At 44.2% G+C, this 144,179-nt stretch overlaps 1 protein-coding gene across 1 annotated transcript; it reads left to right on the forward strand.

Moving 5' to 3' along the window:
- Positions 1-923: 923 nt before the first annotated feature.
- LOC124544874 (UDP-glycosyltransferase UGT5-like) lies at positions 924-121,197 on the forward strand. Its single transcript, XM_047123591.1, has 6 exons — positions 924-1,149; positions 41,720-41,960; positions 57,782-58,359; positions 88,540-88,762; positions 100,714-100,933; positions 118,728-121,197. The coding sequence occupies exons 2-6, from the start codon at positions 41,720-41,722 to the stop codon at positions 119,026-119,028; spliced, it is 1,563 nt and encodes a 520-aa protein (XP_046979547.1). The 5' UTR covers positions 924-1,149; the 3' UTR covers positions 119,029-121,197.
- The last annotated feature ends 22,982 nt before the right edge of the window (positions 121,198-144,179 follow it).

Raw genomic sequence — 144,179 nt, forward strand, 5'->3', positions numbered from 1 at the left:
GTTTTTTCTTCATATACTTTACAGTGAAAAATGGAAAACCCACCAGCATGAATTGTGTTGTTGGACATAAAGAAAATAATTTTTATTCAAGAATGTAACTAATTTGTTAAAGATAATGTAGGTTTGGGAAACTTTCTGAATAATTGGCGGAATAACAAAAGAAAATGAAACAGAAGAAAAAAATGTGCCAGAGGAGGAATCGAACCAGAGACCTCTGGCGTAATAGTCCGAGCCCTAAACATTTAAGACAGACGGCGGCTCGGCAATTCACTAACATTTTATACTCATATGGCATCTAAGAAACTTTGGATCGATTTTTCCAGGGATTTTCCGAGTAGTGCGTCCTAATACTTTAACCACGTGAGGTGTTAGGGGTCCTCTTTCACCACCCAAAATTTCGGACAAATCCCCGACCCCACGGTCGCGCCGTCTCCTTGTCAGTATCACCGCGAATCATCTCGATTACGTAAAACAACGTTTCTCTCTACAGCTGATATATTCTTAAAACTTCTCTTGTTATTATTCCTGTATTTGAGGAAAGAATGTGCAGTACTAGCCATTTCGTTTCGAGATACATGTAGACCACTCGCATCATTCGGCCCTCTATTACTAGCAAGAATCGCAGTGCAGCACTCCTCTCCGAGCACGGAGGTGTCAGGGCATTCATCTTCCCCACGGCAGTTGAAATAGATTGTAACCTTCGTCATCCTACCAAAAATTTACGAAGGAAATAGGACGCGCTGTGACCAGGTTGTCGGCCGATGTGACCACGTACTCCGGCTACTGCGTCTGTCGACCGTTGTCGGTGCGACTCTGAACGCCACCTGCCTGAAACTCGCGCAATCTGGCGACTCTGGCTGAGTCACCATCTCCGTGCGCCACACGCGCCGTGCGGTACTACGTCACGAAGACCTCGGGCGTTCGTTAGCTCTTGCGCCGTAAGCGCGCAGAACGGCTGCTGGCGGAGCAGCCGCGGAAGCGCAGATATCAGATCTGCAGCCAGTTCCCACAAGTCAGCGTGCGCCGGTATATCCGTTCGCGACCAGCGGCACCTAGTGTGTGTGTGTGCGCTGTGGTGCTGTCACAAGCAGGCAGCAAGCGCCGCGTCGTCGCAGGGCCGCTGATCACCAGGCATCCGACGGACACGAGGTAAGACCTGACCAGCTTTTACACAAGTGTGTATATACATTTCAGAAGTACTAATGCTTGACACACGTTACGCAACAACGTGAACTTGACCAAAGTGACAGCATGGCTATGTTTACGTGCGACGAACAGGAATCATAACAGTGTACACTACAACATCCTTACAAGCAGAGCAGTGCCACACACTATTCGTCTACATGACGATGGTTTACGTAGTAAAAGAATTAAACATTTACCGGCATCTGCTGAATATCACTTTGATAACATTTATTCACTGTGTAATATGTGAGGCGTTCAGTGCACAAGCGAATAAGACAGTTCACAGAAAAACAGACATGATACGGTTGACAAGATCGTACGAGAAACCTGCATGATAATTACAGGGAAACGTTTACAGCGTTCTAATGTGTTTCAATCATAAATATATATTTTGTATACTGTATTCCCATACAGAATAAGGGCAAATTTAAGTGGTATTACTTGCTGCATTCAAAAGAAAAGTAAAACTTTGGATTTGATTCTTTTGGGCACCAAATGTATTATTCTCGAATCTTCCCCTTTGTTCTAGTCTTCAGGTTTTATTAAAGAAACAGTTATGAAAATCCCTTTTCTCAAATATATAATTATAATTTTGTGCCTTCTCTTTGCTCGTAGCAAATAGTTCCCAACAGGAATGTAATGCAATTTAGATTCACTTTCATCGGCTTGCTCTTGCAGAGCAGAGGGAGTTCTTGTGCCAGTGTTACACGGTAGGGTATTGAAAACATGGTGATGACCAGACGGAATGTACAGTAGTAAATCCTCCACGTCCTTTTCCTTCGCTTTTGTTGTTGTTTGACGAGTAGTATAAAGAGGGTCCTGTTGGATGTTACGAAAGTAAGTTATGAGATGCCCATGCTTCTTTAAGTCGATTTCGTCAAATTACACATCAGGGCTCCGATGCTGCTTAAACGTAAGGGTAAATGGGTATTCTATTTCATAATGTAACCACCTCATTGTCAGCCATTTGATCCTTTTTTTTCTGCACGTTATTGAATTCTCGAAGTTTCTCTCAGTGGGAAGTCTCAAAATTTTATTTTGATGGAAATAATTAAACGAAACCCTCAGCTGCCAATAGGTGTTTTTGATATACCTCAGTGGGGACAGCTGAAAATGCGTATCCCGACCGGGACTCAAACCCGGGATCTCCTGCTTACATGGCAGACGCTCTATCCATCTGAGCCACCGAGGGCACAGAGGATAGCGCGGCTGCAGGTACTAATCCCTTGCACGCTTCCCGTGAGACCCACATTCCCAACTGTCCACAACCTACATTCGTAATGTCCCTAAAGGATATTTGCCCATTCACTCGTTACTCGCGCCAACTAAGGTGACGATTCGCGTAAGAATTCAGGCAAAGTGTGTGCGTGGTCTCGTTCCTAGGCAACGGCCAAAGACTTGCAATGCAGGCCCGCAGCTGTCGACAAAAAACTGGCGTGCGCAAGGCTCTCAAATGTTATTTTATGAACGAGCACAGATGGTAAACTAGACAAGTGAGACCACCTGTTTGATGATGTCAAGAGATGTTTAACCTCTGAAGCGAGGTACAGGGGGGCGTGCGCCCTGAGACAAGTAGACGTATCGTGTGGTATTCCCCTAACTTGTCAGGCAGCAAGCAACCTGACTGGGAATATGAAACACTAACACGGTAATATACACGAATGTTGCAGATCTAATGCACCTTCTTGTTCAGTTCCAACCATCTTGTGTTTTTACTATTCATGACACGTTCAATTACATCATAATGGCGAAGATGCAGTAGAACGAGTGACTGCATGAGTTTGCAGTTCACATCGTGCGGAAGTATGCTCCCAAACTTTCTGGGGGCGTGGAGGCGGGTGCAAGTCCTCCGGCGGACGTGGCGGCAGAATTCTCCGCCCAGTTTAAATACTCATCCAGTCGCCAACCCCTTGGGACGTCTGTTTGCTCCAGCGACATACCACAGACTGCACCTAGAATTGTTGAAGATTTACCGTAGCGCTTTTAGGAACGCCTGGTCCAGTTGTCTTTCCTCTGAGTAATTTTAGTTGATCTGTTCTACGAGCACTTGTTTCAAAACGTCATGTCGGTGCACCGCGATGGCTGAAACAAGTAGCTGTACTACCAGATTCCTCAGCGGAGACTGAATCCAGTCTCAGGCTTATTTGTATCATCTTCCTTTCAGTTCTGATACAATCACTGAGCGACGGTAAAGACAGATTTTGATCTGTCCACTCACTTTACCTATAACCAAAACTAGCTTAGATTTTTCGGCAGGTCGATTGCTGAACACACTGAACACTTCTCCATACACTTTTGCTTTTCAGTTGAAACATCCCCTTAGAAAAATTAATGAATTACTTTGCTGATAAACCTCTTATGTTATTTGATTGTCAAACAGCTGTACAAAACTGAATGTACTCAGACATTTCTCTCTTTACTTATTCTGTTCAACACTAAACTGACACACAATATTTTTAGCGCAACGCAATCTGACTTTCAATAATCCCTACAAAAGAATGGCCCTGACTGACAATAACCTATACCTTTCATGAATTACTTACCTCACAAAAATCTTCGTTACTCGAATTACTGCAATTCAGCGAGCGCCCATACTAACAGCTAAATAAAAGATTCAAACTATTGAAGTCACTAACTACTGATAGGCACAGTTAGCAAATGAAAGATTTTGATAGAGAACAAACAATGTATTTACCTTAATGTTCAAGTCATCATATATATCAGTTCATGATATCCAGTATTGCCAATTTACTCTTTCTGATGGACACACGTCCAGATCGTCCGCTCTCAAAATTCTGCCATCTCTGTCCCCACATCCACCACCTCTGGCGACTCACGCCCAACTGCACAACGCTACGCGCTGTTCACATCCAACTGCCCAACACTATAATAGCAAATATTCCAACAATGCCAACCAGCCACAGACTGCACACAGCACAGCCAGTGACTTTCATATAGAGCGCTAAGTGGCGTTACCAGCATAAAAACTTGAACAGCCTACTTACACAGTAAAGCTTTGAGTTCGTTAAACCCCCATGCGGGTTCGGGGGTTAGAATAGGCCCGCGGTATTCCTGCCTGTCGTAAGAGGCGACTAAAAGGAGTCTCACATGTTTCAGCCTTATGTGATGGTCCCCTCTCGGGTTTGACCTCCATCTTTCTAAATCTATCCGAAGAGCGAGCCAATTGGGGAAGGGCGCCTTACATGGTGCACTGTATCCGTCGTGCAATTAGACCTTTAGCCGGATTTCTCGTCGTTGCAATGGTGTTCCGCTCGTTTTCGATCTCTTGGGCGAGGATGCGTCCCTGGGTGCGATTACCACGCTGCTCTCTGCAGTGTTTCTTTTCACTGCGACGACGACCTTGGACATTTTTGCACCTAAGATCCAGCACGGTAGCCAGCCCGTTGTGGTGGGGCCGCCATGTACCCTCTTGGTTGTAGCCCCCTGACAACACAGGGATCGCTCTACTGATGCCTGCGCCGTTAACTCCCCACGTATGCCAAGGAGTAGATGCCTATCCTCCTGGGGTATCGGGACTCCCGGCAATGGCCATCCTGCCAGGTGGCCTTTGCTGTGGCTGGGTGGCGCCCGTGGGGAGGGCCCTTGGTCGGAGTAGGTGGCATCAGGGCGGATGACCCGCAATGAAGCGTGGTACATCATCTCTCGCTGGCGGCCAGCCGCCAGCAGGCTCTAAGCGTTCTCGGGCTCAATGTAATGCTCAGAAGTACGATCCGAAAACGTTCCCCTCCCTGGCCACGCCGTGGGAAGAGCGTAAGTCTCAGGATGGAGGTAACAGTTATTCGCCCCGATTCTTAGTTTGTACGAGAGCTGATGGGGAGTCTTTTCTCTCCACAAAGCCTCAGATCCTCGTCGAGCATTTAGAGGACAAGTTTGGGGAGGTGGAGGGCTTGTCTAAAATGCGCTCTGGGTCAGTACTGATACAAACGGCATCCTCCGCCCAGTCACGCAGGTTGCTTGCTTGTAACAAGTTGGGGGATGTTAACGTTACTATTACACCACATAAGAGTTTAAATATGGTCCAGGGTGTTATTTTCCATAGGGACCTCCTTTTGCAGTCTGATGACGAGCTGCGCGCCAACTTAGAACGTAGAGGTGTTCATTCCGTCCAGCGCGTTCATCGGGGTCCGAGGGACAATCAGGTTGCTACCGGTGCCTTCATCTTGGCCTTCGAGAGTGATACGTTACCGGAAAAGGTCAAGGTGATGGTCTACCGATGTGACGTCAAACCCTATATCCCTCCCCCGATGCGGTGCTTCAAGTGCTGGAAGTTCGGCCATATGTCTTCCCGCTGCACTTCCAGCCTCACATTTCGAGATTGCGGACGCCCATCTCATCCCGATACTCCATGTGCCCCGCCTCCCATCTGCGTCAACTGCAGGGAGCACCATTCACCTTGCTCGCCAGACTGCAAAGTCTTTCAGAACGAGCGCAAAATCGTGGCATATAAGACCCTGGACCGGCTGACCTATACTGAGGCCAAGAGGAAATATGACAGACTCCATCCTATGAAAATGACATCTTCTTATGCAGCTGCTACAACACCTGTGCTAGCCCCATCAGTTTCGAGACTTCCAGCCAGCTCGATGAGCAGGTAGACTCCTCCTGCCCCCTTGCCAGTGGGGGGCTCTACCCACAAGGTTGCTCCTGCGCCACCTACCTCAGGGGCAACACCATTCCTCCCATCAGGGACGTCCGTCCCTGCTTCTAAGCCGGAGAAGTGTCCAACTTCTTGGGCTTCTCACGCTCGCAAGGGGTCCCTCGGGTCCCTCCCTTCCCAGGTTTCCACCAGTGGGAAGGCTGACGACCGACAGTGGCGTAAGTGCCCACAATCAGCTGGTCGACGGGCTTCACGATCCTCCTCAGTCCCGGAGACTGAATCGGTGAAGCCCTCCCAGCCGGTTAAACCCAAGGAGCAGCGTGAGAAATCAAAGAAGAAGAGCACTAAGCCCAAGGAACTCGCGGTGGCAGCCACCCCACCGCCACCTTCCAGATCTGCGTCTGAGGACGAGGTGGAGATCCTGGCGTCCGCTGAGGACCTCGGTCTCGCCGGTCCCTCAGACGCCATGGATAGCACTAGCACGGGTGCTCAATCGGAGGCAGCAGGTGACCCAGCGGCGTAATCTGCCTTCCCAGTCCCGTCACGCCTTTGTCCGCCATGGACACTACCATCCTCCAGTGGAACTGCAGCGGTTTCTTCCACCATTTAGCTGAGCTCCGCCAACTTCTCAGCCTTCGCCCTTTCTTCTGCATTGCTCTCCAGGAAACTTGGTTTCCAGCGATGCGAACCCCCGCCCTCCGTGGTTATCGGGGTTATTATAAGAACCGAGCAGCTTATGAAAGGGTGTCTGGTGGCTTCTGCATATATGTCCTTCACACTCTGCACAGCGAGTCTGTCCCTCTCCAGACGCCTTTAGAGGCTGTCGCTGTACGCATGTGGACGCCACAGGCTGTTACCGTCTGCAGTCTTTACATTCCACCGGATGGTGATGTCTCGCAGCCTGTCCTGGCTGCACTGGTCGCCCAATTGCCGCCACCTTTCTTGCTATTGGGCGACTTCAACGCCCATAACCCTCTGTGGGGTGGGTCAGTGGCCACTGGTCGGGGCGCCATCGTTGAGCATTTATTGTCGCAGCTCGATCTCTCGCTGTTAAATGATGGTGCCTTCACACACTTCAGTGTGGCGCATGGCACCTACTCCGCCATGGACCTTTCCATCTGTAGCCATAGCCTCTTACCATCTGTCCAATGGAGTGTGCATGACGACCTGTGTGGTAGTGACCACTTTCCGCTCTTTTTGTCACTACCACAGCGTCACTCTTCTGGGCGCCCTGGCAGATGGGCTATGAATAAGGCTGACTGGGATTTGTTCTCCTCCACTGCCGCTTTTGAGCCTCTCTCTACTGATGACATTGATGCGGTGGTTCAATCGGTCACCACCGGCATCGTTACTGCCGCCGAATCTGCCATTCCCCGTTCTTCTGGGTCTCCTCGGCGGAAGGCTGTGCCTTGGTGGTCGCCTGAGATCGCTGAAGCGATTAAAGATCGCCGGCGGGCGCTCCAGCGTCACAAGCGACATCCCTCCTTAGCGCACCTTATCGCCTTCAAACGGCTGCCTGCGCGGGCCCGCCTCCTTATCCGCCAAGGCAAGAAGGAGTGCTGGGAGCGGTATGTGTCCACCATTGGCCTCCATGTCACTCCCTCGCAGGTCTGGGCCAAGATTCGACGCGTCTACGGCTATCGGATCCCTGCCAGCGTCCCTGCGCTCTCACTGAATGGAGCCGTGTGTACTGACTCCGACGTCATTGCAAATCGCTTAGCAGAGCATTTTGCTATGAGTTCCGCTTCTGCGAATTACCCCCAGGCCTTCCGCTCCATTAAAGAGCGGCTGGAACGTCAGAGCCTTTCGTTTCGCACCAACCACCCGGAATCTTACAATGCTCCATTCAGTGAGTGGGAATTTCGCAGTGCCCTAGCTGCTTGCCCTGATACAGCTCCTGGGCCAGATGGCATCCACTGTCAGATGCTGAAACACCTTTCAGTGGACTGCCAGCGGCGCCTTCTCGATCTTTACAACCGTCTTTGGGTCGAGGGGGAGTTTCCGTCGCAATGGCGGGAAGGCATTGTCATCCCCGTTTTGAAACCTGGAAAGACCCCTCTGGAGGTGGACAGCTACCGTCCCATTAGCCTCACCAACGTTCTTTGCAAGTTGCTTGAACGAATGGTGAGCCGGCGCTTGCATTGGGTACTGGAGTCTCGGGGCCTTCTGGCTCCGTCTCAGGGTGGGTTCCGTAGAGGCCGCTCCGCCACCGACAATCTGGTGAGCCTGGAGTCGGCCATCCGTACTGCTTTTGCCCGCCGTCAGCACCTGGTCGCTGTCTTTTTTGACATGCGGAAGGCGTACGATACGACATGGCGTCATCACATTCTTTCTACGCTTCATGGATGGGGTCTTCGGGTTCCTCTGCCGATTTGTATCCGCAATTTTCTGTCGTGTCGTACCTTCCGCGTGCAAGTCGCGGCCTCGTATAGTTCTTCCCACGTCCAGGAGAACGGTGTGCCACAGGGCTCTGTTTTAAGTGTCTGTCTGTTTTTAATAGCCATTAACAGGCTTGCTGCGGCCGTGGGAAATTCTGTCTCCGCTTCCCTGTATGCTGACGACTTCTGCCTTTACTACAGCTCTACTGGCATTGCAGCTGTTGAACGTCAGTTACAGGGCGCTATCCGTAAGGCGAAGTCTTGGGCTGTAGCGCATGGGTTTCAGTTTTCGGCAGCCAAGACCCGCGTTATGCATTTCTGCCGGCGCCGAACAGTCCATCCTAAGCCGCGGCTTTATCTTGCCGACGAACTCCTTGCTGTGGTGGAGACCCACAGGTTTTTGGGGGTGGTTTTTGATGCCCGGTTGACTTGGCTGCCTCATATCTGGCAACTTCAACAGACGTGTTGGCGGCATCTAAACGCTCTGAGATGCTTGAGCCACACCCGCTGGGGCGCCGACCGCTCTACCCTGTTGCGGCTCTACCAGGCGTTAATCCAGTCCCGTCTGGATTATGGGAGCCTGGCTTATGGCTCAGCATCCCCATCTGCGTTACGGGTGCTGGACCCAATTCTCCACAACGGGATATGCCTTGCCACTGGTGCTTTCCGCACCAGCCCTGTGGACAGCGTACTAGTGGAGGCAGGTGTACCTCCACTGCGGGTACGACGCCAACAATTACTGGCTGCTTATGCTGCCCATGTTTTTAGTTTGCCCGGGCATCCAAATTACCGTGTCCTGTTCCCGCAGTCGGTCGTCCATCTGCCGGACCGTCGGCCCCGGTCGGGTTGTCCGATCGCCGTACGCGTCAAGGAGCTTCTCTGCGGGCTTGGGTTTTTCCCTGTTCTGCCTCCTTTCCAGGCGCCTCTGCGTACACCCCCGTGGTGTGTTCCTCGCCCTTGCCTTCGGCTCGACTTGGCACAGGGCTCGAAGGACTCGGTCCCTCCAGAGGCCTTCCGCCGCCGCTTTTATTCCATCCTTGCCACGTATCAGGGCTCTGGAATTGTTTACACCAACGGTTCGATGGTTGCTGGTCGTGTCGGGTATGCGCTAACTCTAGGGGACCATTCCGAGCAACGGTCCTTGGCGGCTGGCTGCAGCGTTTACACTGCTGAGCTAGTCGCCATCTTTCGAGTCCTAGAGTATATCCGCTCCTGCTCAGGTGAGTCCTTCGTGATCTGTAGCGATTCCCTGAGCGGTTTACGAGCTCTCGACCAGTGTTTTCCTCGTTCTCGTCTGGTGATGGCTATCCATGAGTCCCTGCATACTCTTGCGCGTTGCGGCCGCTCTGTGGTCTTTGTGTGGACCCCCGGTCATGTCGGTATCCCGTGCAATGAACATGTTGACCGCCTGGCGAAAGAGGCCACGTGTAAACCATCTCTGGATGTTGGCCTCCCAGAGCCTGATTTGCGGGCAGTCCTCCGCCGAAAAGTTTTTGCGCTTTGGGACGCTGAATGGCGCGATCGGATTACACCCAATAAACTCCATGCCATTAAGGAGACGACGACTGTGTGGCAGTAATCCATGCGAGCCAACCGCAGAGACTCCGTCGTCCTTTGTCGGCTCCGCATTGGCCACTCCCGGCTAACACACAGTTATTTACTGCGCCGGGAGGACCCTCCTCTGTGTCGCTGTGGGGCAGCTTTGACAGTGGCCCACATTCTGTTGGCCTGCCCCCTTTTAGCTGTGGTCAGGCAGACATTTGCGCTGCCTGATACGCTCCCTGCCTTTTTAACAGACGACTCCACTATGGCTGACTTAGTTTTACGTTTTATTCGGGCAGGGGGATTTTATCATTTAATCTGAGTGTTTCTGTTTTATTTTATTGTTTTGTGTTGATTCTGGCCTTTGGCCTACGATTTTCAACTGATTTTTTTTTATGTGTTTCTAAGTGGTTGGCTTTTCCTTTTTTATTTCTATGGTCGGCCAACCACCGTCACACTCTGTGTGGTTTTAGTTCGTTTTGTCTTGTCTTTGTCTCAGTTTCTCTTGTTCTGTATCGTCTGTGATCTCTTCTGTTCCTCGTTTTTATTCTCTGTGGGTGTTCTTTGTCTTTGGAAAAAGGGACCGATGACCATAGCAGTCTGGTCCCTTTAATCCCCCAAACCCACCAACCAACCAATTCGTTAAAATCTGAGATGAAGCCCTCTTTAATTTCGTAGGAAGTTCGTAGCATTGTTATTGAACCACCTAGAGTCTGTCACATGTCGTACAATCTTTTTCACCACGTACATGTCCAAGACACATACACGTCCACGACACAAGCTTTCAGACTATTCCCGTCATTAATTATGGTTGATTCACATCTAAAAAATTTTAGACCATCTTCGACATTTTTTCGTCACTGGCACCAATCACTAGTTTAGCGGAAAATTTAAGTTTATGAATTCTAAACTATTGAGACACTAGTCGCAAGTGCTTCTTATCTACTTTATCCTCAAGCAGTTTGGAAATACTCTCCTTTCTATTACATCCGCCGACACAGTTCTCCTTGGTGTTACCTTTTCTTTCCTGCTGATACTATTTTTCTGATGAATCATCATCTAGATCCGAAGTCTGCAAATAACTGAATTGCATGGTGCTCAGTACTCCTCTCTATAGTGAGAGATTTATTATTCTTACTGTTATCTTCAGAGCTCTTGCTTGGAAAAGGACACAAGGTATTATTTATCCATTACCGGTGTAAAGAAATCCATGAAAGTTTCTCCAACGATGTTACAGAAACTGACAATACTTGGCCACATTTTATTTGCTATATTTTTATTTGCTGTATCCCCTTTCGAGTAACAGGACGGAATAGGTGTGCGGTTAGCACACATTCGGAAGGACGACGGTTCAAATCAACGTCTGTACATCAAGACATAGTTTTTCCGTGATTTCCCTAAATCTCTCCAGGCAAATGCTGGCATTGTTCCTTTGAAAGAGCGCGGCCGATTTTCTCCCTCAACCTTGAAACATTGCGAGCTTGTGCTCCGTCTCTAATGATCCCGATGTCGACGGGGCGTTAAACCCTAATCTTCCTTCGTTTCTTCCTTCCTTCCTTCTCGAAATAAGCCTATCTTCAACTGACAACTCATCTGCTGTTACGACAGATTACTGTATGCTAAATTTCTTCATTAACAGTGTTATTTAACAGTAGTATTATCTGCTGTGACTTGTACGATAATCACACGAGTCACCTTATCTAACGACCTATTTTCATTTTCCTTCTGTCACGAGATCAATAGTTAAATACACATGTGTGTGTTATTAATCTTTCATATATCAGTTTCTTTGACGTGACTGCTATGTGATGTAGATTATGAAGTAAAACCACTCCTTCAAATTCAGAATTGAAATTTTCGGAGGATACTGTGTATCTCTATTAGAGATTCTGCTGCACTGCAGTTCTAATTATCTCTGCAAAGCGCTCACGTTTTCCGTGCTACAATTGGACACGTTTCATTCTTCTTGGTCCTGTCCTACTCTGTTTCCAGGGATCTGGGAACAAACGATGAATAGATTTTTAGAAGCAGTTTTTAAGCTATTAATTTATATATTTGGTGCCATTTCTCCAACCTAAGCTAAATATATCTTATTCTCGAAACGTCTTAGTCAATTTACACAATCATTGATAAGCATTTACTTTGTGTGTGGCTTCAGTTATCTATGTAATCGCCTAAAAATCGTTATCTCACGTATGACTTACTGGATAATAATTGTATTAAGAGACAGCATCCATATCTCTCAACTTCTAATCTTATTAGACTTTAACTAGTTACTCGTGCATTAGTGAGCTAATAAAAGGTCTATTTTAGTTATCTGCAGAATCCAGACATCTCAGTTAATTATTTTTTTCTGAACCTTTCAGATCTATACTTCATGCCAAACCATGCACTTTTACTGTTATGTCTCCGTCGAATGAACCAAAATTTGGAAACTACACTTCAGCTAAATGTCCTTCTGTCACTTTTATATATAAATTAATACTGAAGCACAGAAGTGTTGAGTATTAATCGTGTTTGTTTACTACGGGGAACAGATTTCGGCCTATAAGAACACCTTCAGACAAACAATTAAACCGGCTCGCATCATAAAAAGATACGAATAGAACGTTCATATTTTCTTTTTTCAAAGTTCATGGCGGGATTCCATTTACTTCCTAACGAGATTGGTTCAGTATCAGTACATTATAATTTACTCACTGCAATTTTTGAAACGAATTCTCCGGCATAGTGCAGATAACATGGGTAACCGTTCATTTATCTTTAGGCACCACGCGAACCTGTCAACAGTTAACACACACCTTGGGTAGTAGAGGTTTCGTACGGCTGCTCACTCTTTTTAGGGTTCCGTATCTTATTTGGTGGAAAAAAGCTGCACTTGTGGGACCAGTTTATCCCTCTTTGTCTTTGTCCGACTGGTGAAAGCGCTTTTCTCTACTTAAGAATTACGTCACCGATTAAGGCCTACGATCGATTGACGATTTTAAAAGTGAAGTTTCCTAGCCAGTCCAATCAAATAATACGGACATTTATGTCACACAGTTTGATACTCACAGACTCAGACATCAAAACCTGTAGAGAATTTCCCGTTGGCTTAAAATCATAAAATTTGGCAAGAAGCAATATTTCACACACGTCTTTCTTTCATTTATCAGACTAGACCTGTGTCTGTTCGTCTGTTAAGATCGCTTTTTCTCATGAACGTGTAGATGTATCAATTTGAAATTTGTCATATACTATGGTCTAGTCTCCCTTGGCGGCATAATAAACGTTAGGTCCTAAGTCAATGCATTCAAAAGATACGACCATTTACGTTACATTTTTGATGTTTGCAAAGTCGGTCATCAACAGTTACAGGATACTTCCTATGGACCTAGAATCATTAAATTTGGCAAGTAGCAAGGTTTCATACTACAACGAAAGGAAAAGATCCAAAAAACGTGAACTTGTAATTATAACAGACGAGAAAACTTTCTTGTCTGTCTGTCCGTCTGTCTGTTAAGACCTTTTTTTCTCAGAAACGGATAGACGTTTCACGTTTGAATTTCATGTCGTATATTGAGGTCTGAGGTCCCTTGGTGGTATAATAAAAGTTAGCTTTCAAATCAATGCATTCAAAAGATACGGACATTTATGTCACATAATTTGATACTCGCCAACTTACTCATTAAAACCTATACCGTACTTCCCCGTCACGTGCAATCATTAAATTTGGCAAGAAGAAACTTTTCACAGTACAAGTAAAGGGGAAAAATCTGAAAATTGTTAATTTGTAATTATACCATACGAAAAAAGTATTTTCGTCATTTGCTATTCGACTTCAGACTTGAAATTAAACCATGCTCGAAAGTCTGGGACCGATATGTTGCCAATCTCCATGTCGATGACAGGCAAAAATAATAGTGTTTACCGATTGAATGGATAAACTGTCTACACATAATTTTGTACGGAACTCTCGGTGCGTGAGTCCTACTCACGTAGCTGGGTGAGTCACCGGAGGAGGGCTATGCGAGAGGCGTTCAACGAATTCGAAAGCAAAGTTCTATGTACTGATTTGGCAGAAAATCCTAAGAAATTTTGGTCTTACGTCAAAGCGGTAGGTGGATCAAAACAAAATGTTCAGACACACTGTGACCAAAATGGTACTGAATCAGAGGATGACAGACTAAAGGCCGAAATACTAAATGTCTTTTTCCAAAGTTGTTTCACAGAGGAAGACTACACTGTAGTTTCTTCTCTATATTGTCGCACAGATGACAAAATAGTAGATATCGAAATAGACGACAGAGGGATAGAGAAACAATTAAAATCGCTCAAAGGAGGAAAGGCTGCTGGACCTGATGGGATACCAGTTAGATTTTACACAGAGTACGCCCCCCCTTCTTGCAGCGGTGTACCGTAGGTCTCTAGAAGAGCGTAGCGTTCCAAAAGATTGGAAAAGGGCACAGGTCATCCCCGTCTTCAAGAAGGGGCGTCGAACAGATGTGCAGAACTATAGGCCTATATCTCTAACGTCGATCAGTTGTAGAATTTTGGAACACGTTTTATGTTCGAGTGTAATGACTTTTCTGGAGACCAGAAATCTACTCTGTAGGAATAAGCATGGGTTTCGAAAAAGACGATCGTGTGAAACCCAGCTCGCGCTATTTGTCCACGAGACTCAGAGGGCCATAGACACGGGTTCACAGGTAGATGCCGTGTTTCGTGACTTCCGCAAGGCGTTTGATACAGCTCCCCACAGTCGTTTAATGAACAAAGTAAGAGCATATGGACTATCAGACCAATTGTATGATTGGATTGAAGAGTTCCTAGGTAACAGAACGCAGCATGACATTCTCAATGGAGAGAAGTCTTCCCAAGTAAGAGTGATTTGAGGTGTGCCGCAGGGGAGTGTCGTAGGACCGTTGCTATTCACAATATACATAAATGACCTTGTGGATAATATGAGAAGTTCACTGAGGTTTTTTGCGGATGATTCTGTGGTATATCGAGAGGTTTTAACAATGGAAAATTGTACTGAAATGCAGGAGGATCTGCAACGAATTGACACATGGTGCAGGGAATGGCAATTGAATCTCAATGTAGACAAGTATAATATGCTGCGACTACATAGAAAGGAAGATCCTTTATCATTTAGCTACAATATAGCAGGTCAGCAACTGGAAGCAGTTAATTCCATAAATTATCTGGGAGTAGGAGTTAGGAGTGATTTAAAATCGAATGACTATATAACATTAATCGTCGGTAAAGCAGATGCCAGTCTGAGATTCATTGGAAGAATCCTAAGGAAATGGAATCCGAAAACAAAGGAAGTAGGTTACAGTACGCTTGTTCGCCCATTGCTTGAATATTGCTCACCGGTGTGGGACCCGTACCAGATAGGGTTGATAGAAGAGATAGAGAAAATCCAACGGAGAGCAGCTCGCTTCGTTACAGGATAATTAAGTAAGCGCGAAAGCGTTACGGAGATAATAGGTTAACTCCAGTGGAAGACTCTGCAAGAGAGACGCTCAGTAGCTCGGTACGGGCTTTTGTTGAAGTTTCGAGAACGTACGTTCACCAAGGAGTCAAGCAGTATATTGCTCCCTCCTACGTATATCTCGCGAAGAGACCATGAGGATAAAATCAGAGAGATTAGAGCCCACACAGAGGCATACCGACAATATTTATTTCCACGAACAATACGAGACTGGAATAGAAGGAAGAACCGATAGAGGTACTCAAAGTACCCTCCGCCACACACCGTCAGGTGGCTTACGGAATATGGATGTAGATGTAGATCTTTGTCGGACTATATACTCACACTTGTCAACCCAAAATTGTGAGCCTGGAATGTACACGAATCAGAATACCCAAAGTTTTTCAACGGAGCACTTTCATCTACATCTAGAACTGCACTCCGGAAACCGCTATACGATTTTTTTTTTTTTTTTTTTTTTTTGTGGTTTTCGGGCGCACAACTTCAGTGGTCATTAGCGCCCTGACTACTCTAAGAATGCACCGCGAGGCACAAGTTGACAACAACAACTAAAAGGGAAAACACAATAAAAGACAGACTGACAGGCATAGGACTAAAAAACATCATCAAATGTCCTTAGCGAGGTTTGTCAAATTGATAAAACAAAGAACACGAGCAGCTGCTCGTGGGTCATCCGCTAAAATGGCATCTAAAGTATTAGGCAGGTTAAGATCGAGGCGCAGTGTGTTAAGATCTGGACAGGACATTAAAATGTGTCTAACCGTCAGCAAGTGCCCACATGGGCAGAACGGCGCCGGCGCAGCCGTCAGCAGATGGCGATGGCTGAACCGGCAGTGTCCAATTCGTAACCTTGCTAAAACGACCTCCTCCCGCCGAGAAGGGCGTGAGGAGGACGTCCAAGCCACGGGAAGAGGTTTTAAGGCCCGAAGCTTGTTGTCGGTAAGTGCAGCCCGATCGGCATGCCACAGCGACACAACGCGCCGACAAATGACCCTGCTAAAATCGGACGAAGGGACACAACAAGAAGCTGTCCGAGGCTGGAGGACCGCAGCCTTGGCCGCGGCATCTGCAGCTTCGTTCCCAGGGATACCGACATGGCCAGGAACCCACATAAAGCTAACCGGCGTACCGACGTCCACCAGCTGCTGAAGAGAGCGTTGGATCCGGTGTACGAAAGGGTGAACCGGGTACGGATCACTGAGGCTCTGGATGGCGCTCAGGGAATCTGAGCAGATGACATAAGCAGAATGTCGGTGGCGGCAGATGTAAAGAACAGCCTGGTAGAGGGCAAAGAGCTCAGCTGTGAAGACCAAACAATGGCCATGGAGCCGGTATTGGAAACTTTGTGCCCCAACAATAAAGGAACACCCGACACCGTCATTGGTCTTAGAGCCATCTGTATAAATTAAAGTCATGTCGATGAACTTCGAACGAAGTTCCAAAAAACTGGAGTGGTAGACCGAACCGGGGGTGACCTCTTTTGGGAGCGAGCTGAGGTCGAGGTGAACGCGGACCTGAGCCTGGAGCCAAGGTGGCGTGCGGCTCTCGTCCACTCGAAAGGTTGCAGGGAGTGAAAAATGAAGGTGTTGAAGGAGGCGACGAAAGCGAACTCCAGGGGGTAGCAAGGCAGAGACATACAACCCGTATTGAAGATCAAGAGAGTCGTCAAAAAAGGAACGATAAGACGGATGGTCGGGCATTGACAGTAGCCGACAGGCATACCGACAAAGCAGTATATCGCGCCGGTAGGTGAGTGGCAATTCGCCAGCGTCAGCATGAAGACTCTCTACGGGACTGGTATAAAATGCTCCGATCGCAAGTCGTAAACCCCGATGTTGTATGGAGTTGAGGCGGCGTAAGATGGATGGCCGTGCAGAGGAGTATACGAAGCTCCCATAATCCAGCTTGGAGCGGACGATCGACCGATATAGACGAAGTAGGACGGTTCGATCCGCTCCCCACGACATACCACTGAGAACACGGAGGACATTTAAAGAACGGGTACAACGGGCGGCCAAATATGACACATGTGGAGACCAGCTAAGTTTCCTGTCAAAGGTAAGGCCTAAAAATTTGATTGTCTCCACGATTGGGAGAGCAACGGGACCGAGTCGTAAGGACGGTGGGAGAAACTCTTTGTAGCGCCAGAAGTTAATACAGACCGTCTTCTCGGCAGAAAAACGGAAGCCATTGGCGACACTCCAGGAGTAAAGACGGTCAAGAGAACGCTGAAGACAGCGCTCCAGGACACGTGTACACTGCGCGCTGCAGTAGATGGTAAAATCGTCCACGAAAAGGGAGCCTGATACATCAGCTGGGAGGCAATCCATTATTGGATTGATCGCGATGGCGAAGAGAGGGACGCTCAAAACTGAGCCCTGTGGCACCCCATTCTCCTGGCGAAAGGTGTCGGACAGGACAGATCCCACACGTACCCGAAACTGTCGATCCAGTAAAAAGGAACGAATAAAAAGAGGGAGGCGACCGCGAAGGCCCCATGTATGCATGGTGCGGAGAATGCCCGCCCTCCAACAGGTGTCATAAGCCTTCTCCAAATCAAAGAACACAGCCGCGGTCGGGCGCTTCCGCAAGAAGTTATTCATAATGAAGGTCGACAAGGTAACCAGATGGTCAACAGCAGAGCGGCGCCTACGAAATCCACATTGTACATTGGTAAGTAGGCGTCGAGACTCGAGCAGCCAAACCAATCGAGAGTTAACCATTCGCTCCATCACTTTACAGACACAGCTGGTAAGCGAGATAGGTCGATAACTGGAAGGCAAGTGCTTGTCCTTCCCCGGCTTAGGAATTGGGACAGCGATAGACTCGCGCCAGCATGCGGGAACATGTCCCTCAATCCAGATGCGATTGTATGTACGAAGAAGAAAACCTTTACCCGCAGGAGAAAGGTTCTTCAGCATCTGAATACGAATAGAATCAGGCCCTGGAGCGGAGGACCGTGATCGGCCAAGTGCGGTTTCGAGTTCCCGCATGGTGAGTGGGGCATTATAACTTTCACAATTCGAGGAGCGGAAGTCAGGTGGCCTAGCCTCCTCTGCCTGTTTGCGGGGGAGGAAGGCAGGGTGGTAATGAGCGGAGCTCGAAACCTCGGCGAAAAAGCGGCCGAAGGCATTGGAGACAGCCTCAGGGGCCACAAGGACTTCATTCGCGACCTTCAAGCCAGAAACTGGGGAGTGGACCTTAGTGCCAGATAGCCGGCGCAGGCTACCCCAGACAACAGAAGAAGGAGTAAAACTGTTGAAGGTGCTTGTGAAAGCAGCCCAGCTGGCTTTCTTGCTTTCTTTAATAATACGACGACACTGAGCACGTAATCGTTTATAATTAATACAATTCGCCACTGTAGGGTGGCGTTTAAAGGTGCGTAAAGCACGTCGACGAGCACGTAAAGCGTCTCTACATGCTGCGGTCCACCAGGGGACCGGTACGCGACGTGGAGAAGAAGTAGAGTGAGGGATGGAATATTCAGCAGCAGCGAGAATGACTTCCGTGAGGTGTGCGACCTGACGATCGCAGCTTGTGAAGGTTTGATCCTGAAAGGTCGCCCTGGAAGAGAAGAGCCCCCAGTCTGCCTTGGAGATGGCCCAACTAGAGGAGCACGGAGAGGGAGTACGCTGCAGGAGATGGATAACACACGGGAAGTGGTCGCTCGAATATGTATCAGCAAGTGCATACCACTCAAACCGGCGTGCAAGTTGGGGAGTACATATAGAGAGGTCTAAATGGGAATAGGTATGAGATGTGTCCGAAAGAAAAGTAGGGGCGCCAGTATTGAGGCAGACAAGATTGAGCTGGGTGAAAAGGTCTGCTAACAAGGAGCCCCTCGGGCAGGATGCTGGAGAGCCCCAAAGGGGATGGTGGGCATTGAAGTCTCCAGTTAACAAAAATGGTGCAGGTAGCTGAGCAATAAGTTGCGTCATGTCTGCCCTGGTAACGGCAGATGACGATGGAGCCGGTGTGCAACGTGATGGGATCGTAGTAAATATCATCCCGGACCAGCAACATAACCCCTCCATGAGCTGGGATACCTACCACAGGGGGTAGGTCAAAACGCACAGAGGTGTAGTGTGCCAAGGCAATTTGATCGTATGGGCGTAGCTTCTTTTCCTGGAGGGCTACGACGAGCGGACGATGCAAGCGGAGCAGCAACTTCAAGTCCTCTCGGTTGGAGCGAATGCTGCGAATATTCCAGTGAATAAGTGCCATCGTAAGAAAAGGAAGATGATAGAAGTGGTCACCTCGAAGGCCGCTTAGGGCCTGGCTTCAAGCGAGCACTGCCGCCGCTATCAGGAGGCGGACAGTCATCGTCCATGGGGTCTATAGGTTCATCGGCCATCTCGGGAGGATGGCCGGGAGGGGGAGCTTCCTCCGCCGGTGAACGGCCAGATGTTCGGCTACCAGCGGTGCGGCCAGGCGAAACGGATGACGGCCTGGGGCGGCAACCGCTGGGTGGCGCAGGAGAAGAAAGGCGCCGCGGCGGAGAAGGAGAACTGTGCTTCCTATGCGCCTTTTTAGAAGGACGTTTGGTGGAAGTACCGGTCGAAGGCTGGGAGGTCGAGGGACGGAGGAAGTCTGCACAGGATGGTTCCTTCTTGAAGGCCCGTGCATCTGACTTCGGGGTCTTCGACTTAGCAGAAACTGAGGAAGTGGCTGGTGTCTGTGGGGTGATGGGAGGAAGAGGAGACGTCGACCGCGCGATCTTAGCACTGGCCGAACGGACGGCCGTGGTGCTGAAGGTCAGATCGCATGTCTGGGTTGCTACCTCCCGGGTAGTCCGAGGAGAGGCGAGGACAGTGCTGTATTTCCCCGCTGGGAGCAGCGTGGGCTTCCTACTAGCCAATAGCTTGCGAGCAGCCGAGGTGGACACTTTCTCTTTGACTCGAATTTCCTGGATACAGCGTTCTTCCTTATAGACAGGACAGTCGCGGGAGGATGCGGCATGGTCACCCTGACAGTTCACACAACGAGGTGACGGAGGTGGACAGTCACCCTCATGGGCATCCCTGCCACAAGTGACACATTTAGCCGCATTGGAGCAAGACTGTCGAGTGTGATTGAAACGCTGACACTGGTAGCAGCGCGTAGGTGTCGGGACATAGGGGCGAACAGAAATAACCTCGTAGCCCGCCTTGATGCGCGATGGCAGCTTAACACTATCGAAGGTCAAGAAAAGTGTCCGGGTCGGTACAAGGTCATTGTTGACCTTTTTCATGACCCGATGGACAGCCGTCACACCCTGCTCAGCGAGGAAAGATTGAAGCTCCTCGTCAGTCAATCCGTCGAGGGAGCTACTATAGACTACACCACGAGACGAATTCAAAGTGCGGTGGGCCTCCACCCGGACAGGGAACGTGTACAAGAGTGTGGCCCGAAGCAGTTTTTGCGCCTGAAAGGCACTCTCAGTTTCTAGTAATAAGGTACCGTTACGCAACCTGGTACAAGATTTGACAGATCCGGCTATGGCATCTACGCCCTTCTGAATGACGAAAGGGTTGACAGAGGAAAAATCCTTTCCGTCCTCAGATCGAGAAACTACGAGGAACTGTGGGGCAGGCGGTAGTACTTTTGTCACTGTTGGCTGGTCACGTTTCCGTTTTTGGGTCGAAGTCGAAAGCGATGGAGTAGAATCCATTGCGGAGGAATCCCCCATGATTGCCAGCGTCTCCGATGGCGCGCTCCTTCCTTGTGGGGACCCTCTCAGAGGGCACTCCCGCCTTAGGTGAATGTTTACACCTCAGGTCACACCTCCCGAGAAACAGACGGAGGGACCAATCGGCATGGTCAGAAGGTATCAGCTCAGGCAATCACCCCTCCCCGGGCCTGGCCTTTACCAGGGGGTACGCGCGTGCCTTACATGTCTACCCAGGGCGGGGACTTACGCGTTACCCCGTCACCGGCTACGCGTGCGAACGCGTGGGTCGGCCTTCAGACACGCACAGGGAGGAAGGAAGAAGAGGAAAAAGAAGAGAGAGAGGGAGAAAGAGGACAGACTGTCTCAAACGCCGAGGCGGAGACCAGAGAAGGCAAGGAGAAGAAGGCAATGAGAAGGCAAGGAGAAGAAGGCAATGAGAAGGAAAGGAGAAAAAGGCAATGAGAAAAAGGCAATGAGAAGGCAAGGAGAAGTCAAGGGAAAGAGTAAGGAAGACAGTGAAGTGGAGAAGAGCAAGGAAAGGAACCAACAAAAGGAAGGAAGAAACGAGAAGTGAAAAACCAAAGAGACCACGATTATAGGTCGTGAAACCGTCCGTCTCCGGACGCAGGCGCTAACTACCCCCGTGAGGGGGATGGACTCCTTTTAGTCGCCTCTTACGACAGGCAGGAATACCTCGGACCTATTCTAATCCCCGGACCCGCAGGGGGCGCTATACGATGTGTTCTATCACAGTCTTATTGCTGCGTTCACCGGTATTGCGGGATATGAACTGGTACCATGACATTTCGGTGTAAACCCGAATAACTAATTTTGCCATCAGGTACATTAGGAAAGATAAAACCGTTATTTCAGGTACGGTATATTTATCTGAAACCCTCAAAACAATGAGTTACTGGAATAATTACTTATACGGATAAACGCAGTAAACATTACTCTCCCCGCCGAGTTATGAACATTATTTAATTATTTGTTTTCCAACAATATATCGTTTTTTTTAAACAGAACAAATTTTTACCAAATTTAGTAGCGAAATTGGAAACGTTCGACGTTTGGGGTGTGAGCTACTTACCACGGAGCGATAAACTTCTTCGATGGGCTGTTTGAAGTCATTGTCGGTTACTTTGTAGAATGTATCCCTCACACTGGCGTAAACAGAGCAGGTCGGAACGCGCAAGCAAACGAGGTTCATTGTGCGTGGAATAAACATGGCACACACAGCCAATGAAATGTCCTAGTCGAAGCGATCCATCAGGCATTACACACTTACCTGTTGAACAACGGCTTCAAGGAACAAGTACAAATAGTTAGAGACACCGCGGCGTAAGATAAACACAAGCAAGACGGAAGGGCATGAAAGTGCAATACACCTCGATAACTATCCCAGCAAACGAGGAATTGGCTTATGTTTGTGTCGCAAATACTACACACAGTTTCACAAGTACCTCCTATCATTGACACAGGAAATGAAAAGGAAAGATTTCCGTAGGAGAGTTAGTTTCTGCGATTTGGCTGTGAGTAATTTCATCCTGGGTGCCTCACAAAGCGTTGCGTTCTCTCATGAATCCACGCTTACGAACTATGATGCAATGAATCCTCATAATACGCATTAATGGGCCACAGAAAACCCTTGGTGGGTACGTCGTCTCAAAGATCCAAAAGCGTGGTCCATTAATACGTCGTGTGGCATCCTCGAAGGTGAAATCATCGATACACATTATTTCGCAGGTGTTCGGACAGGTGAAATAAATCTAACTTTTAACGTTGACAGTTTGAGTCCTCTTTTTTGAAATGTCAGTCTGGACATCAGTGATGGTTCGATGTGGAAGCAGACAATGTTACCCAGCTCATACTGCTCACGATGATGTGCAAGAACTGAAAAACAAATTTGCTGAAAGGAGGTTAGGACGCTATGGTCATCGGGAATGGCCCAGACGCTCGCCCAGTTTAACGGAATTAATTTCTTTTTATGGAGATATGTAAGAATCCTGTTTTTCACCAAACACCCCAGATGACTTCAGACAGAGCATCGAGGAAGCCTGTCATTCCGTGACGCCAGTAGCTTCATGTTGCATCCGCACCAAAAACTTAGAACGTTTGTAGCTCCTTAACTAAAACTGACAGAAATTTGAATTAAAATGATTTGTGCATAGTTCGTATAAAGACATCAGCTACACATGAGAGGAAATAATTGACCACGTGCGGGTAGGATATGCGTTCTGAGGGTTCTGTACGTACTTAAGTACGTGTATACACACTTCATCTATTCAGGGAATCGATAATCTCTTATCGGCATCGATACTGGCAAGATAACGGGCTCGAAAATTCAAGACTTTCGAATGTGTTTTAATTTTAAGTTTGAAGTCGGGTAACAAATGACAAAAGAAAACTGCTTTTCATGTGCTACAATTACAAATTAACAGGTTTCTGGTTTTTCCTTTACTTATACTGTCAGTTGTTTCTTATTATCCAATTTATACGTCAAGGGGAAGTGTCCTATAAGTTCTCATGAGTGATTTAGCGAGTATATGTGATATAAGTGGACGTATCTTTTGATTGCGTTGACTTAAAAGTTTAACTTTTATACACCACCAAGGCATCATAAACTTCAGTACGTGACATAAATTTCAACTTGATATGTCTATCCATTCCTGAGAAAACGGATTTTTAACTGACGGACAGTCAAACATACAGGTGGACAACAGTGATGCTACAAGGGTTCTGTTTTTACCGATTTTCGCAGGGAACTCTATATATAATGTGCCGTTTAAAAACTTATGCTCGTTGTTGTGATTATTTGGAAGATAACTAAATAAACTCTTTTCACAGCTGCTCAGAAAGAGACTGATCCTCACCATTACCTACCGAAATAAATATTTCCTTGACTTATTATTTTGTAAGCTGCATAGAAAAACGCCTTATCTAAAACACAATGTATGTAGAACGATGCAATAATTTCGTTACTCGCCTTAGAACCTACGCTTCCGAAATTTTTAACACCAACGATTTACTAGGTGCTATAGCGCCTCCAGCTAGACTTTCGTGAGGATTCGTGTGGCACTCTAGCGATGATTTAAAAACTCTATACCGAAACACAAACATCTCTGCATTTTCTTCGCCTCTGTCTTTAGTCCAGCTGACGAACAGTACGTAAGTGTCCAGCTCTAACCTGACAGAGTATTTTGTGGGTTAGGTCTTGTGGCGTGGGGTCCACACGTTTCTTCGGATATTCCACATCTAGATGAAGGGCCTCATTCTTGATTAGATCCGCGCCATTGGACCACCGATGTAGTTGACGCCTTGCGTCATTGCATGAAAATGGTGCAGATGTCTCTGAGCACTGTGGGACTTAACATCTGAGATCATCAGTCCCCTAGACTTAGAACTACTTAAACCTAAGTAACCTAAGGACATCACACACATCCATGCCCGAGGCAGGATTCGAACCTGCGACCGTAGCGGTCACGCGGTTCCAGAATGAAGCACCTAGAACCGCTCGGCCACCACGGCCGGCGCGTCATTGCAAAAGAGACGAAAGCGCGACTCCTTAGTTCACACCAAACAGTTTAAACATCTAACGTGTTTCCAGAATGAGATTTTCACTCTGCAGCGGAGTGTGCGCTGATATGAAACTCCCTGGCAGATTAAAACTGTGTGCCGGACCGAGACTCGAACTCGGGATCTTTTCCAAGCTGGCTAGCTCAGTTGGTAGAGCACTTGACCCCGAGAGGCAAAGGTCCCGAGTTAGTCTCGGTCCGGCACACAGTTTTAATCTGCGAGGAATTTTTATCTAACGTGTTGCCACCAGGGCAAAGAAGGGCTGAGGTTAGCTCGCGTCTGTTAAAAAAAAATTAGTTGAAAATATAATCGATACTTTATCTGTTCCTTAAAATAAATATGTAAAGGTGTATGTGCGAGGAAAACCGGCCGCGGGGTCTCGGGCGCCTTGTCACGGTTCGCGCGGCTGCACCCATCAAAGGCTTAAGTCCTCCCTCTGGCATGGTTGTGTGCGTTATCCTTAGCGCAATTTAGTTCAGTTAGATTAAGTAGTGTGTAAGCCTAGGGACCGATGACCTCACCAGATTGCCCCCATAGGAATTTCAAAAGTTTTGCGAGGAAAACCAATAAAGTAAATATTGATTTTAAAAACAAAAAATAATGAACATTTATATTTTTTGGCCTAAAATATGACGCTGACATGTGAGTGAATAGTAATGCTCATGGATAAACGCAAGTACAAAGGCGCGGCACCCTTGTTGCCACACGAACGTCCTATAATACGAGAAAACCGAAGGAGTATTCTTCTCAACCGTAGTTTCGTTCTAAAACGGGCACCCCTTTTATGATTCCGTACTTTAGTCAGTAAAAGAGGAACCCTTATGTGATAACTTTGCTGTCTGCCTGCCTGACTGTTGAAAGCCATTTTTTCTCAGGAACGGATACACGTATCAAGTTTAAATTTACGTCACACACCGAGGTGTATGGTCCCTTCGCGGTATAATAAAAGTGAGCTCCCAAGTCAATGTAATCAAAAGATACGGCCATTTGTCACATACTCTGAATTTCGCAGACTCATTCTTAAGAACCCGTAGGGTACTTCCCATTGACCTAGAATCTTGAAATCTGGCAAGAAGCAAGGTTTCACAGTACAACTAAAGAAAAAAAACCTAAAGTTGCGAATTTGTGGTTTTATCACACAAATTTTTTTTGCCACTTACCGGACTGTCTGTCCGCCCGTTGTTATCAGTCCAAAATTAAAATATCCTCGAAAGTCTTGGAATTCTCAGGACTGATATCTTGCAGTGTCAATGCCGATAACAGGCAAATCTCATTAAGGTTTTCGATTCCTATAAAAGTAATTAAGTTTTTACGGAACGCCCAGAGCGTGAGCCCCACTCGCACCTGGCCAGTTTCTTCATTTACTAAATTAACATCCACAATAAGCCAACTCAGTTTCGTAGCGGTTATCGTCACTGCCCAAATAACTACGAACATTCAGAATCCTCCTCTGTTCGTCAGCTAGATAACAGGTTTTCCGCAGACGGCTTTCCATATGCTGGTTGTCAGCTACCTAGCTGTCGAAATGTTGTAGGGCGCGTATTCATCCGCCCAGACGTGATCAGTGCGATAGCGAATCCGAGATGGCGGAAGATAGTGGCTTCCTACGAAGGTGTTGCTGCTACGTCCGTGGCTACGGCATGTGTAGGGATGTCAATGACGTCCCCAAATTTCTGGGAATAGTTCCCTTGATGTACAGGCATGTAGAGAAGCTCATGGAACATTGATAACTTCTGCGTATCATCTCATTGTGGATGAGTAAACACCACAACGAATACATAAGATTCGAGACAATCACTAAGTAAAGACGTATTACAGACCTACGACCAGATGATGTACTGGATCGGAACGAGTGGCGAATACTGATCCAAAACGCGAAACCAGTCAGCAGGGGGCACTGCTAACAACTACAAAAAATCTGCTTCGATATTTTATTTCTATTTTATGTTGATATTTAGTTTTCTGACTGGTTTGATGCAACCTGCCACGGCTTTCCCCTTTCTCTTCATCTTACAGCAACATATACCCCCTACGTACTCATTTATTTATTGTATGTAATGCAGTATTGGTTTCTTCTACAGCCTTTACCCCCTACCGCTCCCTCAGGAACCGTGGAACTTATTTCTTGATGTTTCAACACATGCTCTACCATCCTCTCCTCCTTCTTGTCTATGATTGCTACGTATTCCTCTCTTCTACATCTACATAGATACTCCGCAAGCCACTATACGGTGCGTGGCGAAGGGTACCCTCTACCACTACTATTATTTTCTTTCCTGTTCCACTAGCAAATGGAGCGAGGCAAAAACGACTGTGTACAGGGTGGTCCATTGATAGTGACCGGGCCAAATATCTTACGAAATAAGCATCAAACGAAAAAACTATAAAGAACGAAACTCGTCTAGCTTGAAGGGGAAACGAGATGGTGCTATGATTGGCTCGCTAGATGCCGCTGCCATAGGTCAAACGGATATCAACTGCGTTTTTAAAATAGGAACCCCAATTTATTACATATTCGTATAGTACGTAAAGAAATATGAATGTTTTAGTTGGACCACTTTTTTCGCTTTGTGATAGATGGCGCTGTAATAGTCACAAAGGTATAAGTACGTGGTATCACGTAACATTCCGCCAGTGCGGACGGTATTTGCTTCGTAATACATCACCCGTGTTATAACGGACCGTTTACCAATTGCGGAAAAGGTCTATATCGTGTTCATGTATGGATATTGTGATCAAAATGTCCAACGGGCGTGTGCTATGTATGCTGCTCAGCATCCTGGACGACATCATCCAAGTGTCCGGACCGTTCGCCGGATAGTTACGTTATTTAAGGAAACAGGAAGCGTTCAGCCACATGTGAAACGTCAACCACGAACTGCAACAAATGACGATGCCCAAGTAGCTGTTTCAGCTGCTGTCGCGGCTAATCTGCACATCAGTAGCAGACAAATTGCGCGAGAATCGGGAATCTCAAAAACGTCGGTATTGAGAATGCTACATAAACATCTATTGCACCCGTACCATATTTCTGTGCACCAGGAATTGCATGGCGACGACTTTGAACGTCGTGTACAGTTCTGCCACTGGCCACAAGACAAAATTACGGGACGATGACAGATTTTTTGCACGCGTCGTGTTTAGCGACGAAGCGTCATTCACCAACAGCGGTAATGTAAACCGGCATAATATGCAGTATTGGGCAACGGAAAATCCACGATGGCTGCGACAATTGGAACATCAGCGACCTTGGACGGTTAATGTATGGTGCAGCATTATGGGAGGAAGGATAATTGGCCCCCATTTTATCGATGGAAATCTAAATGGTGCAGTGTATGCTGATTTCCTACGTAACGTCCTACCGATGTTACTACAAGATGTATCAGTGTATGACAGAAGGGTGATGTACTTCCAACATGATGGATGTCCGACACACAACTCGCGTGCGGTTGAAGCGGTATTGAATAGCATATTTCATGACAGGTGGATTGGTCGACGAAGCACGTTCACCGGATCTGACGTCCCCGGATTTCTTTCTGTGTGGAATGTTGAAGGATATTTGCTATCGTGATCCACCGACAACGCCTGACAACATGCGTCTGCGCATTGTCAATGCATGTGCGAACATTACGGAAGGCGAACTACTCGCTTTTGAGAGGAATGTCGTTACACGTATTGACAAATGCATTGAGGTTGACGTACATCATTTTGAGCATTTATTGCATTAATTTGGTATTTACAGGTAATTACACTGTAACAGCATGCGTTCTCAGAAATGATAAGTTCAGAAAGGTACATGTATCACATTGGAAAAACCGAAATAAAATGTTCAAACGTACCTACGTTCTGTATTTTAATTTAAAGAACCTACCTGTTACCAACAATTCGTCTAAAATTGTGAGCCATATGTTTGTGACTATTACAGCGCCATGTATCACAAAGCGAAAAAAGTGGTCCAATTAAAACATTCATATTTCTTTACGTACTGCACGAATATGATAAAAAATGGGGGTTCCGATTAAAAAAAAAACCTCAGTTGATATCCGTTTGATCTGTGGCAGCACCATCTAGCGGGCCAACCATAGCGCCATCTGGTTTCCCCCTTCAAGCTAGACAAGTTTCGTTCTTTGTAGTTTTTTCGTTTGATGCTTATTTTGTGAGATATTTGGCCCCGTCGCAATCAATGGACTACCCTTTATATATCTCCGTATGAGCCCCAATTTCCCTCATCTTCGTTGTTCTTACGAAATGTACGTTGACAGCAGTAGAATAGTTCTGCAGTCACCTTAAAATGCCGGTTCTCTAAAATTTCTTAACGGTACTCCTCCAAAAGAATCCCTTCAGGGATTCTTATTTAAGTTTCCGAAGCATTTCTGTATAACTTGCGTGTAACAAAACTAGCAGTCTGTCTCTGAATTGCTTCGACGTCTTCTATTAATCCTATCTGTTTCGGAACGCAAACAGTCGAACAGATTTCAGGAATATGTCGCACTACCCCGTCCTATATGCGGTCTCCTTTACAGATGAACCACACTTTCTCGAAATTCTCCCAATAAACCGAAGTCAAACATTCACATACGACAATCCCGACAAGCTCGTTCCACTTCATAACGCTTTGCAGCTTTACTTCCAGATGTTTGAACGACGTGATTATGTCAAGCAGGACACTGCTAATTCTGTATTCGAACATTACGCATTTTTCCCTACTCATCCGCATCAACTTAATTTTTTCTACATTTAGAGCTAGATGCCATTCATCACATTGGCTAAAAATTTTGACTAAGTCATCTTGTATCCTCCTGCAGTCACTCAACGACAACATCTTCCTGCACACCAGAGTTATCTGCAAACAACCGCAGACTGCTGCCCAGCCTGTTCGCCAGATCATTTGTATATGCACAAAAAACTGCGGTGCTCTACACTTCGCTGACGCACTCCTGACAACACCTTTCTCTCTAATGAACACTCGCCGTCGAGGACAACGTACTGTGTTCTATCACTTATCAAGTCTTCGAGCCATTCACATTTCTGGGAACCTTTCAAACATGTTTGTTCCTTCGTTAATTGTCTGCAGTGGGGCACTGTGTCCAATGTTTTCCTCGGGAATCTATAAATATGGAAGCTACCTGTTACACTTCGTAGTTCGCAGTATATCATATGAGGAAAGGGCAAGCTGAGTTTCGTACGAGCGATGCTTCCTAGAACCATGCTGATTCGTGGACATACGCTTTTCGATCTCAAGGAAATTTATTAGATTCGAACTGAAAATACACTCCTGGAAATTGAAATAAGAACACCGTGAATTCATTGTCCCAGGAAGGGGAAACTTTATTGACACATTCCTGGGGTCAGATACATCACATGATCACACTGACAGAACCACAGGCACATAGACACAGGCAACAGAGCATGCACAATGTCGGCACTAGTACAGTGTATATCCACCTTTCGCAGCAATGCAGGCTGCTATTCTCCCATGGAGACGATCGTAGAGATGCTGGATGTAGTCCTGTGGAACGGCTTGCCATGCCATTTCCACCTGGCGCCTCAGTTGGACCAGCGTTCGTGCTGGACGTGCCGACCGCGTGAGACGACGCTTCATCCAGTCCCAAACATGCTCAATGGGGGCAGATCCGGAGATCTTGCTGGCCAGGGTAGTTGACTTACACCTTCTAGAGCACGTTGGGTGGCACGGGATACATGCGGACGTGCATTGTCCTGTTGGAACAGCAAGTTCCCTTGCCGGTCTAGGAATGGTAGAACGATGGGTTCGATGACGGTTTGGATGTACCGTGCACTATTCAGTGTCCCCTCGACGATCACCAGTGGTGTACGGCCAGTGTAGGAGATCGCTCCCCACACCATGATGCCGGGTGTTGGCCCTGTGTGCCTCGGTCGTATGCAGTCCTGATTGTGGCGCTCACCTGCACGGCGCCAAACACGCATACGACCATCATTGGCACCAAGGCAGAAGCGACTCTTATCGCTGAAGACGACACGTCTCCATTCGTCCCTCCATTCACGCCTGTCGCGACACCACTGGAGGCGGGCTGCACGATGTTGGGGCGTTAGCGGAAGACGGCCTAACGGTGTGCCGGACCGTAGCGCAGCTTCATGGAGACGGTTGCGAATGGTCCTCGCCGATATCCCAGGAGCAACGGTGTCCCTAATTTGCTGGGAAGTGGCGGTGCGGTCCCCTACGGCACTGCGTAGGATCCTACGGTCTTGGCGTGCATCCGTGCGTCGCTGAGGTCCGGTCCCAGGTCGACGGGCACGTGCACCTTCCGCCGACCACTGGCGACAACATCGATGTACTGTGGAGACCTCACGCCCCACGTGTTGAGCAATTCGGCGGTACGTCCACCCGGCCTCCCGCATGCCCACTATACGCCCTCGCTCAAAGTCCGTCAACTGCACATACGGTTCACGTCCACGCTGTCGCGGCATGCTACCAGTGTTAAAGACTGCGATGGAGCTCCGTATGCCACGGCAAACTGGCTGACACTGACGGCGGCGGTGCACAAATGCTGCGCAGCTAGCGCCATTCGACGGCCAACACCGCGGTTCCTGGTGTGTCCGCTGTGCCGTGCGTGTGATCATTGCTTGTACAGCCCTCTCGCAGTGTCCGGAGCAAGTATGGTGGGTCTGACACACCGGTGTCAATGTGTTCTTTTTTCCATTTCCAGGAGTTTATAAATTCTGCAGCAAATCGATGTTACGGATATTGGTTTGTAATTTTACGGGTCCCTTGTTTTACCCGTATTATGCACAGGAGTCGACTGCGCTTTTTTTCAGTCGCTTGGGACTTTGCGCTGGAAGAGAGATTGGCGCTAAATGGCAGCCAAGAAAGGGGCCAGTGCCGTAGAGCACTCGTTCTAAAAGAGGACTGGATTTCCATGCAGACCTGGTGACTTATTTGTTCTCAAATCTTTGAGTAGTTTCTCTGCGCCAGGGATGCCTAGTACTATGTCGTCCGTACGGGAGTTTGTGCGATGGTCAAACGATGGTATGTATGTACGATTCTCTTGCATGAACGACTGCCGCGCGTGGTAGCCGCACGGTCTGAGGCGTCACGGTCCGCGTGACTTACCCCGTCGGAGGTTCGAGTCCTCCCTCGGGCATGGGTGTGTGTGTTGTCCATAGTGCAAGTTAAAGTTAGATTAAGTATTGTGTAAGCTTAGAGACCGATGACCTAAGCAGTTTGGTGCCAAAGATCTTATCACAAATTAACAATTTATTTACATGAACGATTTCTCAAACGCGAAAAAATTTCGGTTTCCCTTTTGCTATCTTCTGCTGCCTCACCAGACTGGTCAGTGTGTGACTGCATGGACTCCTTAGACCCGCTTTGCGATTTTACATTGGACGATTTCTCGGACAGATCTTTTTTGCGGAGGAGTGACGGAGAAACTTCTCATTTCCTACCAGTCCACCTGAGCAGCAGCAGCCTGAGCAGGAGTTGGCACCACATTGAGACAAACGGTTGGTTCAAAGACAGGTCTGAGCCAGACGCCCTGTAACGTGCATTCCACTGACCCCCAAAACACCGCCATTTGCGACTTCAGTGGTATCAAGCGAGAGCTTATTAAAGAGCAGCGTGGAGGTCTGTTGTGTTTTCTGATGAAAGCTGGTTCTGCCTCGGTTTCAGTGATGGCTGTGTGTTGGTTAGGACGAGGCGAGTTGGGGACCTGCAACCAACCTGTCTGTATGCTAGACACACCGGACCTGCACCTGCAGCTATTGTCTGGGGTGCGATTTCGTATGACAGCAGGAGCACTGTCGCGGTTATCCCACTCAGTCTGGCTGCAAACTTGTACATCAACCTGGCGATCGACTTGTAGTGCTGCCTTTCATGAACAGAACTCCAGGGGGTGTTCTCCACGTACCGCTGTTGTAACCCAACACGTACAGAATGTCGACACGTTGCCTTTGCCTGTTAGGTCACCAGATCTGTCTCCAGTGAAGCACATATGGGGTCCCTCCCACCGGAGGTTAGAGTCCTCCCTCGGGTATGGGTGTGTGTGTTGTTCTTAGCATAAGTAATGTGTAAGTCTAGGGACCGATGACCTCAGCAGTTTGGTCCCTTAGGTATTCATAAACGTTTGAATATATTTTGACCACATATGGGACATCATCACACAACTTCAGCGTCATTCATAAACAGCATTAACCGTCCATTTATTAACCGAGTAAGTGCAGCAGGCATGGAATTCTATTTTTTGTGGCGGCGTTCGTAGCGACAAACAATTCGCTGTAGAAACGGCTTACGAAGTCACCGCCACACTTTTAATAGCGGGCCGACCAGTCCGCTGGAACAGTGAACAGAAAGATGAAAACCCAAACACTCTGATTAAATAAAAGTCGGTACTTATCTTTATTAACGAAGATACAGAAACACAGTAGTGAACTCCGTGTCTACAGAGATCTGTCTAGTTAGAGTCGGAGCGGCTAGGTCAGCGTCGGCTGACGACAAACAACAACTCTGCTGCGATGAACACACAACTGACTAGCAAGTACACAATTCGGTGGCGAGTATACAACTGAGCGGCGAATACAGAACTGTCCTAGCGCTCGCGACTCCAGCGCTTAAGAAACCAGAAGCCAGCGGTGGCGCGCGCAGACTTGCGGCGATTTGCTGTCTCGCTGGCGCTGCTTATGCGGACGGCGTCCGGACTTCGATGCTGCCAACCTTTTGGCAGCGGGCTCGGGTGGCATTACTGGCTAGGATATAACACTATTGTTACTAATAGTGTGGTTGAAATATACTACAATTACAAATATGTGTATACACTTCACTCAACTCTACCTCTATGACGACATGCTATGCTAGGTGTGTGTGTATATATATATATACATATATATATATACGTGATCACTCTGCTGTTCACAACAAATTGCCTGACACCTGACAGAGGGTTCAATGAACCACACCTTCAAGCTAGCGTCCCATTTTCGAACAGCGCGTGGGAAAAAGAGCACTTACATTTTTCTGTGCGGGCCCTGATCTCTCTTATTTTATCGTTATGATCATTTCTCCTTATGTAGGTGGGTGCCATAGAATGTTTTTGCAATAGGAGGAGAAAACTGGTGATTGAAATTTCATGAGAAGATCCCGTCGCAATGAAAAATGCCTTTGTTTTAAAAATTGCCGCTCCAATTCACGTATTATGTCTGTGGCACTATATCCCCTATTTCGCGATAGTACAAAGCGAACTGCCCTTTTTTGTACTTTTTCGGTGTCATCCATCAGTCGCACCTGATGCGGATCCCACACCCACACAGCAGTACTCCAGAATAGGGCGGACAAGCGTGGTGTAAACAGTTTCTCTAGTAGACCTGTTGCACCTTCTAAGTCTTCCGCCAATGAAATGCAGTCTTTGGTTTGCTCTACCCACAACATTATCTATATGATGGTTCCAATTTAGGTTATTTGTAATTGTGATCCCTAAGTATTTACTTGAATTTACAGCCTTCAGATTTGTGACTTATAGCGTAATCTGATCAAAAGTATCCAGACATGTATTAATGAACGTTAATATGGGGAGCGTCCGCCCCATCTTTTCTTCAGCTCTACTCGAAACGTCCAACTGACTAATTCACGTGGTAATTTTATTACAGTGGGAGGAGGAATATCTGAATACTAACGGAAACTTTGTGAAATTTTGCTACGTAACGATGAAGTAGATGAATTCAATTCATTTGTCTTACATCAAACACTCAAGTGGCCGTAGGAAGATTTCATATTTAGTGTAATCGAACTGCGTATTCCTGGTAGGTACACGCAGCATGTCATCTTGGATGGGGTCACCGGCAGATGTTAACGTACACTGTCTGACCAAACGTAGCGAGAGGGAATAGAACACACGCCATCCGAGGAAGCACGAGAAAGTGTTCAACCGTTCCTTCGACATCGACTTGTATCAAGAATAAGGAGTCCTTGAGGTTTTGCCTTCATCGGATTGGTAGGTATCACATGTTCAGAAGTGTAGACATCTTTTAGTGAGCACTAATACTGAGTGTGTCCACCTTTACCGTTTGTGATGTCCTGAACTAGGGTGCGAACAACTTTCAATGGTGTCAACATGTTTGTGGAATAATGACAGCCCATTTTTCCTCAAGAGTCGAAAACATAATGGGTAGCGATGTTATGGAGAAGTCGACGTTTTAACCCTTGGCAAAAGGGTACCATTGGGTTCACGTCGTGATTCACGCAAGGTCAGTTTTTTCTGGAATATTATTGCCCACAAACCACTGCGTCGTGGACGTTGCTTTATGACGGCGTACAATGTCATGTTGATGCAGTCAGTCATCGTTTCCGAACTGTTCACCTATTGCACACAGTACACAATACTGTGAAATGTGTTCGTCTCCTTCTGGATTTCGCGTTTACTTAAACACAATAAGGGGACTACAGCCACCCACGAAAAAACACCCCCCATGTCGTAACACCATTTCCTCTGCACACTGTTGATACGGCACATGACAGGTAACGTTCTCCAGGGACTCACCTAGCCTCAACTGTTCTATCGGATTGCCGCAGAGTATAACGTGATAAATCACTCCAAATTACTCCCGAGTCCTTTCCCCTTCCTCCATCCTTCCGGCCCTCTTCCTCTACCCCTCCTTGGTCCCTCCCTCGCTTGTGGCTTTGCTTTGATTTGTCCTGCGACGCCAAGTCCTCCGTCCCACCTGCCAGACTTCTTCAACAATTCATGGCTCTTCTTGCTTCGTTTCGCGATGCAGATGTAGTCTATTCCGATGGTCGATGGTTCTGTGGCCGATGGACGCACTGGGTTTGCTTTCATCCACGGCGACTACGTTGAGCAGCATTTCCTGCCTTGCGGGAGCAGTGTTTTCACTGCGGAGCTGGTTGCTCTTTATCGTGCACTCGCTCACCTTTCCTCCTACCCTGGGGAGTCATGTGTCATATGCAGTGACTGCCTGAGTTGATTGCAAGCACGACCGGTGTTTTTCTCGGGACCATTTGGTGCGCGGTATTCAAGATGCTGTTTGCTCTCGCCGAGTGTGGTCGTTCAGCGACGTTTGTGTGGACCCCGGACCACATTGGCATTCCAGGAGACGAACGTGTCGATCGGTTGGCCAAGCAGGCCACCACTTCGCCACCCCTGGAGCTTGGTCTCGTGGAAAGAGACCTCCGGTCAGCTCTACATCACAAGGTCCGCGATGTCTTGAGTTCTGAATGGTCTGTCTTGAACACGCCAAATAAGCTCCGCATGGTAAAGTCGTCCACGGCCGTATGGAATTAATCCTTGAGGAGCACGCGTAGGGACTCAGTTGTTCTCTGCCGTCTCTGCATTGGACACAAGCGGTTGACCCACAGTTCTCTCCTTCGCCGTGAGAACCCGCCCAAGTGTCGCTGTGATGCGGGGCTGACAGTGGTCCATCTTCTGATGGACTGCCCCCTTTTAGCCCCCTTGCGGCAGTCCTTTAATTTACCAGCTGCACTTCCTTTAATTCTAGGTGGCGATGCCTCTGTAGCTGACACAGTTTTACGTTTTATCCGTGCAGCTGGGGTTTATCACTCACTCTAGTGTGGGCGCTCTCGCATGATTTCTCAGGTTACACCCACTCCAGCGACTTTTAAATGTGACGTGGATACCAAAATAGTGTCTTTTATGGTAACAAGTTGTGTTGGTACCTCTATCAACGCTTTCCAGCTGGAGGTTCTTCGTTTGTAGTTGAATGGTTGACCTTTTACCTGATCCATCAACCACTGTAGTTTGTTTTACTCAACTATTTGCTCTGCTCCTTTTAAGTGTCCTCTATTTTGTGTTATTGCGGTGTTCATTTTAGCTCTACCCCTTGGTGTTCCCTCCCTCTGGGTGCAGAGGTTACGCTTTTACTGTATAGGCCTTTTATAAGTATGTCTGTTTGGAACAGGGGACTGAAGACCTCGATGTTTAGCCCCCATCAAACCTCAAAACCAACCAACCAATTTACACCTTTTCAGTCATCCAGTGTCCAGTGCCGTCACTCTTTGCGCCAACACTAGTATTGTTTAACAGTCGCTACAGAAATGTGTAGCTTATGAGGATCTGCTCGACAATTTTATCCGGTTGTTTTGGCTCCCTGCGCATAGTAATAGCTCTAACTGCTGGTACCATTTTGGAACTCACGAGTCATTCCTTATGATGATTTCACGCGATTTTGTACAACCTGCCTCCACAGTCCCTGTCCATCAGTACATGCGGTCTGCCTGATCTTGGTTTAGCTTTGGTTGTTCCTTCACGTTTCCACTTCACAATCACATCACCAACGAGCGATTTGGGGTAGCGTTAGAAGTTAAATTTCCCTGGTGGATGCGTTACTCAGCTGACAACCAATGACTAGTCCACGTTCTAAGTCACTGCAGTGACCCACACCACTGTTACTGCTTCTTTACTCCTCTTATACTGGTGCATCCGCTTCTCATAACATTTAATGGTCAGTTCCGCATTACCTAAGGATGTCCGGATACTTTTGATCACATGCTGAACGCCATTAATATGGAAGGTCTGACAACTGTATTGAAAGCTAGAAAATTATTTCGCATAGTAACAGTGTAGACACTGCTAATGTTGAGATAAATATGGACGATAATTTCTTCACAGCAGACAGCTGCAATGCTATACCATCCGCTGGAGGCGTAGAAACTGCACTGAATTAGAGATAATACAGCTGCCAATATAAAGGTAAACGAAGTCTTCGTCGTCCTGACGAACTGTATCTCATAATTAACAACAGAACGAAAACAAATCATAAGTTCGGTGAGAAACAAGAGAACTGTGTAAAAGAAAATATTTGTCCTACGAAAGATTATCGAGCAACGAAGGGCTTTTAGTCATGATTTTCAGAAACCATTTCACGATTTCATGGGAGAATCGCAATGCACTGTAGAGGGTAATAATTATATCTCGTAACATCGTTTAAAAACGTACTACACTCTCAAATGTCTCTAGACACTCCACTCAATTCGACTTGTATGACGTCCTGCTGTTGCAGTAGGATATGTAAGTGAAGGCAGAATCATTGCCGACATGTTAATTATATATTCATAGAAAAAAATCAATGGAGGGAACTGAGTGTGTTTTAATGGATAACGGCTGTAGGTGGCCACACGTTCGCTCATTCTACCGCACGTTGGGAGAAGAACGGAGGGGAGGAATGTTCTGGGCTAACGACGAGGTCACAAAAACGGAGCAAAAGCTCTGATCATTTCAGACTCAGACAGAAAGTCGCTCGATCCTTTGCAAAAGAGCTTTTTATCTAAAACTAATCTTGATGTCTGAGTTTTATGACCGCTCCTAGGTGTGATCGTATCTTTCTCTTGTTACCCAGTGCTTCATCGGCATTGCTTTTGTTATATTGTTTCTTTCTCGCTCAATATCGTCTACAGCTTCTGTCCGCTGCAGATTCCTGTTTAGTCGTCTTTGATGCAGGTCATCGTAAAACAAGTACTGTATAAAAATCGTCATTTGCTCGTTATTTGAGTATCTTTCTGTGCTTCTCCCATTTTGTAAATATATATATATATATAATACCTCTTACTCTTCCCTCTAGTTTGCCGTTGATTATTGGACAATCTATAATAGCTGACAACGTAAATTAGTGGTTGTCTTTTTTTTTTTTTTTTTCGAGTGAGTATGTTTGTTAATTTTAATCTGTTACAAACAGCATAAAACTTCCCGTTTCTTCCCAACTATTCCCACTAGTCAGATGGGGATCTCTCCTAGCTGGCGTTTACATTCCACGGAGGTATTCTTCGGTGTTTACTGTATTTATCTAAAATCGCATAGACGATATTAGAAAAATCTGTGGACTTGTCAGTTTTTCCCTCTTCAGATGCCCAGATTCTTAATTACTACCAATTTCTTCTTCCTGCTGGATGGCCAATACTGTGTTTTTGTCGCTAACCTAGTTAACGTCTTATATCTAGCGGTTCTAGGCGCGCAGTCCGGAACCGCGTGACTGCTACGGTCGCAGCTTCGAATCCTGCCTCGGGCATGGATGTTTGTGATGTCCTTAGGTTAGTTAGGTTTAATTAGTTCTAAGTTCTAGGGGACTGATGACCACAGATGTTATGTCCCATAGTGCTCAGAGCCATTTGAACCATTTGAACCAAAGTCTTATACTTTTCTCCTCAGTTTTTTATGGGTGTAAATTGCTAAACCATTGCTGGCTCTCTTGTAGAGCTGGTCCGAGGGTGCATTTTTATTCCATTGCAATTTATTTCTTTCTCAGTTATAACAGTGATGTCTATTTTAATATTCTTCAACAGTTTAACTCGTTCTTCCTCTTTGTTTATTTCTTTTCTAACGTTCCAGGTGGCTACTTTGTGTCCTCGAGATATTTTTTTGCTTGTACTTTTTCGTAGTTTTGTTCGAAATACACAGAAGCGCCAGAGAAACAGGTATAGGCATGCATATTCAAATACATACATATGTAAACTGGCAGAATACGGCGCTGCTGTCGGAAACGCCTATGTAAGACAACAAGTGTCTGGCGCAGTTGTTAGATCGGTTACTGCTGATACAATGGCAGGTTATCAAGATTTAAGTGAGTTTCAGCGTGGTGTTAGTCGGCGCACCAGCGATGGGACACATCATCTCCGAGGTAGCAATGATATGGGGATTTATCCGTACGACCATTTCACAAGTGTACCGTAAATATCAGAAATCCGGTAAAACATGAAATCTCAGACATCGCTTTGGCCGGAAAAAGATCCTACAAGAACGGGGCCAACGACGACTCAAGAGAATCGTCCAACGTGACAGAAGTGCAACTCTTCCGAAAACTGCGGGCCATCAACAAGTGTCGCTGTATGAACCATTGAACGAAATATTTTCGATATGGGCTTTCGGAGCCGAAGGCCCACTCCTGAACTCTTGATGACTGCACGACACAAGTCTACCTTTCGCCTGGGCTCGTCAACACCGACATTTGGCTGTTGACTGGAAACATGTTGCCTGGTCGGACAAGTCTCGTTTCAGATTGTACGGGTATGGAGACAACCTCATGAATCTATGGAGCCTGCATGTCAACAGGAGACTGTTAAAGCTGATGGAGGCTCTGTAATGGTGCGGGGCGTGTACAGTTGGAGTTATACGGGACCCCTGATACGTATAGACAGAACTCTGACAGGTAACACGTACGTAAGCATCTTGTCTGATCAACTGCATCCATTCATGTGCATTATGCATTCCCACGGACTTGGGGAATTCCAGCAGGACAATGCCACACCCTACACGTCCAAAATTGCTGTAGAGCGGATCCTGAGTTTAACACTTCCGCTGGCCACCAAACACCCCAGACATGAACTTTACTGAACATATCTGGGATGCCTTGCAACGAGCTAGTCAGAAGAGATCTCCACTTCCTCGTTGTCTTACGGATTTTTGGGCCACAACGGCCGGCGACTCCAGTTCCTGCAACAGTATTTGTAATTAGTCTCGGAGAATTAGAAGTTAATTAAATGTCCTGTTTGATGCGTTACCTTGTTCAGTAATCATGTCTGCTCCTGTCCAGTTTTTCTGCGATGACAGTTGCCGCACTACTCTGTAGCCCACCTCAGCAGTGTACTCATCCAATCGCGAATCCCATGGGACCCTTCTTTGCTCCAGCGACATACCACAGACTGCAGCAAGAACTGCGCGACTGCTACGGTCGCAGGTTCGAATCGCGCCTCGGGCATGTATGTGTGTGATGTCCTTAGGTTAGTTAGGTTCAAGTAGTTCTAAGTTCTAGGGAACTAATGACCTCAGCAGTTGAGTCCCATAGTGCTCAGAGCCATTTGAACCATTTTAAGTTCTGGGGGACTGATGACCTCAGATGTTAAGTCCCATAGTACTGAGAGCCATTTGAACCATTTTACCGTAGTGCTTTTAGGAACGGCAGGTCCAATTGTCTTTTCTCTGTTGAGTGATCGTAGTTGATCTGTTCCACGAGCACTTATTTCAAAACGTCATGTCGGTGCACCGCGATGGCTGAAGCAAGTAATTGTACTACCAGCTTCCTCAGCAGAGACTGAATCCAGTCCCAGGCTTAGCTGTATCATCTTCCTTTCAGTTGTAATAGGCTACAATCACTGAGCGACCGTAAAGACAGATTTTGATCTGCCCACTGACTTTACCTATAACCAAATCAAGTTTGGATTTTTCGTCAAGTCGGTTGCTGGACACAATGAAAACTTCTCCATACGCTAGTTTTGATTCTGTTCATCTTTTGTTTGTCAGTAAAGCTTTGAATTCGTTAAAACCTGAGATGAAACCCTCTATAATTTCGTGGGAAGTTCGTAGCATTGCTATTGGACCATCAAGAGTCTGTCGCATGTCACACAATCTTTCTCAGCAAATACCTGTCCAAGACACATTGTAGCTTTCAGACTATTCCCGCCATTAATTATGGTTGGTTCACATGTAAAAATTTTTAGACCGTCTTGGACATTTTTTCGTCACTCGTACCAATCACTAGTTAACGAAAATTTAAGTTTATGAATTTTAAACTACTAAGACACTTCTTGATGCAATAATGTACCAACAGCCGTATGATTTGTGGAAGTTTTTTATTTTATGAACTTCTATGTGCTACCAGTTTCGGCATTAGATTGATGCCATCGTCAGGCCCCACTCGTTATAGTCGTAAAATCGCTACACACGGAAGGAGCCATATAACTAGATCCGTGAATCAATCGTCCTGCAACAGCTCTTGGTGTCGCCTGGCCATTTTACGACTATGGCGAGTGGGGCCTGAAGATGGCATCAATGTAATGCCGAAACTGGTAGCACATAGAAGTTCATAAAATCACATAAACTTCTAAATATCATACGGCTGTTGGTAAATTATTGCATCAAGAAGTTCAAGCCAGCCGTCGTCCCACGATCCATAATGGATCAACGAAGATTATTAAGAGACTAGTTGCAAATGCTTATCTACTTTATCCTCAAGCAATTTTGAAATACTCTCCTTTCTATTACATTTGCCGACACAGCTCTCCTTGGAGTTAACTTTTCTTTCCTGCTGATACTATTTTTGTGATGAATCACCATCTAGATCCAAAGTCTGCAAGTAACTGCATTGCACCTCTCCTTACCGTTGTGTACACAACACAAATTCTTTCTCAGTGAAGAATTCCGCAGATTACACTGCTGTAAGACATTAGTGAATGAAAATATGAAAAGAAAGTCAGTTTCTTGATGTTATCACTCACGAGCTGTGAACTGGATACTGATAGCGTGTCCCACTTGGAGAACGCAGTAAGAGAGAAAGGAATTTGGCCGTCCCTTGTGTTGCAGATGGCCTCGCTGTTGCGGCAGCTGCTGCTGCTGGCCTCGTTGCTGTCTGCGGCACACGGGGCGCGCATCCTCCACGTTGTTCCGATCCCTGCGTGGAGCCACTGGCACATCTTCCGGACGCTCATGTGGGAGCTGGCGGACAGGGGCCACCACGTCACCATCATCACGCCACTCGCCGAGAAGGAGCCTCACCGCAACTGGACCATGGTGCCTGTCGCGGCCAACCTAGACATCATGCCCAGTAAGTGGTGCACACCTCCAAGCAACTGGGATTCCATTTACTACTCCTTCTTATTGTTACATGAAGTAGTAGCTCTTATCACCTACCGCTTCATTGCGATCTATCTTCTACTTGGCAAGTCAATGCTTCTCCTTCCTGTTCAGGAGGCCCCCCTGCGGGTCCGGGGATTAGAATAGGCCCGAGGTATTCCTGCCTGTCGTAAGAGGCGACTAAAAGGAGTCCCTCCCCCTCAAGGGGGTAGTTAGCGCCTGCGTCCGGAGACGGACAGTTCCACGACCTCTATTTGCGGTCATTTTGCTCTTTCACTTCTCGTTTCTTCCTTCCTTTGGTTGGTTCCTTTCTTTGCTCTTCTCCACCTCACTGTCTTCCTTACTCTTCCCCTTGTCTTCTTCTCCTTGCCATCTCATTGCCTTCTTCTCCTTGCCTTCTCATTGCCTTCTTCTCCTTGCCTTCTCTGGTCTCCGCCTCAGCGTTTGAGACAGTCTGTCCTCTCTCCCTCTCTCTTCTTTTTCCTCTTCTTCCTTCCTCCCTGTGTGTGCCTGAAGGCCGACCCAAGCGTTCGCACGCGTAGCCGGTGACGGGGTAACGCGTAATTCCCCGCCCTGGGTAGACATGTAAGGCACGCACGTACCCCCTGGTAAAGGCCAGGCCCAGGGAGGGGTGATTGCCTGACCTGATACCTTCTGACCATGCCGATTGGTCCCTCCGTCTGTTTCTCGGGAGGTGTGACCTGAGGTGTAAACATTCACCTAAGGCGGGAGTGCCCTCTGAGAGGGTCCCCACAAGGAAGGAGCACGCCATCGGAGACGCTGGCAATCATGGGGGATTCCTCCGCAATGGATTTCACTCCATCTCTCTCGACTTCTGCCCAAAAACGGAAGCTTGACCAGCCACCAGTGACAAAAGTACTAACGCCTGCCCCACAGCTCCTCGTCGTTTCTCGATCTGAGGACGGAAAGGATTTTTCCTCTGTCAACCCTTTCGTTATCCAGAAGGGCGTAGATGCCATAGCCGGATCTGTCAAATCTTGTACCAGGTTGCGTAACGGTACCTTATTACTAGAAACTGAGAGCGCCTTTCAGGCGCACAAACTGCTTCGGGCCACACTCCTGTACACGTTCCCTGTCCGGGTGGAAGCTCACCGAACTTTGAATTCGTCTCGTGGTGTGGTCTATACTAGATACCTCGACGGATTGACTGACGAGGAGATTCAATCGTTCCTCGCTGAGCAGGGCGTGACGGCTGTCCTTAGGGTCATGAAAAAGGTCAACAATGACCTTGTACCGACCCAGACACTTTTCTTGACCTTTGATAGTGTTAAGCTGCCATCGCGCATCAAGGCGGGCTACGAGGTTATTTCTGTTCGCCCCTATGTCCCGACACCTACGCGCTGCTACCAGTATCAGCGTTTCAATCACACTCGACAGTCTTGTTCCAATGCGGCTAAATGTGTCACTTGTGGCAGGGATGCCCATGAGGGTGACTGTCCACCTCCGTCTTCTCGTTGTGTGAACTGTCAGGGTGACCATGCCGCATCCTCCCGCGACTGTCCTGTCTATAAGGAAGAACGCTGTATCCAAGATATTCGGGTCAAAGAGAAAGTGTCCACCTCGGCTGCTCGCAAGCTATTGCCTAGTAGGAAGCCCACGCTGCTCCCAGCGGGGAAATACAGTACTGTCCTCGCCTCTCCTCGGACTACCAGGGAGGTGGTAACCCAGACATACGATCTGACCTTCAGCACCACGGTCGTCCGTTCGGCCAGTGCTAAGATCGCGCGGTCGACGTCTCCTCTTCCTCCCATCACCCCACAGACACCAGCCCCTTCATCAGCTTCTGCTAAGAAGAACACCCCGAAGTCAGATGCACGGGCCTTCAAGAAGGAACCGTCCCGTGCAGACTTCCTACGTGCCTCGACCTCCCAGCCTTCGACCGGTACTTCCACCAAACGACCTTCCAAGAAGGCTCATAGGAAGCACAGTTCTCCTTCTCCGCCACGGCGCATTTCTTCTCCTGCGCCACCCAGCGGTTGCCGCCCCAGGCCGTCATCCGTTTCGCCTGGCCGCACCGCTGGTAGCCGAACATCTGGCCGTTCACCAGCGGAGGAAGCTCCCCCTCCCGGCCATCTTGCCAAGATGGCCGATGAACCTATAGACCCAATGGACGATGACTGTCCGCCTACTGATAGCGGCGGCAGTGCTCGCTCGAAGCCAGGCCCTCCGCGGCCTTCGAGGTGACCCCTTCTTTCATCTTCCTTTTTTTCTTACGATGGCACTTATTCACTGGAATATTCGCAGCATTCGCTCCAACCGAGAGGACTTGAAGTTGCTGCTCCGCTTGCACCGTCCGCTCGTCGTAGAGCTCCAGGAAACGAAGCTACGCCCATGCGATCAAATTGCCTTGGCACACTACACCTCTGTACGTTTTGACCTACCCCCTGTGGTAGGTATCCCGGCTCATGGAGGTGTTATGTTGCTGGTCCGGGATGATATTTACTACGATCCCATCACGTTGTACACCGGCCTGCAGGCAGTTGCCATCCGCATTACTCTCCCCACTTTTACATTTTACATTTGTACCGTTTACACTCCATCGTCGTCTGCCGTTACCAGGGCAGGCATGATGCAACTTACTGCTCAGCTACCTGCACCATTTTTGTTAACTGGAGACTTCAATGCCCACCATCCCCTTTGGGGCTCTCCAGCATCCTGCCCGAGGGGCTCCCTGTTAGCAGACCTTTTCAACCAGCTCAATCTTGTCTGCCTCAATACTGACGCCCCTACTTTTCTTTCGGACACATCTCACACCTATTCCCATTTAGACCTCTCTATATGTACTCCCCAACTTGCACGCCGGTTTGAGTGGTATGCACTTTCTGATACATATTCGAGCGACCACTTCCCGTGTGTTATCCATCTCCTGCAGCATACCCCCTCTCCGTGCTCCTCTAGTTGGACCATCTCCAAAGCAGACTGGGGGCTCTTCTCTTCCAGGGCGACCTTTCCGGATCAAACCTTCACAAGCTGCGATAGTCAGGTCGCACACCTCACGGAAGTCATTCTCACTGCTGCTGAATATTCCATCCCTCACCCTACTTCTTCTCCACGTCGCGTACCGGTCCCCTGGTGGACTGCAGCATGTAGAGACGCTTTACGTGCTCGTCGACGTGCTTTACGCACCTTTAAACGCCAACTTACTGTGGCGAATTGTATCAATTATAAACGATTACGTGTACAGTGTCGTCGTATTATTAAAGAAAGCAAGAAAGCCAGCTGGGCTGCTTTCACAAGCACCTTCAACAGTTTTACTCCTTCTTCTGTTGTCTGGGGTAGCCTGCGCCGGCTATCTGGCACTAAGGTCCACTCACCAATTTCTGGCTTGACGGTCGCGAATGACGTCCTTGTGGCCCATGAGGCTGTCTCCAATGCCTTCGGCCGCTTTTTCGCAGAGGTTTCGAGCTCCGCTCATTACCACCCTGCCTTCCTCCCCCGCAAACAGGCAGAGGAGGCTAGGCCACCTAACTTCCGCTCCTCGAATCGTGAAAGTTATAATGCCCCATTCACCATGCGGGAACTCGAAAACGCACTTGGCCGATCACGATCCTCCGCTCCAGGGCCTGATTCTATTCATATTCAGATGCTGAAGAACCTTTCTCCTGCGGGTAAAGGTTTTCTTCTTTGTACTTACAATCGCATCTGGATTGAGGGCCATGTTCCCGCATGCTGGCGCGAATCTATTGTTGTCCCGATTCCTAAGCCGGGGAAGGACAAGCACTTGCCTTCCAGTTATCGACCCATCTCGCTTACCAGCTGTGTCTGTAAAGTGATGCAGCGAATGGTTAACTCTCGATTGGTTTGGCTGCTCGAGTCTCGACGCCTACTTACCAATGTACAATGTGGATTTCGTAGGCGCCGCTCTGCTGTTGACCATCTGGTTACCTTGTCGACCTTCATTATGAATAACTTCTAGCGGAAGCGCCCGACCGCGGCTGTGTTCTTTGATTTGGAGAAGGCTTACGACACCTGTTGGAGGGCGGGCATTCTCCGCACAATGCATACATGGGGCCTTCGCGGTCGCCTCCCTCTTTTTATTCGTTCCTTTTTAATGGATCGACAGTTCAGGGTACATGTGGGTTCTGTCCTGTCAGACACCTTTCGCCAGGAGAATGGGGTGCCACAGGGCTCAGTTTTGAGCGTCGCTCTCTTCGCCATAGCGATCAATCCAATAATGGATTGCCTCCCAGCTGATGTATCAGGCTCCCTTTTCGTGGACGATTTTACCATCTATTGCAGCGCGCAGCGTACGTGTTTCCTGGAGCGCTGTCTTCAGCGTTCTCTTGACCGTCTTTACTCCTGGAGTGTCGCCAATGGCTTCCGTTTTTCTGCCGAGAAGACGGTCTGTATTAACTTCTGGCGATACAAAGAGTTTCTCCCACCGTCCTTAGGACTCGCTCCCGTTGCTCTCCCATTCGTGGAGACAACAAAATTTTTAGGTCTTACATTTGACAGGAAACTTAGTTGGTCTCCACATGTGTCATATTTGGCTGCCCGTTGTACCCGTTCTCTAAATGTCCTCCGTGTTCTCAGTGGTATGTCGTGGGGAGCGGATCGAACCGTCCTACTTCGCCTATATCGGTCGATCGTCCGCTCCAAGCTGGATTATGGGAGCTTCGTATACTCCTCTCCACGGCCATCCATCTTACGCCGCCTCAACTCCATACTACATTGGGGTTTACGACTTGCGATTGGAGCGTTTTATACTAGTCCTGTCGAGAGTCTTCATGCTGACGCTGGTGAGTTGCCACTCACCTACCGGCGCGATATACTGCTTTGTCGGTATGCCTGTCGGCTACTGGCAATGCCCGACCACCCGTCTTATCGTTCCTTTTTTGATGACTCTCTCGACAGTCAATACGGGTTGTATGTCTCTGCCCTGCTACCCCCTGGAGTTCGCTTTCGTCGCCTCCTTCAACACCTTAATTTTTCACTCCCTGCAACCTTTGAGTGGGCGAGAGCCACACGCCACCTTGGCTCCAGGCTCAGGTTCGCGTCCACCTTGACCTCTGCTCGCTCCCGAAGGAGGTTACCTCTGGTTCAGTCTACCACTCCCGTTTTGTCGAACTTCGTTCGAAGTTCGTTAATATGACCTTCATTTATATAGATGGCTCCAAGAAGAATGACGGGGTCGGGTGTTCTTTTATTGTCGGGGCACAAAGTTTCAAATACCGGCTCCATGGCCATTGTTCGGTCTTCACAGCTGAGCTCTTTGCCCTCTACCAGGCTGTTATTTACATCTGCCGCCACCGACATTCTGCATATGTCATCTGCTCCGATTCCCTGAGCGCTATCCAGAGCCTCAGTGATCCGTACCCGGTTCACCCTTTCGTGCACCGGATCCAACGCTCTCTTCAGCAGCCATGTCGGTATCCCTGGGAACGAAGCTGCAGATGCCGCGGCCAAGGCTGCGGTCCTCCAGCCTCGGACAGCTTCTTGTTGTGTCCCTTTGTCAGATTGTAGCAGGGTCATTTGTCGGCGCATTTTATCACTGTGGCATGCCGATTGGGCTGCACTTACAGACAACAAGCTTCGGGCCTTGAAACCTCTTCCCGTGGCTTGGACGTCCTCCTCACGCCCTTCTCGGCGGGAGGAGGTAGTTTTGGCCCGGTTACGAATTGGACACTGCCGGTTCAGCCATCGCCATCTGCTGACGGCTGCGCCGGCGCCCTTCTGCCCATGTGGGCAATTGCTGACGGTCCGCCACATTTTAACGTCCTGTCCGGATTTTAACACCCTGCGTCTTGATCTTGGCCTGCCATGTACTGTAGAAGCCATTTTAGCGGATGACCCACGAGCAGCTGCTCGCGTTCTTCATTTTATCAATTTGACAACCCTCTCAAAGGACATTTGATTATGCTGTTTTCTTTTTTTTAATCCTATGCATGTCAGTCTGTCTTTTATCGTGTTTTCCGTTTCGTTGCTGTTTTAAACTTGACTCGCGGTGCATTCCTAACGTAGTCTGGGCGCTAATGACCGTTGAAGTTGTGCGCCCTAAAACCACAAAAAAAACTGTTCAGGAGGGAGGAGGGGCTGTTACCTGCTTCCCAATAACTGAACAGGTCCGTGGCCCGACTCATTTGCAATGGAAGTGCTTTTATCATCTCACCACATCTAGCTTGGAAGACATGGCTACAACTATATGTTCACAGCATTTCCGCTAAATTTTGATAACTGCAAGCATCTACATCTACATAAATACTCGGAAATCCACCATACCTACTGTGGCGGAGGGTACCTCGTACCACAACTAGCATCTTCTCTCCCTGTTCCACTCTCAAACAGAACGAGGGAAAAATGACTACCTATATGCCTCTGCGAGCCCTAATCAAGCACTGCAGCAAAACGTGTGTGTCGCTACATCAGAAGTCTAACAATGTAACTTATTTGCAGCCACGGTCTGACTGCAATCAGAGCTGAACTATTTGTTGATCTGAACTTCCATCCATACTAATGGCCATTACAAGGACTGGCGAACCACTCTGTCTATTCCACAAGTCTGGCAGCAGCTGCGGCATTTGTCCAACAATATCTTTCAGTAAATTGCTTATTGGTAACAAGTATTTTGATTCTTCTATAAATGATAAGGCGAAGATTTAGATATAGTTACAATAGTAACTCTTGTTTGCAGGATCATATCTTAATATGACTGCATATTTCCTTTGTGTTTGTTGGCTTTAACTTTCAGTTAATATTTTCTTCGCTTCTTCAAACCTAACGAGTTACAATCACTCTGTACAACAGACCCATAATTAATACAAGGCCGGCCGGAGTGGCCGAGCTGTTCTAGGCGCTACAGTCTGGAACTGCGCGACCGCTACGGTCGCAGGTTCGAATCCTGCCTCGGGCATGGATGTGTGTGATGTCCTTAGGTTAGTTAGGTTTAAGTAGTTCTAAGTTCTAGGGGACCGATGACCTCAGATGTTAAGTCCCATACTGCTCAGAGCCATTTGAACCATTTCAATTAATACAATATGAATAAAGCGCCAATTCCCAATATGATACGGCAACTGAGATAAATACACTACTGGCCATTAAAATTGCTACACCACGAAGATGGCGTGCTACAGACGCGAAATTAAACCGACAGGAAGAAGATGCTGTGATATGCAAATGATCACCTTTTCAGAGCATTCACACAAGGCTGGCGCCGGTAGCGACACCTACAACTTGCTGGCATGAGGAAAGTTTCCAACCGATTTCTCATACACAAACAGCAATTGACCGGCGTTGCCTGGTGAAACGTTGTTCTGATGCCTCGTGTAAGGAGGAGAAATGCTTACCATCACGTTTCCGACTTTGATAAAGGTCGGATTGTAGCCTATCGCGATTCCGTTTTATCGTATCGCGACAATGCTGCTTGCGTTGCTCGGGATCCAACGCCTGTTAGCAGAATATGGAATTGGTGGTTTCAGGAGCGCAATACGGAACGCCGTGCTGGATCCCAACGGCCTCCTATCACTAGCAGTCGAGGTGAGAGGCATCTTATCCTCATGGCTGTAACGGATCGTGCAGCCACGTCTCAATCCTTGAGTCAACAGATGGGGACGTCCGCAAGACAACCATCTGCACGAACAGTTCGACGACGTTTGCTGCGGCATGGACTATCAGCTCGGAGACCATAGCTGCGCTTACCCTTGACGCTACATCACAGACAGGAGCGCCTGCGACGGTGTACTCAACGACGAACCTGGGTGCACGACTGGCAAAACGTCATTTTTTTCGGATGAATCCAGTTTCTGTTTACAGCATCATGATGGTCGCAACCGTGTTTGGCGACATCGCGGTAAACGCACATTGGAAGCGTGTATCCGTCATCGCCATACTGGCGTATCACCCTGCGTGATGGTATGGTGTGCCACTGGTTACACGTCTCGGTCACCTCTTGTTCGCATTGACGACCCTTTGAACAGTGGACGTTACATTTCAGATGTGTTACGACCCGTGGCTCTACCCTTCATTCGATCCCTGCGAATACCCACATTCCAGCGGGATAATGCACGACCGCATGTTGCAGGTCCTGTACGGGCCTTTCTGGATACAGAAAATGTTGGACTGCTGCCCTGGCCAGCACCTTCTTCAGATCTCTCACCAACTGAAAACGTCTGGTCAATGGTGATCAAGCAACTGACTCGTCACATTACGCCAGTCACTTACTCTTGATGAATTGTGGTATCCTGTTGAAGCTGCATGGGCAGTAGTACCTGTACACGCCATCCATGCTCTGTTTCACTCAATGCCTAGGCGTATCAAGGCCGTTACTACGGCCAGAGGTGGTTGTTCTGTGTGCTGATTTCTCAGGACCTATGTACCCAAATTGCGTGAAAATGTAATCACATATCAGTTCTAGTATAATATATTTGTCCAATGAATACCCGTTTATCATCTGCATTTCTTCTCGGTGTAGTAATTTTAATGGCCAGTAGTGTAAAAAATATCGAGTTATCCCTGACAGGATAGATCTCACAGATTTTCGGTGACTGTTTAATTATTTTTGTCATTTCGTATATGGACTCACAGGCTGAATGAAGTGCACTGCAAATTTTTTCGTCACAATAAAGACTGCGGAAGTCACTGCTACTTTAAGTTGGAAGCGTTGCGGCTGTAGTCAACGATACTAGTCACTAGAACCTGACCCATTTGAAGCTTTGTAAGAGCCTTCGTAGAGAAATAGTAATTTACTTGAAATATAAGAGGCTATCACAAACGTTCCTTTAGAGGGTGCTGCTGTAGCATATATGCAACGTACCATCACTCCTATGCGATTATATAATGGCCGACATGTGGGCAAGAGGACAGTGTGGCATTTGTAACTTTCCGATGTGCGTGCGGTAAATCCGGCAAAATGCAACCACAAAGGACCAATGTGCTGTTATTCTTTTCTTGGCTGCCGAAGAACAAACACCGGTTGACAGAATGAAGAATATATGTGGGGTAGTATGTGTGTCGAAAACCACTGTTGTGGAATGGTGTGCGAAGTTCCACACTCGTAGCAGTTCGACACTAGACGCCAGTTGATCTGGGAGGCCAGCATCATCATTATGGATAACACCAAGCGTTTGGTTGATGATGCGATTAGGGTGGAATTCAATGTCGACAATGCATCGGTATCATCCATCGTGTCCTCGTACCAACAACTTCAAGAGCCAGCATTGAGCTGGAACGTTGATGCTCCCTTTGTTCTTTGATCAGCAGGGTCCATTGCTTATTAATTTCAAGGAGTCTGGTGTGTCCGTCACTAGGAACCAATACTGCACAATGCTGGAGAAAGTACGACTTGAAATTATGGTGAAACAGTCGGGAAAACCGCGACTAAGGGTTCTGCTGCTTCACGATATGACAAATGTTGTAACGCAAAGGTTACGCCAACTCAAGTGCGAGAAACCGGAGCATCCGCCCTATGGTCCTGATCTCTACCCACACGATTATCACGCCTTCAGTCTAAAAACAGGCCCTGAAGGATCGACAATAGCGGTCGTACGCGGATGTGCAGCATGCACTTAAGGACTTCTTCACTCATCAGGACACGCTGTTTTACCAAACGGGGATCTTCAACTTGATGTGTCAGTGAGATGATTACCTAAATTCTAACAGCGACTTTACCTGATTGGTATACGGATTCTGAAAGGAAACTTCTTGACGGATTCTGAAAGGAAACTTCTTGATCGCCTATTATATCAAGTATTTGCACAGTTGAACTCATGAGAAATTGATCTGAATATAGTGTTGGAGAGACACCATTGCTGCCGAATCGGGGAATGAAATAGAATGGAATTTCGTCACTTGTGGTACTGGCCATTAGCGTGGTAGTACAGTGCAAGATTAGTAATCCAAGTTATAACATAAAGTGTGACTGCAGTGAGTCGTGTGTCCCAGTCGTATGAGACATTCCATCTTCGAGGATGTGTAGGCACTAGACTTTTCATATGCAACAGTATCACGGGTGTACCATAACTCGATTCCGGACACAGTCCCTGCTGTGTATAATACATCTCACTGGACGGGTCGGTGTCGACTGTTGTTGATTGCAACATTGGATGATGGGCCACTAGTAAAGCCCAGATTAAATGATGGGCAACCACAGCCACTGACCGTGCTCTTCTACCTTATTTTAAGAGGCGTTGCTACTGCACCACATCGTCCACTACTGACCCACACACGCTCATAGGGGTGTCTCTGCAAATACGTGACTGACTAGAGAAATATTTGACTAACAGAACCCATTACAGCCGATGTCCCACACAAAAGAAAGTGAAATCGGGTGTGCCCTTAAGGAAGCGTGGTAAGACCCTAATGTTTTCACCATACGTACACTGTCAGATAGGATCAGCAGCTCTATGAGACTGTTCGTTGACGACACTATTGTGTACAGTAAATTATCATCGTTTCACGATAGTAGGGATCTGCAGAAAGATTAGAACAAAATTTTCACTTTGTGTGATGAATGGCAGCTTTCTTTAAATGTGGATGAATGAAAGACAGTTCCTATTGCCCAGAGAAATAACCCAAAAATAAAAGGCCGATTACAAGATACGTTGTGAACATCTGAAGCAAGTCACATCGTAAATTTAGGGGTAATAGTAAGAAGTAATACAGAATTAGATTTGCCAGGTCTAAAAATAGAAAAACCAGATTTGGCTTTTTATTTAGCCTGACGTTTTGCATTAGAAGTCGGACTACCTACACTACCGTTTGTGAAAAGTGCAACACCGAGAAGGAATTACTCAAATGGCGCCACACTTGGTGGAACTGGTGCCGGATGTGCAAGAAATATGTGATACGTTTTGCAGCGAGATGGGGTACACGTAGGCCGAGCAGAGCCCTCTCGTGTCGGTCCGACAGGGGCGGTGTTGCGCCTAGTGTAGTCGGTGCAGAGCTGTCACACACGGTGGAAACAATACAGCGAGAGCCTCGTCTCCGTCAATGGGAGCCATAATCATCGGGCTTCGGGAAACAGGATTGTCATACCGTGACATTTCGGCTCGCACAGAGCATGCTGCTACGACAGTAATGCGTATTTGGAAGCAGTGGGTAGAGGAAGATCGTACGCAGCGACGAACGGTAACTGCACCAGGGAACATGACCACAGCACGGGATGACCGTCATCTTGTCCGTATGGCGATTACGGACCGTACAGCGTCATCCAAAGTGTTGGCACTGCAACAGGTGTGAACTTTTCTGCATCGACGGTTCGTCTCCGTCTGCTGCAGGTTGGACTGGTTGCACGCATGTCGTTACGTCGGCTTCCATTGTCCAGAAACCACAAACTCCTCCGACTGCAACTGGAACGTGAACACCGCCACTGTGGTCCTGAGTGGCAATATGTAATCTTTTCGGATGAGTCCAGCTTCAACGTGTCCTACAGTGATGGCCGCATACGTATCCGGTGATACCGTGGTGAGCGCAACTTGGTGGGCTGCATTGTGGAGCGGCATAGCGGACCAACACCAGGTGTGATGGTTTGGGGCGCCATTGGTTACAACAACCGATCTCGCGTCGTACGTATTGCGGGCACTTTGGACACTAACCGGTACCTAACGGAGGTTGTGGAGCCTGAGGTACTCCCCCTGATTCAGGCATCTCCACAGGCCACATTTCAACAGGACAATGCCCAGCCACATATTGCGAGGAATGTACCTTCGAAGAGCGACGTGTACCATTGGTTCCCTGCCTTCACGTTCGCCAGACATATCGCGCATCTACCATGTCTGGGATATGGTTGGTCGGCACTTGGTGCGTCACGGTCCTCCAGTAACTGGTGTCACGGATTTGTGGGCTCAGATAAAAACTGCGGAGGGAAACCCCTCAGGAACGCATTCAGAACCTTATTGATTCAATGCCACGGTGTATAGCAGCTCTAATTGCAGCGCATGGTGGCTCGAAAATGGCTCAAATGGCTCTGAGCACTATGGGACTTAACTTCTAAGGTCATCAGTCCACTAGAACTTAGAACTACTTAAGTCAACTATCCTAAATACATCACACACATCCATGCCCGAGGCAGGATTTGAACCTGCGACCGTAGCGGTCGAGCAGTTCCAGACTAAAACGCTTAGAACCGCTCGGCCACTCTGGCCGGCCGTTTATTAATAATCAGTAACTGTCGGTTCTTTTGTGTGCTCAACCTTCAAAAAGAACCAGATCAGTAAAAAGTCTTACAATTTGTCGATTATGGTACCAGCTAAGTGCTGAGTCTCCTAGTTGCTGAGAATTCTCTGTAAGAGAAACTTAAACCAAAATAAAATGAGTTCTTCATTAATAAAAGTAAACAATTATCTATTCTTCTGGGAAATTATTCGATGACATATTCAGTACCTCTGATCACATCTACTAAACTCAAAGAAATAACAATAATAATCTTTAGTTAAGTATTAATATTTCTCATTTGAATCCATTTGATCCAGAACGTTAGTTTTCTTGCGATTCACTTTGTGGAGCTATTGACAGGTTAATTTTAAATTACACAAAAATCATCATATTTATGATTGTGTCGGTTTGCAGTTTATTGGACTCCTTTGTTGACTGCGAGTTTAGGAAAGAGAACACCCCATCTACTTTGGCCTTACGGCCTGAACTGCAAAACAGTAGACTGCCAGTTTCAAAAATTACGAAGGGAAGTCTTCGTTATATTGTGATTTAAGATAAACTGGCCACTTTTCATACACCAAAACTTTTAAAATCTGGGTCTCCTTTTTTGCGTGAATTTCGTAACATTCTACCACTGATCAAAGAATTTTCTGTCGTCCAACTTTTTGTCCGCCTCGGTAGCGTCGTTCCAGCTTTGCGTGTCGGACGAGTAGATTCTACCTGTTCCCGCCTCTATCGTAGAGCTGCGAGAGCTTCCTTGTTTGTCCTCAGTATCGTGAGAGTCGTTGTGGGCGTCACACCATTGTTTCTCAGCGCCTCGTGTTTGTGGCTTGTGCATACGATCGTGGTAACTACAGGACAGGTTCAAGCAGCTTACTTGGATTCTGAATCCGAAGTGTTTTATGTAAAGTTTCTGTACCTGCTTCAGATTGACAGGCTCCTTTTGAGGATAAGTCCCTTTCACTCATTGCAGTGGCTGTAACAATAAGGTTCTCCTGGCGAAAACGGAGATGAAATATAGGAATGTTACGGTGTTTAAGCTCCGCCAAAGTTGTTGACAGTTTCCTCAAGACTGTTCTGCTTCCGTTTGCGGACATACGGAATATACGGTGGGAATGCTGATGCGTTCAGCACGATTTACTAGTCTATAATGGATTTCGATCCGTGGGCATAATGATCAACCGTAATATCCACTCCCATTTACAGTTGTATGGATATCAGATACATATAATTCACGCAGGACGAAAAGTAACCTGTTTTGTATGTAATGAAAGTGGACAACTCCGCACAAATTGCCCTCGTCGTATCACTGTCTTAAAATCCATTTATGAACATCGTAAAAGCGTCAGGTATTTTCCAATCTTTTTACTGGTATTCAAGCATTTGTCGTAGCGAATGGACAACTTACTCTCTAGATCACCATCCGACGGGGCTTACCACAGAGAAGTCCCCTCGCCATATTTCTTCAGTCTTGTCCCTAGAACCTCTGCTTCGCCGTATTGGCAATCAATTAGGTGACTGGAAGATATTAGGAGAAACCTTCTCAGCACGAACGTATGGGGATGATGTGGTATTGCTACGTCATATCGACGACGTATCCTTGGTCAGGGACATAATGGATTCCTTTTGTTCTGTCTCTGGGGCCCCATTAATGAACGGAAACCTATCCTGTTACCACTGCGGGGTTTTCATCAAGTTTTTTTGTCATGGCCTGTGGCCCATAGATCTTTGGGCTGCATTTGGCGATAGGTGGCGAATCGAATTCAAGTGTCAATTCCCTTAGTCTTCTTCACGAAACGCGGAGATTCCTACATTTTCAGCAAAGTGTACTATGTTGCACAAATATTCCCGCTCCCAGAGAAGATGGCACGAAAATGGATGGAACTGTCGTCGTTTCCTCTGGAAAAGTCATTTTTCGATTTCGATATGAAGTGGTTGCGAAGTCCCGTCCCAATATCAGAGAGAACGCTTCAACATTGTTTACACCGTGTAATGTTTCAACATGTACTCATTCTATTAGATCTCGCTGATTTTCGTGTCTTCGACCGGCCAGTCTGCCTCTCCCTGCCGATGTTGGCCGGATCGAATCTAAATTGAGACACATACGTGAATTTTATGTTATAATAAGTTTTCTGGGAGTCGACATTTCATCATTAACACGCCTTACAACTAGATTTTAGCTTTTTCGAGGAGTACAACAATCCTTCTCCCCAGTTGAAATGGCCACGCCATTAATATCATGGAAGAAGTATGGTTTCACGTTAGTGTCTTCCTGTTCTCCCGATGAGTCACTTCACCGTGGTATAGGGTCACTCACAATCTTATCCCGACTAACGAACGCCTCCATTGCATTTGTCTATGCGACGCGTATCATCAGCCTGATACATTACCCAAAAGACTTCTCTTGTGGACGAGAACGCTGGCACTGAATCCGCCGCCATCTGACCTTCCTTAACAAATCGACTGAAGCTGCCTTCTCGGTTGAACTTCTTCAGAGTACAGACTTCTCCGTTTTCCCCCGGACGAAGACTACTTCGATCGTATGGCTTCCCTGACACTATGCCCACTATGTAGTCGCGTGTGATAACCGTACGAACCCCGTGTTTTTCGCCAAGATATGATGAACGATCACTGGACGTGGCAGAGGCTCTCATGTTTTCACGCTTTATTTGAAAATCGTCAAGGAAATGGATAGCTTTTTTCTTATTTTTCTTAAGCCTTCCTAAAGAAAAAATTGCTTTCTTTTGAATTCCACAATTGTGGAATTTATCTCTATCAATAACTAAATAAAGAAAAAAATATAAAAATAAACAATGAAATACAAAAGCCAACCTAGTACCATTTCCATGTGAGGTGACAGACGCGGGGGAGGGGAAAGGGAGTCAGATATTTACTCTGCTAGAGTACTGGATTTTCTCAGTCCTTACGTACGTATCATCATAAACGACATTCCACAGTTGGAATGACTGTATGGGCGCATCCAGAAAACCAATAAAAACTACGTTTTTTCTAGTCAAAAATCTAAAATTTCTACTTCTTGTCCCCATTTTCCAACATAAGTCAATGTCGTCCACTAAACGTGCTGTAATTCGCTGTTAAATTCATATCTCAGGGGTTTTAAGCCGTCTTTAGAACTCATGTACATGAAATTTATTTGCAGCTGCGAATATGGGCAACCATCGGCTGTTCGAGTATAATGGAATGAGCACAATTAAAATTTGTGACCGACCGGGATTCCACTCTAGATTTTCCGCTTGTCGCGAGCAGTCACCTTACCATTAGGCTATCCGAGCACAGCTCACGGACACACTTAAACTTCTGTGTGTCTACAACCTTCACTCGCACATCCATTATGTATATTCCTGACAAGTACTATGCAATGTTCCTTTCGATATGCATGTGTTTTCCGGCTGGTAGGCCCACCAGCCCCCATCGTTAACCCAATGGGTTGATTCGATTTTCAACGAACCCTCTTCCCTGTGTTCTGGAAGATGCTCAGCTAATCGGACGAGTTTTCTTTTTTTACTTTTGCTGTAGTAAGTTTGACTGTTCAATTATATTTTGTCCCATTTATTTCTGTGCGTTACAGTTTCTGTGAGTTATTGTTATCTTTATTCCGTTTGAGCTAATATATACCCATTTTTAGAGTTGAAATTTTGATACTTGCTGCATTGTTCGCTTTAGGTGCCGGGGTGGACATCTTTGACTACGGCAAGGACAAAATCGACATAATGAGCAGACTGTTCCTCTACGGAGAACGCGCCTGCGAGCGGCTGATGGAGGAGGAGGCAGTACAGCGGCTTCTGAAGTCGAAGACCGAGCACTTCGACCTGCTGATCAACGAGCTGTTCTTCAACGACTGCTTCCTGGTGCTGGCCCACAAGTTCCAGGTGCCCATCGTGGGGCTGTGCCCATTAGAGGGCGCGCCGTGGATGGACGACATGGTGGGCAACCCGACACCGCTGGCCTACCTGCCCAACATCTTCCTGGACTACGGCCGGCTCGACTCGCTGCTGGACCGCGCTGGCAACGCCGCCTTCAGCCTGCTGACCAAGCTGTACCGGCGCTACGTCTACCTGCCCAGGGTGGACGCCATTGTCCGACGCCATGTGCCGGACGCTCCCAGCATCGCCCAGCTGGAGCAGACCACGGCGCTCGTACTGCTCAACTCGCACGTCGCCTTCAACGTGCCGAGGCCGATGGTCCCCGGAGTCGTCACTTACGGAGGAATGCAGCTGAAGCCTCCCAAGAAACTACCACAGGTAATTCTCCTTCCACAAATCAACTGCAGTCAACGATTTTCTCTGCTTTTCTTCAGTTGGAACTTCAGGGCTGAGAGGCCGTGGTCTATGTACAAAATTTCCACCTGACGTTTCGTCTCCATCTGCGGGAGACATCTTCTGAGGTCATCCGGCTACTGCCACTGAGGCTCCAGGTACTCTCGCATTTATAGAGCGCATAGAGGGCACCACCATTCGTCACCTGATGCCGACGGTATGCCTGTCATTGGAAGGCGTCGTCATACTCGATTAAGAGTAGTCGATTATCATACTGCTGGCGCAACGTCGACATCTATATTTTGTCCAACTTTAAAACTTCTTTTCTATTAAACTTGTTATGGTGTTTGTGAATTTATATTGCTTCTCTATACATGATAATGGGATGTTCGTGCTAGAACGCTTACCTCATTAAATTTAGTTTCGTGATTCCCATCTCGAAAAACATGCTCAGCTACGGCCGATTTTTCGATGTGCCCTATGCGACAGTTTCTTTTATGTTCGGCTAAGCGGGTGTTTACACTTCTTTTCGTTGTTCCAATATATACTTGTCCACACTTGCATGTAATTTTGTATACCCCAGGTATTGCTAGGGGATGTCGGGCGTCTTAGGCAGTTCTTAAATATTCCTTAATCTTCTTCGTGTGTCTGAAGATTGTTTCGATCCCATACTTGGCCAGCACTTTCCCGATACGGTCCGTGACCTTATTAATGAACGGTAGGAAAACTTTTCCAGTAGGTGACCGTTGTTGCTCTGGACTTCTGGATTCTTTTCTTCTTTGATGGAGGGCTCGATCAATTTCCTTGCTGGTATATCCGTTTTTCATGAAGACTGACCGTAGGTGATTCAGCTCATCTTGTAAGTAAGCCGGCTCGCAGATTTTGTTGGCTCTGTCCACCAAGGTTTCATGACACCTCTTTTTTGACTAGGATAATGGTTAGATTCCTTGTGGAGGTGTCGTTCCGTGTGAGTGTTCTTTCTATATACCTTGTGGCCCAGCGTCCCAGCCACCTGTTTAATTACCGACACATCCAGGAAATTGAGTTGACCGTTGGTCTTTCTCCATCGTAAATTGTATCTTCGGGTTAATGCCGTTCAGGTGCACCAAGAAGACATCCAACTCTTCTTCACCATGAGTCCACACTACAAATGTCATCAACATAGCGGTACCATTTAGCTGGCTTTTTACTGGCAGTCTGCAGCGCTCGCTGTTCGAAGATCTCCATAAATAAATTGGCAACAGCTGGGCTGAGAGGGCTTCGCATCGCCACCCCGTCGATCTATTCGTAAAACTCGTATTTATACTATAAGTTATCAGGCAGTGTTTAAATAAAGCCACTGTCACTCGTAAAAATATCTGCTATATATGAAATAGCTTCGTTTACAGGCACCATGGTAAACAATGACACTACATCGAAGCTCACAAGAATATCACTTGGGCTGACGTTAATCTCCCTCAGTTTTTCAATAAAATGCGCCGAGTTTTTGATGTAACTGACCGCTCTGCCTATCTGTGACTGCAGCAAGCAGGCGAGATATCTGGCCACCTCTTGTGTTGGAGATCCTACGGCACTCACAATCTGTTTCAACGGGACCTGTGATGTATGTACCTTTGGGAGTCCATAAAGTCTGGGTGGATAAGCTTCCGTTCTGCAGAATTGTTTTTTATCATCCGAAGAAAGATTGTTTCACCAGTTGATTGGTATTTCTCAAAATTTTGGTTGTAGGATCCTTCTGAAGCTTTTTGTACGTAGTGGGATCCAAAAGGTCACTAATCTTCTTGTGATAATCTTCGGTGTTCAGCAAAACCGTAGCATTTCCTTTATCAGCTGCAAGTACAATAATGCTCTTATTCGCATTGATCTCCCTCAGTGCCCTCCTTTCCGCTTGAGACAAATTGCTGGTAGGTGGTTTCGCTTGGCGTAATATTCTGGCTGTTTCAGTCCTGATTTCATCCGCGGATGGGAGTGAAAATAATTACAATGACATATGGAGAACAGACAATAACAAACAAGGGCGACAACGACTGGTAAAACAAGGCGAAATCGTAATCCTAAACAGAGGTCCATAATCACAGCATTTCCATGTCCAACAACTAGGTTTGAAGGCAGGGTGGACTGAAGACATACAGGCACGACCAAAAACGGCTGTCAAAGTCTACAGCGGCGACGATCTACGCATAATAGACGGTTATTTGCTGATGTGAGAGTCATGGTGCCTCTTGCAGTATCCTGATCACGGCGTTGCGTATACATGCTGCGCTGCACTGTTGAGCTGACTGTCTATAGTAATAGTAAGCGCTGGATGCAGTTCATACTCATTTCTCTTTAACGTCGTCTTCGTCGTTGTAGTCTTCATCTCTAGTTCTGGTGTAATGGAGTCTCGCTACTAGTCTCTTCAATTCGGTGTTAACTATTGCAACATATATCCACTTTAAACTGTTTACTACATCCAAGCTTTGGTGTCTTTCTACCTCCCACACTTCTGTTACCAAATTGACGATTGCTAGATGCCTCAGGATGTGTTCTGTCAAACAAACCCTTCATTTAGTGAAGTTGTGTCATCAACTCATTCGTTACCTTATATACGTCTGTAATCTTCCTTTTTCTTCTATAGGTACAAATTTCAAAAGTTTCTACTCCCATCTTGTCTGCAATATTTATCGTCCACATTTCATTTCCACACATGATTGTGGTGATAAGTTGCTATTGGACCAAACTGCTGACGTCATCAGTCGCTAGGCTTACACATTACTTAATCTAACTTTAGCCACGTGGCTATGCCTCGCGGCTTTCCGTACATAACTACACCCCTGGCAAGTACAGCAAGGGCAGGCATGACGACTACCCAAAAGTTTGACCGATTTTTGTGGCTAATTTGCAGTCAGTCCAGAAATTCCAAAATCAGGTGTGTACAGTCCGACTATTTTCCTAATCTGGCTGAATTTTTTCGTTCTCGTTGCACAAAACATCAATAATCCGAAAAACACTCAAAGTTCCCATTGCGCCCAACGGGGTTGAGGAAAAACGACCACATGGCGAAAATGGGTTAAATAAACCGAGAAAACCAGTCGTAACTTTTAAAAAGATTATATACAGATAAAAAATAACTTCTTTACAATACAAATTACCCTGCTTAGAGTAAGAAATTAATTACATAATATTATATTACACAATAAAGTAATAAGTATTATCATGTTTTTAAAAAGAAATCATATTACTATCGAGGAAAAGTTGTTGTTGTTGTTGTTGTGGTCTTCAGTCCTGAGACTGGTTTGATGCAGCTCTCCATGCTACTCTATCCTGTGCAAGCTTCTTCATCTCCCAGTACCTACTGCAACCTACATCCTTCTGAATCTGCTTAGTGTATTCATCTCTTGGTCTCCCCCTATGATTTTTACCCTCCACGCTGCCCTCAAATACTAAATTGGTGATCCCTTGATGCCTCAGAACATGTCCTACCAACCGATCCCTTCTTCTGGTCAAGTTGTGCCACAAACTTCTCTTCTCCCCAATCCTATTCAATACTTCCTCATTAGTTATGTGATCTACCCATCTAATCTTCAGCATTCTTCTGTAGCACCACATTTCAAAAGCTTCTATTCTCTTCTTGTCCAAACTATTTACCGTCCATGTTTCACTTCCATACATGGCTACACTCCATACAAATACTTTCAGAAATAACTTCCTGACACTTAAATCTATACTCGATGTTAACAAATCTCTCTTCTTCAGAAACGCTTTCCTTGCCATTGCCAGTCTACATTTTATATCCTCTCTACTTCGTCCATCGTCAGTTATTTTGCTCCCCAAATAGCAAAACTCCTTTACTACTTTGTCTCATTTCCTAATCTAATACCCTCAGCATCACCCGACTTAACTCGACTACATTCCATTATCCTCGTTTTGCTTTTGTTGATGTTCATCTTATATCCTCCCTTCAAGACACCATCCATTCCGTTCAACTGCTCTTCCAAGTCCTCTGCTGTCTCTGACAGAATTACAATGCCATCGGCGAACCTCAAAGTTTTTATTTCTTCTCCATGGATTTTAATACCTACTCCAAATTTTTCTTTTGTTTCCTTTACTGCTTGCTCAATATAGAGATTGAATAACATCGGGGAGAGGCTACAACCCTGTCTTACTCCCTTCCCAACCACTGCTACCCTTTCATGTCCCTCAACTCTTATAACTGCCACCTGGTTTCTGTACAAGTTGTAAATAGCCTTTCGCTCCCTGTATTTTACCCCTGCCACCTTTAGAATTTGATAGAGAGTATTCCAGTCAACATTGTCAAAAGCTTTCTCTAAGTCTACAAATGCTAGAAACGTAGGTTTGCCTTTCCTTAATCTTTCTTCTAAGATAAGTCGTAAGGTCAGTATTGCCTCACGTGTTCCAGTATTTCTACGGAATCCAAACTGATCTTCCCCGAGGTCAGCTTCTACTAGTTTTTCCATTCGTCTGTAAAGAATTCGTGTTAGTACTTTGCAGCTGTGGCTTATTAAACTGATTGTTCGGTAATTTTCACATCTGTCAACACCTGCGTTCTTTGGGATTGGAATTATTATATTCTTCTTGAAGTCTGAGGGTATTTCGCCTGTTTCATACATCTTGCTCACCAGATGGTAGAGCTTTGTCAGGACTGGCTCTCCCAAGGCCGTCAGTAGTTCCAATGGAATGTTGTCTACTCCGGGGGCCTTGTTTCGACTCAGGTCCTTCAGTGCTCTGTCAAACTCTTCACGCAGTATCGTATCTCCCATTTCATCTTCATCTACATCCTCTTCCATTTCCATAAAATTATCCTCAAGTGCACCGCCCTTGTATAGACCCTCTATATACTCCTTCCACCTTTCTGCTTTCCCTTCTTTGCTTAGAACTGGGTTTCCATCTGAGCTCTTGATGTTCATACATGTGGTTCTCTTATCTCCAAAGGTCTCTTTAATTTTCCTGTAGGCGGTATCTATCTTACCCCTAGTGAGAGAAGCCTCTACATCCTTACATTTGTCCTCTAGCCATCCCTGCTTAGCCATTTTGCACTTCCTGTCGATCTCATTTTTGAGACGTTTGTATTCCTTTTTGCCTGCTTCATTTACTGCATTTTTATATTTTCTCCTTTCATCAATTAAATTCAATATTTCTTCTGTTACCCAAGGATTTCTACTAACCCTCTTCTTTTTACCTACTTGATCGTCTGCTGCCTTCATTACTTCATCCCTCAGAGCTACCCATTCTTCTTCTACTGTATTTCTTTCCCCCATTCCTTTCAATTGTTCCCTTATGCTCTCCCTGAAACTCTGTACAACCTCAGGTTCTTTCAGTTTATCCAGGCCCCATCTCCTTAAATTCCCACCTTTTTGCAGATTCTTCAGTTTTAATCTACAGGTCATTACCAATAGATTGTGGTCAGAGTCCACATCTGCCCCTGGAAATGTCTTACAATTTAAAACCTGGTTCCTAAATCTCTGACTTACCATTATATAATCTATCTGATACCTTTTAGTATCTCCAGGGTTCTTCCATGTATACAACCTTCTATCATGATTCTTAAACCAAGTGTTAGCTATGATTAAGTTGTGCTCAGTGCAAATTTCTATCAGGCGGCTTCCTCTTTCATTTCTTAGCCCCAATCCATATTCACCTACTACGTTTCCTTCTCTCCCTTTTCCTACACTCGAATTCCAGTCACCCATGACTATTAAATTTTCGTCTCCCTTCACTATCTGAATAATTTCTTTTATTTCATCATACATTTCTTCAATTTCTTCGTCATCTGCAGAGCTAGTTGGCATATAAACTTGTACTACTGTAGTAGGTGTGGGCTTCGTATCTATCTTGGCCACAATAATGCGTTCACTATGCTGTTTGTAGTAGCTTACCCGAATTCCTATTTTCCTAATCATTATTAAACCTACTCCTGCATTACCCCTATTTGACTTTGTGTTTATAACCCTGTAGTCACCTGACCAGAAGTCTTGTTCCTCCTGCCACCGAACTTCACTAATTCCCACAATATCTAACTTTAACCTATCCATTTCCCTTTTTCTAACCTACCTGCCCGATTAAGGGATCTGACATTCCACGCTCCGATCCGTAGAACGCCAGTTTTCTTTCTCCTGATAACGACATCCTCCTGAGTAGTCCCCGCCCAGAGATCCGAATGGGGGACTATTTTACCTCCGGAATATTTTACCCAAGAGGACGCCATCATCATTTAATCATACAGTAAAGCTGCATGCCCTCGGGAAAAATTACGGCTGTAGTTTCCCCTTGCTTTCAGCCGTTCGCAGTACCAGCACAGCAAGGCCGTTTCGGTTATTGTTACAAGGCCAGATCAGTCAATCATCCAGACTGTTGCCCTTGCAACTACTGAAAAGGCTGCTGCCCCTCTTCAGGAACCACACGTTTGTCTGGCCTCTCAACAGATACCCCTCCGTTGTGGTTGTACCTACGGTACGGCTATCTGTATCGCTGAGGCACGCAAGCCTCCCCACCAACGGCAAGGTCCATGGTTCATGGGGGGGGGGGGGGGGGGGGGGAGAAAAAGTAAAGTGACTCAAAACGTTTTATGCACAGTTCTCACACCCAGACACACTTTTGTGCTCACTAATAGCTGCAAACTCTTTGTGGGTCCACACTGCACATCCTTCGCACTTGATCTCAATGTCAGTGTTGGAAGCCTTTTTCAGAAACCTGTGATCCATCCCCTAACAGCTATTCTTGTCACAATTTGGATCCTGACTATCGGAATACTTAACTGCCAGGCCGAAAAACCTTCTCTCCGACAAAAGGAGATGTAGTAAATTTCCTTCCCTTGTTTTGAGGAAAAAATTGACTGAAATCCTCCAAATATCTTCATATTGTCGGTAGAACGTAGCGTTCACTTCAAAAGTCTTCTCTTCAACGTATCCCTTGGAGCTTTTTTGAAAGCCATGCCGCCTCTTCGTGTCATATGGATTTTATGATTGATTATCTACTTTGCACTAATACTCTGGTGTGCAAAACATCAGAATGAAAGTAATTGCTGTATACGTGTTATTTTAAAGTAACATAGCTCTATTGAAGTTGAACCAGACACAGAAAAAATAGCTACCGTATGGTACAGAAGGTAACTGAAAGAAATACGCGATGAGACGAACAGAAATGACACTTCTATTCAATGACATAATGGTCCCCTGCCCTTAAAATACGACGATCCTGGCAAGCTGCGGCGGCGCGGTTCTTTCCGTCCCTTTACGACGAACCTGCACCTACCTGTGAACATTGTCTCAGCAGATCATCAGTAGGAAAGCCGAGTGAAACCTACCGTACTTCGCCGTGAACCAGGCTGCAATTAAAATCACTACTCTACGTTTCGGGAGAAACACGAACTGAAAGGTTGGAAATTTTGTCCTCAGTTAATATATTCTGAAACTTAGGTGAACAAGTATCACTGCCAAGCCCGTGCTAGTCTTAACACAGTCACTCACAATCCCTTTCACTCACGTTAGCAAGTTTATGGTGTTGCATTTCTCGAAAACGTAATAGCTACAAAAAAAGCTGATTGTTTTAGATCGATAATGCTCGCCAAATATTAAGTCTGCCGGTACCAAATGCAGTCAAAGTTTTTAGCCACCGTCCTGCTCAATACGCCACGCGGAATATATGTCGTATTTCGTCACCAAATTGACTTAAAAATTTCGAAATTTCTACACACACATCGGAATAATTATGCCGTCACTTTCCAACACTTCTGATGTATGAAACACTGCTAGATCTGGCAATTTATCATTTCCATCCGAACTACTACTGCACACGTCCGATCTCTTCCATGGCTAGGCTTCGACTCCTCTCTAGAATACTCGGTCTTCTCTATCCGCAGTGAAAGGCGCGCGAAGAATATTGCTTTACCATTGGTCAGTTTACTTAACAGCCAATAGCAAAATAACATTCTCCCGCGTCAGTCCGCGCTTTTCATTCGTAACCAATCGCAAAATAGTAAACCTAACGACTGAACTTTTTACCGACGTAATTATCTAATATGCTGAAGTTTTGTTTATGCATAAAGTTATTTACTATTGTTATTTATACCTGAATTAAATTTCCCTTTACCATAAACTTACTTTACAAATCTATTCTACAAAATCCCCTTTTTCCATATCCATAATTCTTCGAAATGTTCCCACACTATATCCAACTACATAACTCGTTAAACAGTTATCTTCATATTAACATTAATCCACACCCACGCACCATTCATACTGCTAAACCACATTTAGAACATTTTACTTACACAAAAAGACAATAACACTTAATGAAAATGCTAGAACAGTTTATGAAAAACATTCTATTATTTTAGTGCACTCTAGTTGGCACAATCGAAACTAAAATCACAGTCCCCCTATCCAATACTGTCCTCTATCGGCTAATACATAAACTACGTGCGAGTCCAGTCTCGCATCACCATCTGTCACTATCCTGCTCATACGGTGCTACGCCTCAAAACGTCTGCGCTACGTGAACGCTCAGATCCTCGTCTATAGGTGTGGAAATGTTCACGTGACCACTGATTCTAGCATCGTTGAATAACTGGCACAGCACGTCTAACTTAGGTGGCAGCTCTACAGAAGGACCATCCCACCACTCAGAAGGCCACATTTGGACCCCTTTCAAACTCGCTCAGTTGGCTGTAGGAAGCGCGAGTGCGTCTCCTTGGTGTGTTTACCTGCTTCGATCTCACGTTTGCACCGCACTGAGCATTCTGGTTGTGAGCGTTCCCTATTAAAGTGTAGACACAGATGGCACTCCGGTAGCCATGCCATTACGCTGCCTCTTGGATGAAGACGTTGAAATCATTAACAGTAAATCTAATACACCCCATGTGGCATATGTCGTCATCGGATCAAAATCGACGTGGCCTTACCAGGTGTTCCAATTTCTTTCCGGAAATTTGGTATTAAATTATACTCTCATACTCGTACTAATGTTAAATACACACTACTGGCCATTAAAATTGCTACACCACGAATATGACGTGCTACAGATGCGAAATTTAGCCGACAGGAAGATGTTGTGATATAAAATTGATTAGCTTTTCAAAGCTTTCACACAAGGTAGGCGCCGGTGCTGACACAACGTACTGACATGAGGGAAGTTTCCAACCGATTTCTCATATACAAACAGCAGTTGACCGGCGTTGCCTGGTGAAACATTGTTGTGATGCCTCGTGTAAGGAGAAGAAATGCGTACCATCACGTTTCCGACTTTGATAAAGGTCGGATTGTAGCCTATCGCGATTGCGGTTTATCCTATCGCGATATTGCTGCTCGCGTTGGTCGAGATCCGATGACTGTTAGCAGAATATGGAATCGGTGGGTTCAGGAGGGCAATACGGAACGCCGTGCTGGATCTCAACGGCAGTCGAGATGACAGGCATCTTATTCGCATGGCTTTAACGGATCGTGCAGCCACATCTCGATCCCTGAGTCAACAGATGAGGACGTTTGCAAGACAACAACAATCTGCACGAACAGTTCGACGAAGTTTGCATCACACACAGGAGCGCCCGCGATGGTGCACTCTACGACGAACCTGGGCGCACGAATGGCAAAACGTCGTTTTTCCGGATGAATCCAGGTTCTGTTTACAGCATCATGATAATCGCATCCTTATTTGGCGACATCGCGGTGAACGCACATTGGAAGCTTGTATTCGTCATCGCCATACTGGCGTATCACCCTGCGTAATGGTATGGGGTGCCACTGGTTACACGTCTCGGTCACCTCTTATTCACATTGACGGCACTTTGAACAATGGACGTTACATTTCAGATGTGTTACGACCCGTGGGTCTACCCTTCATTCGATCCCTGCGAAACCCTACATTTCACCATGATAATGCACGACCGCATGATGCAGGTCCTGTACGGGCCCTTCTAGATACAGAAAATGTTCGACTGCTGCCCTGGCCAGCACATTCTTCAGATCTCTCACCAATTGAAAACGTCTGGTAAATGGTAGCCGAGCAACTGGCTCGCCACAATATGCCAGTCACTACTCTTGATGAACTGTAGTGTCGTGTTGAAGCTGCATGGGCAGCTGCACCTGTACACGCCATCCAAGCTCTGTTTGGCTCAATGCTCAGGCGTATCAAGGCCGTTATTACGTCCAGAGGTGGTTGTTCTGGGTACTGACTTCTCGGGATCTACGCACCCAAATTGAGTGAAAATGTAATCACATGTCAGCTGCTTACCAGTTTCTCTCTTAGATAAAACCACTTGAACATTAAAAGGTAGGCCGTACTTGACGACATTAACGAGGAGGGAATAAGTCAGCGTCTGCTCAAACACAGAAACTTGCAGGAGCAACCGGAACAGCGGTTCGCAAGTATGGGTAAATTGAAAGACACTTGACGTCATGGTTCACATAGATTTTCAAAGAATTTTTTGTGTAAGTTGGAAACGTAATTTCACATTTAATCAACAGCGTCTCAAGGTCCACGTGTGGTAGAGAAGGGGCAGCACGAATTACCACAGGTTTATTTGATCCGTCGGAAAGTGTGACAGAGATACTGAAGAAACTGAAGTGGCAGGGTCGTGAAGGTAGACGTGAATTATCCCTCTGCTAACAGAGTTTCGAGATTCAGGTTTAAATGATGGCTCTAAGAACATACTACATTTACGTATGTGTCGCTCACAATGGGATCGTGAGGATAAGATTACAATAATTACAGCAAACACAGAGGCATTCAAACATGGTTGTTCCCGCGCTCAATACCTGACTGGAACGAGAAGAAAGCCTAATAACTGGTACATTAAGGTTCACTCTCAGCCACGCACTTTCTGGTGGTTTGCGTAATATAGATGTAGATGTAGTGGAACTCAAGTTCTGAAAACACTACGAATGAATGGAAATGTTAAATATTTTCTCGCTTGCTCGGAAGTGTAACTATCCATCCCTAAAATGAGCATTTGTTATTCGTAACAATATTGACTTAGGTCTCAGCAGCCTTTGGAAATGGAAAAAAGAGATACTTCCGGATTATATTTTTGATTGATGGTGCATTTCATAGCGCCCCAATGAGCGCCGAAATACGACCACATTTTAATGTGCTTCTCGCCTCTATGTACACATACACAATCGTTCCCAAGCACATCATGTTGAAACACACCAGCCTCTTGACAGCGCTGCAGCGGTGAAGTTGCAGAAAATCTCAGGGATTCGTGAGTAGTGTGTTAGTGTGGTTCAGCAGACGCGAGCCGACGCACGTGTTTGCACCGCGCATGCGGTGTTAACTGTTGCGTATTGTGTACTGGGTGGGGCAGCAAGGCCACACGCCGCGCTCGCTAGCGTCGGACATTAGCAACGCGCTCGGCGCTCGACCAAGCCTTGTTGTGTTCATCACAAGAATAAATCCGATGTAAACATAACACCATGTATTCTTGCGCGTTTGCTAGAATCTAATTGAGTTTCGTTTCACATGGAGCGGAAGCCATGCTGTCTAGAGCAAGTGCGATAACAAGGATACGCTGTATGGTGTTGCGTTACGCGACAGCTTCACCGCGCATTTAACTTGGACAACACTGGCCAATCAGCTGGTCTAACCAGCCTGCAGTGTGTGAACTATTGCAGTTAAAGACGTAGAAAGAGACGCGCAGAGAAACAGTATAGCTTAGAATTCAATTACTTTTTAAAAAGAATGAAATGATACTCGGCAAAACTCTAGCGATAACGCGCGCTTCTTAGCGAACCAGAAGGAACGAATAACATTCTCTGGTTCTTAGCTAACGTAGTTGTTGTTGTGGTCTTCAGTCCTGAGACTGGTTTGATGCAGCTCTCCATGCTACTCTGTCCTGTGCAAGCTTCTTCATCTCCCAGTACATACTGCATCCTACATCCTTCTGAATCTGCTTAGTGTATTCATCTCTTGGTCTCCCTCTACGATTTTTACCCTCCACGCTGTGCGCCAATGCTAAATTTGTGATCCCTTGATGTCTCAGAACAAGTCCTACCAACCGATCCCTTCTTCTAGTCACGTTGTGCCACAAGCTGCTTTTCTCCCCAATCCTATTCAATACCTCCTCATTAGTTATATGGTCTACCCACCTTATCTTCAACATTCTTCTGTAGCACCACATTTAGAAAGCTTCTATTCTCTTCTTGTATAAACTATTTATCGTCCATGTTTCACTCCCATACATGGCTACACTCCATACAAATACTTTCAGAAATGACTTCCTGACGCTTAAACCTATACTCGATGTTAACAAATTTCTCTTCTTCAGAAGCGCTTTCCTTGCCATTGCCAGTCTACATTTTATATCCTCTCTACTTCGACCATCATTAGTTATTTTGCTCCCCAAATACTCCTCTACTTCTTTAAGTGTCTAATTTCCTAATCTAACTCCCTCAGTATCACCCAACTTAATTGAACTACATTCCATTATCCTCGTTTTGCTTTTGTTGATGTTCATCTAATATCCTTCCTTTCAAGACACTGTCCATTCCGTTCAACTGCTCTTCCAAGTCCTTTGTTGTCTCTGACAGAATTACAATGTCATCGGCGAACCTGAAAGCATTTATTTCTTCTCTCTGCATTTTAATACCTACTCCAAATTTTTCTTTTGTTTCCTTTACTACTTGCTCAATATACAGATTGATTATCATCGGGGAGAGGCTACACCCCTGTTTCACTCCCTTCCCAACCACAGCTTCCCTTTCATGCCCCTCGACTCTTAACTGCTATCTGCTTACTGTACAAATTGTAAATAGCCTTTCGCTCCCTGTATTTTACCCCTGCCACCTTTAGAATTTGAAAGAGAGTATTCCAGCCAACATTGTCAAAAGCTTTCTCTAAGTCTACAAACGCTATAAACGTAGGTTTGCCTTTCCTTAATCTTTCTTCTAAGATAAGTCGTAAGGTCAGTATTGCCTCACGTGTTCCAACGTTTCTACGGAATCCAAACTGATCTCCCCGGACGTCGTCTTCTACCAGTTTTTCCATTCGGCTGTAAAGAATTCGCGTTAGTATTTTGCAGCTGTGACTTATTAAACTGATAGTTCGGTAATTTTCACAACTGTCAACACCTGCTTTCTTTGGGAGTGGAATTATTATAGTCTTCTTGAGGTCTGAGGGTATTTCGACTGTCTCATACATCTTGCTCACCAGATGGTAGAGTTTTGTCAGGACTGGCTCTTCCAAGGCCGTCAGTAGTTCTAATGGAATGTTGTCTACTCCCGGGGCCTGTTTCGACTCAGGTGTTTCAGTGCTCTGTCAAACTCTTCACGCAGTATCGTATCTCCCATTTCATCTTCATCTACATCCTCTTCGATTGTCCTCAAGTACATCGCCCTTGCATAGACCCTCTATATACTTCTTCCATCTTTCTGCTTTCCCTTCTTTGCTTAGAACTGGGTTTCCATCTGAGCTCTTGATATTCATACAAGTGGCTCTCTTCTCTCCAAAGGTCTCTTTAATTTTCCTGTAGGCAGTATCTATCTTATCCCTAGTGAGATAAGACTCTACGTCCTTACATTTGTCCTCTAGCCATTTTGCACTTCCTGTCGATCTCGTTTTTGAGAAGTTTGTATTCCTTTTTGCCTGTTTCATTTACTGCATTTTTATATTTTCTCCTTTCATCAATTAAATTCAATATTTCTTCTGTTACCCAAGGATTTCTACTAGCCGTCGTCTTTTTACGTGCTTGATCCTCTGCTGCCTTCACTATTTCATCCCTCAAAGCTACCCATTCTTCTCCTACTGTATTTCTTTCCCCCATTCCTGTCAATTGTTCCCTTACGCTCCCCCTGAAACTCTGTACAACCGCTGGTTTAGTCAGTTTATCCAGGTCCCATCTCCTTAAATTCCAACCTTTTTTGCAGTTTTTTCAGTTTTAATCTACAGGTCATTACCAATAGATTGTGGTCAGAGTCCACATCTGCCCCTGGAAATGTCTTACAATTTAAAACCTGGTTCCTAAATCTCTGTCTTACCATTATATAATCTATGTGATACCTTCTAGTACCTCCAGGGTTCTTCCACGTATACAACCTTCTTTTATGGTTCTTGAACCAAGTGTTAGCTATGATTAAGTTATGCTCTGTGCAAAATTCTACGAGGCGGCTTCCTCTTTCATTTTTTACCCCCAATCCATATTCACCTACTATGTTTCCTTCTCTCCCTTTTCCTACTCTCGAATTCCAGTCACCCATGACTATTAAATTTTCGTCTCCCTTCACTACCCGAATAATTTCTTTTATCTCATCATACATTTCATCAATTTCTTCGTCATGTGCAGAGCTAGTTGGCATATAAACTTGTACTACTGTAGTAGGCGTGGGTTTCGTGTCTATGTTGGCCACTATAATACGTTCACTATGCTGTTTGTAGTAGCTTACCCGCATTCCTATTTTTTATTCATAATTAAACCTACTCCTGCATTACCCCTATTTGATTTTGTATTTATAACCCTGTAATCACCTGACCAAAAGTCTTGTTCCTCCTGCCACCGAACTTCACTAATTCCCACTATATCTAACTTTAACCTATCCATTTCCCTTTTTCTAACCTACGTGCCCGATTAAGGGATCTGACATTCCAAGCTCCGATCTGTAGAACGTCCTCTTGAGTAGTCCCTGCCCGGAGATCCGAATGGGGGACTATTTTACCTCCGGAATATTTTACCCAAGAGGACGCCATCATCTTTTAACCATACAGTAAAGCTGCATGCCTTCGGGAAAAATTACGACTGTAGTTTCCCCTTGCTTTCAGCCGTTTGCAGTACCAGCACAGCAAGGCCGTTTTGGTTAGTGTTAAAAGGCCAGATCAGTCAATCATGCAGACTGTTGCCCCTGCGACTACTGAAAATGCTGCTGCCCCTCTTCAGGAGAAGTACTGTTATTAAAAACAAGACTGACAAAAATTGCTATTTCAAACTTGGGACAGTTCTTCTGAGAGAGCTGTGTGTGACACGAGAGCATATTGCACAAGGGCGGCCATACTGTAGTTTGTATGGGGGAGGGAGGGGGGTTGCACCTGGAGGGCTCGTGTATTTTTAATATTTTGTAATACGAATGGCGACACGTAAGCAGACATAAAAAAATTTCGTATCCATGTTAAAAAACTGTAATACCGACTTTTAAATCGTTTTCCTTTCACTGAGAGCCAGGGAGGACTGCGGCCTCCTCCACCTTGCCCTTGGTATTGCAGGGACTCTACCGTACAGTTAAATAACGAAGCCACTGGAGATATTACAGTCAGTCGACTGGTAGTCTGCGAACTCCATCCATATGCGTATCCGTGGAACACATTTCAGTACCGAAACTGACATCTGCGACGTTGATAACGAATCCGTCAACAACAGAATCCAAGAAGCCAGCCAAGCGCCACATCTTCTCCTTTCCTTTTGACGTAGCCTACCGTTCTTCATCCCGCCAGTGACGTGTGGCAACGCTTCGTGCATTAGCTACAGAACTTCTGACAACTAAATCTTAATATTTCTCGCAAAAATCCCTTAACTTGGCTCCAGATAAGTTTTATTGGATTCATATTGTAATGGCACAGTGGCAACTGTAAAAATGCTGCATTTGTATGGTGTGATCTGTTCTCTTTGCTCTATTCGTGTTTCTACGACGCTCATCACTCTGGCTCGTATGAGACCAGACACGTATAAAAAATTGACGTAGTCCATAGAAAGAGTATTTCATTTTTCATTTCTGTCGTGAAAATTTGTTTCCTTAAACAAGATTCATTATCAGTCTTCTATAAAATATCCATAATTGAAAATGTACATTCCCTGCCAAAATTAGAATTTTTCGAAAAATATCTGCCTTAATTACAAACAACAAGACATGCATTTTTCATAAAAATGATTATATATGTGTGTGTTCATTAACAAATATTCGATGATTTTTTATTTAAAGATGTAGGTACCCCACAGAGAATTGAAAAAACAGGAAAAACCAAGCAAGAGCTGAACTACCGACCCATGAACTGTACCAGATTACCATTCTCCAACACGACAGATTTTTTTTAAAAAAAGAGAGAGAGAGAAGAGGGAAAGAAACGTAGTAGATGGCCCAGCCATAGTAGGCTGGTGGAGACAGCCTGGGGAAGGGCTGAAACCCGAGACCTGGCCACGATGTCTCTCACATTCCGTCCTTGAACGCCACCTCCGATTTTATTTTCGTTCATTTCTTTTTCTTTCTTTCTTTCTTTATTTTTTTATTTTATTTTATTTTTGCTTATTTATTTACTTTGTTTTTCAGCTCTAAAATTTGGATCAAATGGCTCTAAGCACTATGGGACTTAACATCTGAGGTCATCAGTCCCCTAGAACTTAGAACTACTTAAACCTAACTAACCTAATGACATCACACACATCCACGCCCGAGGCAAGATTGAAACCTGCGACCGTAGGTTCCGTACTGAAGCGCCTAGAACCGCTTGGCCATAAGGGCCGGCCAAAAATTTTGGATATAATTGTAAAACAAATTGTTAGTAAAAACCCATTGTAAACAAATGAAATAAGGTAAACCATCCCAACATGAAATAATTTTAAACAAATCACTTTTACTTCATGCGTCCATCGTCCAACATACAAGTGAACTCAAAACATCTAAAACCAAATAAGAAAATGGAATCCTCTACAATTACGTTATTTGTTGCTTAAACAACACACGGTCAAGGGAAATTAAAAAATGATGTATAAACAAACCCTGTACGCCATTCTACACGCGCTTCCCATCTGCAGACAATGTTCATTGGTACCGATTCGATAACCATTTTGCCTCGTGTCAAGGTCCATTTCGGGATTCTTCTTATGCCCCAACTGCGAGGGGAATTTATAAACACACTGCACAAGTAATTTGCGAAGAGCTGTTGATGGCGAGGAGTGTGCTCAAGGGTGCTATGACTATCTTGGAGATATTCCAAATAGTCAAGAACCATCTTCTCAGGATGGTAGAATAAGTAGGAAATGGACATACGTTTAAAGCATGAGACAGCATGAGACTTCGCGATCGAGAAGTAACTATCCTCGGGCCAAAGGAGGGGCTGGGGGTGGGGCATGAAGGTAACAGGCGCGGATCTTCTGTACCAGTGTCCATACATCAAAATCTGATTCACATGATAAACAGTGTTCGTCAGTGTCTGGGAAATGGCACTGTGGGCTGAGGGAAGAATAACGTGCAACCTGTGACGCGTCACGTGCTTCCGGTTGACCACATGGTTGCTCGAACCCGTGTGGAGAAGAACGGCTGTTGGAGTGGTCTCCACACCGCAGGCCATAGTGCGGGCGGGCGTTTACTCTCAAACACATTGCGAGGAATGTATCTCAGCAGCAAACGACAGGTGTATCTCGCCTTCAGAACTCGAGTGGTGGGCACATCAGAGTGCGCGTAACTATATTCCAGTGTGAATGCCGAGATGTGGAAAGGAGCGATGTGCACAGTCGTAACTGGTGGCAGGATCGACGCCGATATCAATTCCTCCAATAGACTGCCTGAAAGTGAAGTATGGTGACGAGTCCTCACAATTGTGCGTGAATATATGGCTGCAGTCCGCGCTCGTACATTTATAAATCCCAGTCTACCTTCATGCGAAGGAAGAGTGAGAGTGGCGTAGCAGACTTTAAACAGCAATCCGGTGCCATCGCCTCGTGAAAGTTAAAATACTGGACACACTGTAGGAGCCCCATGTGTCAAAGTAGGTTCTGGTGGACTCCTGTGGTATCGCCTGCAGTAGATGTCTATAGTTCTTGATTGCTGTGCGACGCACATCTCGTGTAAATGTAACGCCCAAATATCTTATAATATTCACCTGCGTGAGGGCAGCCAAGCAGCTCTCCTGGGGACCTTTCCAATATGCATCGCCGCCAACTTGGCTACGTTCATGTGGTTTCTCGCCGCCAGCCCATAAAACTTGATCCATTCAAGCACGGGAGCACCTTGTCGGATCATCAGCGGAAGGTCATAAGCACACGCTCTGTCATGGGATGTGTGGCCCCTCAACGAAATCCCCGAAGTCTGAGTTTCAGAGTTCCTATCAGCAGTTCCAGTGCGACTGCGTCAAAAATCAAGGAGAGTGAGAATTCTTGTCGAACCCAACGCTGGATTGGCTAGAGACCCACAGTGCGTCCACTTACTTGTACATGGGATGGTGTTCTGCGTAAGAGGCGTAAAATTACGTCGAGGTGGTCAGATCGAAAGCCCATGCGGGTAGGACCCATGTAAGAATCTTACGGTGCACTCGTCGAAAGCGTGTTCGAAGTCAGTTGAGATCACAGCAGCTCGAAGATGACAGCTATCAAATCCTCGATTCAGTTATGTAGCCCGTTCTTGAGAAAAGTGACTTATCTGTATTAATTACAGTTCCTCGGAAAACTTCAAAGCCGATTGTTTCTGTCAACTTGTAAAAACATTAGGAACAATCTGTTTCTCGCCACTTCAACGGTGATCCACATGCGTGTTTCGCTAGGACCAGAAAGGAACATCAGCCATTTTCACACTGCGTAGTAACAGCGCTATAATCAGTGCACAACAGTACAGAGACTACCACTGTATACGATTTTACAAATATAAACTACAAAGCTAATGCCTGATTAAGAAACACGTTGATGGCTTCTAATAAATTAGAATGTCTTAAAGTTTCGTCTATCTCAACAACAACAACAACAACAACATATCTAATTCTTAAGTAGGACCTATTGCCAACAGTGTAACAACACCGGTATACTTGGGCTAGCTACGGTTACTGACCAACCATCGCGTTTGTGTTTGTTTACATTAGTTTTATTCTTATGGTGAACAAAAGTATAGCAGGAGATAACGGTGGCATCTAACAACAGAAAGAGACCACTTTTCCAGGTCAGAGGCGACTTCATATCACGGCACCAGATTGTGCATGAGGATGTTTGCTAGGAAGCCAGGAATGGAGATGATGTGGGCTTCCGGGTGGTCCAGATAAGCACAGATATTTTAGCTCAGATCTACCCATTAGTGTTAATTCAATCAAGACTACGATTAGGGGTATAAATGGCCCTGGGGTCTCAATCCCCCACCTCGTAGGGTTAGTCATTCTGACTGAGAATCAGGAACAGGTATTGGAAAGTGGAAAAGATACGTGTAGTCGTCAAACGTTTTTGTTTAAGAGCCAGTATTGACACCGAATGGCGACACTTTGGGCCGCTTAGAAGAAGGGGCAAGCAAGACGTGGGTGTAAGTGGCCACTCAAAGATGGATTAAGTTCACATAACCGATGGTTACTGATGGAAGCTTACACATTTTAAAATTACGCATTACAGGGTGTCACACCGAATATTTAAAGTGAAAAAGAAAAATTTTCTCGTGTCTTACGTAGTGACCCATTTTACGTACTTAAACGGGTACTGAAGCCACTGTCATCGCAACAGAAACCCATGTTTATTTTTTTTAATTTCGGGGCACATTTTCTAGTAATTAATTCAAAAGTGCCATAAATGGATAGTAAGCTGGATGATAGCTTTGTATATGAAGGGGTTTACAAGCCAGTTTTATCTGTCGTATTATGCGTGCTTCTAGGAAGTAACTAACTTTCACTGGTGTGGGCAGTATGGCTACCTCTCCCGACAAGTAGTGGGGCCACTTTTCCCGACTGGAAGCCGTGTATGCATTAGTGATGCACACAAGAAACTATCAATCCGCGGTAAATAACAAGGACAATTTGGAAGCAAAGGAACTTGTTTAAACTTTGAACGGTAAAAAATTAAAAGCCACCATACACATGAGGTAACAAGAACAATGTAAATGACTTACCTTACATCAAACGACTCAAAAATCTCACTGACAACAATGACGATGTACCGGGTGATCCAAAAGTCGGTATAAATTTGAAAACTGAATAAATCACGGAATAATGTCGATAGAGGGGTACAAATTGACACACATGCTTGGAATGACAGGGGTTTTTATTAGAACCAAAAAATACAAACCTTCAAAAAATGTCCGACAGATGGCGCTTCATCTGACCAGAATAGCAATAATTAGCATAACAAAGTAAGACAGAGCAAAGATGATGTTCTTTACAAGAAATTCTCAATATGTCCACCATCATTCCTCAACAGTAGCTGTAGTCCAGGAATAATGTTGTGAACAGCACTGTAAAGCATGTCCGGAGTTATGGTGAGGCATTGGGGTCCGATGTTGTCTTTCAGCATCCCTAGAGATGTCGGTCGATCACGATACACTTGCGACTTCAGGTAACCCCAAAGCTAATAATCGCACGGACTGAGATCTGGGGACCTGGGAGGCCAAGCATGACGAAAGTGGCGGCTGAGCACACGATCACCACCAAACGACGCGCGCAAGAGATCTTTCACGCTTCTAGCAATATGGGGTGGAGCGCCATCCTGCATAAACATCGTTCGTTCCAGCAGGTGTTTATCAGCCAGACTGGGGGTGATGCGATTCTGTAACATATCGGCGTACCTCTCACCCGTCACAGTAGCAGTTTTGCTGTCCAGCGCCATCTGTCGGACATTTTGTGAACTTGGGGTTTTATTAGAATAAAAAAAAAACCAAAGTCATTCCAAGCATGTGTGTCAATTTTTACCTCTGTATCTACATTATTCCGTAGTTTATTAAGTTTTCAAATTTATACTGAGTTTTTGATCACCCTGTATATTAGAGCTAATTCGACACCTTCGTGGCAGATATCAGCGCTGTTCGGGGCAAAGCATACACAATTGCCACTTCTCCCTTCCTGTCCGCTTTACCACACCGTCCCCTGACGATCTTACTATTAATTGGTAATCTACATAAATATGTTATAATAATTAATGAAACAGGTGTTGCAAAATGAGACACGATCACAAACATTTATAAAATGCTTTCAATGTCATTTTCCTTTTACTCGTTGCATTGCATTACAACAGCCTACCTGCCAGGGTAGCCGAGAGTGCTAACGCGCTGCTTCCTGGACTCGGGTGGGCGCGCCGGACCCCGATCGTATCCGCCCGGCGGATTAACGACGTAGTGCCGACCAGCCTGGATGTGGTTTTTAGGCGGTTTTCCGCAACCCCCTATATGAATACCGGGCTGGTCCCCACGTTCCGCCTCAGTTACACGACTCGCGGAGATTTGCAACACATTCGCACTATTACGGTACGGGGTGGCGGTAGGAAGGGCATCCGGCCACCCCTTAAACTTACCATCCATATCCGATTAACCATGGCCGACCCTGCGTAACTGTGGGACAAGGCTCAGACAAAGAAAGAAAGAAAGAAAGAAAGAATTGCATTACAACTGCCAAAATTTGATTTCATGTCACTTGCTACAAACATGTACCTCATTTGAAGATGACCGTCTCCATAATGTGCATTCACGAATCCTTGTTGCTTCCGTATGACATCTTTACAATAGTAGCTGATCGGTGCTAGCAGCACACGCTCGTGAGTTGTCGGCACTGGAAGACAAACAATAAAATATTCCATCTTTCGCTTCTGTTAACCCTGCAGTGGTCGCGCTACATACATCTCTACCCCTGACGTGAGCGGCAAACTCTGCTTATTCACGGCAGAATTAACAAACATCAACTAAAATTAAGCACATCCTAAAATATTACTGTCTCTCCAAGTATCTTTCATTGTCATTGAGCAAGGAAAAACGCTCTTAAGAATTAACTTTAGTTGACGTTATTCGATTCGGATGTTAGCTGGTTGATGCGTGTTATAAAATACAGCTGAGAACCACGGCCCGCGAGCCGCAGTTCGACAAGCGCTGTGCTACCGCAGCTAGTCGAGGGCCATCAAGCGAGAGAGTGAAGCCACCGACTGCGCTCCCTGGCGCGACATTTCAGGCACCACGTGACCCATCTTTGCACAATTATTGGCCGAGAATCGTGAAGAATCTCCACCTTAAGGTGTCCCTTCTTCAGCAGTCTTACCGTGGTAGCAATGACAGCCGGCCGAAGTGGCCGTGCGGTTAAAGGCGCTGCAGTCTCGAACCGCAAGACCGCTACGGTCGCAGGTTCGAATCCTGCCTCGGGCATGGATGTTTGTGATGTCCTTAGGTTATTTAGGTTTAACTAGTTCTAAGTTGTAGGGGACTAATGACCTCAGCAGTTGAGTCCCATAGTGCTCAGAGCCATTTTTAGCAATGACAGCTCAGCAACAAGTGCCGAAATCGCGGACCGTCTCTAAAACTTCTTAGCTCTCGGCGAGTACCGGGAACCTTTCAAGGAAATAAACTGGTCTTAGTAAAAATCTTTAAAAGTTACACTCTCTGTCATTTCCAAACAGGAGGTCCATGCACACTTGTACACTTCTATGTATTCTTTCCAACTTTCATCTTTCTCTTCTTTGCGTTGTGTTGGTTTCCCATCTGAGCTTTTGATATTCATATAGCTGCTTTTCTCTTCTCCAAACGTCTGTTCATATTTCCTCCAGGCGGTGTCTCCCTTTCCTCTAGTTAATCCTTCTGCATTCTGACACTTGACCTCTGGCCATTCCCACTTAGCAATTTTGCATTTCCTGTCAATCTCATTTTGCTGCATTTTTATATTTGATGCTGTGATCAGTTAAATGAAGTATCTCCTGAGATATCCAAGAATTTCTACCCGGCCTTGTCTTTTCACCTATTTGATACTGTGTTATTTCACTATTTCATCTCTAAAAGGCACGCATTCGTCTTCTGCTGTATTCCTTTCCCCACTTGTAGTTATTCGTTGATTATGCTCCCTCTGAAACTTTCAACAACCTCTGGTTCTTTCAGTTTATCCAGGTCCCATCTCCTTTATTTCTAACCGTTTTGCAAATTTCTTCGGTTTTTATATGCATTTCATAACCAATAAATTGTGGTCAGAGACCACATCTGCCTTTGGAAATGTCTTACAATTTAAAATCTAGTTTCGAAATCTGTATTATTATATAATCAATCTTAAATCAAGAATTAGGAATGTTTAAATTATGTTCTGTGTAAAATTCTAATGGGTGGTTTCCTCTGTCATTCCTTTCCCCACTCCAAATTCACTTACTATTTATCCTTCTTTTCCTTTTCCTATTATAGAATTCCTATCCTCCATCACAATTACGTTTTGCTCTACTTTAACCATCTGAATAATTTCTTTTTTCTCATCATACATTTCTTCCGTTCCTCCATCTGCGGACTTAGTTGGCATTTAAACTTGTACAACTGTTGTCTTCGTGTCTATCGAAGCTACGATAATGCTTCCACTATGCTGTTCGTTGTAGCCAACTTGCATTCCTATTTTCTTATTCGTTATTAGTCCTGCTCTTACATTACCCCTATATGATTTTGTATTTATAGCCCTGTGCTCACCTGATCAGAAGTCCTGTTCATCCTGCTAACCAATTTAACTAATCCATACTATATCTAATTTCAGCCTGTTCGCTTCTGTTTTTAAATTTTCTAATCTACCTAGCCGATTAAACGATCTAACATTCTACGCACCTATCTGTACAGAGCCAGTTTTGCTTTTTCTGATGACAACTTGCTCCTGAGTAGCCCCCACCTGCAGAGCTGTTTTCCTTCCGGACTATTTTACCCACGAGGAAGCCATCATAATTTAACCATACACTACAGCTGTATGTCCTCGAGAAAGATAGCAGCTGTAGTTTCCTTTTGCTTTCAGCTGTTCGCATTACCGTCACAGGAAAACCATGTTGATTGACCTTGCAAGGACAGATAAGTCAGTCATCCAGCGCGTGTAACTACTGAAAAGGCTGCTACCACTCTTCAGGAATCACACGTTTGTCTGTCCTCTCAACAGATACCCCTCCGTCGTGGTTGCAACAATGATACGACTATCTGTACCGTTGAAGCATGCGAGCCACTCGCACTACAGCAATGTCCACGAATCACGGGGGATGGGGGGGGGGGGGCAGGGGCGGAATAATTACAGTAAATTCATTGGAAAAGTCTGAAGTCTTTCTTTGGTATTGAGGTCGAGTCTTCTACTACACATCATATGCTTGCTTGGAGAAGGCAGACGCTTTTCGGGCGAGGTAAAATGGTGCAATTGTTCCAAGTCACGACCAACAGTATCAGTGCACGCATGTCAGTGGTATATAAAACTTCTCCGCACACTCTAAAATACTTCTGTTGCATGTTCTAAAATGGGGCAATATAGTCAGTGTCCTAACAATCAGTTCCCCTTCTGTTACTGCAAGGTTCACGCACGATGACGACTTTACGGAATACCATCGGAACAAAGACATGGCAGTGAGATCTGGCTATCACGCTAGCTGTCTGAAAGGACCTGCTCTTCCAATACAACAACGGGAGTGTGTTGTTGTTCAAACCTTTCCCATAGCTTTCTCAATAACAAACAGCTGCTGAAATTTAAAAACAGAAAAAAGTTGTATAAATACAAAGACATCGTCTGCAAATTATTTACGTACTGTACATTCATCATTATCATTATCACTATCATTATCATCACTATCATCACCACTATCATCAAGAAGATCAGATCGCCGCCTCCAAGTGTCTACATTACTAAACAGCTAAAATGGTTACAGAATTCATTTGCATGGTGCCTATCTAAAGGCTTCCAGGGACAATGACATTTGGTTTTCGGTATTTCTTATAATCATTGAAGGAATTTAAAATTCTGCCATAATCTACTCATTGTGAGGCACATCATTATCTCAAAGAGATACACAATATGACAGTCAGGAACTGTGTATATGCCCTGAGGCAGTGCAACTCACAGCACGCAAATTACCCAGATTACATGAATCCAGTGTTTGAGAATGACAGCACTTGGCGACTTTGAGCAAATTTTTAACATAATTTGGAAGCTTCTTTAAAACGTTTCCTCGCGGACAACATCCCCCCCCCCCCCAATCACCACCAAAAAATGAAGGAAGGTAGAAAGTTTTTCGACTCCTACGTTTTTACTGCTCATGCGGTAGGACTTCAGCATCACCCATTACGTTCTAATTTATTACTTCTTTACTGCTAACTCTATCCGCAACACATCCTTGAGCCAGTATCCAAAAAAACTCTGATCAGCCAGAACAATACAACTGCCCATCGCGATGCTGGATGGCGCATGGTGGCGTTGTGGACACATGGCGCGGCAGAGTCCATGCAGGATTTTAAGATGTGCTGCATTTAAATTGACGCTGTTGATTTCTGTGGTGAGCTAAGTGCAGCTGGCCGCTTACCAGTAAAGACAGACGTAGGGCAAAACGCATTCTTGTACTTAAACATGTGTAAGGTTTTGAGGACAGAACAACTGTGTTAGCTGTAAATATTTTGGTTTAATGTTGCAATCTTTTCACAGAGATACACTTATTTACACAGTTTACAATGTGACAATTTTATGACAGTTATCAAACGAACCCGCATCCCGTCCTCAGAAACTGAAATAACATCCTGTCCTCAGAAACTGAAATAATCCTAAACACAACAATAGTAAATTTTAACTAGAAGTTTCTTTACAAAATCATTCTTACGACTACATCATGATGTTGGCCAGTACTATGATAAATTATCCAATTCCGGTTCAAAGTTCGGTACTATTCAGGACGACAATCAAGTCTACAGAGGATGGTTAGTTTTGTGACAATTAGAGCAAAAGATTACCCAAGGTCGCTCGAGTTTACAGTGGACGCAAGCTAGTGAACCAACAAGTTTACACCTCTGCTCGTGGTATTTACCTTAGCTGCGATGAGCTGTCGCCTGAATAGCTTCTCTCGTCCTCTGAAATTCCTATAAAGTCTAAGTCTTTGCTGATTTTTCCAGCAGGAACTCTCCATATGTTTCTTGTTATGCGAGAAAACATGTAGTCATCCCTAGTCTTGGAATACGGCGATGTGCATGCGCATGGCTGGAGCAGTGTGCGTATTAAAATGTACTCTCAGGCCTCACAAGAACAATTAACTAACTGGCTGGTTCGCAGTGTTCACACAAATTTGTCCTCTGTGTCATACAAAGCGTTATGCACCCTGCTCTGCACTTGATGCCAGTTCAGAGAAGAGTCCCCAAAACTTCCGCTCCTGTCTTTCTCGTAGCCGATCTGTCTCCCCTACTGGGTTCTTTCGTTTTCCACGTCATGGTATTTTTCAACCAATACGAGCATTCCTCTTAGTTGTGTGGAAACTATGCCAATCACAAGGGCCCTGCCATTAAACTGCGTCGAAATCTTGGCCCTTTACTCCTTCCTAGTTCGTTTCCGCCAATCAGACGTTTTGTGCCTGCTCCAGACGCCTAAAAGTTACATGTGTACACCACGTGTGTGCCACTCACTGTTCACATGATCAACTGTGTCACTGGATTTGTTCGCATCCTTTACGAAATCCAAAACGCAGTTTTCTAAAGCTTATTTCTGTCCTACTGCTGGTGGCCCGTTACTTGCTCTCCAGTATGTGCCACCTGTCCGGCCGCGGACTCCCACCGTGGGATGCCCCCTAAGCGGTTGTTTTCGCGGTGCTTCCCGTGGTGCGGCCTCTGCTTCTGCCCGCACCTCCTTCCACACAAAACGTTTCCTCTCGCTGCTTGTATCACCTTCTGCTCATTGACATCCATAATATAGGAGCGGTGTGTTACCACCATCTATTGTCATCCCCATTGCATTGCATACTTACAGGCAAATATGCTCATTACCACCAAAGTTAGTTAGGTGTCATATTCACCTTCCCATTACGATGTATAAGACTCTTATGCAAGGTTCGGAATTGACCTTCATTTATTCTGCCACCATATACATGTATGTCTTCTAAAATACACTACTGGCCATTAAAATTGCTACACCAAGAAGAAATGCAGATGATAAAAAGGTATTCATTGGACAAATATATTATACTAGAACTGATATGTGATTGCATTTTCACGCAGTTCGGGTGCATAGATCCTGAGAAATCAGTATCCAGAACGACGACCTCTGGCAGTAATAACTGCCTTGATACGCCTGGACATTGAGTCAAACAGAGCTTGGATGGCGTGTACAGGTACAGCTGCCCATGCAGCTTCAACACGATACCACAGTTCATCAAGAGTAGTGACTGGCGTATTGTAACGAGCCAGTTGCTCGGCCACCATTGACCAGACGTTTTCAATTGGTGAGAGATCTGGAGAATGTGCTGGCCAGGGCAGCAGTCCAACATTTTCTGTATTCAGAAAGGCCTGTACAGGATCTGCAACATGCGGTCGTGCATTATCCTGTTGAAATGTAGGGTTTCGTAGGGATCGAATGAAGGGTAGAGCCACTGGTCGTAACACATCTGAAATGTAACATCCACTGTTCAAAGTGCCGTCAGTGCGAACAAGAGGTGACCGAGACGTGTAACCAATGGCACCCCATAACATGCCACTGTGCATTCACCGCGATGTCGCCAAACACGGTTGCGACCATCATGATGCTGTAAACAGAACCTGGATTCATCCGAAAAAATGGCGTTTTGCCATTCGTGCACCAAGGTTCGTCGTTGAGTACACCATCGCAGGCGCTCCTGTCTGTGATGCAGCGTTCAGGGTAACCGCAGCCATGGTCTCCGAGCTGATAGTCCATGTTGCTGCAAACAACGTCGAACTGTTCATGCAGATGGTTGTTGTCTGGCAAACGTTGACTCACGGATCGAGACATGGCTGCACGATCCGTTACAGCCATGCGGATAAGATGCCTGTCATCTCGTCTGCTAGTGATAAGAGGCCGTTGGGATCCAGCACGGTGTTCCATATTACCCTCCTGAACCCACCGATTCCATATTCTGCTAACAGTCATTGGATCTCGACCAACGCGGCCAGCAATGTCGCGATAAGTAAACCGCAATCGCAATAGGCTACAATCCGACCTTTATCAAAGTCGGAAACGTGATGGTACGCATTTCTCCTCTTTACACGAGGCATTACAACAACGTTTAACCAGGCAACGCCGGTTAACTGCTGTTTGTGTATGAGAAATCGGTTGGAAACGTTCCTCATGTCAGCACGTTGTAGGTGTCGCCACCGGCGCCAACCTTGTGTGAATACTCTGAAAAAGTAATCATTTGCAATCACACCATCTTCTTCCTGTCGGTTAAATTTCACGTCTGTAGCACGTTATCTTCGTGGTGTAGCTAATTTAATGGCCTGTAGTGTATTACAGCTAAAACAGCAAATCTTGAGACTATTGTATACAACGAAATGGTTGATATTCCGTGCAATTTTTGTTTTAAAATGCACATCGACGTAAATTTTATTAGGATTTGAGTTTTTTATTACTACTATTTCTATAATGTACCTTTTCTCGTAAACTAATCGAGCAATGAAACGAATTTTACAGTACACGTCTGCATAAGAGGCTCATAAAACAAGTGGAACAGATTTTTTCAGGTAATTGTTTTGATATCAAGTTTTCGGCTTTGTTTCACCTGGGACAGCTCTGTTTCTCTCAAATTTTAAAGGAGAACTTTCCTCATAGTTAAGATAACTGAAAAATGTTGCAAGGCATTATTCAGAAAGTAATTCTTAAGTCTATTCCCTGCAGGCACTTAATCCTAGTTACATTTCCACTATTTAATACTAACTAACAGGCTCACATGCAGCTGTCTTTACAATAATTGAGGGCACAAATACTTTTTTTGGACAACGCATCCATATAAGGTGACTTTAGCTCTCATTTGTATTCTGTTTTTTCCAAGTACACATTTTTCAGTCGTTCAGGATTGACTAGGTATCTGAAAGTTACTTTTATAACATCTAAGACAGCAGGTATCAAACCATGTTTGTGGGTATATGCTTTCCACTGGCTTCTTTCTTAAGATATTTGCACGACAATATGTCACGAAGGGAATGTTGAGAATTATCATCTGTAGAAAGTTTGTGAAGGAACCTTGCCCACACTGTTCGCTGCAGTGTTGTCACACTATGTAAGTTATCCCTGATAGCTTTTCCATAATATATTTGTAAAGCGTGAATTTCTTTATCTGTCACTCTGTTAAAACCTCCCAGTGGCTTTCCATCTTATAAAAACCACGTTGTAAACATAGGAACAAGCAAAGATGATCTTTCTCGCAGCCTTCTAGACTCATCTCTAGTTCGTTTCGATTACGTGAACGAAAAATTAAGACACAAAAAATTTCTAATTTAGAGAAGGTGTGGATCACACCACAGCAAGTGACGACTTCTAGGCTATTTCTAACCAGAATTCGATTATGAAACTTTGCGGTATTGTTCTTAAAGAATCGATCTAATAAATTACGCAATGAAAAAATTCGGATGTTTTCGCAATTTTGCCGTACATCTGCCCTTACGGACAGAGGGATACGTAACTCGACCACTGCCGGATTAGAGGATGTGAGAGAGGGAATGTCTTATTGTTTGTCTTCCGGCACTGACAACTCACTGGCGAGCGCGATTCGTTTCGATCAGCTGCTACGGCGCAAGTCATAGTTCGGACGTAACATGGATTCGTGAATGCGCATTATGGAGACGCTCATTGTCAAATGCAATACGTATTTCTAGTAAAAAATATCAACTTAAACTAAGGCTGCTAACAACGCGATGAACAGAAGAAAAGTGGTATTCAAAACTTAAAGTAAGAATTTTTTATCGTTGCTCACCTTGCATAATACACTAAAATACGATTACATGTACTATTATCAATCAATCTGAAACAAAGGAAGATTTAGTATTTTTAAACATCCCCTAAGAATAGGGCATTTCGGTGTAGACACGCTGCAGATCATGGAGAGGATCCCTGTTGAAATTCTTAGAGCGAACGTGCAAAGAAGAATCGGGCAACATGTTACTTTTTCCACACTCTTCTAGCGAAATGACAAGAAAATGGGAGGAATTAGAGTTAATAGAGAGGTTACCGACAGTAACTTCTTCGCACATTTCATTTGCGGAAAATGACAGTAGTACGAAAGTACCTTCCGCCACGGATCGTAAGACGGCTTGCAGTGTGTGGATGTGGATGTAGACGGACGTCCTGTGTTTCGGCTTATTGTTTAATAGAGATTTTATGATATTTTTCCTTAGATTCTTGTTAAATGTTCTTTTCATTTGTCCCTGTTATTATTTAATAAATCCGATAAAATATGTTTAATTTTTGCCTGATATCCTCATTTATTTCTCTGTCTTGTTCTACATTACAAATTATACCTAACCTTATACATCACAACTTCTTTTGTCGTCGAAAGTATTGAATTTAGAATACATGATGCGATTTTATAACTACATTTCTACCGTAATTGTTTTCCTACAGGACCTGCAAAAGTTTCTCGATGACGCTCCAGACGGGGTGATATACTTCAGCCTGGGCAGCTACATCAAAGGCACCGACCTGAGGCCGCAGGACAAAAAGGCTTTCATTGAGGTCTTCTCCCGCATTAAGCAGAGGGTCCTTTGGAAGTACGAAGACGACAATCTGCCTGGGAAGCCGGACAACGTCATGATTTCCAAGTGGCTGCCGCAGGCTGACATACTCGGTAAGTACATTTCGGAAGATTGATAAGATGCTAGATGAAGAGGTCGTATAGAGTATAAAACTAAAAACTCAGATGGAAATGACTGTACAGGCCTGATTCACTTAGACAGCATTCCTCTGGATTACCGAAAGCTTGTCACTTTAAAGCGATTGATTTCGCTTCAAATTTTCCTGTGACTGTAAAATTTGTGATCATTTTCACAGATCACACAAGGATCTGGAGAAAACGACAGATACTGAAAAAAGGAAATAGAGATTACTAGCACACATGTAATTCAGTTTTTCTTCTAGTTTGCAAAGAAGAAGCTGAAAGACGCCAAACGATCTGGAGACACCTTTCTGCAGTCACAACGATTTGCATCAGTTGGACCTCTCGAGAGGCAGATCACTCAGATTCATATGCGGCAATGAAATTGTTGTGCAATGGAATAAGGAGACGAAAAGTGTGGCTCCGAAAAATAAGTCCTGGATGTTGGTTGTTTAAAAAAGCATTAATGATCTCAATAAGAGGGAGGTTCCCCAATCTAATAAAATAAAATATCGGTCCACACTGACTGCATTTCATTACAAAATATGTGTCCAATAAACAATACGAAGTTTCAGACCGAGCGAGGTGGTGCAGTGGTTAGAACCCTGATACGTCTAGATGCGACCCTGATAGGTCACGCGTACATAAGCATCTTGTCTGATCACCTGCATCCATTCATGTTCACTGTGCATTCCGATGGACATGGGCAATTACGACACCCCACACGTCCAGAATTGCTACAGAGTTTCTCCAGGAACACTCTTCTGCGCTTAAACACTTCCACTGTCCACCAAGCTTCCTATACATGAACATTACTGAGCATATCTGGGACGCCTAGCAACGTGCCGTTCAGAAGAGATTTACGGATTTATGATTTTTGTACAGCCCTGCAGGATTCATGGTGTCAGTCAGTTCACTCCAGCACTACTTCACGCATTAGTCGAGTCCATGCCACGTCGTGTTGGGGCACTTCTGCATGCTCGTGGGAACCCTTCCACAATATTAGTCAGGTGTACCAGTTTCTTCGGCTCTTCAGTGCAAATAAAATAAGGGAAATTAGAGCTCGCACGGAAAAATATAGGTTTTCGTTTATTCCGAGCGCTATTAAAGATTAGAATGATAGAGAATCATTCTGAAGGTAGTTCGATGAACCCTCAGCCAGACACTTAAATGTGATTTTCGGAGTATCATTGCAAATTCAGGTGTACGTGTAGAAGTCGAAAACCGTGGCATCCATCGATAACGTATTCCAGTACAAAATTCAACTAAATTAAATTACCTACAGAAAGGTCCTGCTGACTTTTCTATATAGTCTGCGTGTGGCGAACGAGAGAACGTGAAAATCACGCAAGTGGTTTTTGAAAGTGTTGTGGGTTGCATAAAACCCATAGTTAGGGGCAGCTGACTAACCCTGTATAAGCATATCAGAGCAAGAAAGAGTACACAGCAGTTACATAGTTGATTACTTCGATATATTCGTAAGTACTCGGGACATGGTTTTCAATTGTGTTAAGGATAATTAGCTACAGATGGAAAATCTTATCGAAGAGAACAGTATTAATCGAACATGGAAACAATGTAGGGTGGATATATCACTTCCTTCGTGACGTACCAGCATTAATATAACCATGGGCTAACATTTGTCATTAGGTGCCGTCGCATGGATAGACCATACGCGCCTCGGAACAACGAATGTGCGAACAGGGGAAGGGCGAACAATTCAATTTCATTCGTGCTAGCTGTATGGATCATTTTGAGTCTTGGTTATTACCAGTAGCCTTATACAACTGACGGTTAGACGATGCAGTAGCGGTGCTAACCGACAGGGACTTTCTCTCACTGAATGGACGCCTTCCTCTTAAATGATGATGGTCAAGCTGCATGGAAATGACTAAACGAGACACTGAATGAGTTGGGGAGCCGGCTTCATCAATCATCGCTGAAATGTCGCCCACAGCTCATGGAAACTGGATGCATATTATGGTCACATTACCTGGTACGCCATAGATGTTTCTATGATCATTCTGTCTGTAATAGAGAGTGATACGTTGGTGCGTTTTGTTGATGGAAGCTCTGAGATACAAAGGGCGATCAAAAAGTTCCCATTTGAGGGTGTTGCTGCAGCATATATGCAACGAAGTGCGACTCCGATGCGGGTCTACAAGCATCGAAATGCTGGTAAGGGATTAGTGTGGCATTCGTGTCTTTCCGATCTGTTTTGATGCAGGCGGCACCTGTACCCTTATTGTATGGCTTGAGATCTTCGCTGTCACTGTACGCAAAAATCAAAATCGTTTGCCTTTTATTGGCAGTGTTACGCATCACATTCTCAGTTGACTCCTGAGACGGATGTGAGTACCAGTGTCTCAGTGTTTTTATTGAGGTACACAGATGGCAGTTGTCATTTTTGGACGTTGTATTCCACCAAGCACACTGACTGCGACATCTTAATGCAATGAAAGTTGCAAGGGCTGTCTGTTTGATCCAGAAAGTATAGACTATCGGTCCATTGTTGCAGATGCCAATGCCTCTCCATGTGTCATCCATAGGTTGTGGATACGCTATAGCGAGGCAGCACACAAGACGAACTGGACAAAGCCGTCGGAGCATTACAACACGCGAAGACCGACATCTGGACATCTCTGCGTTGCAGTGTCGTACGGATAACGTCAGAGCGCTGGAGGCACTTTGTGCGATCTGACTGTAATGCCGTGTGATCCAGACGTCCTGTTACAGTATCCCGCTTGACACGACATCATCTTGTAGCTCGCCTTCAGTTCTGCCAATTTCCTAAGTCCACATATCCTCTGATGACAGGTGATGATCGTGTTCATGTGTGGAAACCCGTGTTGGGCGGTACCTGCCAAATGTTGCCCAGGAAATCGACAGATTTCGAAGGTTCCGTGATGCTGTGGAGAGGCTTCAGTTGTAGACAGCCATACGAATCTTGTCGTTGTCCATGGTTGCCTTACCGCCAGGCAGTACGTCGAACATATGCTGTTGGATAATGTGGTGCTTGCTACATAAGATGGTGGCCCAGGAATTCCTTCCAGGGCCAGGGCCTATGCAGCAGACGTCAGCAGCGATTTCTCGCGAGGTCTGGACATTGAAGTAATGGAAAGACCGGCGGTGAGTCCCGACCTAAACGCGTCATGCATATGTGGGTCATGCTTGACATATGTGTTCGTGGTTGTTCTGTTCCACCACAGACGCTCAAAGAACTCTCATGGGCTCTCGTTGAAGAATGAGAACGAATACCATAGCGTCACCCCCGTAGACTTCCATGGAGCATACTACGTAGGCGTCGGGAAGTGGTAAACGTTCAGGAGGGGCATACACGTTATTGAAGCTCTCAAATTTGAATGGAAACAACCCATTATGACAGGATAAATGGTTGTTTTCACTTTTCTTTCGACACCTGTAGGACATGTCAGTTTATATAAAACAATCGAGTATGTAATGATGTATTGTTGTGTACTTAATTTACGAAAGATGAAGGTATAATTTGGTAACACACTAAGTTCTCAATCATCGCTCAAAGGAGAATGGCAGGCACCCAAATTCATGTTCTCCTAATTCTTGCAAGCAGTGTAAATTTGTTCGTACGATTTTCGATTGTTTTTTTTTTTTATTGGTTTGGGGAAGAGACCAAACACCGAGGTCATCGATCTCATCGGAGTAGGGAAGGAAGTCGACCGTGCCCTTTCAAAGGAACCATCCCGGCATTTGCCTGGAGCGATTTAGGGAAATCACGGAAAACCTAAATCAGTATGGCCGGACGCGGGATTGAACCGTCGTCCTCCCGAGTGCGAGTCCAGTGTGCTAACCACTGCGCCACTTCGCTCGGTTACGATTTTCGAAACACAAGTTTTGTCCACATACATAACACGTCTGTTGCGTACCGTGCACAGCAAATCTGCAGTCTGCAAAAAATGTAACTCTTGGGGTGGATACATCCCTAGGTTGTGTGAAGAAAAAAAAAAAAAAAAAAAAAAAATGCGTCAATTGTCACTTTTTCTGTATCCAAAACCGATGTCATTTAAAGCCCCATACCCAGTTTCGTATTGCAGTTGGGCAGGATCACTCATTAACTACAGACGAATACTCAGTGTTAAGGGATACGAAAGGAACGCTTATTTTAATGATAAACTCCGTGTGGACATATGTCCTATTCCTGATTTTTTTGAGACATGAAACACATTTAGTGTACATTTAAATTTGTGATTAAGTGGGGCTTTACAGCTGTCAAATATTTGTAAAACTTCATTGTAGGTGACTATCAGTTGTTTATTTCTATGTGCAGTGCTACCGATTTTGATCATTGGATTATTATCACGCCGAAGCAAAGCGTGACCAGCTTGTCACCAAAACATTGAAGTAAACAACTTGGGTAGAAAATCATAGCTTCTGTCACATTGAATAATCTCCAAAAGACACAGATATGTAGCAGACTCAAACAAGACGATCGTGTATGATCGTTCTGTGTGTGCCTCCAACAATCTCTCTCTCTTACAGATTATTTGCTGTAACAGAAGCTATGTTTTCTACCTACATCGAAGTTGTTCATTCCACTTTTGAAGATTATTTATTTTAAAAGAAGCTACATTTTTCTAGCTATATCGAAGTTGTTTACTTCAAATGTCATAGTGTCAAGATGGTTACGCTTTGCTTTGGCACGATAGTGGTCTGATGATCGAAACTAGTAGCATTGAGCATAAAAATAAACAGCTGATGGTAATCTACAATGAAGTTTCATAAATAATGTACATTTGTGTTTGGGCTAGCTGCGCGCACATGTCTTACATACGTGGTGTCATTAACGTTTTATTCTAGTACAACCTGCCTAGTTGCTTTGAACCTCTTTGTTCAGGATGTCTTTCTGCCATTAGACGCCGGCCGGTGTGGTTGAGCGGTTCTAGGCACTTCAGTCTGGAACCGCGCGACCGCTGCGGTCGCAGGTTCGAATCCTGCCTCAGGCATGGATGTGTGTGATGCCCTTAGGTTTAAGTAGTTCTAAGTTCTAGGGGACTGATGACCTCAGATGTTAAGTCTCATAGTCCTCAGAGCCATATGAACCATTTTGCCATTAGACCCGCCCGTTGGGATGCGCTATTGTCTACAGTGTGTTGAGAGGGAAACAGTGTGAAGGACTGAGTGTATCAGAGAGAAGTAATGGTTAACTGTTTTGAATACACCGGCTAAAATGCCACACATCTACACTAATGAAGACCATGCGTGCATGATGAACGTTTACGGCTTTTTCGATGATAGTATTCCTGCTGCTATCGAAGAATACCTCTGGCACTTACCGACACGCCGAATACCTGATCGTAGAGTGTTTGCCAGAGTTTTCAGCACACTGCGCGGAGCGGGTATTCTCCGAGGTTCCGATTCTCTTCTGAATGTGTAGTTAAACAGCCTGTACAAGGAACAGCAACACATTGTTGCAATGGGGCAGCGCAATTATGCTACAAACACATAGCGACTTTCTCAGTTTATCTTTGTGAAATGTTTGTTATGTTTACTAATTGCAGTTTGTGTGTACGTGTATAAACCTGGCAACGTATCGAATAATACAATAATATAGAAAGTAAATAACAATTTTCATTAAATGTGTTCTATTCAGAAACAATAAAAATGTGGACATATGTCCAAATGAAGCTTTTTGCTTCAAATGAGAGTTCCTATCCTCCTTGAATATTGACGCTTCGTCCTGGAACACGCTGTGAGTAAAGCAGAACGAGTTCACAGAAAACAAACCAAAAACACGAGAGCAGCGAAGTGTGGCGGTAGCTGACACGGCAACACTGCAGAGCGGGATGAGGCGTAGCCGACGACCTTGAGATGTCTGCTTTCGTGCCCGCAGAACTTCGAAGACGGAAAGAGAGATTGGAACGATCCATTTGCCCATGCCAAAGAGCTGCTGTGGCATCACGCGAAGTCACACTCGTCGCTGTGGCCAGAATTCCATGCGCTCTTGGCAGTGTATGGCGTACAAGATAAATTACACGACGCACCGCTCTGTCGTTTTAATCGGAATCTCTCTTGATTTCGTCTTCATTGATACATTTCCCTTACCACGATGAGTCTTATTTAAGTGGAAATTTATATGCATTGATCCTCTAAAAGTAAACCTGCTCTCAAGGTTTGCTGGAACTTCTTAGTGATTTTCTGAACCTACTATATTCCCTTGTCCTATTACGACCTTCGAAATAAATTATTCAGCTCGTTATAGTTCAATGTTCGGCAAATATACAGTTCATTTCCAGAGGTGAAGGAAACGATAAGTAGCATAAAAATACTGGGTCCACCTGAATATAGAATCCAGAAGCTTTATTCGCTCTCCACCATGTCCAGTACCGGGAGCGAGATATTGAACATTTACCAGATATCAGAAGAAGCAGACGAGGGACGAAGTCTGGGAAAACTCTTATTTAAAGGGTAGGCAACAGGGTCAGCAACTATGACAGTCAGAATACATACGGCCTAATCTTCCTTCTATGATGAATTAACTCATTTATTCTGTGGTTGGTTAAGATCTCGCCTATTAGCGAACACTGGTACTCATGTGAATGTTTTTTGCGTGGACCAGGTTAAGGCCATCAACAGACTCTCATTTATCAGTGTATTCCTGTACTATTGTCTATCAGTGGCATCTGAGTGACATTTACTCAGTGAAATAAACTTGTGTTAGGAACGACTCGAAACTGCAATTTATTTATTTATTTATTTATTTATTTGTTTACTTACATAGTTTACGCCCACATTGGGACACTAAAATCAAACATAATACAATAGAGTCTACAATGATTAAGTTTAGGTCTTAGGAGTCAGCAATTTCTTCGTTTCCCAAAACTTCACTCGCTGTGATCTGGCTGCTCGTTCTTCTGCAGATATGACATACTTCTTCCGTTCTGATGGTTTGAATGTCAGCCGTGTGTATTTGTTCTTCAAAAGCAGTTTCTCTTCTCTGTGTTGAATTTGGTGTGTGATGATGTTCAGTTCATCCAGATCACTCTGTGCTTCTTTAAACCAGATGTTTTTGGTTTTACTGTTCCAGAAGTATTCTAAAAGTTGCTTCAGGATTCTAGTATTTGGTAGGCGAGATATGTGGCTGAAAAATGCAATCCTTCTTTTCCGCATTGTATCAATAATGGATTCACTTTCTTTATACACTACTGAATTGGGCAAAAGTCTGCACTGCCCATTAACTTGATGTTTCTTACTGATAATTGTTCGGAGTATTCTTCTATCAACTTTCTGCAATTTGTCAGTTGTTGCTTGAGTATTTAACCCGAATAGTGTTTCACTTGCATACGTTGCTTCCGGTTTAACGACGGAGGAGTAATGTCGAAATTTAGCAATTATTGAGAGAGATCGTTTTCTGTAGGTTTGCCACGTGGTTCTACGCTCTCGCTGAAGTTTTATGTTCTACTATCTATTGATGCTGTTTCATTAACATTCCAGGTAATAATCTCACCAAGATATTTAAACGTTTTCACTACTTTGATTTTTTCATCAATGCAGAGTATGATATGGGATGTGTCAACTGGGAAGCTGGGCTTCATTTCTGTTTTCTCAAACGAAATTTGCAATCCGACCTTTGCCGCTAATCCTTCTAGTTGTTCTATCTGAACCTTTGCTTCATCAATATTGTTTGCTAACTGCGCCAAATCATCTGCAAATGCAAGGCAGTTAAGTCGAATCTTCCTTCCAATTGTAACAGATGGTGGGCATGTCTTGTTCCATTCACGCATGATTTTCTCCAGCACACAATTGAACAATAATGGAGACCGTCCATCGCCTTGTCGAAGGGCAGTATGGATCTCAAAAGGTTCAGAGAATTCATTTCATAACCTCACTCTAGCTTTAGTGTTTCGAAGGGTGACTGCAACGAGGTTGACAAGTTTCTGATGTAAACCAAATTCTTTAAGAATTGACAGTAGAGATTCACGATGGATACTATCATAGGCTTTTCTAAAATCGACAAACAAAATCACTAGTTTCTTGTCCCTGACCCTTTACTTACAGTAAATTGTACCTATAGCTTCACACCAAGGCAATTCATTAAAGTTCATGAAATCGCATGTGCGCCACCTGCCTGCTCCCCCTCCTCCTCCTCCTCCTCCTCCTCCTCCTCCTCCCTCTCTAAAAAATATATATTTATTTCTTCATGAAACGTTATAAATAAGATATCTCTTTTTCAAACTGTCAGTTCAGTTCACAGAAATAGTAGTAGAAATAGCAATAATTTACATAAAGATTTAACGCAATTTATACAGTCTAGTCAAATTGATATGACCACTGCCTATGTTCCACGTCAACGTTCAACAACCATTCACAGACGGCATGTGGCAGCACTGGCAATGGAGGATAAAAGAAGTATCTCAGTGGCTACAGAAAACAGTGCGGTCGTTGTCGTAACGTGGGAAAGGACCGATTTATCTGACGTGCAAATGTGCATGATCATTGGCTTTTGGGCGATTGGTGGAAGCGTTTCCAAATTGGCTAAGTTCTTAAACTGTTTGCGTGCCACCGTAGTTAAACTACACCGTGCATGGCAAAATGTCACTATCCACAACCGGCACCGTGGCAACTGCAGTGAACCATGAACCATAGATGACACGAGTGAATGGCAGCTGCGGAGACGTGTACGGGCGAAAAGATGTGCATCTGCTGAGCAACTGACCGTTCAGATGAACCAAAGCGCTGCTACCAGCGTCTCCTCAACGACCATTCAGCAAACGGTACATGCATCCAAGCTGACTGTTGTTCATCGGCGACGAAGGCTGAAATTTTCATGCCAGTACCGCACTGGATGTCCATTGAATGGCGATAGGTGGCCTTCTCAGATGAATTTCGTTTTATGCTACATGGCCGGTGACGTGTACTGCCCTGCAACAGTCGTCGGAAGCGTCCAGATCAGTGATGATGATGAGGTCCTATACTCCGAGGAGTGTAAGGGACGATGCGGGAGACCCGCACCGCTGTACTAGGCATCGTCCTAGTGGATGTGGTTTGCCATTGACTGCCTCCGACCGTAATGGGGATGAATGATGATGATGATAAAGACGACACAACACCACCTAGTCATCGCGAGGCAGGAAAAATCCCTGACCCGGCCGGGAATCGAACCCGGGACCCCGTGCGCAGGAAGCGAGAACACTACCGCAAGACCACGAGCTGCGGACCAGGTCAGAGGAGGGAGCGTTATGATCTGGGGGAATGTTTTCATGGCATTCCCTGGGTGATCTCGTCATTCTGGAAGGTCCATGGAGCAATATAAGTATGCGTCTATTCTTGGGGACTACGTGCACCCATCCATGCAGTCTGTTTTTTCCTCGGCACAATGGTATCTACCAGAAGGGAATGCAATGTGTCACATGGCTGGCAGTGTAGGGGTCCGGTTCTAGAAGCACCAGGACGACTTTACAGCACTTCCCTCACACCAAACTCTGCAGATGAAATCCCAGTCGAGAATCCGTGGGACCACGTCGATCAAGCTGCTCGTGCCATGGATCCCCTCAACTGTGAATAGCGCAGCTGGCTACGGCACTGGGATCAGCATGGCTCCACATCCCTGTCGATATTTTCCTGAAACTCATTCGCTCTCTCCCTGAATGTCCGCTCTGCAAAGGGTGGTAATTCAACCTTTTGATTTGTGAGTTTATTCATTGTTCAGGAACACAAATTTTAAGTAACTTGTTAACAACCATAAAAAGTTCAACTGGTGAGAAGTTCAGTTCACTAGAACCTTAAAGGATTTATTGATTTCAAAGTTGTTCTATCCGAAGGCTGAATTCCCTGTAAGAACAAGTTGACGTATATGTTATTAATAGTACAAAATATAGTGAGGGCTCCATCAAATCTTCAGTGTAAAAGTGCTATCTGTATTAATAAGAGATGTAAGCAGCTTTCTGTTTCATGATACATATCCACAAAAGCCTAAGAATAGTCTTATGAACTTCAGCGCGTATATCTCTATATGTCTGTCACAAGTTTGGTATTATAGAACAAATGAAAGGTTTCAGGTTTTTTAGTTATTCTACATCTACATGGATACTCCGCAAGTCACATTTAAGTTCCTGGCAGAGGGTTCATCGAACCACCTTCACAATTATCTATTATTCCATTCTCGTATAGCGCGCGGAAAGAACGAACACCTATGTCTTTCCGTATGAGTTCTGATTTCCCTTATTTTATGGTGGAGATCGTTTCTCCCTATGTAGGTCTGTGTCAACAAAATATTTCGCATTCGGAGGAGAAAGTTGGTGATTCGAATTTCGTGAGAAGAATCCGTCGCATCGAAAGACGCCTTTCTTTTAATGATGTCCAGTCCAAATCCTGTATCATTTCTGTGACACTCTCCCATATTTCGCGATAATACAAAACGTGCGGCCCTTCTTTGAACTTTTTCGATGTACTCCGTCAGTCCTATCTAGTAAGGATCCCACACCGCGCAGCAGTATTCTAAAAGAGGACAGACAAGCGTAGTGTAGTCAGTGTCCTTAGTAGATCCGTTACATTTTCTAAGTGTCCTCCCAATTACACGCAGTCTTTGGTTAGCCTTCCCCACAACATTTTCTGTGTGTTCCTTCCAATTTAAGGTGTTCGTAATTGTAATACCTAGGTATTTAGTTGAATTTACGGCTTTTAGATTATAACCAAATTTTAACGAATTCCTTTTAGCACTGATGTGGATGACCTCACACTTTTCGTTATTTTGGGTCAACTCCCACTTTTCACACCATTCACATCTCTTTTCTAAATCGTTTTGCAATTTGTTTTGATCTTCTGGTTACTTTATTAGTTGATAAACGACAGCGTCATCTGTAAACAACCTATGACGGCTGCTCAGATTGTCTCCCAAATCGTTAATATAGATAAGGAACAGCAAATGGCCTATAACACTACCTTGGGGAACTCCAGAAATCACTTCTGTTTTACTCTATGACTTTCCGTCAATTACTACGAACTGTGACCTCTGACAGGAAATCACAAATCCTGTCACATAACTGAGACGATATTCGATAAGCACGCAATTCCATTACAAGCCGCTTGTTTGGTACAGTGTCAAAAGCCTTCCGGAAATCAAAAAATACGGAATCGATCTGAAAACCCTTGTCAATAGCACTCAACACTTCATGTGAATGAATAGCTAGTTGTGTTTCACAGGAACAATGTTTTCTAAATGCATGTTGACTGTGTGTCAGTAGACACTTTTCTTCGGGGGAATACATCATGTTTGAACACAATATGTGATCCAAAATCCTGCTGCATATCGACGTTAATCATATGGGCCTGTAATTTAGTGGATTACTCCTGTTACCATTCTTGAATATTGGTGTGACCTGTGCAACTTTCCAGTCTTTGGGTACGGATCTTTCGTCGAGCGAACGGTTGTATATGATTAGGTATGGAGCTAATGCATCAGCATAGTCCAAAAGGAACCTAATTGGTATCCATTCTGGACTAGAGGACTTGCTTTTATTAAGTGAGTTAAGTTGCTTCACTACTACGAGGATATTTACTTCTACGTTATACCTGTTATACCTGTTCTTGATTTGAATTCTGGAATATTTACTTAGTCTTCTTTTGGGAAGGTATTTATTCTACAACCTAGGAACAATTTCACTCAGGGTTAGAACATTAGCGTTTCCATTTTTGTAAATATGTATTACATGTTCCTATGTTATGAGATGTTCCACATTCTTGACGATTTTCTCACTGTGTATCTATGGGCAGATATATCAAACCTAACAAACATTTTCATGTGTACAATACAACACTATTAAACAGCAATAAACGAAAACACATTTTACTCTGCAGTCATAGCGCATAAAAAACTGCAGCTGATTGTTTTTAACGACTCTCGTTTAGTAACGTTTAGATTCTTGCACTTAATCTATGCTCTTGTCTTGCAGCACATAAGAACGTACGGTTGTTCATGACGCACGGCGGCATCAACAGCATTCAAGAGGCGCTGTACCACGGTGTTCCACTCATAGGATTCCCTGTGTTTGGAGACCAGAACTGCAACATGAACCGCGTGGAGTGGATCGGACTTGGAATCAAAATACCAATCTCAAACGTGTCCGTGGAATCACTCACTTGGGCTATAAAAGAAGTCTTGGAAGTGCCAAGGTATGGATGTCGTTCTTTGCAATTTAATTCCACATTCTACATCCTCAGCTTGCATTTTTCTACGATTAGCATAAAAATGCTTACTTAGTGAAGTATTTTGTAGTTAAATAATTCAGGGTCATAACGGACATCACGTAGAGTGTAAACACCGAATTTAATTGCCAATGACTTCAGATTTCGGAAGTATGTATACTCTTACCAAATGCAAAAAAGGCCTTAACAGTATTTGAGTGCTGCTCTGACAACGAAATATAAACAGTAATATGGTTCAAATGGCTCTGAGCACTACGGGACTCAACTGCCGATGTTAGTCCCCTAGAACTTAGAACTAGTTAAACCTAACTAACCTAAGGACATCACACACATCCATGCCCGAGGCAGGATTCGAGCCTGCGACCGTAGCGGTCTTGCGGTTCCAGACTGCAGCGCCTTTAACGGCACGGCCACTTCGGCCGGCAACAATAATATGGTCATGAGCTATAGTCTGAAACGAATCTGATCACTAGGAAATGTTGCACAAGACAGATACAAGCTGCAAAGGATCTACACTCCATTGAGTGTTGCATTGCGAAGTCCACCTATAAATTTCACAAAAATTTTTAAAAAATTCATGAAGTCGTAGATATATCTCGACCTACCTTCATTATTCAGATTTGCAAGTGGCACTTGAAGAGGTTAGTCTCAGAACATTTTCAACAACTTCATCGTTTCAACTTTTCTACTGTGCGTGAGTGAAAGCTTCCATACCAACATGCGCGTGTTCATTTCTGAATAAATGGTATCGGCGACATCTCGATCCTCATTTTTTCTGATGGGTCTGATTCGCGATATCCAGAACGTGTGCCATTATACATCAGGAAACCTCGTCAGTACGGTATGTTCAGCATCCGTAACATATTGTGTGGTTTTTTGTACGGCATTTGTGGGACTTAATATTAATAATCAACAGCCTCAGTTGCACCGTTTACCTAGAATTTACCTAGGTTTCAGTCGGGATAACATAACCTTCTTCAGAATAACAGTAACTACCGTTTGTCCATAGTGGACATCGTCAAGCTAAAACTATAAATCCATAAATTATCGTCAGACTATAAAACTTACCTGGAACTGCTTCGGCCCCACTACGCGACCGCCATGCGGCAGACACTAGTGCTGTACTGGAACTGACCGTAGCGTCATGAGGCCCGCCTAGGCGGACACAATACCTTGCGCCTGCGCGTAAACTGTTTGATAGTTACCTGTTGCGACAAGACGTGAACTTAACTCCTGACGTTGAATTTACTAGTAAAGTGAAATAAAAGGTATAGCTGAGGAAAAGGGCGTTTATATTAACCTGTGCAGAACGTACATAGATCGACTGTCTTAACATTTATAAAGTATTCATTGGTCATGATATGAGGAAGAAATCATGTGCTTACAAGGTATGACCTATCGAGGAAAATTTTTGTGCTTAAGCACGAAGTTTAATCACCTAAAAAGAACTTAGGAGTGCGAAGGATAATATAAAGCCAACATCGTCATTATTACGACTAGGTCTAGAAATTTTTGAGACGTAATTGTTAAGCACTTGCTTAGCTGTTGTTACAACGCATGAACGTCCTACTGACTTAGCACACAAATGGTCATGGTTGAACTTATGAACAAGTCTATATCTAATCTGTAACATACGGCAATACGAGCCGTATAAAGTAGATGGTCATTATTCAAGATCAGTATATTTGACCTGAAATGGCCTAGAATCAAGTCAATAGGACGTTCATGCGTTGTAACCACAGCTAAGCAAGTGCTTAACAATTACGTCTCAAAAATTTCTAGATCTAGTCGTAATAATGGCGATGTTGGCTTTATATTATCCTTCGCACTCCTAAGTTCTTTTTAGGTGATTAAACTTCGTGCTTAAGCACAAAAATTTTCCTCGATAGGTCATGATTTCTCCCTCATATCATGACCAATGAATACTTTATAAATGTTAAGACAGTCGATCTATGTACGTTCTGCACAGGTTAATATAAACGCCCTTTTCCTCAGCTATAGCTTTTATTCCACTTTACTAGTAAATTCAACGTCAGGAGTTAAGTTCACGTCTTGCGGCAACAAGTAACTATCAAACAGTTTATGCGCAGGCGCAAGGTATTTTGTCCGCCTAGGCGGGCCTCATGACACTACGGTCAGTTCCAGTACAGTACTCCTGTCTGCCGCATCGCGGTCGCATAGTGGGGCCGAGGCAGTTCCAGGTAAGTTTTATAGTCTGACGATAATTTATGGATTTGTAGTTTCAGCTTGACGATTTCCACTATGGAAAGAAGGTAGTTACTGTTATTCTGAAGAAGGTTGGGTTACCCCTACTGAAACGTAGGTAAATTCCAGGTAAACGGTGCAACTGAGGCTGTTGATTATTAAAATTAATATTTATACAGTTGCTGACAGGGCCACGAAATGTTGAAGTATTTATCGGACTGTTTCATTTTGGTTACTGTAATATACAGTACGGATATAGCTGCACTGCAATCCCTTTCCCTCTACGTCTCAAGACATGAGAGGGCAATTTCTGCATTCATAAAGCAACTCGGAAACAGTAGAGATGGCGCAATTAATGGCATCTAATATATTATGTGACCATCACGTTTCGTGGATTCATTGAGATTTTTGATGAGTTTCCAAGGTAGATGTTGACAGCGAGTAGAACAGTCTCCCTATAGGGAACAGTCATTGAAGGTGCAGGCCTTCCTGAAACAGGTCTTCAGAGTGAATTCCAGCCATCGTCAACACGCCTGGGATAGAACCCGTACAAAATAACATGCCTCACAGAAAGGAATACCCATTCTCAGCGTTGTGCGAGTCTATCCTTCTATTCCGAAGGTTTGCTGTGGTCTCTTGAGCTGTGTGGTTCACCTGTTAGAAGCGGCCAGCTGAGTTGTTTGTGTGCTGATTTCCTTATTCGGCTCTCTAGTTAGGGAGTACTGAGTTACTGGTCGTACTGAGATAAACTCTTAATAGGCCTACAAACGTTTTCTGTCTTTCTGGCTGCAGCTTAGTTCTGCATATGCGTAGTCTGCACCTTCTTATCTCCACTCAGTGCTATGGCCTCTGCGAGCAGACCGTCCACCACTACTATTGTCCCCTCCCATAGCACCCCATCTGTGCAGTTAAGAGCCAAGTTACTTCGTGCACAGTCTGTACGTGGTTTGCTGGACTAGGCACCTGAACGACACCATCGCCTCCTCGTACATCCATATCATCTCAGCAGTGGGGATGAGGGCTGTCACCCAGCGTATGGCACAACAAAAGATTGGAAGGTCCATCCTAATGGCTTCAAGTCTATTAAGAATCATCCATAGTGACGCACACAGTATTTACATAAACGTCGAAATCCGATTTTGCGTGAACCGATTTGCCAATATAACTTCTGATTGGTCATGTTAATACTCAAATATCGATTCTGAAAATGCCAGTTTGCCCGTCCAATATCAGATCACAGAATCTAAATTCTGTCTACGTAAACACCCTACTGCATTCGTTGTTGCTGGATTTTTCTTTATTTTATTTCATTGTCCTCTGTGTTAGATTTCCTTACTTGCTGTATGATTTATAGCGGAAGTGTCATAGACATTAACACAACATTCAAGTAAGTAAATGACCAAATAGTCATCATAGTTTAACAAACTAGAATTATTATTTATATTCAGTGTTGTTAAGAACATCAACATCCGAAGGAAGTTTGTTGCATTTTATCGAGCTTCTGTAGTAGACGGTTTGTTTCCACAGTCACAGTATGGTGATGGTATGACGTGTATTCCATTGAGCTGTTCTGGTAGCAGCTGTAGTTGGATTTCACTTCGACGATGGTCATCATCATAAACTGGCTCTTGTTCTATTTGAAAGCGAAGTTACGTCTCATATCATACATTTCAGAGTACCATTGTAGTTCGGTAAACATGGGTGGATTAACCTGTACCGAACATTTCTTGAGCAGATCTTCGGTTCCCACAGCTTGTTCCAGTCGCTTCTGCCCATGTCTGTGAGTACAGTAATCACGGTTGTAGCTCCGTCAGCGCAGACCGCCATTCTACAATGACGATATCAACAAAGTTCTCTCTCGTCAGGAGAAACGTGTTCGTCGCCAGGGTAACCACGTTGAGAAATAAATTTGTATAAATATGTAAAAATAAAGATATGCAATGTTAATAACGTCCGTTTTATTTAACAAGCTGTAAGAGTTTTCGCATAAAAAATTAGGAGGAATTACTTTTCACCACATCCTTGTACAACAATAAATACCACTCACATGACCTTTCTATTGTCAGAAATTTCATTTATTTCTAATTTTTTCAAGTGCAATTTCGTCTCTAATTGGCATATTTTTCTTGCTCTATTCTGTCCCTTGACAAGTTCGATAATTTTTGCTAATAGGCACGAGACATCGGACGTAAAGAGCAAAACTAACAGGGAGTATGCCATTCAGTTTTCTCAACGATTCACATACCCATTTTTTCCTATGTTGTCGTCGTACTTAGACATCTTGCCTTCTTGAAATCACGATTCTAAATGAAATACTGGTCTGACTGTTGATGATGTGATAGTAGCTTTAGTATATTGAAGAATTAACATTTCGTATTGTTAGTAAATAATGAAAGTGCTGAGGCTACTTATGTATTGGCTGTGTCAGGAAATATTACACACGAGGGCTTGAAAGCGGAGATTTACGGACAGAACCAGCCAGAGAAAGCCCTTCCCTCTTTCCGAGGGACGAGTTTCTAAACTACCTGATGGTGTACGAAAAACACTGGTAAATCCTGCTGTCCATATACGCGGTCAAGTCACATCAATGTGACCACCGCCTACATTCGATGCCGGTACGCGGAAAACTACGCAGTCGTAGTCGTAATACGGATACCGAGCGATTTATCTGACGTCCAAAAAGGGCATCATTAGCTTTCGGGTCAAGGGTGGGAGCATTTCCGAAACAGCTAAGTTTGTAAACTGTTCGGGTTCCGCCGTGGTCGAAGTATACGATGCATCGTGAATGGCAAAATGCCGCTATCCAAAACCAGCACCGACGTAGCTGTGGTGCACCAAAGGTTTGAACGATGGCTGCGAAGATGCGTACGGGCGAATAGGTGTGCAGCTGTTGAGAAACTGACCACCCAGATGAACCAAGGAGTACCAACAGTGTCTCCTCGACGGCCGTTCAGTGAATGAATGTTGCTGCGTATGGGCCTACACAGCAGGAGTCTTGGTTCATGAACCATTGGTGACTACTGTTCATCGGCGACGAAGGCTGGAATTTGCACGCCATTACCACAACTGGACGTCCGCCGACTGGCGACAGGTGGACTTTACAGATGAATCACGTTCTGTGCGCCATCGGAAAGATGGCGGTTGGCGTGTACGGCGTGAAACGTGTGAAAGCGAACACCCTGCAACAATCGTGGGGAGAGTCCAGGCCAGAGGAGGGAGCGTTATGGTCTGGGGAATGTTTTCGCGGGGTCCCCCGGGTTATGTCGTCGTTCTCGGATCAACACAAGTACGCATCTATACTTCAGGAACATACAGTGTGTTTTTCCTCAGCACAACGGCATCTACCAGCAGTACAATGCAAAGTGTAACACAGTTCGCAGTGTATGTGCGTCTTTCGAAGGCCACCAGGATGAGTTTAGCGTACACCCTTGTGAACCAAAGTCATCGAATTTAAACCTAGTCAACAATCTCTGGAGCCACCGGGCTGTACGTACCACAGATTCTCAACCGAAAGCCTAGCGTAGCTGTTGGTGACACTGGAGTTGTCATGACTCCACATCTCTGCCGCTACCTTCAAGAACCTCGCTGGTTCTCTTTCTGTACGCCTCACAGCGGACTGCGCTGCAGGAGGTGGTCGTTATTCAGGCTTTTGTCAGGTGGTGACATTAATGTCACTGGACAGTACATCCGCAATTCTCCGACATTCGTCTGTTGTAAATTTCCGTTTCGACGACATGAGTTATACATTGTGCTCTGAAATGCTTCTGGATGCACTAGCATTTAACGCTATCGTCAGATCTGCCACAAATCGCCGCCTATCCTGCTTTACAGAGCCGGCAAGCCTCTGACCACCACGTTCTATGACGACGCGTGGACGTCTAACCTTATCGCCTACTCGTGGATGCATTGTCCCTCAATCGCTTTCCATAGACGTTCATGGCAGCAGAATGCGGGCAGCGTACAAGGTTCGGCGTTTCCCAGATGCTTCGTTCCCATGCATCTGGTAATAAGCATCTGCCATTTGTCGCCTATGTCAGTGGATTTCTTCATGTGTGACCTGTATCCTCACTAGAATCGCTGTTCTCCACCAAACGCATTCCTTTGTGATGAAGGCCAGCCGCTGTGGCCGAGCGATTCTTGGCGCTTCAGTCTGGAACTGCGCTGCTGCTACGATCGCAGGTTCGATTCTTGCCTTGGGCATGGATGTGTGTGATGTCCTTAGGTTAGTTAGGTGTAAGTAGTTCTAAATCTAGGGGACTGATGACCTCAGATGTTAAGTCCCATAATGCTTAGAGCCATTTGAACCTTCAGTGTTACTATTTCCCTAAAATCGATGGGAGAGCCTCTGGCTGTAATGTTAGATAACTGTAGGAAGAAACATCAGTGACAATGGAAGTTTGAGTAAAGACACAATCTAAGGCTGGATCCAACTTCGGCGCCAAAGCGTTGTTCCAATATGTGGATTGATTAAATGGGTTTGGAACCGAGATTGTTCGTTCGTTCGTCGTCGTATTTATTTCCAAGTTCAGTTTTTCTAAATGTCTCAAGAACAGTGGAGGAACATTATTCACCCTCACATGTGCAAATGCTCTAGTCTCTGTCTTTGCGTAAGACAAGTTTACGTTGGGTCTATGGGAATTCCACTGAATGTTGCTCCATTGTGTGGGCACTGTCCCATAAATATTGGCCAATGTTGGTGCCATCTCTGCCGGCCGAAGTGGCCGCGCGGTTAAAGGCGCTGCAGTCTGGAACCGCAAGACCGCTACGGTCGCAGGTTCGAATCCTGCCTCGGGCATGGATGTTTGTGATGTCCTTAGGTTAGTTAGGTTTAACTAGTTCTAAGTTCTAGGGGACTATGACCTCGGCAGTTGAGTCCCATAGTGCTCAGAGCCATTTTTTGGTGCCATCTCTGTCACCAATGTGTGCACGAAGGGTAACACATACAGTCGCGATCCTCACTGCTGTGGCAATTGTTACTGTCCGACAGTTGGAAGGGCACTAGCGCCGCTAGTGGCGAGAAAGCCAGCCATAAAATTTATGCTTGTTTTTAGTTATTTTTCTGGCTAATTAACGAAATAGCTAAAATATTTTTGCGTTCAAAGCAGTAGTAAATTAGCAGGAATGATAGTGAAATTTTATGCGCGTTATGGTGTCCCTTACGATCATGGCTGTCAAGGAGGGGAAGAAAGCCAATGTGCACACCGTGTGCATACCGGGTGGAGTCATTACAGACGTGGAACGGGTCCTTTGGGATGAGCTGAAGAACACAGGGTGCTGCCAACTGCAGGTGGTGGATCACGTCGGTACCAATGATGTGTGTGGCGTTGGATTGAAAGAGGTTCTCTCTGGTTTCGAGGGGTTAACAGAAGTGGTAAAGGGTGCCAGTCTTGCTTTCGAGATGAAAGCATGGTCGACAGGATCGATTGCGGGCCTCTGGTACAGAGCCAAATGGAGGGTCTGAATCAGAGGCTCAGACGGTTCTGCGACTGTGTAGTCTGCGCCATGGAGTGGTTGGCTTACGGGTTCCGGTGAATAGATCAGGAGTCCACTACATGCAGGGCGCGGCTATATGAGTAGCAGAGGCTGTGTGGTGTGCACTGGCCAGCTTGTTAGGCTAGAGTTTCTCGGGGAAATACAAAAAGGGCTTCAGTCACTAAGGGTGCAGGTCGAACACAGGAAGAACGTAGGTATAGGAGCCATCGGTGTAACCGTTGTAAAGTCTCGTAGTTATGTTGGGAAAGTACCAAAGCTCCAAGAACTAATGCTCAAATCGTTATAAGCACTGAAAGCCTGCTAAAGCCGCAGATAAGTTCAGCTGAAATTTTTGCGAAGAACCCACGTTCCGAAAGGATAGGCTAAACACAGTTTGCAGTGGCGTTTTTGTTGCTGTTAGAAGTAGTTTATCTTGTTGCGAAAATGAAGTAGATAGTTCCTGTGAGTTAGTATGGGCAGAGGTCATTCTTAGAAACCTGAATAAAATAATTGGATCCTTTTACCGACGTCCCAACTCAGATGATGCAATTGCTGAGAGATTCAAAGATAAACTTATCCGACTGGCGGCCAAAGTGACCGTGCGGTTAAAGGCGCTGCAGTCTGGAACAGCAAGACCGCTACGGTCGCAGGTTCGAATCCTGCCTCGGGCATGGATGTGTGTGATGTCCTTAGGTTAGTTAGGTTTAATTAGTTCTAAGTTCTAGGCGACTGATGACCTCAGATGTTAAGTCGCATAGTGCTCAGAGCCATTTGAATCTTATCCGACTCATACAATTATGGTTGGTGGAGACTTTAATTTACCTCGATATGTTGGCGAAAATACATGTTTAAATACAGAGGTACGCATAAAACATCATCCGAAATTGAGCTAAATGCATTCTCTGCAAATTATTTCAATCAGTTAGTTCATGAGCCGGCGCGAATAGTAAGACTGTCAAAACACAATTCACCTCTAAGCAGAGGTGAATGTATAATGCCACATACCTCCGCAAGCCTAGCAACAGACTATCGGATCCCTGATACGCAGAATCAGTCCTGTATTTCGTTACGAAGACGGACAAAGAAGCTGTTAAGCAGGTGGTCATAATGTTTTGGATCATCAGTGTATTTCAGGCATGAGCGACACATATTTCTGATGTTATCTGTTCTTATTGTGAAACACTTCCTTGACACGTAACAATTTTCTATGGAGTCTAATGATTCGCACATTCTTACATTGCACTCGACTTTCGAATACGCGAAATGTTTTGCAAATTAAGTTTCTTTTGCGTCAAAACCTAATATGTTGAAGATTCCTGTCGCCTATAGCTCGATAGAGCAACAATTTTGGAACTGATTTCTTCAGTGTCGGAAAAAAGCTTCATTGCATTTTAAGTTTTATTGTCGCCTCAGTGTGGTTTTCCCTTCAGTTGCAGTAATGATGGCTTATTTGGTACTCTGAATATCAGAGCTATTGCGTTCCATATAATTCTGCTACGTTTCATATTCACAGATTTGCCTGGAAGTGTAGTGACAGAAACTTCGCGTTATTGGGTTGATAAACGACGTCTTTCTGCAAAACGCCAGGTTGAAAAGTGGCTCTGAGCACTATGGGACTTAACTTCTGAGGTCATCAGTCCCCTAGAACTTAGAACTACTTAAACCTAACTAACCTAAGGACGTCACACACATCCATGCCCAAGGCAGGATTCGAACCTGCGACCGTAGCGGTCGCGCGGTTCCAGACTGTAGAGCCTAGAACCGCTCTGCCACTCCGGCCGGCAAAACGCCAGGTGTTCTGCTGCATGCCAACCATTTTTTGTTCTTAAAAGAAAACATTCTTCAGTAATTATCTGAACTTTATAAGACAATGGTAAATAAGATGTCCCGTAATGTACACAGCCCTTGGCCCTTAGGGAACTAAAAAAAACACAACTGCTGTGTGTTCTTTTCTGCCACTACATAGTCCCTACTGTAAAAATTATGTTACAAATCCAGATAAGCGATACTATTCGCACTCATTCGCAAGTAGTAAAGGAAACCAAGAATGAGCCGCACGTGATTAGCCGAGCGGTCTCAGGCGCTGCAGTCATGGACTGTACGGCTGGTCCCGGCGGAGGTTCGAGTCCTCCCTCGGGCATGGATGTGTGTGTTTGTCCTTAGGATAATGTAGCTTACGTAGTGTGTAAGCTTAGGGACTGATGACCTTAGTAGTTAAGGGGAGCCGGAGTTTTTTTTTTTTTTTGCTACCGAAAGTTAATTGAAACATTCTTCTTTAATGTAAACTTTGAATTATTGTTCTATTCGCCCTAGAAGTGGAGTTATTACCATTTTCCCCCACGCCTGCAGAGGTAATGGGCGGCCGCTGAATGCATCTAACACCCTCTCGTGACATCCTGGCAAACTGCTTGGGATTGTCTCGGCCTGTTACGCATACAGCGAGTGTGCAAGGGTTGGCTACATTGTTTTCTGTGACAAATGAAGCGCTAAGAGCGCGGAACATTGTCTCTCTGCTGTTTACTGTTTCGAATTAGTTCAGTGTTGCGCCTGTTGTTGGTAGTATTATACTTCTTGTGTAAAGCGTTGTTGTGGTTACGATGCAACGTTTTAGTAACCGTGTATATAAGAAGAGGAAGAACGTAGGGAAAAGAAAATTAACACTAATACGAAGTTGCGATACTACAATTACTGAAACAGTGCGTTCTTCTGCTAAGCAACACATGTCCGGCCATAGCCCTGTGACATCTTCTTGCAAGAAGCTGACTGGTGGACGTGACAGATTTCGTGAATATGTTAGTGACGGTGGTGATATTAACGAAGTACTGAATATTGAATTATTATCTTCTGTGCTGAAAGAGTGTTCTGTGCAAAATGTGTTCAAGTGTAGGAGTGGGACTAGAGATAACAAAGCACTTTGGTTTAGCTTGTGAGATGAAGATAATCTGTGCATGTTGCAAGTATCAAGTGACTTTCTACAATTCACATGCCAGTCTCGTTGGTGAAAATGGACGATCTAGAGTGTTTGATGTGAATGTTCGACTTGTGTATGGTCTTCGATCCATTGGAAATGGGTCTGCTGCTGGTAAACTGTTTTGTGGTATTATGAACTTGCCATCGCCTCCAAGCAAATTTGGGTACTACTGTGAACTGGTAGGATCCTCTGGTGCAGATGTGGCTTTGAAAACCATGGAGGAAGCAGTGGAGGATCCTGTAGAAATGAACGGTGGTTCTAGTGATTTGGTAGTGGCATTAGATGGCTCCTGGCAAAAGAGTGGTCATAAATCCCTGAATGGGGTTGTAATTGCTACTTGTGGTAATAGCGCAAAAGTGATAGATGTTGCAATATTATCAAAACATTGTAGGTGCAAAAATATAATCAAAGGAGAGCACAGTGGAACCTGTGAGGCAAATTTTAGTGGAGCAATGGAAGTGGATGGAGTGAAACAAATTTTTGAACGTTCAGTTCCCAGATACAACGTTAGGTACAAATACTACCTTGGGGATGGTGACTCCAAAGGTTTCAAGACTATGGAGGAACTGACACCATATGTAAATGAATTTGTAGTTGAAAAGTTGGAGTGCATTGGGCATGTGCAAAAGCGTATGGGCGCACGGCTTCGAAGGCTCAAACAAACTTTGGGTTCAAGTAAGCTCAGTGATGGAAAGACAATAGGAGGGAGAGGCAGGCTTACTGATGAGGTGATTGAACGTCTACAGAGATACTATGGGTATGCTATAAGGCAAAATCCTAGTAATGTTAGTGACATGCAAAAAGCAGTGTGGGCATTGTTCCTTCATGCTGCCTCTTCCAATGAATACCCTCAACACAGCGTGTGCCCAAAAGATTCCTGGTGCAAATACAATGGAAAAAAGGACTATGATCACAAAAATGGTTTGCCAGCGGCTGTCATAAATGCAATAAAACCAATTTTTCATGACTTAGCACAGCAAGAATTGTTACACAAATGTCTACACGGAAAGACGCAGAATCCTAATGAGAACGTAGACAATTTGATTTGGAAAGTGATTCCTGAAAGGGTGTTTGCAAGCATAAAAACACTGCACTTTGGGATTTATGATGCAATAGCAACCTACAACCAAGGAACAGTGTGAAGTGTGAAGTTCTGAAGGCATTAGGATTTACAGCTGGGGTGAACACTGTACGAGCACTAAGAAATATTGACAGAGAAAGGATAAGAGGAGCAGAAAGAAGAGAAAGGCATATGAAGTATGATGGAACAACCGGCCAGAAAAGAAGAGGAAGCTTTTGGAGGATGAAGAAGAAGACCCTGATAATCCATCCTATAGTGCAGGAATGTATTGAGAAACTTTGATAGCCATTTCCCATAAACTAGAATTTTTCGAATATAAGGCACATTTTCTCAAAATCCACTCAAGCTAGAGAGATGAAATTTTTATACAGAACTCCTAGTGGTCAAACTTACATTGTAACACAGCCATTTGGCAATATGTTCAGTAGTTTCATTTCAGTTTAATTATAAAGCAATTATTTGTAAAAAAAATTGGGTCATTAATAAAAAAATAATTGGAAGGAAACTTGAAAAGATACTCCAAAATCCCTCTGTCATAACTGCAATACTAAACCACTCTATATGTAAAAAAATTCAAATTTTTCTATTTGGTAGTTTATTCATAAATGTTCCTCAAACTTAGTGATTTTAACATGGGCAGCATAGGCACCTCCGGCTCCCCTTAAGTCCCATCAGATTTCACACACAATTGAACAAACCAAGAATGAAGTTTCGAAAGGAATGATACTTCAAGGAGAAGAAGTTGAAACCATGAGATCCGACGAGAATGTTGTCTGTCCGAGACGGCAAAGGACTAGGGAGAGTCGTTGAATGGAATTGTTAGTCTCTCGAAAAAGAGATTATAAGGTGAAGATCAACAAAACAAAGACAATGGATTGTAGCCGAATTCAGCCGTACGATGATGAGAAAATTAGATTAGGAAATGAGACACCGAAAGTAGGATATGAATTACCTACTCGGGAGTGATAACCCTCGATGGCTGAAGTAGAGAGGACATAAAAGGCAGAGTGGCTATAGCAAGAATAACATTTCTTAAAAATAGAACAACCTGTTAACATGAAATGTAAGTTTAATTGTTAGAGAGTCTGCTCTGGAAGTTCTTGCCTGGAGCTTGAACAGAACTGAAATGTGGACGGTCAACAGCTCAGGCAAGACGTGAACAGAGGCCTTTGTTCTACAGTGCAATGGGACAATGCTGAAAATTAGGTGGGTAAATAGGATGAGTAATGATGTGCTAAGTCGAATTGGAGAGAAAAGAAAGTTACGGCACAAACTGACATATAGAAAGGATCCATTAATAGGACTCGTCGTTAGTTTGCTTATGGAAGTAAGTGCGCTTGTGAGTGGTGGTGGTGGTGGTGGTGGTGGTGGTGGTGGTGGTGGTGGTGGTGGTGGTGGTGGTAGGGTGGGTGGCAAAAAACGTAGCGGGTGACCCAAGGCTTACTATAATAAGCAGATTCAAATGAATCCTACGTTGCAATATTTATGCAGGGATAGAGATTTTCGCTGGGTAGACTTCTTCGGACTGAAACCGCAATAAACAAGGCGATTGCTTGTGAAACCCAGAATTATCCAGTTTCGATTTCCAAAGGGATATAAATTTTCATTTATCACAACTTAGGCACGAGGCAATGATTTTCATAGTAAGCTTGAATCACTTACTAATCCGAGACGAAGGATAGTTATTTCCTATTTACTTCCTAGTTACTTCCTATTCTGGTAACAAAACTCTAGTTTGGAAGTAAATTTCCCGAGTCATTTACTGGCAGTGAAAGTCGGAAACATCCACTCGGTCTGTGGAACTGGAATAAAGACTGTATTCTGTGCTACTGATCAGTGCGGATGCTAGGTACACCAACATAACAGCAACGTTCTCTTTGAGGTGACCTAACATTGAAACTAATAACTAGTGCAGAATATAGCATTTATTAAGAGTTGAAAAATTCGACTGGGAATGTTTCTGTCCTTCATGAACCTTATCAGTGCTCTATTGCCCGTCAGGATCAAAACGGTTTACAGTGATTTCTTGCCTTTTCATTTTGTCACATCATTTTCTTCCCTATAATGCTTAGCTTTTGAGCGTTAGTGTATTGATGTTGGACGGTTATGTTCGAAGCTGTCAGTCGCAATATTCTCCCCAGGACGTAGCAGATTATCTTTACCCATAGGAGAATGAACCTCCAAATCCAAAAGTATGGACCCTCATCAGCTGTGAAATATTTCAGAACAAAAAAAAATTTGTGCCAGACAGTGACTCGAACCCAGATTTCCCGAATGTCGCAAGCGGTCGCCTTAACCTCTTTTTGTTTTTTGCGTTTTGTTCGTTGTATTTGGTCGAAGTGAACGTCATATGACATCCATTGAAGTTCGTTGTTAGTCTTTTCACTCAGTTTTTTTTTTACTGCAGCGACACGCCAAGTCTCTGACCGAACAAGCTGAGCTATCTGCACATGCTTCCAGCACCGACTTAAACCTTCGTTTGTCCTGGTGTCTACTCTCCCTTGTGCTCGCACTGCCCTGAGAGGACAAACGCCGGGGGAGACCTCTCAGTATCGTGTTGGACCTCCTTTTGCGTGGCGGAGTGAAGCGGCTCGACGTGTCATGGGCTCAACAAGCCGTTGGAAGTCCGTCCCCTGCAGAAATACGAAGTCATGCTGCCTCTGTAGACATCCATAATTGCGAAAGTGATGCCGTTGCAGGATTTTGTGCACGAACTGGTCTCTCGATTATGTCCCATAAATTTTCGATGGGATTCGTGTCGGGTGTTCTGGGTGGCCAAATCATTCGTTCGAACTGTTCAGAATGTTCAAGCAAATGGCGAACAACTGTGGCGCAGTTGCATAGCGCATTGTCATCCATAATAATTGCATCGTTGTTTGGGAACATGTAGTCCGTGAATGGTAGCAAATATTCTTAAAGTAGCCGAACGCAGCTGTTCCCAGCCAATGTACCAGAGACCCAGTCCATCCCATGTAGACACGGCCCGCACCATTATGGAGCTTGCACAGTGCCATGTTGACGACCTTGATCCGTGGCTTCGTGGGGTCTCGGCCGCACTCGAGCCCTTCTGTCAGCTGATATCAGGACTCATCCGACTACGCCACCGTTTCCTGGTCGTCTAGCGTACAGTCGATGTGGTCCACGAGGCCAGGAGAGGCGCTGCAGGTGATGTGCTGTTAGCAAAGGCACTCGCGTCGGTCGTCTGCTGCCATAGTCCATTAAAGCAAAATTTCGCCGCACTGTCCTAATGGATACGTTCATTGTCCGTTCCACATTGACTTCCGCGGTTGTTTCACGCAGTGTTGTTTGTATGCTAGCAGTAACAACTGTACGCAAACGCCGCTGCTCTCGGTCGTTAAGTGAAGACCATCGGCCACTGCGTTGTCCATGTTGTTGTTGTTGTTGTGGTCTTCTGTTTTCCAAGGATTTCTACTAGCCCTCGTCTTTTTACCTACTTGATCCTCTGCTGCCTTCACTACTTCATCCCTCAAAGCTACCCATTCTTCTTCTACTGTATTTCTTCCCCCATTCCTGTCAATTGTTCCCTTATGTTCTCCCTGAAACTCTGTACAACCTCTGGTTCTTTCAGTTTATCCAGGTCCCATCTCCTTAAATTCCCACCTTTTTGCAGTTTCTTCAGTTTTAATCTACAGGTCATAACCAATAGATTGTGGTCAGAGTCCACATCTACCCCTGGAAATGTCTTACAATTTAAAACCTGGTTCCTAAATCTCTGTCTTACCATTATATAATCTATCTGATACCTTTTAGTATCTCCAGGGTTCTTCCATGGTGAGAGATAATGCATGAGATTTTGTATTCTCGACAGATTCTTGACGTTGTAGAACCACGTTCAAAGTTTGTTAATCCCTTCGTGCGGCCATAATCATATCGGAAACCTTCTCGCATGAATCACCTAAGCTCTGCCAATGCATTACCCTTTTATACGAGAGGCGTTTGAAAAGTCAGTGCAAAGTCCGAGAGATGGCACCACCGGCGCGTCTCGAGGTCATGTTTAGTTAGAACCACCTTCGGAACGAGTGCACACCAAGTTTCAGCCATATTTGTCTATTTATTTGTGTTTGGCATTCGTGTGAATGAAGGAAGTCGAGTGACTGTCAAAAAATGAACGAAAAAGAATTTCGTGTGGTGATTAAATATTACTTAATGAAAGGCAAAACTCCTCAGGAGACTAAAGAGAAGCTTGATAATCATTACGGCGACTCTGCACCTTCCATTAGAACAGTTTATAAGTAATTTCAAAATTTTCGGAGTGGCCATTTGGGCACAAGTGATGCTGAACTTTCTGGACGCCCTGTGGAGGTTACGACTCCAGAAATCATTGATAAAATCCATGATATGGTGATAGATGACAGAAGAATTAAGGTGTATGAGATTGCTATTGCTGTGGGCATCTCGAATGAACGGGTTCATAATATTTTGCATAAACATTTGGAAATGAGAAAGCTATCCACAATATGGGTTCCGCGATTGATCACGCTTGAACAAAAACATAATCATGTGAAGTGTTACAAGGATGGTTTGCAGCTGTTCAGGAAGAATCCGCAGGACTTTAAGCGTCATTTCGTCACTGTGGATGTAACATGGATACATTACTATACTCCTGAGACCGAAGAAAAATATAAACAGTGAGCTACCAAGGGAGAATCTGCACCAAAAATTGCGAAGACCATTCCTTCGGCCGGAAAGGTTATGGCGACTGTCTTTTGGGATTCGCATAGCAAAATCCTCATCGACTATATGGAAAAGGGTAGAACTATTACAGGTGCATATTATTCATCGTGATTGGACCGTTTGAAAACCGAGCTGCAAGAAAAACGCCGGCGATTAGACCGCAAAAAAGTCACATCCACCCTATTCTCCAGATTTAGCTCCCTCGGACTGTATTTGTTCCCCAAACTGAAGAAATGGCTGGCGGGACACAGATTTTATTCAAATGAGGAGGTGATTGCAGCAACTAATAGCTATTTTGCAGACTTGGACAATTCCTTTTATTCGGAAGGGATTAACAACTTAGAACAGCGTTGGACGACCTGTATAAGTCTAAAAGGGGACTATGTCGAAATTTAAGAGGTTTACCCCAAACGCGGAAGTGGTTTTTATTTTTGCACTGACTTTTCAAACGCCCCTCTACCTTGGGTAAGAGATACTACCGCTATCTGTATGTATGCATATCGCCATCACATGACTTTCGTAATCTGAATAAATGATGACTAACTGAAATCTTCAGCTGCCGACAGGTGTTGTTGATATACCTCGATGTGGACAGCTGAAAATGTGTGCCCCGACCGGGACTCGAACCCAGGATCTCCTGCTTACATGGCAGACGTTCTATCCATCTGAGCCACCGAGGACACAGATGAATAGCGCGACTGCAGGGTCTTATCCCTTGCACGCTTCCCGTGAGACTCACATTCCCAACTGTCCACAATTCTACCTATGTAATGTACCTTATAGACATTTGCCCATACACTCATTACTCGCGCACGCTTTGGCGATTCCCGTAAGAGGGAACTGTTCTTTGAGAACAGTTACTGGCTCCGTATATTTCGTAATCTGAGTGTATATTGCCATGATTCCTGCACAGAGTGAGGTCTGTTTTCTCTCGTGCAGGAATCACTGTAATATAGCCTGAGCACAATGGAGAACACACACCAGGACAAAGACATTTGGGTCTCTCCTTGAAGCGCGCTCGGATGGCCAAAGTGATTAAGGCGACCACTCACGACAAGTGGGTTATCTGGGTTCGAGTTCCAGTCTGACACACGTTTTCATTTGTTCTGAAATGTTGTACAGCTGATGAGGAACCATGATCGCAGTTTGCGCATTCATTCTTAACGGAATGTGGCTGTTGATAGTCAGTGCAGTGTCTCAACGCTGTATTGCAGTTTGCCGATGTGGCTATAGAAACCAGTAGAATTGCTACACTCATACACAGCTCTGAATACGAGAAACCTACCTGTTACTGCCTTAGCACTGACTAAGCTCACACAATAATTCTTACCTTCCAGTTACCGAGAAACGGCACAGCAACGCTCTCGAGTATTGCGAGACAACCCGAGGCCGCTGAAGGAGGAAGCCGCCTACTGGGTAGAGTACGTGCTGAGGCACAGAGGGGCCCCCCACCTGCGCTCGGCGGCCCTGGACCTCACCTGGTACCAGTACCTGCTTCTCGACGTCATCGCCTTCATTGTGCTCGTTGTCGTCGGTGTGTTGGTAGCACTGCTTCTGGTACTGAGGTATCTCCTGAGGTTATTTCGGAAGCCAGTCCCGAAAAAGACGAAGGCAAAAAGTTCTAAGAAAAGGGACTAATTTCTCACATATTTCCCATCAAAAGCTCAAGTGATCTCTGTCCTTGAAAAGTGATATTCTCTTACATCGTTGAATCTTCTCATTTCATTTCTAAGCGTCCCTTGTCTCCTCTTCCTCTCATTCGCTAATTTTCACTGCCTGCTGCTGAAGAAAGTCTCTTATTCTTTCTTGGTCGACCTATTTTGCTGTTTCCAGTGACTTTCTTTTCCTCTTCTTTCGGATTCCTCGGCTATTTCTCCTTTTATTTCCATATCTTCTCCCTGTCAGATGTCTCTTCCACTTTCTAAAGTTTGTCCTGATTACTGATAAGGACTAAATACACGCCTTTTTCCGAGCTCTTTGTTGTCGGCGCCTTCAGCGAAATGGTGTCCCATTAAAATTTCTAGATTTACTAACCAGTTAAAGTGCGCACTAACGGTAAACATAAGAAAATTTTTTGGTCATAAATATACCAGTGAATTACCCCACTTCATAAAGTATGACGGCCGAGTTAAGTTTCCGCAGCTAGCGAAGATACCAATTCGTAGTGCCCCTCCCCCCCTTTCCCCCCATCATCGTAGTCTACACAACCCTTGCAACATAGCATTTCATTCCGTCTTTCTTCTATATTGTTTGCAGCTGTATCCCTGTGTGGTTCCCATTTTTCCTCTTTACCCGTTATTTACTCACATTATTTATCTTGCCTTGTTCACATTTTTGAGTCCGTTGTCATACCTCTTTCCAAAGACCGAGCATCAAAGTTCTTACATTACCTTCGCTCACTTGTCTCCCTCTATCAAAAGTTGCGAAAGCGTTTTTTAATTACTATTATTACACATGAATACTCAACTTGTTTAGTATATTTCGTTATGGCACTATTCAGAGAAGTAGTAGGCTACAAAAACTACGGTCGCAGGTTCGAATCCTGCCTTGGGCATGGATGTGTGTGATGTCCTTAGGCTAGTTAGGTTTAAGTAGCTCTAAGTTCTACGGGGCTGATGACCTAAGATGTTAAGTCCCATAGTACTCAGAGCCATTTGAACCTTTTTTTTTGCTACAAGAACTACCAGATGTACAGATGTACCGAGCAGTCAGAATGTTTGCTAATGTCAAAGCGGAGCGAGTATTATTGTAATTTATTGTATGTTATGAAGTGCAAATGTTTGAGACTTGAGAAGTGTGAATCATTTTGTATAACACCACAGTGTGTAAACTAGTTATTACTTTTCTCTCTTATGCATTCTGTGCTCAATTTTGCAGTATGAGTCTGTGTGTGGAAATAAAGAGGTCAAACACTTCGTGTGTAGTTGTATCACAATAGTGTGCGAGTCCCATTCTCAGGCAATCCACAAAATATAAATACAGCATAGTTTATTCCAAGCATCCCTACAGAAAGGGAATAAATGGCGAAGAATGTTCTTAAAAGTATCATAGACCTGTTTTTTGCGAATGGTATCGACCTCAATTTTAAAAGACACAACATATTCACTTCTGCACATCTAGTGGTACTACATCAGTCTCAAGAGTAACATGTGATAATGAAGAAGAAATACGGTAAAACTGCAAAATTCCTAGGTGCTAATATTGATGAAAATTTAAATTAGGAAAAAGCGCATTTTGGAACACTTAAAACAACTTGGTTCAGCCACAGTTGCACTTTGAATGACTGCAAATCTTGGGAAGAGAGAAATCGGTTAGTAGATATATTTTGCATGTTTTCATCAATAATGTCATATGGAATAATGTTCTACTGCAATCATCATTAAGAAAGTAAGTCTTCGTTGCTTAAAAACGTGCTATAAGAATTGGTGCACGAACACGATCATCTTGCAGACACCAGAAGGGAAAATTAAATTTATTACTTCACACTAAGCTGTCTTTAGCACAAAAAGGAGTACACAACGCTGCAAGTAAAATTAAAATTTTTGGAAACTTAACCAGTGATACAAAACGTTTGATACAGAGCAAAGTAAAATTTGAGAACTAACTGAAAAAGTTTCTCCTCGACAACTCCTTCTGTTCCGTAGAAGAATTTCTGTTATCGTAATGTGTAAAAGGTGGTAGGCAGGAGTTAACTAACATCTGTATATTTTTTAAGAAATTCAGCGTGTATCCATGTTTACAAATTAATGTGCGATATAAATATAAAATTATTCGTTCCATACAATTACGATATATCATGCAAATGATCCATAAAACATGAGATTAACTAAGTGCACTGTAATTTTGCCTGAAATTCACTAGCTGCGGGTGTTAGTGTCAAGCACAAAAAGTATAAATGCGGCTCTTTGGCGGAGATTCTTGACGACTGAGAAGTTAGCAGACAAATTTCAAGAAATATGTTTATTTTATTGCACACTCGTTGTGTCCTAACATTCAGAGATGACACTCTTCTGCTCTTCAGCTGAACTATTTTAACGATTTAAATTCTGCATCGGATCGTGATTCCAACTTCGAACCTGGATTTCTGCATTTTGTTAGCAGCGTGCCAATTGCATAGTCTGTACTTCAAAAGTGCAGAGGGGAACAAGCCACATTGCACTGTTCGTGAAAGCAGAGAAACAAATCTCCAGCGCATAGCTTTAAACAAGTTATTATCTATCTATTTATATGTAGTAGTGTATTTCTGTAATAACTTCAACCTGGTGCAAAGTTTAAGAATGTGTGACCCAAAATGTACCTATATCGGTGATCAAATGTTATTTTTCCATATATTTAGAAACTTTTAATTTGTGGGAGCTTAAAACACGTATGGAGGAATACATAAAATACTTTTCACAACTGCTTATTAAGTTTACTGTTAAGTAGGTGGGCTCATAAAGAAGGTGCACTGTCAATTTGTACAGTGCTTAAAGAATATTGATAAAACCTGGTATCAACCTCAAACTTTTCTTGAAACACACACCACATAATTTTTCCTCCATATTCAGCTCAAGGGGATTTTAATGATGATGATGATGATGATGATGATGATGATGATGATGATACACGTGTGAGATAAGTTGAAATGTTTTTATATTAATTGCATAATTATCTTGACAAAATATCAATAAACGTTATATCGACTTTTTCCTTTTCACGCAGCCATTCATACTTTATAATGAAACAAGCAAAGATCTTCATTCGATTTACACAATATCATAAAAGTACTCGTCTTGCGATAGAAAAGATACGCTCTGTAAAGAGCTCTTGGTTGTGCTGAGTCTCAGCAGTGTAAAATTAGTACTGTCCTCTACTAAGGGCTCTCACAAACTTCATGGCATCAGTTGAGTGAACGTCTTAGCCCGAAGGACAGGGTTGTGTTTTTGTGCAAGTTGGGTAAGTCTTGTTACTCAAATATCAAAGTTCCTAGAGAGCATAACTTTTGGAACTGAAAATAAACATATTTTTGTTTATAGGAAATTATTCTATTTTACAAAGTAAATTTATACAATTTTAAAGCCTGAAAGTTATTACTGTAGTTTCGAAACCACGTAATTCAAACATTGCGATGGAGCACATTTACACACTGTTTTACATTGCCATCATTTCCGATATCCCAGTCAAGGTGACTTAAGACAACAGTAGTTGGAAAACACCTAAAGCAACGAAGGCACATGAGAATAATGGGTACAAATTGCTAAAAAAGCTATTTGAACCTAACAAATCTCAAGCTGGATGAATTAATGTTATGAGAGCAAGGACTGATAAGGATCAGAAACTGGCAAAATCAAGAACAACTTCGTCATTAGTGTTCCGCCTAAAGGCAAGTTTACACATGGTAACTCTCCGTGCTTTTCTGTCCTCTACCATCCTATTCAGGTCCACGTAATTGCTGTTCCCCCTTTATGTCGTCTGTCCTCTTGTGTGTCACCCTTCCTCTGAATATCCCCCCACAAACTAGTCTTTCCAAAGTGTCTTTTAGCAAGCATTCCCGTCTCAGTGAATGTCCCATTCAGTTCTTCTTCCTTGTCCTTAGAAGCTGCAGCAGTTTGATAAAGAGAATGAAAATTTCCTTCCTATTTACTGCTTGAAACGATACAATAAATCAAAATCAAAACCAAACCAAGAATGAGTCCAATGCCATAGATGTAAAATGTAAGCTGCTGGCGATTGTGCCACAGGAAACCACGTTTATTGTGTGCATGAGTCGCAACTCGGACAGTGATGATGAACAGGCCTTTAATTAACACTGAAGTTAAGTAGGCCACATTATGCTAACAGGCGGAAGTTCGACAAAAAAAATGTTTACTGTCTGTAAAATTGTTGTTTCGCCGTGCCAATTGGAGTAAAATTGTAATTTCGCTTACTGTCAACAAAACAAATTCCGAAAAGCTTGGTAGTGTGTTTTGTTTACTCGTTATTGTGTTCCACTGCATGATATATGTAAACAAGCGCCCATAGGTGCATAAATATGCCCCATACCCGGAGCACGCTTACGACTTTGGCCTGTATAAAAATATATTGCAGTCATAAAAGTAATGTTCAGTTGCAAGTATATGCAAGGTAATGAGCCCCGAAGACAATCGCCTGTTGGCGGACATTTTGCCCCCACCAGCAGCCAGATGGGTGCAGGGCTTCCCCACAACTGCGAGGTCTTTTGTGTAGAAATCTTGTGCTGGTAGCAAGTGTTTATTAGGCCGCGCAATACAGTGCAGTGAGTGAAAGTGTTTCAGATGAAATGGTGAAATGTGAGTATTCACGTATGGCTTGCATACGGAATCAGCACATGCAGTAAGCAGATTATTTCAAGAGAAATTTCATGATATTCAAATTCCTAACTGAAGTACAATTCGTCGATTGGTAAATAAATTTGATAAATTCTGATAAATGCAGTTCTTGACAGGAAACAGACAGTATTCACAGGAGAAACTCCGGATAACAACGGGCATTCTCTGGAAAGGCCTAAAAAATCAGTTTGATGATTTTGTCAGCTAGTGGGAATTTCCTATGGCTCTGTTCAAACGGCTACAAAGTTAATGAAGTTGCAGCCCTGTAAAATAACTGCAGTGCAAGAACTTAAACCTGGCAACCCTACAAAAAGGTTATGGTTTGTGAATGGGTTTTGAAAGGATACATGAAGGAGCAATTAACCTTCACCTAACTTTTTCAGTCAAATAATGGTTCCACCTAAGTAGATACGTTACTTCACGACGTAACAGTTTTTAGAATTCAGGAAAGCGTAACGTAATACGCAAGTCACTCCTTTATGATCAAAAAGTACGAATGTAGTGCGCTATTAACGGTGAAAGATAGGCTTTTTTTTCTTTTTTTTCTTTTTTTTTTTCTTTTTTCTTTTTTCTTTTTTTTCTTTTTTTCTTTTTTTTTTTTCACGAACCAATTAACCGTGGAGATACGTGGAAAACATTTTGCGGTCTTATTCTGGCTAATTAACTCAAAGAGAACGTGCTTTCTTGACTTTTGAGCAGGACTCTGCAATGGCGCATAGTCAGTCTTTCATTACGGGAAATTAATGGTGTGTTTCAAGAGAGTTATAGTTAGTAACAAATAGCCTCCATATTTACCCAATTTACCAAGAGAGGTGGTGCAGTGGTTAGCACACCGGAGTTGCATTCGGGAGGACGACGGTTCAATACTGCAGCCGGCCATCCTGATTTAGGTTTTCCGTGATTTCCCCAAATCGCTTCAGGCAAATGCCAGGATGGTTTATTTGAAAGCGCACAGTCAATTCTCTCCCCGTGCTACCCTAATCCGATGAGACCGATGACCTCGCAGTTTGGTCTCCTCCCCCAAATCATCCCATTTACCCAATTTAAGCTCCTGCTATTTTCATCTCTGGGGTAGGGGGTATTAAAAGAGGAAGTCTACAAATCTACTCTACACACATTAGATGAGCTTAAAACTAGCATTCACCAAGAAATTGCTGCTATTTCTCGGAAGGAATGGCAGAATGTAAAGTGGAATTTCCTAACATGTTAGAAATGCTTGATGAGGGAGGCAGTTCCAGCATCTTCTTCCTTAATATACATGTGTAGTTTACTTATCTTTGTAAGTATTTGTTATGTATATTAGAGATAACTTACACAAAAACCATACTACATTTGTGTATAGGTATGAGCAGTACTTGTTCTGTGGGACCCACTCATGATGATGTGGCTGTTTTACACATTGTATATGAAACGGACGAATGGGAAATAAAGAGTGGGTGGAAAACTGGTGATTTCAAGCTACGCGGGTTACTGCGGGAATTCAATGGCGAAAGTTGAAAATTTTTACTGGACTAGGACACAAACCCATGCTTCTCATGAGCAGTTGCCTTAACTGCTTCAGCCAGCCGAATTCCGTCCCTGATCGACCGAAATTTCCGATGTATAACTCGCTGCACTGCACCGCCCCTTCTCCATTAACCCCTACTCACAAACTGTTGATTCTCGTACAAGTTTGGTCGATATTAGTGCATCTGCACTGAGGCAAATATGCAGCTGTGACGCTGTCACAGAAACGTATATACACACACCAAAAAAGGTTTTGCATCATCCTGGTTCCCAGAACTCCTGGAGATAGACGTTGACTGTGGATATTCTATCAAAGACACAGTCCCTTTGACTGTTCGGAGGTGTCACTAAACTCGCCCAAAGATGTAAACAACCATGCATGAGCAGGGCCTCTTAGATGGAGGGGGTCAGACAGCAGATCAGTTCCAGTCATTCCACCAGGAAGGAGGTACACAGCTCTTGTTGTCTGTAGTTCAATCATGCCCAGAAGGTCCATACCATGGTTCGATTGCGTCCACGTTGTTACTTTATGCCAGGTAGAGTTCTCAACAAGGGAAGTGCCCAGGCGTCTCGGAGTGAACCAAAGTGGTGATGTTCGGACATGGTGGAGATACAGAGACACAGGAACTGTCGATGACATGGCTCGCTCAGGCCGCGCAGAAGCCTGCACTGGCTGACCACTACCTGCGGATTATGGCTCGGAGGAATCCTGACAGCAACGCCACCATGTTGAATAATGCTTTTCGTGCATCCACAGGACGTCGTGTTCCGACTCAAACTGTGCGCAAGTAGGTTGCATGATGCGCAAGTTCACTCGCGACGTCCATGGTGAGGTCAATCTTCGCAACCACAACACTATGCAGCGTGGTACAGATGGGCCCAACAACATGCCAAATGGACCACTCAGGATTGGCATCACGGTCTCTTCACCGATGAGTGTCGCATATACCTTCAACCAGACACTCGTCGGAGACGTGTTTGGAGGCAACCCGGTCAGCCTGCACATCTTAGACACACTGTTCAGCAAGTGGTCATGGAAGGCGCTGTAATGGCTGTACGATAGTTGAATGCCATCCTCCGACAGATAGTGCAACCCTATCGGCAGCATATTGACGAGGCATTCGTTTTCATGGACGATAATTCTCGCCCCCATGGTGCAGATATTGTAAATGACTACCTTCAGGATAAAGACATCGACTACAGTGCCAGAATGTTCTCCAGACATGAACCCTATCGAACATGTATGGGATAGATAGAAAAGGGCTGTTTATGGACGACGTGATCCACCATTCACTCTGAGGTATCTACACCGAGTTGCCGTTGAGGAATGGGACAATCTGGACCAACAGTACCTTGATGATCTTGTGGATAATATGCCACGACGAATACAGGCATGCATCAATGCAAGAGTATGTACTACTGGGTATTAGAGGTACCGGTGTGTACAGCAATCTGGACCACCACCTCTGAAAGTCTCGCTGATGGTACAACATGCAAGGGCGGAAATGATGTTTATGTTGATCTCTATTCCAACTTTCTTTACAGGTTCCGGAACTATCGAAACCGAAGCCATGCAAAACTTTTTTTTGTGTGTGTAGATATCCGAGTAAGGGTTTAATGGGGAAGGGACACTGCATTGCAACAAGCAATAAGTTGGAACTTTGGGTCAGTGAGGGACTTTGTCTGGATGGCCAAAGCAGTTAAGGCAACCGCTCATGAGAAGTGGTTAATCTGGGTTCGAGTCCCAATCTGGCACAAATTATCAACTTTCGCCATTGCATTTTCCAAATTCCCTGTGCTGCCGGAAGTTTCCAACCCACTGTTTCCCTTTCCTTCCCACCCTTTCCCCCCTTGCCCCCCCTTTCCCCCCTTGCCCCCCCCTTGCCCCCCCCTTGCGCCCCCCTTGCCGCCCCCCATTGCCGCCCCCCGTTGCCGCCCCCCCCTTGCCGCCCCCCCCTTGCCGCCCCCCCCCTTGCCGCCCCCCCTTGCCGCCCCCCCCTTGCGCCCCCCCCTTGCCGCCCCCCATTGCCGCCCCCCGTTGCCGCCCCCCGTTGCCGCCCCCCCCCTTGCCGCCCCCCCCTTGCCGCCCCCCCCCTTGCCGCCCCCCCCCCTTGCCGCCCCCCCTTGCCGCCCCCCCCCTTGCCGCCCCCCCCCTTGCCGCCCCCCCCTTGCCGCCCCCCCTTGCCGCCCCCCCCTTGCCGCCCCCCCCTTGCCGCCCCCCCCTTGCCGCCCCCCCCTTGCCGCCCCCCCTTGCCGCCCCCCCCTTGCCGCCCCCCCCTTGCCGCCCCCCCTTGCCGCCCCCCCTTGCCGCCCCCCCTTGCCGCCCCCCCTTGCCGCCCCCCCCTTGCCGCCCCCCCCCCTTGCCGCCCCCCCCCCTTGCCGCCCCCCCCCCCTTGCCGCCCCCCCCCCTTGCCGCCACCCCCCCTTGCCGCCCCCCCCCCTTGCCGCCCCCCCCAAGACCCCCCCCCCCAAGCCCCCCCCCAAGCCCCCCCCCAAGCCCCCCCTTACATAAACCTTACATAAACCAGTACCATTGTTGCTAAGAATGTAGGGGATACAACTTTTAGCGATGGTAGCATGGAACAAAACAAGAAAAATGTCCATTAAATACAGGCTCTAAAATGCGCTCCGTAAGAGCTATGGGCGCTTGTTTATCTTCGCTACAGTGAAACACAAATGTTCTGCTGAGCAGATGTCTGCACTAGAGGGTCAAACAGGCAGAAAGACAAGACCCAGTTGACATCCTTCACACCAAATATTGAATTTAACTAATGAAAGGAGTTGATGTAAATTGCTGCAAATTAAGCATGCAAAAGGGAAGCATGACATCTAAAACATATGATTAATAGGTAACGTAAAATGGCAAAGCAAGGATGGTTGCAGGAGAAATGCATACAGGAAGGACAGGAAGATTAGAAAAACCTTCAGGTGGAGAAAAGAGAAGCACCTCTATGGATATCAAGAGTTCAAATGACCTGCCAGTGCTGAGCAAAGGAGGAATGGCTGAAATATGGAAGCTCCACACAGGGAGCAAACTACATATACAAAATTTAGAGTCTTTAGAGCAGACAAAAAGAAACTTCTTTATGTGACAAAAATATCTCGGGTACACCATTTTCCCCCTAGGGTTCTATAAAGGTTTTGATCCTATTTATCTTGAAAGGCTTTGATCAAATTGCTGTGTGATGAATATTGCATTATAAATGTTGCTGAAAATATTGTCAGTTTATTTTAATGTAAACTGGCATCTGTGCGCTAATCTACAAATACTACACAATTATCACAGAATCAGACATGTAGATGAGCATCACACATTAAGGCTGGAGAGTTCTCTCTTAGCACAGTTTGTTGTGAAATCCATTTCAAATATGTGTATTTGAATAACAATTGATTATATATCACTGACTTTCACTATGATTTCAGATCAGTATGCTATGATAAAATTATCGATTTATATACTTTGTAAGTTTTTTGGTTGATTGGATGGCCGTGTGCAGTGCAGAATTTCAATTTAAAGAATTTTCTGGGTTAAATGAAAGAATTTGATTATTTTTTCTGATTGAAAAACATAATGGATGAGAAGAATCCACATGCTCTGTCATATAACCCCCATAATTGGTTATATGGAGAGATATTGCACAATACTGACTTTGTTATCCAAAGTCTAGACAGTTCCCAAATTTAACATACGGTAAGTCACAAACAAAAGGAGGATGTATAATCTACATACCCCTTGACTTTACTGTAGTCTATATGCAAATGCAATATATATGAAAATTGGCCAATGTTAAAAGCTGCAAAATTGTACATACCATACAACGAAGTCACAAAGAAGAAAGAACTGCTCAAAATATATACAAGTACAGAATCATATACTACGTAAGAAAGACAAATTTCCTTGTAAAACATTTCTTTATATTGAATAAGCTTTTGCAATTTCTGAAAGGAAGAAAAAACATAAAAAACACTTCTATAGATTTTCCACTAACTTGTTATTCAGTTGCACAAACAACTCCTATTGATACACTTATCAGTAAATGGGCCCATGCCTTTCATATGTCCAACTGGCTGCCCCTTGTCTCATCACTTACACCAGTGCTCTTGTGCTCTTGGAGGTGATCACCCTCTCTCATTGTATGTGAAAAGGAAAACAAACAAAACACTTTACTTCAGAATATTGGTAATTACCATAAATAAACCTACAAGAAAACATTTCATATGGCCTCCTTACTATTACAGACATTTTACTTATACATATTATTTACTTCTCAAATTGGCACAGAACATTAACAAAAACAACACAAAGAGTTTATCTTCGCATGAGATTGTAATCCCATCAAAATAATACAAATAGAATGGAAAATGTGTCCCTATAACCAGAAACATAATTCAAATCAATTTCCAACTTAATAAAACACATACTTTAACTTACCACATGGAGAATAGAGCTGTTATCACTGCATCATTACATAATTACTCATTATATTAAGTTACAGGGATGGAAACTGTTTCAAATCACTACATTACTTCATTCAAATCAGATCATTACCTTCACTAATGCGAAAATTAAATTCTTATGACATTCAAAAAAGGTCACTTTTTATTCACTCTTGTCAGAATATTCACATTACATTTGAGTTACTGTTATCCATTAATTAGCAACATTATTTTTCTTTTCATGTATCATCATCAATACCAAAATACATAATTAACAAATTTCAATGCACGCAAAATTAAATATGCAGCAGTATATACAACAATTAGTTATTACTTTTCTGAAAGTTTTACTCTTTCACTCAGCTTTTCATTTTCAGTGTCACACACTGCATGAGACAATAGCATGTTTCCTAACACACAAACATATTCTATCATATAAAAACCTTATGCATTTATAAACAGTTAACATTTCATATTTACTTATGTCTGTTATTTCCATCAAATCTGTTCAGTTCCAGTCGTGTCATCTAGAGGATTGTACTCTCAATAGACAGTGACCTTAATGCAAAGTCAGGCTCCCTACCCACAGGTACTCTACCTAATACATTTGTTATTACTTTCCATTATTGTTTCGATGCATCATTACTACCCTATGTCCTTGCTTCATTGTTTACTTCATCATCCATTACCCAAGAAGTAAACAGCTTCTTTGCTATTTGTACACAAAAAATGAATCTACAGGTTACCACTTCTACAGTAACAAATCCTAGTATCATATGGAAACTTTACTCTCAATTTACAACAGACAACTGTATATCATACTACTTTAAACTTAGGCCTGAAGAGATATGATGATACAAATCTTGCTTTATTGTTTCAAATATTAGTGTGGGTAACTGCATCTTAACTTTCATCCACTTAACTCATACCTGATTCTGTAACGTTACATATTTCACTACATATGTGCTTTATCATAATGAACTGCACTATGCACATAATTTTTATGTTACCACTCATGGTATTAAACCAAACAATGGAAGCTCCAGGTTGGAATATCAGCAATATAAGGAAAAGATAGTCACTTACCATAGAGATGACAAGTTAGAGACAGGCACAATGAAAAGACATTTACACATTAGCTTTTGGCAAAACCCTTGATCAGAAAAGGAAACAGTCACACATGCTTTCACACAAACAAGCACACCTATGTGTGTATGATTGCCATCTTTGGCTGCTCAGAATAATCCAACATGCCACATATGGTGTGAATTTGATAACACAATGCTTCAGCAGTACACTCTGAAAACATTGGAACCATGGTATTCATTCAAAAATGCGGGCTACATGACACCAACCATCAGTTACACACATTATTAGTGCAGTTATACAGACCAGCACACACAATCACATTGGCAAAATATTCAGTTATGGCACATGCCAAACAGTTCACATTCATGTGAAATCATGAGAGTTCATATTTAACACACTCCTACAATAGTCCATTAAAGTTTATTACTATTCAGTAGTTTGTTTAAATGAGTGTGCGTGTATTTATTCCTACACCCAGCAGAGATAGGAGAAGTAATCCAACTGTAAGAAAGAACATGAATTTTATTGTCTGAATAAACTCCATACGTGAGATGACAAGCATATATCACAACAGCGTAGCACAGACTGAAGTCCAAAGGTCTAAGTGTTCATCATTGCAGAGGGTTGATGGATCAACAGTAGTCATCACAGAGGTAGAGGTCCCTCCCCCCACAGTACAGAGCTAGGGAATGGACACAGTACCAGTGTTAGGTCCAACAGGGTGGAGAAGTGGTTAGATGGGATCAGTAGAGACAGTTGACAATATTGCACAACCAGCCATGTCATGGTAGGTCCCAAAGGCAGACGTGGCTAAACCATTTCTCAATAACTGGGGAAGGTTGGAAGTGCAGATGTCACAGATGACGTAGTCTCATAACTAGCTGGGTGGCCGCAGGTGTCGGCCCACACAGGGAAGAGGGAACTCCGGTGTTTGCATGTGACTACCACATCTGTCGATGGCCGTCATGATGTTGTCCTCACCATCATCATTCAATAACTGAATCAAGTGAAGAAGGTGATGAGTGGTAGGTGTGTTATCAGGAGTATGAGGAGAAGTGACAAACACAAAGCTTGCTGCATCACAAGACTGAAGAGAGAGATCCTCTACCCAGGAATAAGGTAACTGACAGGGAAGACGTGGGTGCAAAAAAGGGCAGCTCGGTTTGTATTATCATGTAATAGGGGGGAAGAGTGTGGCAGATATGATACGTGAGTTGGGATGGAAGTCATTAAAGCAAAGAAGTTTTTCGTCGCGGCGAGATCTATTTACGAAATTTCAGTCACCAACTTTCTCTTCTGAATGCGAAAATATTTTGTTGAACCCAACCTACATAGGTAGGAATGATCATCAAAATAAAATAAGAGAAATCAGAGCTCGAACAGAAAGGTTTAGGTGTTCATTTTTCCCGCATGCTGTTCGGGAGTGGAATGGTAGAGAGATAGTATGATTGTGGTTCGATGAATCCTCTGCCAAGCACTTAATTGTGAATTGCAGAGTAATCATGTAGATGTAGATGTAGAAGACCACAGCACTCGGAAGGGAGCAGAGTGACGAATGTGTGAACCACTGGCATAACCTAACTGCTTCTGCAGAAGGGGCTGTATCACATAAGGCTCTAGTGTCAGGGGATACACTGGATGGAATAGAACACTGGGAGTAGTAATCATTATCCACAGCAAGGGTATCATCTGTCAGTATGACATCTGTGTCTGTGGACATTGAAGCTTTCTCAACATGTTTTCAAGCAAGTTTAACTCTGTTTAAGGAAACCACCAGATATTTAAGAATATCCATTGTGTTATCTGCATGGTCAAGGTCCCTGTGCAGATCAGAACATGGTGGTTGGAGTGATGCATGAATAGTCCCATCAGAAAGCACCACAAACTCACAGTGTATCATATTTCTGTGTATGAATACTCATGCCAGGGTGTGAGAATGTGGTGCAGGTGTACATATATCTACGACGTGCAAGTGGACATGCTTCACTAGAGCAGGAAGCTGCCTGAGATGGAAGCTTGATGTCTCTGACAAACTGGGTAGGTAGAACTAAAGGCTCACCATAAAGGATATCAGCAAGGGAAGACTTCAGATCATTGTGAGCTGAACAAACGCCATGTCCAAAAGAGGTGCGGCCTCATCCCCTCACGTTACCCAGTCAATGGCTGAAACGATGTATCTGAATTTCTTGGAACGGGGTAGGGGGCCCATGATGTCGAGGAGCACAAGACAGAAGTATCTGTTTGGTATGACATAGTTTGGCAGTGGAGGTTGAGTAATGTTTCTGACCTTGCTCCATTGACAGGTTGTGCACATGAATGCCTGAGAGTGGCAGTCATTCTTGAAGCCAAGCTAGACAATGCACTCTATGATGAGGTGTGTTTTAGCTTTAATGCCTTGGTGCATGAGATTGTGGACAGCCAAGAAAACTGTCCTTTGCAGAGGAACTGAAACAAGGGGACAAGGTAATCAGTCAAGATTGCACATAGTTTTGGAGGGGAGGAACCAGGAATGAGGTGCAACACCAAAGTCAATGCTGAATCGGAGGCCTGTTGCAGTTTTTGAATTTCAGGATTGGGCACTTGCAGGTGAGCTATTTCATTGAGTCCAGTATGGAAGTAATACATTGACCATCCCAAACGTTATGAACCACTGACCAACTATTAATATAAACTGGTCCATGTGATAAAAGCAGCACCTGGCAAGGAATGACTACTAGTGAGACACAGGAACGGTGCATGTAGATTCGGTGAGTGTGCTGTTCATGTATAGAATGGGGAAGGCACGCAATCTATCTGAGTTTGACCGAGAGCAGAATGTGATTGCCCAGAGGCTCAGCACAACCATTTCAGAAATTGCAAGACTTGTTAGGTGTCGAGGATTGCTGTGGTGAATATCTCCAACACATGGTGAAACCATATGCGGATGTCACAGGATGGGTTGACTGGTAAAACTGAATGGGAAGCAAACTGTGGCAGAACTAACATCAGATTACAGACTGGGGAGAGTACAAGTGTGTCTGAACACACATGCACTGAACATTCCTAATGGTGAACCTCAATAGCCGACGACTCATGCATGTTCCAATGTTTACTACACGACATCAGCAATTACAACTGAAATGAGTATGTGACCATCACCACTGGACCTTGCCTCAGTGGCTGAGGGTTGCACAGTCTGATGAATCCCAATGCCTTCTTCATCGTGCAGATGGGAGGGCACTAAACTGTCGTCTTGCAGGGGAACAGCTCCTTTACATCTTGGCAGTAGCTCCATTATGCTATGGGGAACATTCACATGGCCATCAAGGGATCTAGTGGAGCCCATGCAAGGTACCATGGCAGCCAAGGAATATTGTACACTGGTTCCAGACCACATACAACCCTTCATGATGATAGTGTTTCCTGACAGCAGTAACTTTTTCAACAAGGCAATGTGCCATGTCACATGGCCAGGAGTGCGACGGAGTGGTTCGTGGAGCGCAGTGGTGAGTTCCAATTGATATGCTGGTGCCCCCAACTCGCCAGATCTGAACACAAACAAACACATCTGGGACGTGACTGACTGAATGTGGCATCACAGCTGATCGCACCCCCCTCCCCCCCCCCCCCCCCTGTCCCTGGAATTTATGGGAACTGGCTGACTTGTGTGGTAAGATATGATGCCAGCTCCCTCATTTCTTCCATGTCATGATGTGTTACCCTTGTTATCTGTGCCAAAGGTGGACATACCGGCTATTAGTTCAGTGGTCATAATGTTCTGGCTGATCAGTGTGGCATCAGGTGCACAAATGTGACAGCTTTGGAAAGTGCAGTACCTTATGTGTCTCAGAGGTGTTTTTGGCCACCAAAGCATGTGTCAGGGGCCCTGGAGAGTGGTGGCATTTAGCAAATGTCTTGGGAAAAAATTCACCATTCCCAGAAAACGGCGGAAATTGCAGTAAGTAGTGGGTAATGGGAGGTCACAGGTGACTGTGACATGACAGCGACAGTGTGACCAAGCAAACTAATACTCAAGCAATTCGGTTGTTACTTATCATAGTTAATACTGGTGCTGTTATTGATAACAGCAGAAAGAACTTGAGCTAGGTGTTTTTCAAGTTCTCAGTGGAAGGGGAATAGATTAGGACATCCTCGAGGAAAGTGTAGGAATAAGGTAAGTTTAACAAAAAAAAAAACGTCAGTAACCCTTTTCCAAGTTTGAAACACGTTCTTGAAGTCATAATGCATAGAGAAGTACTCAAATAAGCTGAACCCTGATCTAATGGTATGCCTTGAGGCAAAGAATAATACTGAATGCTCACACTCTGTTAAGTAGCTGGGCAAAGTCCAAAATGTGGCAGATGGGAAATTGTCCATAATGATATGGGTGTTGAGTTTTTATTAGTCACCACACAACTAGAATGAACTATCCTTCTAAGCATCGAGGTGTATGGGGGAAGACCAGTTGCTGTCTGTAGCACTTGCAATGCTCACATTAAAAAGTTCATTACTAATTGCTGTCACATGGTGCAGTTCATTAGGTGTGAGGTGGGATGCCATGCAGCCCAGGGGAGGATCCTCCATCTCTGTTTTCCTATGGCAGGTACCATTTGTAATCACTCCTATGTGTACTGCTTCTACATGCAGAGCAGACTAATGCAAGACATCCCACGCAGAGGTGACAAGAGGCAGTAGAGGCAGCATGATAAGAGAAAACACTAGTAGGAGGAATGTCAGTGGCCTCTGTGGATGCTGAGACCGTGATAGGGATGGGTCTGATGTGGTGGGTGCATGCACAATTTGAGTTAGTTGAAAACCACTGAGGCTGCTGATAGTATGGTGAGCAAGTGCCAAACTCAACCATAGAGTTGGTGATGTGAGTAGTCAACAAGGAGTACTCAGAGACATTAACTATTAGTGGATCACTTTCCACCAAAGGAGAGATAGTCAAATGACCAAAGAAGCCTGGAATACATGTACTCATGTGTGGTGCAGCAATGATCCTAAATGCAGGTCTGGAGAGAGGCTAGAGATCTTACAAAAGTCAATCCTGAGGATTGGGCTGTCCACATCAGCTACATTAAAAGTCCAGGAAATCTGCAAACCTGGTGTAAGCTGGAGCCGGAGATCAATCATACCATGGACATAAATGTGAGAGCCATTGGTGGACCTATGGACGAGTTTTAATTGAGAATATATGTGGGAGCACAAAGTCAGGAATGACATTGGAATCTGCCTTGGTGTCTATGAGAAAATGAAGGTTTTTACCTTGAACTAAGACATAGAGCCTTCTGCTAGGAGAGTCTATCAAGTTTGATGACTTTTGTACACCTTGTATGCTGTTGGGAGTGATGGCATCTAGACTGACTGTTTGCAGAATTTGAGGACCATGCACAGGGAGGCTGATTGTTTCTTGCTGCATTACACAATTTGGTTTAAAACCAACAGAGTTGATAGATAGGGTGCAAAGTAAACATTTGTGACCCATGCCATCTGTTGTACTACATTGATTATCAGTCATATGATTGGGTGCAGGGTTGGTAGATGGTGTTGGTGGAAGGGGAACTGGCACAGGTAGTGTTAGTGACTGGCCACCCATGTGGCAGCGGGTATTCTAATGCATTATGTGAGCTCTCATACAACCTCTACCAACAGAGCACTTTTGGGGGAGGGGAGGGTGTTAACACTATTACCAACCATGTCATCTGGTGAAGGGCTTGCGGTTGGAAGTAGGCTGATGACAGATGATTCTGTGTGCCTGGTCTGCCAGCCAGAGTTTAGTCCATAAGGGGTCTTTTGAGTGCAAGAGCAGCTGAAGTTCTAGATCATGTGGTAGCTTGACAAGCCATAATGTCCAAAGGATAATGTCTGCCATGACCTCGGGGCCAACCTGTGTCTTCACAGCTGCGAAGGCAATATGTCATTGAGTTGCTTCACATGGATGATATGATGAATTGTTCCTGTGGGGGGGTGTGACAGGTATTCAGTGATGATCGAATTCATGGTAGCACATTTAGATTGTGCAGGAGGGCTCAAAATCAGATATGTAATGAGGCTGGTATGGTCATGAAGGTGGCTCACCAAGCATATGAATTGAGTATCATTGTTTATGATGCCGTGTATATCGAAAATGTTATCCACTAGGGTGAATTACATCTTGAGGAATTTTCCCACTGGGACATGTTGCATAGAAGTTGGCTGGCTCAGTGTACAATGGAAGAGGGCCAGCAATATAGCTGGTTGAGATGGTCTCTCCATAGCAACAAGTGTGAAATCTTGCAAAGAAGGAGGTTAGTGTGGTGTGTTGGCCAAGGTCTCCATGAGAGGGTGGGGAGGGGGGCAGGCAAAGCATGGACCACATGTGCTACATAGCATGACAGGTATGGAAGTGAAACTAATCGACTTGGATGGGACAACTGTGGTCATCAGAAGGCAAGACAGAAATTCATGAGAAACTGCTCAGGCATCCAAACAGAACACTTCTGCCCTTGCATGTAATAAATGGGCACTGCCTGTTGGTGATAAACTGATGAAGGTGGTGGATGCTTAGAAGGGAGAGGCTGCAAGGTCTCTTCTTGCCTCAAATGATGTAGACCTGGATTAGTATTGGCATACAGAGCTTGGCAGTGCATGTACATTGTAGTGTGCAATTCCAGCATTGTGTGAAGTGTCTGCTATAACGTCGCAGTCATGGTTAGGTTACTCGCATGTGGACTGATATCAAAGGAATATACATTAGTGCCCAAAACTAATATTTGCACTGATGATGGTGTGTAGGCAGGAAGTGTGAAGTCCAATGTTTTCCATTAGCTTCATAGGCTGACAATGAATACCATTAACACATGGAAATAGTCACAAACAAACATGAATCCAGGCTCACCAGTGTGCGTATCTGTCCTTATATTCATCAGAGGTAAGAGAAGTAATCCAACTATAAAACCAACATGAACTTTATTGTCAGAATAAACTGTATACGTGAGAGCACAAGTGTACATCACAAAAGAATGTCACAGACTAAAGTAAAAGGATCTTAGTATTTGTTATCATAGATACTTGATGGACTATCGATAGTCACCACAAGTCCTTCATGTGAATTACTAAGTTTACCTATAGCTCCCTCTGATGATGATAACTATTCACATATCTTGTTGATCACAACACAGTTCAAGCAGAATATTCATTAATTTGATGTTCTGAAGATACTCAGAATTAATTAAAGTTCATGATTTTTGTAGTGACCAGAGTGTGTTTTCATATGTGCAGAATGTGCATAATAGAAATGTGAGTGAAGCAACATGGGCACATCCAGCATTGGTGCTACTTGCTAGCTCTCAAATTGCAGGCCAACTATTTTGGGTGATGTCTGACTACTTTCAGACAGATATAAGAATAAACTGTTATTTTGGAAACTAAATAATATTTTGAAATTTGGCTAGTTTGGAATTTATTATTTTTGATGGACTATAGGAACCAATAGAATTTATGATTATAGAAAATGTTGCTGCCAACAAATTTTGAAAAATAAGTGGAACTATTATCTTTACACAAATGTGAATCCCCTTGTTTATGTAAATAAGCACCATATTGTAAATATTGGTAAATTACATGAAATTATTAATTGGTGAGTTACTTAATTAACGCTGATATGTCAGATGGTAATGTCACACAAGTATGTAGTCAAAGTCCAGTGGTAGTGACTATGAGCTTCAAGTTTAATTATTGCAGAAGATAATTAGTTTTTGGTAATTTAAGATACATCACAGGAAAGTTGGAATGCCTGACTTTCAAATGGTAATGTGTCATCTTCGAAAAACAGTCATGAGCTGTAAATAGCTGTAAATAGAGTAAACTTCTTCATGACACAGCACTGATGATTAATTATTGTTTTCCTTGGTACTGATTCCATTGACAACATGGCAGGGAGTTGCATGTTATGAACCATAAACTGTCTACCAACAGAGTGTAACAAATACTGCTCATTCAAGACTCCCTACCACTTCAAATGTTCAGTGTGAACCACTGTTTTCTTATCCAAAAATACTGAATTTAGGACCTACCATTCATATAATTTTGACCCTGAAGTTTTGGCATACCTTGAGTGAAGATACTGATGGGTAGTGAGTGTTTTCCTTTTCCTTGACACACAATGAGGGCATGTAGTAGGAACCAAGTATGAATAATCTTCAACACGAATTCATATTTGTAAATATGTTGCTCTCCTGCCTCATAAAAATCTAATTAATTCAGTCCACATTCCTGCATATGATGGAAGAAAGAATGATAGCACTTTGAACTTGGTACAACAACTGATAATTTTTAACCAACAAACTGATATTGCAACAAAGCCTGATACTAGGATATAAATTAACTGTACTGTATTTATATACCACATGTAAATTAACTGTACTGTATTTATATGCCACATTGTTTATTGCAATATCTTTTCTTCCATATATATTCCACATCCTAGATCGCTACAGCAATAAGCTTTGAGCATTGTTTACTCACTAGAGGATACGATAGTAAACCTTGAAAGAGTGCTAGCTCTCACATTCTTTAATGCCAACGACAGACATTCTGAGTAATTATGCAGTTGACAGCATTGACAGACTTTTTAATATATTTGACAACTCATTTAAGTTAGTTACCAAGAGTATGAGACTGAGTACTAACTCTAAGGAGATGTTACATTTGGTGTTACCCCAGTCTGTGGTCTATCATACATGTTGAGCATATAAGCAAGAGAAAATTTAGAAAATGTTTGAAATTACACTTAAAGTTTGTTGAAAATTGCCAAGTGCTCTTATTATCGAACACTTAATGAGTACAGTCTGGGTACTTTGCTGTAGATTTTAAGCAAATCTATTTTTTATGCATCTCAATATTAATGACATCCCATCACCTGAACTATCTCATAAATAATATACTTTTGCAGGTACCTTCAGTAGTGTATGTGGATACTTGACTGTAAAATATGTTGTGAATATAATAGTAAAGAAGTAATAAATTAAAATGTCATGTGTGATCAGCAGTTTTAATGCACAGACAGCGAAATTGTACTAAGTGACAAACTTTTATCCTTTCAACATTTTGCAAGAGGTTCCAATGAGAAAAAGTTTCGTAAATGTTTGAAATTATGTGTACAAAATGCTCTCATTCTCAAATAATTAGTGAACGTAGTCTGAGTTAAAGTGCCTACAGGCATATACCATATGTAATTGTAATATTTGTCTCACTTGTTAAACCTTTAACATAAGATTATACCTCTTGATGAGTAGATTATGACAGCATTTTAAATTTGATCAATAATTATATTAAATATTGAAAATGAACTTTTGTTGCCCTGGAAGCTGCTAGCTAGGCATCCTACAACAAGGACTGAGTACATGAACTGTGAACTAGGTTAGTCATTTAGTAATACAGATGAAGTAAGTGCATGCATTCTGAAACTCAGTGAATACTCTCTGCAGTACCAGTGCTTTTAACGCCATAATATTTAATAAGCTTTGTTTTGATCACTAGATACAATTCTGATTACCAGTTTCAACTGAAAAATAAACATAGTTACACAAATCAGCTGTTGTGCATACCTGTACACTACCTTTAAAATGAGGCAGCCACCCACCCACTGGAATGTGCATAAACCAGCACAGTTATAAATTAGTATTTATTGCATAATAAAGTTTTCCATGTAGCAAAAGAATAGGATGGTGAAATGCTAATCAAAGATGAGGTAAGGAATAAGCAACAATGAAATTGTAAAGTATGTGAAGTAGGAAAAAACTGCCAAAAAAATGAATAGGATGCAAAGAATCTGAGGATGGTGAGAAATTTGTTTGATACACAAAATGGTTCACAATTAAAGGCATGAATCTTTAGGAACACAATAATATTAAAATAAAGGTGCAAAATAAAACAGGTAATAGTCTGTGAATATTGCAGTGTTTTCCAAAAGGTTTTTTTGCCACCACCAGGCGTAACTTCATTTAGGTACCATATGTTCTAATTTACTATTCCCATTCTCAGTTAGTGTAACCAATTCAAGAAGGGGCCTGAGTGGTCTTGTTGTGTCTTCCATATCATGCAGATATGCAGCAATAAGTCATGGCTACAATATATTAACATGGATTACACTCAGAAGAATGGAGTAACCAGTAGTAGCTGAACAGGAGGATGACTAATTTGAGTTCTGGAAATATTTAGGAACATTTTGACGCAATGATTTACTGTAGAGGATAGAATGAAGGAAGGCAAAGCTAAATTTATAGCATTTGTAGATTCATAAAAAGGGTTTGACTTTGTTAAGTGGGATACACTCTTAAAATTCTGAAGTGAACATACAATCTGAAGTAATACAAAAATTACCTATAACCTGAACAGGTACCAGACTACAGTTATACGAGTTTAAGGATATGAAGAAGGGCTTGTAATGGAGCTGAGAGTGAGATATTGTGGTAGTCTATCCTCATGTCACTCAATTGTACATAGTGTATGCAGTAAAAGAAACCAAGGAGAAATTTGGGAAAGCATTTGTGGTCTGTGGAGAAGAAATAAAAATTTCAAAGTTATAATTCTTTCAGAGATGGCACAGGACTTGGGAAAACAATTAATGAAGTGAATAGTTTCCTTGGGAAAAGGTTACAATATGGACTTCAACAAAAGTAATACCAGGTTAATAGCGTACATGAATTAAAATAGATGATGTTGATGGAATAACTTTAGGAAATAAGACACAAAATAATAAGAGAGATTATATTATATGGCCAAAAAATGACTGTAGTAAATAGGATATATAAAAAGCAGATCTAACCCTCAAATGGGTGTGCCAGTGCATGAAGTGTGCCAGCCATAAATAACTTTGTCTTGTATCTTTCCATTGTTATTTTACAATTGCAAACCCAAGTCTATTCCTTCGTTATTGATTCAACTAACATTGTGATAAGTAGTGTTATCATACATCCAAGGAAGCAGTACTAACATAAAATAATCAGCAAACTAGGTGAGAAAAGATTTACAATCCTTGCAAGAAAATTATCAAGATCCCAAGCTAGCATCACAAACCTGCAAATAGGCAATTGTCTACAAGATAATTAACAGTCAAATAAGCAGTTGGCTGGGATCTTTAGCAAGTGTGCTGTTTAATGCTTCAGGTGGGTTATTACTATGAGATAACATTAAAAAGTGACAATAGATTGATATAACAAAAGTTTTTTTTATAATTGTGTTCTTAAACAGAGATCTAGCTCATATAATGTAAGTTCATTTTATCATTTTTTTAAATTATGCTGAGGTTGAATTGTGATATTACTCATACATTTTTTCGTTAGTAACATAAAGAAAACTATTCTCGACATGTGTACCAATATTGCTACATGCCCAGCCATGTTATAAAAAATAGTGCACCTGCTCGAGTGTTAAAATAGCAATGGAAGCTTTTCTGAGAAAGAGTCATATGTTAATGTCAAACATAAGGTAATTCTTTTCTCAAAATATTCGCTAAGAATGTAGCCTTGTGTGGAAGTGAAATGTGAATAGTAGACAGTTCAGCAAGATTAGAAGTTTTTGAAATGTTGTAAAACATAGGTATGCTAAATATTAAATGAGTACATCATATGTGTAGATACCAAATTAAACCAGGGAAAAATAACTCATGGCACAACATGACTAAAAGAAGTAATACATTGGTATGACACATTCTAAGGCATTGAGGAATAGTTAATTGGTAATGAAGGGCAGCGTGGTGGATGGGCGAAGGATAAAATTGTAGAGAGAGAGACGAAGACATCTACTTCTTGTAACCCGCCATAGCTTCTTTGTCTTTGAAATATAATTGTTGGCATCAGATTTTCCTCTATGAAGAAATATGAAACTGCTCAGGATTGTAAATGTGTGATGTAACAAAAACTACAATAATAAAAATGTTCATCTTTTTAATTTTTTTGTATTTTCAACATTTCCTGGATCTGGTAGGCAATACCATAGCATCCACTCACTTTCCTGGGCTACAAATACCCATTAAACATGTCCACTCTTTACAATGGCAGATAGCTAACTGATACCTATGACAACAGGAATGTAACTGCTTCTTACAACTCTTCCTGCCCAATGTGAGAGAACAGTCAAAAAGCTTAAATCACATCACAGACAAAGAAATTATTTAATAAAGCATAGTGCAAAATAGATTTACAGGTCTTCATGATAAAACTTCAAAATTATCTTAATCATATAAAATATAAACAGCAATGCGTATTATGCAGTTGTATACTCTCACCTCCTGTATGGGATAATGTCCTGGGGAAATTCTGGAGATGCCATCAAAACATTCAAAATTAAAAAAAAATCATACAAATAATGGAAAGGGTATATAATCACAAATCATGTAGACCATTGTTTCAAAAAAGAATGATCCTGCCACTTCCTTGCATATATATACTTGAAAATATAATGTATTTAAAGCAAAACGTACATACAAAAAGACCACTCATCACACAAAATCACACAATGCACAGCTATGATACAAAACAAAAATTGGCTGTACATGTTCAAAGCGCCAACACAAAGTTATTTCAAAACAGCCTTATCCATCCTAGTATCAAACTATACAATGCCTTACCAGATACCATTAAACACACATAAAACATTGGTCACTTTAAATCGAAACTGAAGTCATACTTGGTTGATCACTGCTTTTACACAGTAAATGAATACCTACAAAACTAAATTTTTGTGTGTTTACCCAATGTAGTCTCATTCAGAAGAACATTTGTATTTTATCTCTCTGTATATAATGTAACAACATTTATTTAAGTATTCATCATTAACTGATATATTAATGTGTGTTATTATGTACAAAGGTATATTATATGTAAAACTGTTAATATTGACAAAAAAATCCAAATATCTCTTGCACATTGTGCAGCTGTAGATGCAAATAGATCAATAAATCCAAAAAAAAAAATGTTATTTGGTCTACAAAGTTTTTGATGAACTTCTCATGCTAAAAATGAAAATATGAATACCCAGCAGTATCAGAGTGTTTATTGTATGTATTAGGCTTGATTACATTGCAGTCTACATCTAAATTTAGAACCACATCTGTACTTCCCGTTGCACCACTTACTAGGGCTTTGTCTCATTCTTTTCACATATAGAGTGCAGGAAGAATGATTATGTAAATACCTCTGTGCATGCTGTAAATAGTCTGATTTTGTCCTCTCAATCCATGTGGGAGAAATATGTATGGAAGTTGTGGTATATTGCTATATTCATTATTTAATTCTGATTCTTCAAATGTATTAAGTAGGCTTACTTAGGATAGTTTGCTTATGTTGTCAAGTATCTGCTACTTCAGTTTCTTCATTATCTCTGTGTCACTCTCCCATGGGTCAAGCAAAACTGTGAACATTTATGGTTCTCTTCCCTGTAATGTTTAATATCCACTGTTAGTCCTTT

Source organism: Schistocerca americana, chromosome 8, assembly GCF_021461395.2.
Source record: "Schistocerca americana isolate TAMUIC-IGC-003095 chromosome 8, iqSchAmer2.1, whole genome shotgun sequence".
Lineage (NCBI taxonomy): Eukaryota > Metazoa > Arthropoda > Insecta > Orthoptera > Acrididae > Schistocerca > Schistocerca americana.

What these genes read in the sequence shown, in the direction of transcription:
- LOC124544874 (XM_047123591.1), top strand. Translation starts at nt 41,720, where the DNA reads ATGGCCTCGCTGTTGCGGCAGCTGCTGCTGCTGGCCTCGTTGCTGTCT. An exon ending in CAACCTAGACATCATGCCCA is followed by an intron (nt 41,961 to 57,781) that starts GTAAGTGGTGCA and finishes TGTTCGCTTTAG; the next exon opens with GTGCCGGGGTGGACATCTTT. An exon ending in CTCCCAAGAAACTACCACAG is followed by an intron (nt 58,360 to 88,539) that starts GTAATTCTCCTT and finishes GTTTTCCTACAG; the next exon opens with GACCTGCAAAAGTTTCTCGA.